Source organism: Acomys minous, assembly GCF_964271855.1.
Source record: "Acomys minous genome assembly, chromosome: 19".
NCBI classification, from domain to species: Eukaryota; Metazoa; Chordata; class Mammalia; order Rodentia; family Muridae; genus Acomys; species Acomys minous.
The window spans coordinates 8734050-8878228 of record NC_140499.1 but is presented as its reverse complement, the minus strand read 5'-3'; the positions used below and the strand labels follow the sequence as shown (position 1 = coordinate 8878228).

At 42.2% G+C, this 144179-nt stretch overlaps 3 protein-coding genes and 1 long non-coding RNA gene across 6 annotated transcripts; 1 reads left to right on the top strand and 3 right to left on the bottom strand.

The window, feature by feature from the left end:
- Nucleotides 1-11570: 11570 nt before the first annotated feature.
- On the bottom strand, nucleotides 11571-13521 carry RPL22L1 (ribosomal protein L22 like 1). 2 transcript variants are annotated; one of them, XM_084769837.1, is made up of 4 exons: nucleotides 13444-13521; nucleotides 12332-12424; nucleotides 12062-12183; nucleotides 11571-11795 (listed from the first exon to the last, which is right to left on the bottom strand). In XM_084769837.1, the coding sequence occupies exons 1-4, from the start codon at nucleotides 13450-13452 to the stop codon at nucleotides 11651-11653; spliced, it is 369 nt and encodes a 122-aa protein (XP_084625963.1). In that variant the 5' UTR covers nucleotides 13453-13521; the 3' UTR covers nucleotides 11571-11650. The 2 variants fall into 2 exon arrangements, with proteins under 2 accessions (XP_084625963.1, XP_084625964.1); XM_084769838.1 differs by having other exon boundaries at nucleotides 12332-12421; nucleotides 13444-13514.
- A 14537-nt stretch (nucleotides 13522-28058) lies between these two features.
- EIF5A2 (eukaryotic translation initiation factor 5A2) lies at nucleotides 28059-45195 on the bottom strand. Of its 2 annotated transcripts, XM_084769836.1 has the most exons (5): nucleotides 45041-45193; nucleotides 44273-44473; nucleotides 43643-43747; nucleotides 33139-33270; nucleotides 28059-32482 (listed from the first exon to the last, which is right to left on the bottom strand). In XM_084769836.1, the coding sequence occupies exons 2-5, from the start codon at nucleotides 44435-44437 to the stop codon at nucleotides 32423-32425; spliced, it is 462 nt and encodes a 153-aa protein (XP_084625962.1). In that variant the 5' UTR covers nucleotides 44438-44473; nucleotides 45041-45193; the 3' UTR covers nucleotides 28059-32422. The 2 variants fall into 2 exon arrangements, with proteins under 2 accessions (XP_084625962.1, XP_084625961.1); XM_084769835.1 differs by lacking the exons at nucleotides 28059-32482; nucleotides 33139-33270 and adding an exon at nucleotides 35023-35455 and having other exon boundaries at nucleotides 45041-45195.
- Nucleotides 45196-45342: 147 nt separating this feature from the next.
- On the top strand, nucleotides 45343-85317 carry LOC311590594. Its single transcript, XR_014776924.1, has 3 exons — nucleotides 45343-45390; nucleotides 53507-53793; nucleotides 85131-85317. It is a non-coding gene; the product is annotated as an uncharacterized lncRNA (long non-coding RNA).
- Nucleotides 85318-103747: 18430 nt separating this feature from the next.
- SLC2A2 (solute carrier family 2 member 2) lies at nucleotides 103748-133805 on the bottom strand. Its single transcript, XM_084769736.1, has 11 exons — nucleotides 133652-133805; nucleotides 127451-127543; nucleotides 125585-125844; nucleotides 120545-120669; nucleotides 116638-116753; nucleotides 115339-115501; nucleotides 114484-114671; nucleotides 112378-112482; nucleotides 108456-108557; nucleotides 107896-108099; nucleotides 103748-107814 (listed from the first exon to the last, which is right to left on the bottom strand). The coding sequence occupies exons 1-11, from the start codon at nucleotides 133664-133666 to the stop codon at nucleotides 107614-107616; spliced, it is 1572 nt and encodes a 523-aa protein (XP_084625862.1). The 5' UTR covers nucleotides 133667-133805; the 3' UTR covers nucleotides 103748-107613.
- Nucleotides 133806-144179: the final 10374 nt, after the last annotated feature.

The window sequence follows — 144179 nt, the reverse complement described above, 5'->3', positions numbered from 1 at the left end:
CGGATCTTTGGGCTTGGCAGCAAGCACCATGGCCCACACTTTTCTTTCATACCTTGTAATAAAAGCAAGTTGCGGTCCTTTGCCTCCCGAGTGCTGAGAGACCCTGACACATCAACAATTGGGACTTCTGGTGTGTCAGTAATAAATTTTACCTATACCTCTCAAAAAAAAAAAAAAAGCAAGTTGCTCACAGACAGTGTCACATGACTCACTTGTATAACTTCTTTGATTCTGGGCCAGGGAGAAAAAGAGGTTGTTCACCTCATTGCACACAAGGAGGGGAGAGAGAGAGAGAGAGAGAGAGAGAGAGAGAGAGAGAGAGAGAGAGAGAGAGAGAGAGAGAGAGAGAGAGATAGATATCAGGTATGACCACCAATGTCATGTTCTCAGTCACTTGCCTCCTCTGGCCTGACAGACCTCCTGAAGCTTTCAGAACATTGAAAAGTAGCACTACTGGTGGCCACCAAGTGTTCAACACAAGCTCGTTGGCAGCTTTTCAAATTCAAGCCACCACAGCCACATGCTACAATGTGACTTTTGTCTTAAGCCCCAGCCCTTTCTAACATGGCTACATATACCCATTGTTAGCATTCTGCTTCAGTCCGCCTACTTGTGATGTCATTGCTTACCTGCTACGGGGGCGTGGCCCTACCCAGGGCCATATAAAGGGCACACCTCCACATGGCTCTTTCTACTTCCTCCCTCTCTTTTACCCCCATACTCTTACCTCTCTACCCCCTCTTACTTTCTCTTTCTTCTCTCTCTCTTCTTCTTCCTCTCTCTGGGGTACCCCTCCTCCCTTTTCCTTCTCCCCCTATGCTCACTTAATAAACCTCATATAATATAATATCTGTTGCCTGGCATCTTATCATCTTATTTTCTTTTTACTAATCGTAACACCCTTGAAGAACCGGGCTGCTTGTCTCATAGCCTTTCTTGAGCCCTGGTTCTAGGTTCGTGGAGCTGCCCTCGTGGCCGTTACCATGGGCTTTAACCTGAGTGTACGTTTGTTTCTTTTCATTTGGGATGTTGGTTTTGTTTTGTCAAGCCAGTATTTAGGTCTAGAGACTCAATGTGCTTTCTTCAGTTGGAAGCTAAAAGTGCACTTGGGAACTATTTCTCTTACACCGCTGAGCCCTCTCTTCAGCACCCACATCTTCCTCTTAAGACATAGGACTGAGGTGGAAACTCTGCCGTGTCTAGGTATAAATTCACAAAAGAGTTCATTGAAAGTCTAAGGCAGTGAAAACTCAGCTGTGTCTCCTGCAGAGTTATGGAGTACAGTGGCCTGGAAGGGACAACTCCGGAGCTCAGTAAAAGGATTTACAAGAGATCAGAGCCAAAACAATGCTAAATATATATTAGTAAAATACCGGGAGCCAGCTGATCTGGGCTCTAACCCTACAGAAGACACAAAGCCTGGAGATCGGCAGGGCCAGGCTAGGTGCTGTGGTCACCCAGGTCAGTACACCGTCTACGAGGCTTCACTGCAGAGGCCTTGAAGGTGAAATGTTTTGTTGTGCTTCCTCTTCCCTCTGGAAGCTTCTCTGGTCGTGTGTGGTAGTGTTCTCTTTAGCCTCTAAAGCACTGAGATATCTTCAAGTAGTATCTAGCTGTGAGCTTTTCTCTTCCTTCCTGGCTTACAATCAGCCGGGGGGAAACGTCCTTCTAGTCAGTTGTTTTTTTGTTTTTGTTTTTTTTTAATAATAGTTTTTTTTATTAATTTATTCTTGTTATATGTCAATGGTTATCCTATCCCTTGTATCCTCCCATTCTTCCCTCCCTCCCATTTTCCCCTTACTCCCCTCCCCTATGACTGTTCCTGAGGGGGAATACCTCCCCCTGTATATGTTCATAGGGTATCAAGTCTCTTCTTGGTAACCTGCTATCCTTTCCTCTGAGTGCAACCACGTCTCCCCCTCCAGGGGACATGGTCAAATCAGTTGTTTTAACTTATACGTCCTAATCATTTTCTTTGATGCTGTTGGCTTTGCTCATCTCCATGGATTGTGGTCACCTTTCTGCATTAGGAGGGATGGGTACTGTTTTAAATTATTTGACTGGAAGTTATTTGGGTTTGTTTATTTAGAAGCACTCACAGAGATCAATGGGGCTTGTGAAATATAAGGTATTTATACACAGTTCAAGGAGAAGACAACCGTTAGGCATGCCAATGTCAGAACTTTTGCCACGCGGCTTGCATTAAGATGCAGAGGTGCACGCAGGCATGTCTCCACTGGCTGTAGGAGGCTCCTGTGGCTCCTGTTGATAGAGCTGGAAATGCAGAGAAGGGAAGAACAGACCTTGGTTGATAGGAACAATGGGGTGATAGGGTTTCTGGGCTCGAAGAAAGGCTGAGGCTTATTCTTTTCTTAAATAATTCATATATACACTTCCAAAAAAGTGTCATCTTGAGTCTGTCATTGCAACATTTGTACTACGAACAATGTCCTTTAAAAGGCCCTTACAGGGGTGATAGCACACACCTTTAATCCCAGCACTCCAGAGGCAGAGGTAGGAAGATCGCTGTGAGTTCGAGACCAGCCTGGTCTACAAAGTGAGTCCCAGACAGCAAAGGTTACACAGTGAAACCTTGTCTGGAAAAAACAAAAATAAGGCCCTTACTTCCTAACCATGGCCTCTGAACATGCAGTGGACTGTGATGGCTGAAGAAAATCTCTTTTATATCAGGCATCCATCTTGGTCCCTTAAAGACATTTATCTCAGCTTCAAGTCCATGGGAAAAAAAATTCCCAGTAACCCCAACTCAATGACCTCACACCGAGAAATACATAGCCGTGAGCATCTGCTTTGTTATGAGATGGCTAACTGCTTTTTTCTTCTGTAACCTACTCGTGCGAAGCCTATCCTGAGGTCACCTTGCCTACCTAATCTTGGCAAAGCAGAACAGCTTTTGCCTTGCCTGTACAGATATTCAAAGTTTCCTTGTGGTTTTCGCCTTTAAAAATCCTTGCCTCGCTTTCCCTTCATGTTGCAGCTTCAGATTTGGTTCAGAGATTGCTGTCCTGCTAGCAGTGTGGCTACATTTAACTTATTATAACTCAGATTGCGTCTGTGGCCATTTGCCAGGGGTCTTGGACTCCAGAACAGGGCCACTCTCTACAGACTCTGCTTAGAAGTCCATCTCTGTCCCAAACAGTCCTTTAACCCTGACCTTCTCCTTGCCTGTGGACTCACTACACTCTCCTGCACTTTACGTGTCCTTGCACTGTCGTGGGCAAACTGCTCCAGCCACTGTCTTGCCTTGTGAATGATGACTCAGCCACCCAGAGCCGTTAAGGAAGGAAGGAAGGAAGGAAGGGAGGGAGGAAGGAAGGAAGGAAGGAAGGCTGGGACTCCTGGAAACGGAAGAGGAACTAGGATTACAAGTCTGGGACCTAAGCCTGCTCATGTCAAGTGCTGACTAGATTTGTAAAAGGAGGATATTTAGTGTCTTTAGTTTGTCCTCAGCTTCTAGAACCTCAGGTAAAATGGGAGAGAAGAGATGTATAAGGAATGGTCAAGTCATAAGGAAGCTTCTGCATTGTTTCTTGAAGAACTGATTTGTTAAGGAAAAATTGTGCTGGGCAAACATTTGCCACTCTGAGCTCTGAGTAGGAAGTAAAGAAATAAGTTCGACAAGCGGATCATGGCTGTGGTTCTCCGAAGATGTCAGTCAAATGTGTGTTACTAAGTGACAGGATGCTTTGCATAATTTAGATATATTTTCAAAGAAGGGCATTCATACAGCACCAGATTCAAAGTCAGACTTGGGTTGGATTGATGGATTAATTGGTTGGTTGGTTCGTTGGTTGGGTCTATGTATTCTGGGAATTTGCTAATGTAGCTGAAGATGACTTTGAACTGTCTAATCCTCCTGCCTCCGACTTTGAGTACTGGGATTCCAGGCTTGGGCCACCAAGTTTTATTCTGTACTGGGCTTTGAGCATGGTAGCCAAGCGCTCTGCCAAGTGAGTGTCATCGCCAGCCCCTTGTGTGTATTATAGACTAGCCACACACAAGAGTTTCCAGACAAGAGACAGGAAAATGACTGACAACCAAAACTCCATGAGCACTTTTCATACGGGTAGTGGTACAAGTGGATAGTTCCAGGAACAAAAGGTAAAATTGGGCCCTTTACTCCAGATGTTAGGATAAATTCTACACAGAACAGAGATTGGTATTTATTTATTTATTTGTTTATTTATAATAAAGAGTAGGGCAGCAGAGATTACTCAGCAGGTAAAAGCCTTTGCCATTATGTTTGATGGCCCAAGTTCAATACCCAGACCTCACACAGTTGAAGGAGAGCGCTAATGCGTACAAACTGTTCTCTGACCTCCATTCGTGGTATCTCTCCAAATAAATAAATACATACATGTAAAAATTAAACAAACAAACAAAAATTGGGGAAATAAAGACAGACTCTACAAGAAAACATCACTGAATTCTTCTACAACCTGGAAATGGTGAAAACTTTTCGAATGATGGTTCAAATTACTGAAACAATATGTACAATATTTAACAATTAATGTATAGTCAAATAAAAGTCCAGGATATAGAATAAGAAACAGATCAATCTGCTAATTGATGAGTACGTTTAATTACATAAAATTCTTTTGTAGTAAAAGGAAAAATAAAGTGCTACAATTAAATAAGAACAACACACAGAACTCTGAAAAATAGTGACCAGGGATCACTTCCTTAGTACAGCAGGAGCTTCAGAAACTTTCCAAAGACTCGGCTTCTATATCTACATAGAGGAGATGTAAGACAGGATGCTTACAGAACGAGGAATGCCAAGGCCTCTTAACTTATGCTAACCTCAAACTATCCTGTGAAATGTGTCTCATCAGATAGGCTGGATGAGATGCTAAGTCTATAGGAAAATAGTCTTTCAAGTATTGCTGGTGAGGAGACTAGTAGGAAAGGAAAACTATACAATGCCCATTGTGAGAAATCCATCAATGTCTAGTAAAATTGTTCATTCATGTGGAGAAGAAAGGTGTTATACAGTGCTGTGGGAATGTAAACTGAGGAAGCCACTGGAGAGTCAAGATGGAGGTGCCTTACAAAATTAAAAATATATAATTCGGCTATCTCATCACATGTGTCAAAAGGATTCAGTGCAAACATTCACACACCCATGTTTACTTCTGTATTTTTCACAATAACCAGGAAACGAAACCAGCCTAGATAATGGATCAAGAAAAGTGGTACACATACACAGAAAGAATTTGTTCAGCCACAAAATAAGTGAAATGATGACATTTACTCGGAAAAATAAATGAAACTGCAGATTCTCATGTTTTGTGCAGTAAACTGGACTCAAAAAGACAATGCCACGCTCTAGACTTAAATTTGGGATTGGGGAGGGCAGTGCAAGCAGAAAAAGCCCCTTGAGAGGGGAGGAAGAGATTTTAAGGGAGAGGAGTTTGGTGGGAAATATACACATGGTATAAGAGCAGAAGGGACTGTTTTTGGAGAAAAGGGGGCCAGCAAGAATGGACAGTGAAGGACAATAGGGAAGGGGAGTGAGTGAGAATAAAACATAACAGCAATATGTATTGCTACAAACTTGAAATTTTTTCTTTAAAAAAGGAAAACAGCACCATATGTCAACACATGAGTAAATAATGGTATTAGGTCATCAATGGCTGCTCACATGAGAACATGTAATTGTATTTTGCTTATGTGTTTCGTTTTGTCGAGACAGGGTCTCTTTGTGTAACTCTGGCTCTTCTGGAACTTGCTTTGTAGATCAGGCTGGCCTCGAACTCATAGGGATCCACCTGCCTCTGCCTCCCAAATGCTGGGATTAAAGGCATGCGCCACCACACCTGGCTGAGAACATAAACTCTTAATAGATACCTACCTATTAAGACACCTATATGTACTCAAACCTAAGAAATCAAATTTGAAAGCACAGCCACCAAAATGAAGTTCAATTCCTATGACTTCTGAGCAAAGCAAGAACGGCCAATGGTATCTCAACACACCTCACATTCGGAGCAAGATCACATCTTTCCCCGTTTCCAACGAGCTGAGACAGAAGCATAATGTTCAATCTATGCCTAAGATTCATAAAAATCCAATCCAATCAAAGCCAGGCAGCACAGCATGGGAGGAGGGAGACAGAGACCTGCAGACCACTACGCCACCCACAAACCTGCCCTCCCATGAACAGCACAGGCACTGCTGTAGACACCCACTTGCCTCCACACCAAGCAGCTTGGATGGAGGATGTCACCACTCAGCAGCCCACCAGCCATGTGTTGTTTTTTAAATTACCATTATTATTAGTATGCCCGGATAGTAATCAATTAAGACACAGACACTTGTTATATTTTAAAATAGCCTTAGTTAACCTGGGGCAGGGCAGACATTAATCCTCTAAACTACTTCCCATGGTGAGGCAGCTATAGGCTACCTGCCCCAATCCCATACCATCTGCTTCTAATAACTTCTATCAAGCTACCTCCCATCCATAATCCCAAATACTTGCTCATGTTCTTCATCTGGGCTGGATTCTCCATCCACACCGGCCATGTGCTTCTCCTCCAGCTAAACCCATGGCAGCCTTCCTCTCTCTCCTCAGCGGCTCCCTCTTGTCCTTTCCCAGAATTCCTCTCTCTCTAAGCTCGGGAACCTTAGCCACACCTATCTCCTCTGTCCTGCCCAGGTGGGATGGCCTTTTATTAATCAAAACGTGGGTCACAGAGACAGCAAGCGGTAATTAGCATCAAAATACATCAGACCATCCCCCAACAGCCATGTGTCCAGCCTGCAGTGGAGCCTCTACAATGTGCAAGTATGTGGTGGGCAGATGGGAGAGAAAGGGAAGTGGCGCAGCTTGAGCATTATGAAGAGAGGCTAGACGGTGAGTGGCCAGCCCTGCCACCTGGGGCCATGGTGAGGTCCCAGTCTGAGCTGCCACTGAGGGCCATGTCTGAGCCCACGGCTACACAGCAGCAGGGGTGGGTGTCTATGTCTGTGGCTCACATTACCATTATAGAACATAGGGACACCCCTGCTGGGGACCACCTGGATGTCCAGAGGCCGTTCATAGCTGGCCCCACCTCTCACCAGTGGCAGCCCTCCGGAGAGCAGGCTCTGACCCTCTCATGGGCTACATAATGGAGCTGCCCCTGATGGTGAAGGCACAGGTGAGTCAGCCTCAAGGGTGTGAGAGTCAGAGAGCTAGCCCAGCCCCTCACAGACTGCAGCACTTGAGAGAGTAGGCCCTGTTCCTTGACAGTGCCTTGACAGGGAAGCACAGTGGAGCTGTCTCTGAAAGCATGGATGCAGGAGGCAGGAGACCTGGCCCCACAAAGAGTGTTTGGTTGGTATCTCCGGCTGCCCTCCCCCTCCCCTACATGGTCTGTTAAATCCCACAGCTTTCTCCAACCCTGCGCCCTGAGAGGAAAGCCTCTGCACACTCTTAGCATTCTTGGGAACACCCTAACCTCCTCCCCTGGAGCCACCCAGCAGGTGGCATACATGTCATCACCCTTCAGCTGCAGTCCTTAAAAGCCTTGCCTGCCATAGCCTCCTGTGAGTTGTCTGGCCTCATCCCCTGAGGAGCTTCAGTTCCTAAGTAAACCTGCCTTTTTATACTTTTAATCTGGCTTCAATTGGCTTATTTAGTCAGTGGAGATAAGACACCACTGAGGGCATAAGAACAGAAGAATTGGTCCTGCTTCCTGCTGGCATTGCTTCCTGCTGGCATTGGGTGGCCTAGCCAGGGCAGTGCTGGAGAGCTTGCCCTGGTGGGGCAGATAATGGGGAGCAAGAGCACTGACCAGCTCAGCTGCCACCCAGGCCCAGATCCAGGGACTGAGTTGGCCCACCCCAAAATCTATCAGCTGCGAACAGTAGGGACGAGTGAAAGGGCCCGTCCTGCTGATCCAAGGCTGTGGGATCTCCATGACGACACAGGGCAACCACAGGATAACCCGGAGGAGGCCCGGTGAGGATCCAATATTGATGGTGTCACAGAAGACAGGGATCTTGAACTAGACCAGTGACCCATTGCAATGAACATCTGCAAGTGAAGATGTGTGGACAGAGGGGTAGAGTGTGGGACACACTGTGACACATCATCACACATGATGAGATGTTTTCTATGCTTTGCTGTTGTGGTTTGTGTGTGTGTGTGAATTTTGGGGGGGGGCAGGGAGGAGGTTGCAACAGTGAAGGGTAGATATGAGGGGTGGGGAAGATGAGCAGGATTGCGGTACACAATGTGAATTTTACAAAGAATCAATAAGAAGCTGAGAGGGAGGGCATGTAACTGCAACCATGACCAATATTACAACTGTCCCAAAGTTAACATATTACTAGACATCAGAGGAAATTTAAATACTGACTGGGTATTGAACAAAATAAAAATTATTGTTAATTTGTTACCAGTGTGATATGGAATAGCCATTTGAAGAACTCTTTATTTGTTAGGCACTAAAATTTAGAGTTATAAACTGGGTGTGGTGGCGCACGCCTTTAATCCCAGCACTTGGGAGGCAGAAGCAGGCAGATCACTGTGAGTTCAAGGCCAGCCTGGTCTACAAAGCACATCTAGGACAGCCAAGGTTACACAGAGAAACCTTGTCTCGGAAAAAAAAAATTTAGAGATACAATCAGAAGTTTTTTGGATGAAGTGATAGGATGTTGTAAACTAAGTTAGACCATGGCCTAAACAATTTTTTTGTATTTTTATATATAATTGAAATGTTCTATAGTAATAAAAAGTCGGGGCTGGGGGACAGCTCAGTGACGGGACTGCTGTATAAGCATGGGGACTGCTCCTTCACAGGACCTGGGTTCCATTCCCAGCACCACATGGTGGTTCACAAACATCTATAACTCCAGTTGCAGAACATCCAACACCCCCTTCTAGCTTCCTTGGGTGCTGCACACATGTGGTGTACTTATATACATGTAAGCAAGACACCAATATACATAGAACAAAAATTAATAAAAGTCTTAATAAAAAAAAACTAGGTAGAAAGCCATAGAGGAAGATGCTTCTAACATCAGCCTCCAGCCTCCATACCTGCACACAGGTGAGCGTAACTCCTCCAGCAAACAAAGCTAAATTCCCTGGCTGACGTAGCTAGAGACTCCACAAGGGGAAACATATATATATATAAATCTTCAGAATATCATGTCTAGAATGCTCAGCCTCAGTGAGGGCTTTCTCTGAATCAATGTGGGTTCTTGTCTTGTATATTCCTTGAGTCACAACATGCAACTCTATAACCATTCATTTAGTGTAAGCTAGCTCAGGACACTCTCACAATTACCAGTAGCTTCCGTAGGTCCCAGCAGTGTATCTGTACTGGATTCCACTTGGTGGTGGCCATCCTCCACAAGACCCATGACACCCCCTTCTTCCAGAACTCCTGTCCTTTGAGAATCCTTCCCCACTCTGTTCTAAGAATGGTTTGTGATCAGTAAAATAAGGCAAAAGTATGGCAAGTTGCATCTGAGATTAGTCTACAGACACAATAGCATCCATCTGGATCTTCTCCCTCAAGGTGTATCTCAAACAGCCCCGTGAAGGCCACAGGGATGATAGGAGTTCTGCTAGCAGCCTGCAGGTGTGCTTGTCAAATCCAAGGACTAGATAGTAGTCAACTGTGCTGCTACATTCAGTATACAAAATAACGGCACGGCTATGTTCTAAGGACATTTTATGCAGACTAGGAGAGGGAGCAGTATGTAAAGCGCTTGCTCTTCATACATGAGGACCTGAGTTCAACCCCAGCATCTATGTCAAATTTGGATATGGTGGTATGTGCCTGTTACTCTACAGCATCAAGGGTGAGACGCTGGTCTGAAGAGAGCAAATGGCAAGCTTCAGGTTGAACGAGAGACTATTTTAAAAAAATAAGGCGTGGCAGGCAGCAATGGAGGAAGAAATAAACCCATGCCTTCCACATGTGCAAGCATGAGTGAGCAGTCACACACACATACATGCACGCATGCACGCACGAACATCCTGTTCCCATTTACAGATGCAACCCTTTCTTCCTGGCCCCATTCCCATCGCCATTTTTTTTTTCTTAATAGCATACTGCCATGAAGCATACACTCCATTTTTTTTCCTTTTCTTCCTACACTGGACTTAATGTAGAAATTTCTGAGTAAGGCAGTATCCCAAAAATACCAAGTATGCAGCAGCCAAATAATGTAACTGGATACTTGTGTCTCTTTAGAGTACTGAGTATACTATATAGCCTTAGTACAGAGCATTACATCTAAAATTAATTTAGCAGCTTAAAAAATCCTTTCACACTTTTAATGAAAGGCAGGTGAAGAATCCATGAAGAGAACTTTGGGAAAATATGCACAAACAGAAGTCAGTATGGGAACTATGAGCTCACAGAATTATCGGCCTCTTTGACATACATACTTACTCACACAGGACAGCTGCCAGCCCTGAAAGGGTTGTTTTTGCTAAGCATGCACTTTCCTAGCACACTTAGAAGCACTGTTCCCTGGAATGGTGACCTCGTAGAAGTCAAGCTTCTGTAATAGGACATGAATTTTTATATGTGGCTCTTCCTACATGGTAGTTTGCAGTCCCAGAGGATCTGATGCTATCTTCTGGCTTTCAGAGCCATTGCTTGCAAATGGTGTAGAGACACATGTAGGCAAAACACCCATATACTAATAGCCCTTTAATACACGACTATCACGTTTCAAGTATTAAGGACTGAAGGAAGTGATTTGTAAGAGCACTTGATCCTGCCTGTATTCTCCAATTTAGGCCCCTGAAACCAAAGATGACCCTTAACATTTGATCTTCCTGCCTCCTAAGGGCACTAGTCATACTGACCCACCATGTGACATCAGAACCCTTCAAGTGATAGGGGGTGGGGCATTTGAGAAGTGATTTATTATGAGGGTAGACAATTTTGACTCTACAGGTGGTTCCATGAACCAGACAGGGGACCCAGCCTCCAGCATCACTGACCCCAGATATCATTGCTTCCACAATATTGCAGGCATGTTTAATCAGACGCAAACACCCTGGAATCACCATCCCTCCTTTCCTCCTTATATTGCCTTCCCTGTTTAGGACAGATCCCCTTCATGTTGCCTTATGTGATGAAATAGATCAAAGGTTCCTTTGTAGCACTGAGCTGCTTGCCAGTATGTTGTACTTGTGAGTAAAAGCAAACAGAAAGCTGGAGTAGGACACAAAGCTAAATGAACTCACAAGTGTAACCACACTAGGGTAGCTCGGGCAAGCACAAAAGCCAACACTCACATCTGCTCCATCAGTTTGGAAGACATTTGCACGAATGCAGGGACCTGAATACTGGAGACATACGACTCTCTTCAGTGCTGGCCTATCAAGTACATTTCCTAGAAAGGCAACTTGAAGATCTGGACGGTCAAGAACTCAGATGCCCATGTCCAGTGGTACCCAGCTGTTAGGGCCTTCAAACACACAATAAACAGAGAACTGACTCACAAGGAGCCTTTCTGTTAGAAAGAGCATCCTCCAGGGACAGCATGAACTCTTTTTCTAGGCATCCAGTATAGTTATAAACCACTCTTAATTTTAGAGAGTAAAATGATTTTTATTTGCTGACAAAGTCCGATTTCAGCATACTTTCATTTTATTAAAGGCAAAGGCCAACTAGTCCTCAGACTCTGATCCATCTTCATCTTGACTAATCTGGAAATATCGCAGTTCGTAGGTCTCCTTGTCAGATGCAACCACACGGAGCCAGTCACGGAGATTGTTCTTCTTCAGGTACTTCTTGGTAAGGTATTTCAAATACCTTTGAGACAAAAGCCATGATTTCATTAAGACATAATCCTACTATGGAGGCATGTCTTGTGACCCCCAATTCATTAGTCTTTTAGAAGAGCAGCCTCCCAGTACTATGTACAATTTTCATCTCACAAGCCTAAAACATTCCATGTTTGACACTAAGGAGAGCAATGACAGCTCATCCTATTCCACAAACACATCACAACAGACTAACACACCACGCTGTTCACACATGTTCTGAGACATCCCATTACAACTTAAAGCACAACTAACCTTTTAGAGAACTGTTTCTCAGAAACAACTGTGATCTTATTCTTCAAGCGTTCAATGTGAACAACATTCCCGAGATTTCCAGTTTTTCCATTGACTTTAACCTTCTCCCGTAGAAACTGTTCCTATTTTGAGACAGAAAAAATGCAAAACTAGGGAAGAAAACCCTAGATCATCACTAGGGAAGGTACCCTAGGAGCAGAACTTGGGTTAATATCAAGCACTAAACGCAAATGACAAGAACTATGCAATTACATTAAGACAGACACTTACAAAATTTCCAGAATCAAAAATCCCATCTTCTACCGGATGAGTAAGGTCCAAATGGAACCTCCAGGTTGACTTCTTAGGCTTCTTGTCTTTCTGCTAAAAACATAGTTATGCTGTTAAGGCAATTCATACTGCTTGCCTAACACCCCCAGCCTACCAATGCAGCATGCATGTTGTATAGTGACGCTATACACAGAACGACTCACTATCTAAGGAGCCTGAGTGTGTAAGGGCACACTCATCAACTTGGTTTAAACCAAGTCTTTGCCAATTCTCATTTAAACTTTCCACTCTGCCACTAAATACCTCAAGAATGTCGAGTTAAAATAGAGTATACGGTGAGGTTATCTGCTTGATTCCAAAGTGTTTCCTACTGTAACTGAACAGAGAACCAATGTGTTTCCAATTTCAAAGCAAAACACCCACCTGAGTGTTTTCTGGTTTAAGTTGTTTGAACTTCCAACAGCACGTTCAAAGCAATACGTTTATTATGCTTTGTTGTACTTCGTCCAAACAGATCCACCCAAATTGCTGCCAATTAGTAATAGTCTACGCCCCCCCCCAAGCCTTGTCAATTGCTCCCACCCTCCAATTATCACAAACCCGGAACTTTTGCCAGAACGAAGTGACTCGATTTACTTACTACTCATTGCTGTGCAAAGAACAGGTAATCCCGATGGGTTTACTGCCTCATTAACCAATAGTCAGCTTTGAGTCCTAACTCAGCAATCTTACTCTTAATACTATTTGGTTAAAATGACGTTCCGAAGTGTTTAAAACACCTTTCTCATGCTGCTAGGTGACTCCAAGAGCGCGCCTGGGCCTCTAACCTGTCCTCTTCCGGCCGTACAGCGGCGGCAGGTCGTCAGGAGCCAGGGAGAGAGCAAGCTCGGGCGCCCCATCACCTGTCTAAGCTGGCCCCGGGCTCGGTCCAGCTCCGCCAGGCCGCATGGCAAACATGGACGGGGCGGAAGCCCGGCATCCTATGCCATCAGTAGGGATCCCCGGGCCGAGTGCATTGCCTACTGCCTTCTCTAATAAGGCGCTCACACTTGCCAGACGCGAAAGCCACCTGCATCGCCTACGGAGGACGCCAGGCAAGCGCGTGTACTCACCGGAGCCATGTTGAGCAGCGACCGTGGGAAGAGAGCGCGCGACCGCGGCGCGCACGCTTTTATATGGAAGCGCTGCGTCATACGCAAGCGCGCAAGCGTGTAGCGCCTCGGAGCCGGATATGGACTGGCGTACGCACGTCACGTCACCAAGGAAACGTGGCGTGGCGTTGGGGCGCGGATGCTTCAGGAGTTCGCCATCTAGTGGGTGGCGGTAGTAGAACTGATTCTCTGTGCCTGGCTGCTGCTTCCCAAATTTACAAAACCAGAGTGGAGAATGTTCAAGGAATGCAGGAATTCTTTTTCTCAACTCAGGGCAAGGCAGAGTCTTAATGTTTTGTTGTTGCTCTTGTTGTTTTGTTTTGTTTTTTAGTATTTAAAGATGTTTTCATTATTTCGAAGATACATTTACAATAAGACAGGTTAACTCCTGGCAACTCCCACCCTACCTCAAAGAAGACAATGAGCATCAAAAAACCTACTTAAGGAGATGGCTTCAAACGTGGCAAACCAGCCACTGGGCAAAATGTCGGCTCTACAACAGACAGAATTCTGCACCAAAATGGGCAAGCTTGAATGCAGGTAGAGTCGCCAGACAAACTCTGCCAAGACAGGGCAAGCAAGTCCTCAACAGTTCCTCACAAATATGCCTGTCAGATACACTGGGCTGGAGGGCTAAAGATGATGCTCCACCGTTATAGAGAATTCTGGGTGGCCATTCAGGCAGCAAACCATCTCTGTCATCTTTTCATTTGGGAAGGTGCTAACCTGCACTTCCAGTTTCCTCAGGAATTAATGTCATTCCTTCTCAAGGCTCTGATGGGGTTGAAGATGAGATAGTTTAGTTTTACAATTAAGCTTAGTTGTTTAGGGGTTAAGATGTTTCTAGGTCTAGATAGATGTTCTAAGCTGACAGTTATGAGATATGATAGATATTAATTTATGTTCAGATTCCAGATGTCCAGATTCCAAAAGATGTTTGCTTCAAGGCTACCAAAGACAAATAGCCAAAACATTATGGATATAACACACACACATACACACACACACACACACATGCACACACGCACACCCCAATACTGATTGTTTCATGTTCTTCTTGCCACAGGTAGTCCACTGTATACATGTGCAACAAAACAAATGCATATGTAAACATATTTAATAAAAATGTTAAGAATAAAAAATAAAATGAGTGAAGTGTGCAAAGGCTTTACCATATTGATAACATTCATAGTTTTTCTATCCTGTATGAATTCTTTCATGATTTTGAAGACTACTGTCATGTGCAAAAGCTTTACCATATTCAGTAAATTCATAGGATTTCTCTCCAGTATGAATTCTTTCATGATGTTGAAGATGACTGAGATGTGAAAAGGCCTTATCACACTGACTACATTCACATGCTTTCTCTCCATTATGAATTCTTTCATAATTTTGAAGATTGCTATGATGTACAAAGGCTTTATCACATTGTGTATATATACAAAAGGTTCATTTCCATTATGACATTTCATGCCTTCTGTGTATTCTAGAATTTAGACTATGTTCTTCAATATTATGGTCTTCCAATTTATAACCTATAGCAGCGAGGTATCTGTAGGTGTCAAGCATGACATCTTTGTAAAGACTCTTCTGGAAAGGATCCAGCAATGTCCATTCTTCTAGAGTTTATGAGCACATTGTAATAGGTCACCACATCCATATCGAGGCTTCCAGGCTGGCCTGTGGATGCCTCACAGAGCCCTGCAGAGCTCTGACTGACCAGCAATTACTCAGCTTCACAACTGAGCCAGGAGCCAGAGTCTTAATGTTGCATTTTGATCATCTCTATTAAATTTCGATTATAATCCTCAGATAAAAAGTTCTGTGTTTTGTCTATTGCTTTTTAATGGTAGAGGATGTCTTTCTGAGCACACACTGAGTATACTCTGGGTTTACAGGATGGGCATAATGTACGTATTTCCTACTGACTTCACCATTCGCTGGGTCTTAACTACCAGTGTTTACAAAGTACACTAGATGGAGGTATCTTGATAGATGAGAGAAAGAAAACAAGCCTTTGTGTTTTGAGTGGTTGTAAATTAATGCTAGGCCAGAAAAGTGGCATACCTGCTGGTATTCAGCAATGGGATGGAGTGGATGATTTGGAAAAGGCCCTTGAATATAATAATTGTGTATGTGCTCTGTACGAGCAATTAATTATAGGTGTTAATACAGTGTAGGGCATGGAGCTAGTGGTTCCGGACTCTTAGAAGAAATCAAGTTCATTAAATTTAAAAATTTGTTAGCCTCAAGAACAGCAAGAATTTTCTGTTCCAAATATTAAGGCAGGACAGGGATTGGCCTCTTTTTTTTTCCCCTAAAGGGCTTCTCCTTCTGCAGAGAAAAATGATACTTGTGTTATTAGATATTTTGATAACAAGCCATGAATTGATATTTTAAGTTTTTGATTATCTTTGGCAACGTTCTCTGTCATAATAATAAACACTTGTGATTCTAAATAGCTAGTAATCCCCAAATACTAAATTAGAAACCACAAAGGATGAAAATGATTAGACTTTTTTTTTCTCTTGATTAGAAAAATATTAACCAGATAGCAAGAATCAATGTTGTCAATAATTCTTTCTAAGCTGTGGATTTCCTACAAAGTGTAAATTGACATGTACACCTTTCTTAGTTACAGACTCCAAGGGCAAAGCAATTTATAGAAGCAAGTTTGTTGGTCACTTACAGTTTCAGAGGGACCATCAGAGCAGGGACCATGGCGGCAGGCAGGCGCTGTACTGCAGCAGTAGCAGAGAGCGTCTATCTTGATCCACAGGCATGAAACAGAGAGGACTGACTGCGAATGGTGTGGGCTGTTGAGTCCTCAAAGCCCACCCTCTGTGACACAACTCTATCCGTCCCAACTGGGACCAAGTACTCAACTATATGAGCTTATAGGGGCCATTATTGAAACCATCACAGTTTTGTTTTATTTTTTTAAGCTAAAAGTCAAGAAAAATTAGAACTGGGGTGAATGTGCAGACCTAGCTACTTAAAATAAGTTATTATTTTACAAATACTTTTCTTCCCCCATTTTTGGACAGGATCATGATGTGCACCACCATGCCTGCTAGACCGATATCTTTCTAACAAATTATTAACTTAACTCATTGGATTTGCTTGATAATGGATTATGAATTGCAGGATCAGTTTGTTTTGAAAACACATTATATGGCCACCTAAAACCGCTAAGACACAATGTTGTAAATGACTTATAATGCATGGTTAAGCTGGAGGCCAAAGGCAAGCTATGCTCATACATATCTGGAGTTTGAATTAGCTCTGCCAATTTTAATAATAAAAAAGGAATCTCCTAAGGCTGCAGTTAATATGCGCTTGGATTGATGCCAGGAAGTACCAGTACTCTCTGGAGAAATGCACCTTTGACCTAGTCGGGAAGAATTCCCTGAGCTATGCTTCCAGAAATAGGAGCTGCCAATTTTTAAAATCACTAAATGCATAGGAAAACCAACTACTGTGAACAAAGATCAACCACCCATACCTACAAAATAAGATCTACAGAGCCTGCGTATGTTGAAAGTATCCAGGACATAAGTATTTTCAGTATGATTAAGAGCTAAAAAGTATCTCAAAATATGAGGGAACCAGAGATAGTTAAGTTTTGCCAGTATTTAAAACATGAACCACAATAGGAATTTCTTCCACTTAAAAATACAAAAGCTGAATTATAGAGTTTTTAGTGCTAAGCAGGAAGCTAGGCAGCTGAAGAGAAAGTTAAGAGATCAGCTACTAATGAGCAGTAGAAAATGAAGGCACCTGAGCCTAATGAGTGATCACAGTAATCTCAGCTCCTCCTGGGGTTGCAGCAGGATGCCTTGGCTCCATGATCTTGAGATCAGCTGACAACATATTGAAACTTTGAAGAAAACAACAACAAAAACAACAGAAGAAATAGGAAGGGGAAAGAAGGAAAAGGGGGGCTGAGGATAGACTGACTACAAGGTCCAGTGGGTAAAAGTGCTTGTTCTGCCCACTGAGCTCAATTCCTGAACTCATGGGGAAAGGAGGGCAGAAGATATATACTGTCTTCCAGCCACAAAACCAAAATTATTTACAAAGAGTCCAGAGAGGGGAAATCCAAAATATCACACCACCAACAATAAAGCCAGCGCTGTGACAGCTATACAGAATAAAACTTGAAGATGCATTCAAGACATTTTTAGACTACAAGACTCCATGTTTTTACACATAGATCTCCAGGAAGAAATACTGAAAGATAAACTTCAGAACAAAGAAAAATAATGTGTTGGAGGTTGGTCTGGTACCATGTATTTTAATGTACATATGTAAATATGAGCCAGGTTCTAAAATTGCCTTTGTCATCTCCTTCCAGTCTTTTAGGCAAGAGAGATAGCATGCAAAAACAGAGCCAGAGGAGTGGATGTTTCTAAGGACCACCTGCTTGGTGAAGGTCAATATGCTGACACAGACATATAAGCTCTATATAATGAGCAAACCTTAGCATTACATCATACAGCAGCCTTGGGACAAGGTTGAGAAAACAGGAAGAACACTTGAACCATTCTCTCAGGTTATGCAAGGTCCAAAAGAAACGGTCACTAACTCTTTGCAAAACTTGACCTCAGCTGTGGATAGAAGTATATCAGATCCACTAACTAGAAAGGCACTAATAGAATCTTTAGCTTTAGAAAATGCTAGCACTGAATGCAGAGGTAATAAGGCCACTAAGAGCAGGATCAGCATCGACAGATGAATAGATTAGAAATATGGTGGACATCAGACCTCATTCTCCTAATATGACCTTAATACGAGAAACTACTGCTAAGGACCTTGAGAAATGTCTTAATTGTGATGGGCAAGGTTACTGCTAAGAGAATTACAAGGAAAACTAAAATAATTCCAAAAAGGAGCCCATGCCTTCTAAAATATGCAGAAGATGTGGCAAAGGTCAACACTGGGATAATGAATGTAGATCAGTAACAGATAAATGTGGTAATCCCTTATCAGAAAATGCTCAGGGGGCCTCTCACAGGCGCCAATCCAAAACAGGGCTACTCCTCCACAGGCAATTAAACACCACTGCTCTGTAAATAGACATTTAAAAAATCAAGTAGCAAGATCAGAGCAAGTTCTATAGAGACATAAAAAAAAAATCCCCAAAAGGGGACAAAAAACAAGTTTGTTGGTAAACTTCTATAGATGATCAAAGGCCAAAATTAAAATTAATTTTTAAATAATATTGAAATTGAGAGCATGGTGGATACTTCTATATCCTGGTCTCTAGATTGGCCATTTCAAGATGTAGATATCCCAATTTCAAGGAGTTGGAACTTTATCTCAGATAAAACAGAGTGTCAGATGGCTTAAATGTACAGGGCAGAGGGTCAAACAGGAAAATTAAGGCCATACATGGCTGATATAGCCATGGATTTATAGGGAAGAGATCTGTTACAACAATGGAAAACCCAGGTTAACATCCCCTCCAACTTCAGAAACGAGCCAAAGACAGGTGATATTCCTGATAAAAGGGTTAGAATTATTTAAAAATGCCATCAGAATAGTTATGACCTGTCCAAGCTTTCCATAAACATGATACAACAGGGAAGACTCTTCAACTTCATGTTGGGGAGCCACTGCTAATAAAACACCTACAGCCTTATCACTAAAGTGGTTGACTGGCTAATCTATTTGGATTGAACAATGGTCAATGGTCCATGACTAAGGAAAAATTGCAGGCACTAGAACAGTTAGCTCAAGACCATCTGGAGGCTCAAACAAATAGAGGAGCCCAGCAGCCCTCGGAATTCTCCTGTGTTTGCTATAAAAAAGAAATCTGGCAAATGGAGGATGTTAACAGATCTCAGCGCAATTAATACAATTATTCAGCCCATGGGATCATTACAATCCCGAATCCTATTGCCTTCTTGTCACCTAAGGAATGGCCTATTATAGTGATTGACCTAAAGGCTTGCTTTTTCACAATTTGTGAACACGATAGAGAGAGGTTTGCTTCTCAGTACTACCTATAATACAAGCTGCCCAATAAAGAGATATCAGTGGAAAAATTTTACCACAAGGAATGTTAAACAGTCCTACTTTGTGCCAGTATTTTGCGCAATAGTCATCAGAGATAATTCGTAAGCAATTTCCTTAATCCATAATTTATCATTATATGGGTGCTATCTTATTGGCTGATTCAGATACATTAGAAAATTTTTTTGATGAAGTTAGTAGAACTTAGCCTTTTGGCAATTAAAGATTGCTCCTAAGAAAAAACAGAGAGGAGATTCTATTAATTATCTGGGATACATAATAGGTCTACAGAAAATTAAACTACAAAAGATATAATTCAGGAGAAACCAATTAAGGGTTCTTAATGATTTTCAAAAATTTCTAGGAGATATTAAGTGGCTGCGGCCTACAATTGGTTTAGCTACCCAGGAGCTAAGTGATTTATTTCAAACCTTACAGGGACTTTAATAGTCCAAGAAAGTTATCAGCAGAACTTGAGAAGGAATTGGCTCTGGTAGAGAGGAAATTACAAGATGCATGTATAGAGACTGTCTTGATCCAAAGACAGCCTGTATTTTAGTTATCTTGCCTTCTACTCATTCTACCATAGGAATTCTTATGCAGAGGGAAGATTACATCTTAGAATGGATATTTTGGCACACGACCAAAGTAAAAAATTAAAAACCTTTATAGTAAATGTTTTTGAGCTGATCCTAGAAGGAAAAATGAATAGATCCATCTGAAATTGTGGTACCTTTTACTCATGCTGAGATTGCTTCATTATGAGCATTATGAGTGACAATGAACATTGGAAAAGAGCTTGCAGTGAATTTTTGGGAGAAATCAACAATAGATACCCCCAAAGCAAGCAACTTCAGATTATAAAAAGGACTAATTGGATTCTACCTCATATAACAAAAAGAGCTCCAATTGCTGGAGCCCTACATTTTATGTTGATGCCAATAAATCAAAAAGGGTAGATTATAAGTCAAAGATATGATTTAGTTCAAAAAATGATTCAGTTCAAAAATCAGAATTATGTGCAATACTGATGGTGTTATCAGATTTTCAAGAATCTTTTAATATGAAGAAAGAGTTGTTCTACATAAAGAAACTGTTGATCTAATTCAGGTGATTCTGACTTAACTTCACTAGTTATTCAATTACAAGTGATCAGAAATATATCTGTATATAACACATGCCAGCTCTCACATGGGTCTACCAGGCCCTCTAGCACAAAGCAATGATGAAATTTATCAACTATTGATAGGAAGTGTGCTAGAGGCTTTGGAGTTTCATAAAAACACCATATTAACAGCAAAAAAAAAAAAAAAAAAAAAAAAAAAGGAATTTTCTGTCACTTGGCAACAAGCCAAGGAGGCTGTGAGAAAATGTCCTACTTGTTCTTTATATAAGCAAACTCCATTACCTGCAGGAAGTAACCTTAAAGGTGGCCAAAGAAATGAAATTTGGCAAATTGATGTCTTTCATTTTACAGAGTTTGGTAAACTGAAATATGTGTACCATACTATAGACATGTATTCAGAGTTTCAATGGGCAACAACCTTAAATTCTGAAAAGGCTGATTTTGTTATTATTCATTTATTAGAAGTTTTGGAAATTATGGGTATACCTATACAAATTAAGACTGACAATGCTATGGCACATGTATCTAATAAAATGAAATAATTTTTTACATCTTTTAATATAAAATGTATCACAGGCATACCACATAATCCTACAGGACAAGCAGTTATTCAAAGATCTGATTGTGCTTTAAGAGAGATGCTTAACAGAGAAGAGTATCAAAGACCCCCAGAAATAAATTACATAATGCTCTACTGGCTTTACACTTATTAAATGCTAATAAAAAGCAAACAACAGCTGCAGAGAGACATTAGACTATAGTCAAAACTGTTGAATTATTTCATATTTCAGTCTATTTCAAACATACCCTAACATCACAATGGAGAGCAGGGAATGTGCTAGCTGAGGAAGGGGTTTCTGTATGTTCATACAAGTGAAGGGCAATTATGAATCCCATCAAGACTGATAAAAATCAAATATGACAGGGGAAGACTCCCTGAAGAGAGAGAGAGAGAGAGATCAAGAAGACCAAATGGAACAGGTCACATAAATTTCTAATCTCTCCACATGGAAACAACTCTGAGACTGACTGAGACATAAAAATGTCCCCATCCAGAACTTCAACTATACATGGCCAATAAATCCTTGGTTATGGTATCATCAAAACTTATCATGTGATTCTTTTAAATGGCATAGATAAATTAAATTACAGTTTGGTTTAATCCAGACTGGCTTATGTTTTCTTCTGCTCATACAAAGAGCAGAAAATCACCCTTAACTAATCTGTGTATCCTGAACATTTCATACATTTATAATTTTAGGACTATATAATGCTTGGGAGAAATTATGTTTTTAAAACAAAAGAACTGGATACCAATGACTCTGGATCAGACTTAACAGGATTCATCTTCCAGGATGCTGAGACACTGACACATCTGTTCCGGCATCCTGTATGTCCCAGCCTCAACAACTGTTTCTCATCAGAGCCTGCTCCCAGGAGAACTTCAAAGAAAGCAGCTGATCTCAATTGATCCAGCATTTCAGATTATCCCAAACAGGACTTCTATTAAGCCTGGAATTTCTCAACCTCTCGAGACTGGACCACAATGCTATTCCTGGCTTTTTAAACCATTTTTTCCCAATTTTATTTGGGCCCCATAAAGACATTTCTCCATCCAAAGTCAGACCGAATTAGCCTTGGAAAAAAAAGACACCCCATTTCCCTAGAGGGGACTGGGTGGGTTTTTGGTTGTTTCCTTGGGCAATGGATGTTTACTGTCATTGGGAGTTGGTTATACATTATTAATGGTTTTATTCAGAGAGAAAATCAAGTTAGACTTAGGAATTTCTCTTTTCTTTTCTCTTTCTCATGTATGAAGTAGGGGTTGAGAAAAAAAAAGGGGGAATAAAGAAAATATATAGAGATGATAGGACAAAAAGTAGATTATTGAATCTACTCCTCAATTAAGACCTTAAATGTTGCTTACAAATAAGATTATTTTTAATTCATTGGTATAGAATTTTATATACTGATTCAAAAATAAGTAGTTTAATTTTGATACAATGGTATAGAACTCACATTTAGTATTATTCTTCACACACATTATATATGTGTGTATATATATTTCTACTTTAATATGAGGTATTGTACGCATACAACTCAATTTTAATGCAAGGTTTACTTACAATACTTTTGAAAGTGCTCTTGCACGCTGTTTAGGATAATTAAGTAATACTAATTAATAGATGGTAAACCAGGTTCATGGTTATGTCACATACTAGTCTAATTTAGCACAGGAATATGCAACCTAGAAAGAAGGCTGACATGTTAAAAAAAAAAAGTTGAGCAAAGACAACTAGTAATTTGCATATAAACCTAAAGATAACCAGTTGGAAATAGCAGTGATAATTGTGTCTAACTTGTGGGTTAGAGTTCTGTTAATGTATAGTTAATTAATGTTCTATTTATACATCTGGAGGATATATGTACATTACCAGGTAAGTTTAGTTGTGAAAACTCATTAAGCTCTAAAATTATGTAATTATGATGCTTATTTTAATACAAACATTACATCTGGAACTGGACTTTCCTCCAGCACTTGGGAGGCGGATCTCTGAGTTCTAAGCCAGCCTGGGCTACAGAGTGAGTTCCAGGATAGCCAGGGCTACACAGAGAAACACTGTGCAGAAAAACCAAAACAGAACAAACCCTTGCACGCGTTTCATATGAATCAAAATAGTTAAAAGTTAATATAAGTGATTGTGTGGGATAATGTGGCAAAGTTGATGAAAAATTTCCAGAAAGATGCAATTTAATTGAACTTACATTAGAACAAACAGAGTATCCAAATAGTGCTGTGCCTTTTAAGGGGACTCGTACATAAGACCTCCCAACAGGAAAAAGTCAGATAGCTTCACTAGTTACTTCTAATAAACATTTGAGGAAGAAATAACTCCAGTTATATCAGCTTTCTGTCCAAATTCCCATTTTGTCAATTTTTTTTGTCCTAGAAGAGGGGCTTCTTCACCCTGTTTTCTGCCCTCGAGGCTAGATGCTGCACAAGGAGGTAAACCTCTGTACTTTCAGGATGTCAGGGGGAGTTCCGGTAGGAAGTGTGAGCTCCCAAGAGTGTGCCATGTTTCATGTCCCAGAGACCCTTCAGCAGAAGTGTGTAGTGTGCAGGGCGGTCCGTGAAGCTACTAGATCTTTGCAGTTCAGAAGTGTTTTCTGTATGATCGTGTGGGCCATACCTATCCCAGTATACTGCTAGTTGCTTCTGCGGCCTCTTAGTTCCTTCCTTCTGTCACCTGGGATGATTTCTAAGTAAACCAGCTACATGTAGCTAATAGGTGAACTTTACACAAACCTCCAGATCACAGGAGCTGGCAAGAGGGATCAGCAGTTAAAAGCTGTATAAACCTAAAGACTGGAGGTCAATCTTTAGGTCTTAAGGCAGAAAGAGAGTATCAACTCCTCTGGTCAATGCACTCGCGCGCGTACACACACACACACACACACACACACACACACACACACACACACACAACCCCCATACACACACACCACACCATACTCACAGATTATTAGTAAACCATACTTAGTAATGTGTCATGCACCAAACTGGGCATTATATCATGATGTGTGGTTTAAAGACTTGCTGTTGTACAAACTTTAACAAAATCTACACAAAAATGTTCAGAGTTGGTATGTGAGCTTGTCAAGACTTCTGGCTACAAAATTTATGTGCAAAGCCAAATGTACCAGCACCAAGTTGGAAAACAGATTTTGAAGAAGGCATTATCTTTAATAGCATAAATTGTGGCAAACACTGAGGGAAAGGTGCCAAAAGATGTGCAGGATCTGTGTGCAGAAACCATAACAATTGAGAGGGATTGGATAAAGGAGGTTGGCTAAACACTCAGTGTTCACGGACTGAAGAATACATTAAGGAAGTTGGCTCCCCAGTTGTAGAGATGAACGCATCTCAAGTGACAGCTTCGTCCGCTCACCACCCTCTCTCTGGACAAACCAGTTAAAGTTTGCGTGGAAGCACAAAGATACCAGAGTAGAAAAGATATATTTGAAGAAAAATATACAAGAACTATTCTATGAAATGAAGAGATTTTCACACTTTAATTGCAACAGTAGAATAGTGTTTCATGTTTAGACATATAAAATGGAGAGTTCCCCCACACTCGTGTATGTTTGCCACTTATGGTAAAACAGCAGTTCTCAACAGTGGGGAAAAGAATCCTTAAACCCCCATTACTATTTGTGCTAAAAAGATGTAAACAAGTGTGTATCTGCAAATACGTCTTATTGGTCAATAGAAAACATTAAGTCCGCACTACATTTTTTTTTGTACTAGAAGGATTAAATGCTTATAAATATGTATAATCAACCTAATAAACACTCAAATGTGTGTTGATATGTATTTTGCACTATGAAAAACTGCAACGAGTGTAGGCAGGAGAGCTCCCAATGGGCTTTCATTATGACCCATGTGTGTTCCTACATCTGCAGCTCTACCTGTTCTGGGCTTGCGTATCAAGCAGAAGGTTCATGGTCTTCTGCAGGGCTTTTCTTTTGAAAGGTCTCTGCCCCATTAACAATATCACGCACCACACAGCATGTGAAGCAGATGCTCTCTGTGTCTCTGTAATTTATTTATTCCTAATGCCTCATTGATTTACTGGAAGCTGATTCGTAAACCGCCACATTTACTTGCTTCATGTTTCTGTCCTGTGATCTATGAATTTGCAAATACATGCCAAGGCACAGAGGGGACAACTTGTGGGTTGACTCCTTCGTGTGGCTCTTGGGGTCCAACTCAGGTTGGTGGCTAATAGCTTTTACACCAGCTGAGTTGTCACATCGTCTCCTCTTTGTTTTCTTTAACTTACTGATTTTTTTTTTTTTTTAGCTTTTGATGTGTGTGTGTGTGTGTGTGTGTGTGTGTGTGTGTCAGTTTCATCATGTAGGCATGGCTAGCCTGGAACTTGTTATATAAACCACGCTGGCCTTGAACTCACAAAGGTCCTGAACCCCACCCCACAGCCTTTAATTAGAAGTTAACTCGTCCGCTCTGCTTTGCTGGCTGGCTGTCGGGTTCAGGAATGAACTCACTTGTGTTCATGCTTCCATTTTCACTGACAGCGATGCTCTGAATTTTCCTGGGGCTACTTTACAGAGAATCTGAAATATAATCCTTTATTATCTTTAGGAACTTGCTACAGACTTTCCTCTTATTGTATGTTTCAAAATTTCTAAGCAGAAACTCCTTTTATTTTTCCAGCTTTGTTTTTAATTCCACTTGGAATTGGTATTACACTGTGTGTGAGAGACAAGACTTTTGCTATGTAGCCTAGGCTGGCCTTGTGTCCACCATCCTCTTGTCTCAGACTCAGGAGCATTTGGATTACAGTGATAGCCCTCTACTCCACATAATTTTAAAATCTCCACAGAACCTTGTATTTTCTTTGTGTTCTCAGCACTGTTTGTGTGTGTGTGTGTGGGAAGTTCCTATGCTTTTGAAGGAAAGCTATTTCTCTAATTCAGGATGCGAGCAATATGTATGCCTACACATAAATGAAAATGGTGGCACCACCAGTTAGATGAAAGCACACACAACTGAAAACGGGAAGACAGATATACTATGACCATACTTATACATAGGCCCATCACCCCACTGAAATTGTGTTGGGATCTGATGGTACCCAAGGCTGCCAGGCCTGTTGAGCTCTCCTGAACTCAGGACAAATCACTTGAGTGTGGGGAATCATCTCAGGGTGTGGTCAGAATGTTATTTTGATTATACTTATGCAGGTCTCCCAAGAGATGACTAAGACCTTGCTAGTTGGCCTTCTGAGACAATACATACCCAGTGGTTGCCGTTACAAACATCTGTTGAATGTGTTGTGGGAATAGATGGTTGAATCTCCCAGGGAGGCCGCATAACCTTAGCATGTGGTGATTCTACAAAAGGTCACCATTTGGAATCCTAATAACAAGGGAGCAGAGAGACACCAAGACTGATGGACAATCTATAGTCAACCCTTGTCACCTGCTTCCTCTCTGACATATACTTCTGGGAAATGGGATCCTGCTATCTGCAAGTGACAACAAAATGTGGGGACAAAGGACAGAGTCTAACTGGATATTTCTGTCACTGCCAAACTCTGGCTTGTAGATCTGGAAGGGTAAGGTTATTAGTATCTAATGATCACGGATATAAAGTGATAACAGACATGGTAGTCTGGCTTGGCTCATGTGCCAGAGAAAGTACATGAAGAACAGAAAGCATCGAGCTATGACAGTGAACTTGGTCACATGGTTCCCGGAGTGAGAACTGAAGGATGAAGGGTTCCTTTCAAGGACTCATGGCTCCACGCAGGCCACTGTGGAGAGAAGAGCAACCCCTGCTGGCAGGGTAGCGACACCCGAGGCCCTGGGATGGCAGGGGGGAAGGGACCACGGCCCTCTTTGGCACTTAGTGCCGTGGAATGAAGTAGAGGATGGTTAGGAAGGCGGCCATATAGTTCTGTTTTACACTGGATCCTGAGCCAAGTAACTGTCTTACATACTTAAAAAATTAATGGCCACATGTGGCGCTAGTATAAAACCAGCATTCAGAAACTGGAGGTGGGAAGACCCAAAATTCAGGGTCACTCTGGGCTACACAACGAGACCCTATATCAAAAACAAACAAATGAACAAAAAAAATTCCTGGATCAAAACCAAACCAAACCAAACCAAACCAAACCAAACCAAACCCAAACCAAACCAAACAGTTTTGTTTCATATGTATATTCATAATTAAAATTACCTGACATATATGCATACCACACACCCACCACTCTCACTCCCGTCCCATGATCCTGCTCTTCAGCTTTCCCTCCACTGTTTCTTGATGTTCCGTTTCCTCACTGAGTCTGACCAGGGCCATCACTGTGACTATGGGTTTAGAGATAAGTTGGAGACTAGTGGGCTCAGCAGTGGGTACAAAAGTAGAAACAATGGTTTTTCTCTCTTCCAGAAAACATAAATAGCTAATATAGTTCACAGCAAAGAGGTGGTCTTGTGAGCACTTCTTCCATGGTTGACAGCTCACTGGGTCAGTTCTGTGGGGGTTCAGTGCAGCTGATCACAGATGTGGGTTCATGATTGCAATAGATGCCTCTGTTTTTTGAGTCAGGATCTTGCTACATAGCCCGGGCTGGCCCTGAACTCAGAATTGTGCTCTTGCCATAACTTCCTGTATACCACCAATGCCTGGGTAGCAAAGAAATTCAGAATTTAAAAGGAAGACAATTTCATACCTAACCTGGAGCTCAAGGTTAGAAATTACTATTCTTAGCCATAAAGGTAGAATACTGAAATTAAGGACCTAGTATATGAAACAAGAAAAGAGGAAGACTTTCTTTTAGAAATTCTATACACGGTGAATACAATTTTGTGGTACAAAAGCACCTTAAGAAGATACACATATAAGAACTGTGCACTGCTGAGTTTATTTTCATTTAATATAACATGAAGTTAACAGACATATCTTAAGGTAACAAACATTATCATTGATAAGGATATTTTAAAGGATACTTAGGTATAGCCAGAGATTGAACATTCAAAGTTTACTCATTTTTAAAATGTAAAACACCAATTAACCAAAACATTTGAAAGAAAATTCAAGAAGTATCCTATATTTAAGAAAAAAAATACTAACAAAATGCCAATGGATTAGACAATGTCGTTTGATCTGTTTTCTTCTGGGAGAGGAGGGTAAAAGTACATGATAATATAGAACTAGTCATGTTTTTATTGTGGCTTAGAACTAGTAATTTTTAAGTATATGTGGCAATAACAGTGAATGCTTACTTGTACTAGATTAGCCACAATACAGAATCAGCTTAAGATGGAGCACAGATATAATCTTTAATAGGTTCTTCAGCCATTGATGATCAGTTTAATGTCTGATATTTTTAAAGTACATTTCAAACTAAAATGAACCAAATCCCACCAACATCAAGAATGGTTCTCAAGCACTTCCGATTAATGAAAGCATCTCGATTGCTACTGTAAAATGGGTTCAGACCTGTTTTATGATGTGAACAGTGGTGACGGGAAAGTCTGGCAATACGTATGTGTTGAGCAGGTGACAGCCTGTGTGTGCTGCCCTAAGACGTGCCCTCCACAGGAAGGCGCTATGCTTATCAGATGTCTACAGCTCTCTTCAGGTACTGACCTCACTTGGTAGTTATATTGGTGTTTGGGTGTTTAGTTAATGGGAACATTAAATTACATAGTGACTACAAACCCTGTTTCCACCCAACATCTGTGCTCCGTGGGCTAAGTCCCAGTGTTCCCTCGACAATCAAATAATAACGCCGTCTGTCCAATCCAGAGAACACATTTCATAGATTTAAGTTAATAGACTCAATTGTAGGATTTGTCTACCATAGACTAAAGCAAAACAAAACAAAACAAAAAACCCAAAACCTTTGTTGCCTATTACTTGTTGGAATGTTAACAGAAGAAAGGCTTGAGAACTATGAAATATACTTAAATATTATAAGCTGTGCAGGTTCCTATCAGCACAGTATACTGCTTATGGAAATATGCCTTGATAGGTTTGCTCTTATATTAGAGATCCATGGTTTCTCATAGCAAGTGTGAATTCAGTATGTAAACATTTTAAGATACCCAAAAGAGTTAAGAATTTCCTGTCTCTTCTTGAATGTGTCTGAGAGCCAATGTATCAATGTGTCTGGCTCCAAAACTCTCTTTGGGGTCCATGCCAAAAGCATGTTGTCGGATACATCAACAAGGGTAGGGTTTCAAGGTAAGACCCCTTGGATTTTTACTCTAAAGTAAAAAAATACGGCAAGATTTCCAGTCTAGCTGCTACTAATGCTCCCATTTAAAAAATACTTACCACATAGCTTAAATATGTTATACTAAGAATTTTATTTGTATGTATTATAGTATTATGACTTGGGAAACACTTGAAATATATTTGTAGGCAGCTAGCTTTAAAATATTGACACTTCAGCTCCTAGCACAAACAGCCCTGAGAACAATGCATTTGAATTCCAGCTCAACTAGAAACAATATAATTGAGAAGCCTTAAACGTACCAAAGCAAGTTTAAACGTACCAAAGCAAGTTCTGCAAAACTTATCAATTAAAACAAAGCAAAACAAAAACAAAAACCCAAACATACCAACATCTGAGGCACTACCAGCCTACTGTACTTTACAGTACTGTAGGACTTGGAAGGACTTGGAGGAAAGAGCATTATCCACACAGTCCCACTGTGCGGTAGGGAAAGCCATCTGCCCATAGTGCTGCAGCATGGTCTCCTACAGACGCAGACTGACTGTGAGAGCTCTGCTCACGACAGAAAGCACTGGGACAGGGATCGACACTGGGAAGAGAAGGAGTCAAGAGCTTGGTTGGTAACCATGTCAAGTGACTGGCAGCCCCCGAGGGGCATCGAGGATGCGAAGGCCAAGTCAGAGCCGCAGGGGTCTGACCTAGGTCAGAGGGCACACAACTGTACCAGTGTAGCAAAGTCTTCACAACAGAAATTAAACCTCTTATGCTAGAACAAAAAATTCAACCTGTTAATACTGTCCAAATGGCAACGGAATGTGAACAGACACGATACGTGGTTACATCCAGATCTGCTACACAAAGTACAACAAATACTAGGAATCAACTGTTAGCATTTCTCTGATGTGACAAAGAAGTAAGTTGTTCCATGTTTAAAAATCTATGCTCTCTGCTTCCTTTTAGTATAATAAAGCTTTGCTAAATGAAATATTTTGCTTTAAGAGAAACATCTATTGAAAATAAACAGTCCTGGATCTTTAAACTCTATAGTTACATGTTGGAGTATGTACACTTATGTAGTATTAAAATGAAATATTTAGGTGTAAGTAGCTTTTTCCATTCAAAGTATGGAGCAGAGCTGCACTGCTCTAGTTTACACACTTACAGTGCAATGAAAAACAGAGATTCATGTGGTTTGGAAGTTAGGAAGAGTAAGAACATGCCACTCCTGAGGAATGGGAAACCAAAACACCGCTGCGGCTACTAGTAGGCCAGGTAGTGTGACCAGAAAACAGCAGCGAGAAATAACTTCCTGGATTGCTATAACAGGCCAATCAGTGCCATCAAGGTTCACACCACACAGCAGAAGTCTAAAGCACCACGCAGCAGACACCCGGGGAGAATTCAGCCTAATTTCTAATTGTGCTTTGCACGGACAAAAGCTAGAAGGTCAGGTTAAAGTCAACTGGCTACAGCTTCACTGATGCCCGTGCTTCGCAAGTCTCTTCCCGGCTCGTCTCCTACAGGGTCTGGCCTCTTCTCTGAGTTGGTTTGTGGAGGACAAGACAAGACTTAAAACTGCGTACAAATTAAGCAATTAAAATCTTGGGACCTTTTTAATCTGTTTCAAGTTGCTGACCTGTTGAATTGCATTGTCCACATTTCTTCTGGATGCGAACAAAGGACTCTGAGGGTCCAGGCATGACAGAAAGCACCCGAGCTGGGGTCAGAGAGTCAAGATGTTACCAGAGGGCTTTGCTCTAAGCTGCATTCCAATGGGTGATTGTGACTGTCAGTTCCTCACAAATCCACAACTATGTCTACAATTCTGGACATGATCTATAGACAGTCCAAAAGTCTCAAGAGAAGCGGAGGCCATCACCTACAGCACAATAAAGCAATGCAGTTCACAGAACCCTTTCCTACTGATACCTCACGGCAGTACCAGAATTAAGTCACAAGAGAATAAAAAAGCATTACACACTAAAATAATTTTCAAATAAGGTAATATTTCTTTCATGGTTTTCTTCTATTCCACTTTAGAAAAGTGTACATACATTTAACAAATCAATTTAAAATCAAGAATTGCAAAGCAACTTAAGAATTCCTAATTTTCGTCTAATGTCAAAAACCAATTACTTGAACCGTTGCTGAAGGGCTGGATTGCCACCATGCCCACCTAGGCACCACTGCAGAGTCCCGCAAAGGCCACTCATCCCTCCTGTGCTGGAGCAGAGGCTGGGGACACAGCTAAAAGCAAATACAAACAGAGCTCCATCTGCTTTGTATGCGCATACAGGGTCTTAGAGAAACCCTGCAGTTTCAATGCCCGCTTCGCAGCTGCCCTGTGTCTTCTTTGCTACTTGCTGGCCTTGCTCAGACTTATTCAGCAGTCTGTGCCCTCTGTGAAGGCGCGCGCACACACACACACACACACACACACACACACACACACACACACACACACACACACACACTGGAGCTCTGTCACCAATCTGGCAAAGAAAACCATGATAGAGGTAATACATGGGACACCTGGCCACCAAGATAATGACACTTATTGATAACAAGAGTTTAGTTTCAGGATGCAAGTTTGCCACACAGAGCCTGGAGCTTTGACAATTCCACTTAATAATCTATGAATTCTAGATATTAAGTCTGAAATTAGCACAGAGCAGTTCAACTAAAATGCATGATATTTCCATTCCACTAAATGCTACATTGTTGATTTAAAACCCTGGTTTGTTAACCACATAAGTTCAGGAGTGATTTGCTCAGACAGTGACATCGACTGAAGCTGTTGTATCTGTTTGTTATGGTCACACAATGAAAACCACAGGAAAGTAACAGGAAAGATACTTACAAAATTATACATCTTGATATGTTCTCTTAAAGTTACTAATTGCCTGCAAAATGAAGCTAGCACAATTTTAAAATAATAAAAACATAAAACATGAGGTTGCTTGTGAAGGCCATAGCTTTGGAACGGCTAGATGCAGACCTAGTGGACTTGCTTGTGTGGACGGTCCTACTTGCAGGGCTTTATGGCCACAGCATACTCCTCGCTCATGGCACACATGACAGACACCTGCAAGGAGAAGGGCAGGCAAAGAGTCACTTAGGAGGCAACACCCAGAAAAGACGCACTGTGTTCACCAAATACTGTGTACTCGTGGATCTTCTAATGTTGAACTGGGAAAGGGGTAATCGGCAGTAGTTAGCCTATCTTCTGGACAGTTTCCTGGAGTGGAATTCCTTAGGTGGTTCAGGACAACTCCCAAGTACCTTCCAGTAAACTGGAAACACTGTTACCAATATTTCCTCCATGTTATGCTTTTGAGAGTTATAACACAGAATTATCTTCCCCCCTCCCTCCTTCCCACCCTGCCTTCCAATTTCCTAAACTCATAGGTAGCTCTCTAAAACAAGTATGGAGTTTCACGTCAATCCAGAAGAAAACAAATACACCAACCCCCAAACTTGATGCTTTCTTTGTCAGAGGTTTTTAAGTTATATTTCAGTTTTTGAAATTTATTTTATATGTTATATATGATTGTTGCATGTATGCGTGTGAACAGATGACAAACACTATTGAAGGTGAAGAAGCAGACTTGACAGCAGGGCGCAGAGACACAGACCGGGGTGCTTGGGAAGCAGACGTCTGCACACACAGTCTTTTGCGCTAACTTCTTCAGGGCCAAATTCTTATACAGTGTTTTGAGACCGATGTGCCATTGGTCTTACCTGCACGTCTTCACCTGCATTGTATTTCCCTTCTATTTCTTTTCCCAGCTCTCCTTCTGGCAGCTTAAGATCCTCGCGGACTTCACCAGTTTCTGTCAGCAGGGAGAGGTAGCCGTCCTGAATGCATATGAGCTAGTAGAAGAAATCGCAGGTGCGCACTGATTAGGCCATATCCACTCTGTTGTGCTATTTACACAGTTCAACTGCAACACACAGTATCTTGGATAGGAACACAGCAATGCATTAACAGATCCGTGGCATTTAAAAATGCCAAAATGGCTCATGCCTTTGGGAGGCAGAGGCTAGCCTGGTCTTCATTGTAAGCTCCAGGACAGCCAGAAATAAATAGTTTGAGACCCTGTTCCTCCAAACTCCCACAAAAAAGTAAAATGCAGGCATATAGAACAAAAGACACATATAATTCACTCCCCTGTACTAGCCTTGTCAGTCTCTGCATTGCCAAGGTATTTACATTCAAAGACACATTAAAGGCAGAGGTATTTTTTAAGGAAAATAAGGTATTTCATAAGTTTTTGAATGAATAATATGTTTTAGTAATTTTTCAAATGAGAAAATAGAGACCTATTTTCCTCTTACCACTACATGTATACTGTATGCAAATTTTTATGTTAGTGGGCATAAAAGTTATTTTTAGTTTTTTACTATTAAAATGATGCATTTTATAATTTGGTTATAAGCAAAGTTAATTGGAAATTTTTGGTCTTCAGGGCACTGCTAATAGATTTTAAAAAACATTTTCATATATATACAGTACCTATATATTATTTATAATACAATATATAATGCATTTTTGTCTTATTTACCCCGTTACCATCCATTGACCCCTCCACTGCAGCTGGTCCCAATTAGTCCTTCTTCTATTTTCATGTCTTCTTTATTTCTTGGTGACTTGGTAAGTTTCGTTAAGAGTTGCTTACAGAAGTGTTGGTGAGGGATTATTTACAGGAGCATGGGCACCTTCTCAGTGGCTACACTACATGAGAAAATATCTCTCCCTCCACTTATGGCCACTGACTGTCTATAGACCCCCAGGGAGGGGTGGTGGTGACAGACTTTTAACATTGTTACATCTTATGGTATTAATGAAACAAACCCAATCATGATCCAACTTGTAAAATAGCATACTTTTTGATACAATGCTTTTTAAAATTGACTTTTCTTTTCTTAATTTATTAATAAATTAATAAATCTTAATTTATTCAAATTACATCTTGATTATTATCCCCTTGCTTGTATCTTCCCAGTTCCTACTTTCCCTCCCTCTTTTACCCTATTCCCCTCCCTAGACCTCCGACAGAAGGGGACCTCCTCCCCACCATATGACCACAGATTATCAGGTCTCATGCAGATAACCTGCTTCCCCTTCCTCTGAGTGCCGCCAGGCCTCCTCACCAAGGGGAAGTGATCAAATGACGGGGGGGGGGGGGGGCACACCAAGAGTTCATGTCAGAGGCAGTCCCCTGCTCCCCCACACATGGAGAATGAGCTGTCCATCGGCTACATCTGAACAGGGGGTTTGGCTCTCTGCATGCAATGGCCTTGATTTGTGAACAGTTTGTGCAGGCCCCCCTGGGTCCAGATCCTTCAGCCTGGATGGTCTCCTTGTAGGGTAATTTTTTAATTGTGTGTAGCTGTATGAGCATCTGAGTCTGTATCTGTGCCGGTCACCAAGCTCGGCGGTGTTACGATCCTTTGAAGATGGATTTATAGGAAGCTGTGAGACTCCCAATATGGGTGTTGGGAACTGAACTCGTGTCCTGTAGAACTCCCCTGCTCTTAACTGCTGAGTTGTGTCACCAACCCCTTGATACAACTCTTCTATTACAGGAATGAGGAACCATCAAGTCCCCACCACCAGTGTGCTGACGATTCCAAGACTCTGCAGAAGTCTACTCTATTGGCCATTCATCCAGACTATTGGCTGCTAACACACATAAAAGGAATGAGGCGTGGGCCCTGACACTGCTAACCAGAGCACAGAAGCCAACACACAAGAGCAGGTTCCAAGTGCTCTGGTGCCTCTGAACAGGTCTGCTCTGCAAGTGAACAGATTCCACTCCATAGGGGAGTCTTTGCACACGTCGAAACCTAAGATTCTACACAGTGAACTTTTAATCACTGAAGTGTTTGAGAGGGAGCTGGGGAAATGATGAAGAACGAGGAGTCTGAGGCACACAGGCAGTGTTTCAGTACCTGAGGACAGATGCTCACATGTGGCCGAGTTGGCTGCCCTTGTAGTAGCTCCCAGGGAGGAATGTGATACTTCAGAGGGAAAGAGTCCTATTGCCACCAGGGACTGAAACACAGGAGCCAGGTAAGAATACTGGGATCCTGATAATCATTTAAAATGCCATTTTTTTTAAAGAGCCAGAATTAATTTTCAATGAATGTGAAATACATTAAGACAAAAACATGTAACTGTAATATAAGCATCTAGTGAAGCCATATATATGTATATGAACTTAAGGAAATTACTTAAAAAGTATGCATCTTTTACCTAGATTCATCCCTTGTTAACATTTAACTGTCTATGTATATCCGTGTGTGTGTGTGTGTGTGTGTGTGTGTGTGTGTGTGTGTGTGTGTACATAAAATACACTGCTATACATTCCTGGTTTTGCTGAATCATTTGAGGCTAAGTTTCATAGATCACGATTTTTCAGATATAAATTCTTCAGTGTGTTTACCCCAAGAACAAGGACACACTCTTACATAAATCTTCAAACTAGTCTATTATCCATTTTCCAGGGTGCCAGTTGTTCTGATGCGGCTCCTGGGTACCACCCTGCAGCCTGTGCTGTTGTGTGGGTTTTGTTTCCTTTAATGTGGAGGAGTTCTATCACCCATCTCTCAGGGCATTGGCACTTACTTGTTTTACAGACTGTCCGTCTGGGTCTGCCTTGTAGTTCATGGAATGTGTGCTTGGAAGAAATAGTATCTAGATGATGTCTTCTCAGAGTGTCAGTAACACCAGGAGGCAAATGTATCTGCTAATGGTGATGCTAACTTCCACCACCTGGATGCTGGGGTGGTATCTGCAACATCATTACAGTCTAAATATAGCTCTTTCTCTTTAAAAAGGAGGAAGGAAGGAAGGAGCCAATGGTGTTACTGTTAAATCTCAAGTGTATTTTGTGCAAAATTCCATCTTTTCTCAAAGCTGTTAGGATTAGAACATATGTAATACATGCAATGGGTGTGCCAGACGCCTGACCAACGCGGTACTAAACTAAAGAAATCAAGGGTGATTTCACATCCAAGTGGGAATCCGGAGTGAGCTGTTTACTAGAGAATGAGGAACTGTCCAGACCATGCATTAGGCACATTCCAAAGGGACTCATTTAGGAACTAGTGTAAGTACGCTGCCTTTGGCTGTAAGAAAATACCAGAAAATCAATGAGTATGACAAAGATAATGTGCTAAAACTCAAGTGTGCTGTTGTCTGAGTTCATAGTAACATGTCAGTTTAGTGGTCAACTGCAGTGGGTACTAGGAACAGGTCATTTCAAATCTGATAACGGAGAGGGTGAGACGGCTCAGTGGGTAAAGGAGCTGGCTGCCAAGCCTGACAATTTGATGCAATGTCTAGGATTTGCATAGTAGAAAAACCAACTCTCCCAAGTGTTCCTGACCTCAACAGTTACATCATAGTATATGTAAGTGACCCCCTGTGCATACATATATGCACACACACACACACATACACAGAAATAAATGTTTTTTAAAATATTAAAATCACTGATAATGAAAGGCAGAGGGAAGTATTTGTCCTGGCTTGCTAGTATATGTACACACACATGTAGGAGAACACACTCAGGAGGTATATGCCCTAATCCTCAAGGTAAAAACAAAACAACTGATGATGAGTTTCCATAGAAGCAATCTGTCTTTCAAAGAAACAGAGGAACACCTGATTATTACCTTGTTTCCTTTAAATTAATGGAGTGGGGCAATGATGATATATGTCTAATAATCTTAAAGAAGAAAAATAAGATTCTGTGGGCAGTGGTGAGCGCCCTTGACCCCCTCATCCCAGCACTTGGGAGGCCGAGGCAGGTGGATCTGTGAGTTCAAGGCCTACAGAGTGAGTTCCAGGACAGCCAGGGCTACACAGAGAAACTCTGTCTTCAAAACAAAACAAAGCAACCACAAAAACAAAACCAAGAAAAGTAAGATTCGTTTACCCCTGAGAGGTGCACAGAACTTCACCTGTGGACAGCCTTACTTAACAACAACAACAACAACAACAACACCACAAAAGAAAACAAAAGCTAACCGCCCGGAACTCTTGTCTCACCTTAGAAATACACAGAAGGAACCTGGAAATGGTAAAGAAATGCAGTTAGTAAAATCTAGACGCCTGAGATTCAGTCTCTCACAGTGGGAACAAGAGGGAGGGAAAGGGAGAGAGAAGAGAGAGAGAATTCAGTGTATGTGATAGAGGAGAAATGGCGGAGTAACACAGATTCAGGAGCCCTATGAAGCAATGTCATTGTGTAGGCCTTATTCAGGCCTGCGTCAGCTTACTAAACCATGAAACAAACCCAGCTACTATCACACCCACAAAGGCAACACAAAGCAATTAGGGAGGTGCAGGAATGAGGAACTAACATCTGTTTTAGGTATGGTATTGTGTCTGGCTTTGTTTACAGTTCTTAGCCTTTAGATAACAAAATACGGGCAAAAGGGTAAAGTATCTGAGATTAGCTTCAAAATAATCAAGAAGAAGAGAATATATGAAGGAACAGCAAATGCTGGACACAGGCCAGCATGGTGGCACATGCTTTTAATCCTGGCACCTGGGAGGTGGTAAAGAGGTTTGTGAGTTCCAGGCTAATGTTAGTCACCTGTTGAGATCTTGTCCCCCAAACAAACATATAACAGAAGAGTTGGGGTACAGCCCAGGCAGTATTACAGAAAAGGAAGAGGAGACTTTGAGGACCAGGTATCCAGGATGCTTGTGTGCAGCAGTGTCATCTGGACATCGAGCCTTGCATGCATGAACTCACAGCAGGTCTGCCTGTCAGCACAAGACCTGCACGAGGTCAGCCGTCAAGTCAGCACCAAGAGGGAGAGAACGCATGAGGCGCCAGCTCTAACCACTGGGGAAAGGAAAGCCAGTCTTCTTCAGCAGACAGAGTGGCCCCTGGTTGACTTCTCACACTCCTGTGGATGATGCATTTATGCCATGTGCATATGGCAGCACTTACTGGGCCTAGTGGGTTATATAAATGAGAAAGGGGGGGCTGTGAAGTTGGGAGGAATTTGGGAGGGGAGTGGGCATCATCTAACTGCACTGCATTCATGTGTGAAATTACCAAATAAATAAAATGTTTTTCAAAGGAGTGGGGTACAGATAAAGCAAGATCTGTCATATGTTGATAAGTGTAACACCCAGGTGATATGAATGTGGGATTTTGACACTTAGATAATTCTCACAATAAAAAGCGAAGTATGGGTGGTGAAAAGGCTCAGCAGGTAAAAGTGCTCGAGGCAGAAGCCTGGTGGCTTGAGTTTGACTTCTGAATCCCACACGGTGCGGGGAGCGCTGACTCCTTCCATGGCATGCATGTGCATGGGTGCACATACACACAGAAGTAAGATAAAACAGCAACATGGGGAAAAGATGCAAGATTCTAGAAAGAGAGAGCACAGAAACTATTAAACTCTGGGAGGCACAGGGGCTGAGAAAGGAAGAGGAGATAGGAAGGGTGCAGGGGGCAAGAGTGACTACAGATCCTGCCAATGATGTGTCCATAGTAAGAAGGAACATAGAAAGGGGGATTGTGGGAAGGATAGTTTTTTGTTTTCTTTTCTTTTTGCCTGTATTTTATATACAATAGGTGGAAGGGGAAGATTGTTACTAAGTGCTTCCTTAGCCCCAGTTTCCAGTCCATTTCAAAACAAGCAGCCATCACTATGCAAGTTCTTTCAACTTCTGCCTTCCCTCTCTGGCCCTCTTCAGCTACTTTTCAAAAGTTGCTGGTCCCTGGTAGAGTGCATTCTTCAACATTATGATTATATCATCTAAATAAATAAGATGAGCGTCACCTGGGCGTTAGCTGACCCAGCAAGTCATTATGTTGGGTGTGTACAGTGACACAGCATCACCAAGTGGAAGGACCACATACGAGATAACATGAGTGGGCCGGAAAAGCACCAATAATACGACAGTGGCTCAGATGCAGAAAGCACTTTCTTCTACACGGGCCACTTGTCCCCCATGAACTTATACCAATGGCTTGATGGAGAATTCTCCCTGACTAGTTGACTGTAAAAACAAGAATTTCAAAATGGCTTCTAGTGGCCATAAACAATACGAAGGAAACCTGTACTGTGTTGATTTCTACTGAATATAGACAGAGTCAAGAGTTGGGTTGGAAGTCAAGGATGCTGGAAAACCAAACTAGAGAAATTGTTAATTTGAGATCTAGAGTTATGGTATATGCACAGATCTCTGGAGATGCTAGCAGATGTTCACTGGTGGGTGCAAGCTATAAACGAGGCTCTTGATTAAATAAAAAGGTAGTTCTTGTAGTGAATGACATTCAGTCTCTTGTTACTGCTGCCTCAGTACTTGCTCAACAGGCTTAATGACATGGGCTTTCTCTCACTAAGGCTGACAAAGCCACATCTGAGAGCCTCACAGAAAGGAATAATAAAGGTCCCCTGACTTGGCAGTTTTCCCCAGTGCGAACAGCAAGTCCCTGGGAACACTGCAGAAAGAGTGAGGAGGGCTTCTTGCAGTAGACCCAGTCTACACATGGACCTGCTTTTCCTGCCCATGGTGCTTCTGATAAAACTCCACCTGGCTTTAGAGGATGCCTCATCTTTCTTACAGCACCTCATGTCCTCACTGAGAGGCAGAATAATGAGACAATGAAATGCTGCCCCGAGAATTCCATGGCTCCCTACTGGACTGACCTTGAGGACCTTGTACTGTTACAAGTTATAGTATATTAGATGCTGCTACTTTTCCTGTAAGTAGAACACACTAACTTAGCAACCTAACATGGCTCTTTTCACTGCGACCCTGAACGATCCTGTAGCATATTTGTTGCTTCTCCCTAAAATAGTGGGCTCTTCTGGTTTAGTGGTTCTCCATTTCCAGAGAAAGAATTGTTTCATGAAGAATATGAGGTATTCACAGAAAACATTAAAATGATAAGGGACTTTAAAGCACAGGGAAATCACAGCATCATTATTTTCTTTATTATATACTACTATCTTAACTTGCAACATGGAGGCTGTGCGGTGGCTCAGGGGGTAAAGGTGCTTGCCTTCAAGACCAATGTCCTGAACTACAGCCCTACAGCCCATATCCCTAGGAGTGAGAACCAACTCCTGAAAGTTGTCTTCTGATCTCCGTGTGTGTGTGTGTGTGTGTGTGTGTGTGTGTGTGTGTGTGTGTGTATGTGTGTAGTGTGTATGTGTATGTGTGTAGTGTGTATGTGTGTGTTAATTTGGATTTAAATTACATAGTTCTGGCAATCTACCAAGTATTTTATATGTCTTGTACTGCGTAGTTTTCCCTACAAGGCATGTTTTTTCAAATGACAGATACAACTGCAGGAAATCCAGAAAACATTTATTTTGTGGTAGAATGTACAGTAGTAAAGAAATTTCTATACACTATGATTCCAAAGGAGAACCTAAGCAAACTATTTCTACGTTTAATAAATTGGGAATTCCCCCCAGAGGCCCTGAAAGCATTTTCTCTTTTACACCACCACAGGACCCCAGGCAACTGTAACTTCTTCTGAGAAAACTAATGAATATTAGCAATATCAATCGGAGCCAATCCTGGAATGGGAGCCAGGAGACACTTTCTTGCATCCTGAACTCATTTTAAGAATATACAAGTTCTATCTGTAAATATTAACATATTTTTCTCCAAATCTTTAAAAAAAATTATTACAATGAATAGATGTACACAATCTACTTTGGCTAGCTGCCGTACTGGCACTGAAAATACTGAATTCAGCAGATACAAAGGAACTGCTTGCAGCCAGATGCTACCAGAGGCAGGGACTTAACCAAGGTGCAGTGGGAGAGGAGTGAAGACCACTAGAGCATGACAAACACACTAGAAAGTTCCCAGAACCAAATTTCTAAACGAGTGACCGGAAATAAATATCTGATGCCAATTTGATAAGAGGGAAGCCACAGACCCTGAGTACTTCCTGTGCCATGCATGGCCCTCAGTGTTCAGTAAGCCTCGAAACAGCCTTGTGAGAACTTTGCTATTCACATCCCATTTTACGAAGTAAAAGAGGCAAGAGATGTCAAATAACTGGCCAGCTAAGGTCACACCACAGTAAGTGGCAAAGCGGAGACCTAGATCCAATCGACAGAGTGATGCCATGCTTGGCTATCGGCGCCATGTGGACTACTAGGGGTGGGGCTAGGGGGATGCATGCTTGAGAAGGCACCATACCATCTCAACCATGGAACACTTTAAAGAAAAGTTAAGAATGAGAACGTAAAAATCACACAACAAACAGACTCTAAAAAGGACACACAATGACCTGTTCTCCCTTTGCCCTAGGCTACTAGACGGCCTGCATTGTTATTAGACCTGCCTGTGCTTAACTTCTGCACACGAGGCAAGGGGCATGCGCTTGGGCCTCACTAAACACCACATAAAACCCAAACCACATTAGTCCTTTTATGTTAAATTTTAAGGTTCAATCAGTGACTCATTAATTCGATAATAAGCATCCAACAGGTAGAAGCTTTGAATAAAAAACAACTATATAAGTACTGAGTATTCAAAGCATTCACAAGTCAAGATGAGAAAAGAAAGCCATTTTGGCTAAAGTAAATTCTATACTTAGCCTTAAGCTGACATGTCAATCTTATATGCCTCCATACTGAAAAAAGATGCACACGTTTAGGTAGGTTTACTGACTAGCACTGTGTACCACATCTAAAGCCTGTCACCTAAGAATAATGAAATGATCAAATAGGATTTTTATATAGAAAATGTGAAGCAAAGCAGAAGTACTTGTTGGTGTACACAGCTACTAATGGGCACACGTTTTCTCATCCATCGTGCATGCCACCCTGGTGTGTAGACTGAAAGGCAGGAGTTCAGAGAAAACACAAACTTTGTAAAAGACCATCTAGCTAGAAAAGTGCCACTACCAGATCTACTTGACTCAAAACATCACTTGCTTTGGTGTTTGATATAACTATCAAAATATTCTAAATCTGTACAGACTCAATCTAGAAAACACAGTGAAAATATCAAACTGCTCAGCAAATTAAAACTAGAAAAATAGGTTTACACATGGATCGCGCCGAAGGAAAATATTGAGCAAATACAGTTGGTACCAGCCTCTTCAATACTAGGTAAGTGATATAGAAAGGGACCCACTTAAGGATTAGGGTCAAGCTGATACTTAGAGAAGATGACAAGTTGTTTTACTTTGTATTTGGTATTAAAACCCAGAAGACTTTCAGGTCCTGCTTTAGCTATGATCAATCAGAACTTCCATATTCCAGAAAGTTGGTTAACATCAACACTCCAAACCACAAAATGCTGTCATTGAACACGACCTACCTCCAGGTGTCATTGCAAAAAAGCTCGAAGGTTATATATATACAATTTAATAAAAGGTCACAGTTAGTGGATATAAATAAACCAGTTACACAGCTTTTCATTTCTTCTTTGCACTCAGCGACCAGGCAACTTAGTTATAGATTTCAAGTTATGTCCCTACTTGAGAATACAAGATTGTGACTTAAACTTACTAACGTAAAAACCTTGTCAGTAGGAGTATGAATTCCAGTCTTGAAAGTCTTAGGTCTGTTCAGTGAAAAGAAATAACACCTGGGAAGGAGTTATCTAAATCTGAAATATTTACAAGAGAGAATAGCAGTTTTACTAAATATTGGATTTATTCACAGTAAGTACATCTTTGCACACTTGAAATTTTTACTTACATTTGTTTATTTACCTACTGGACGTATGTATGTGGGCACTTGTTTCCCAGCTCATGTGTGGAGGTCAGAGGTCACAGGAGTCAGACCTCTCGGGAACTGAGCTCCAGGGTCAGGCCTGACAGCAAGCTCCCAATACAGCATTTGTAAAATGCAGGGATAGAGGCTGCAGATACAGGGCAATTGGAAAGGTACTTGCCTAGAGTACGGGAGGCCTGGGGTTTGATCGCCAGCACAAAATAACCAGGCATGAAGGTACACACCTGTTAGTGCAACGTGAGGCAGGAGGATCAGAAATTGAAGGTCATCCTTGAATGAATGGTGAGTTCAAGGCCAGCCTGAGACATACGATCCCGATTTCAAAATTTAAAAATACTAACAGAAAAACAAAACACATTTTCTCCGATCTGGAAGATGAGCGGATTCTAGTAGTTGGTGAGGAAAATACCCTATAAAACCACTCTCAAGTTTTGTCTGCACACGACTGACGAGGGTGCCTGCACACTTCTGAAACACCGTTAAGGAAGTCAGTACTTACTTGATAATCATTTCTCTTAATGTTCGGGACATCCATGTTGTGAGTAGAAGGGCAAATATCCTCATATTTTTTGCCAGTGAAAATATCAATTCCAACAAGGTGTACCTAACCAGAGGAGGGACAACAGGAAGCACGTTTACTCTGTCAAGCACGGCACGCATCACACAGGCGCACAATCCCAATCCTGAAGGGAACGGATCCTTTCACCTCTTCCAAGGTCATCTTACTTCCTTTTAAAAAGTTGCAGCGCCATAGAACTGAGATTCGGTAAAACACCTGAAACCTGAACAGTTTCATGGCATCAGAACTCAATGCTCTACAGACCTCAGCACGTCAGTTACAAGAGTCCATAGATAACGAAGACCAGATCTCTTAGAACTGTAAGAACAGGTTTGTTTTCAACTATAAACTATAAAGATGTTTTGGACCACCCGGATCAAGAAAGCTTTCGTTTCCCGTTAATGCAACATTCTAAGGGCCCAATTAAAAGAGAGGACTCAGATTAATAGCTGGTCACCCAGAGACTGATGGAAGAAAAAGAAGTTATTTTAAATCTAGAAGCCTCCTGGTGTAGAATGGGGCACAACTGATCTTATTGCTGAAGCCAAATAAAGACTTGAAAGGGCTTACCTTGGCGTGACCATGCTTTCCAGTCTTGGAAGTTGACATCTCCACGATTTTGCATGGTCGTCCTTTGAGCACCACGAAGCCGTTTTTGCGCAGGGCTGAGCACTGCATAGGGTAAGTGCTAGAAGCCCCTGCGTCTCCAGTAGTGAAATCAATTTCGTCTGCCATGGTGGGCTGCGGAGATGTGTGGTTTTCCTGAGGGAACTATGCAAAAAGTTTGTTTGCTTTTTAATAACGGGCAGGCAGGCAGGGGAATGTCTCATTTTGGGGGCAGGAACAAGGCGAGCATCACTGGCTCGTTAATTTTGCATTTATAGGACACTCGCTATGAGTGGTGTGTAGTTTGCCATTCAGGCCTCTAGAAACTTTTCCAGCCCTTGGTGGTAGGTACGGAGGGAAGCCGCAGAGAAGCTGGCTGGGGAGTGAAGGCGACACTAGCGCTGAGCCAGCAGGTCCGATCGCCTCCGCCCCACCACAAGAAGTGCCCACGACCTTCCTGCGCCGGGCTGCGGGGCCGGGCGCCTCCACCCCATCCCCGCTGCCAAGGCGTCAGCCAGGCCGCAGGTCCGCTGCACCTGGCCCTCAGCGCGCCTAGCACCCGCAGCGGCGCCGCCCTGGCATCCCGGTTCGGCCCAGAGGCGAAGGGCCGAGCCCGGGCGGTCCCGCGCTCGCCCTCCCGCTAGGTGCCGAGCATCTCGGCTCCGCCCCTCGCCCGGACCCCAGCATCTGGGCCGCAGCTCCCGCCCTGCCACCCCGGCCCTAGGTCTTCACCTTCCGGCCCGCACCGCAAGCCTTTGCTGTGTCCGCCGGTCCCTGCGGCTGCGGCGGCGCTGGCGGCCGCGGCTGGTCCAGGAGACGGGGCGGGGCCGCCACGCTTCCCACACCCGGCTCCCCGCCCCGGCCCGCCCCGCCATGGCCCGCCCCGCCGCGGCCACACTTCCGGGATAGGCCCCGGCCCGCCACAGGCCCCGCCCCCAGACCACCCATTGGCTCGAGGCTTCCAGATTCCCCGCCCCGTCACGTGAAGCGCGCCCTGGCAACCCCACGTGCTGCGGATTAGTGCACTTCCGGCGTGCAGAGCTGGTCGCAGTCGACTGCTTGAAGCTTCGCTGTGCTACCGGGTGGGTTGCGCCCTCATCTTGAGCTCAGGGTCGGTTGGCCTTGGGGACAGCCTTTAGGGCCAGGTCCTGGCACTCAGGTGCAGGGATGCAGTCAGTCACTTAATAGTGTTCAGAACTGGGGAGTCAACACATTTTCCAACCGTCCCGAGTGGTGATGGAGTGGAACTTTGATTTAAGCCCCCGGTACAGCTTGCAGCCCTCCTTGGGGTTGGGATCCGTGCTTGGAACTCGAAGAAGAGTGCGAGGTGCGCTGTGTTATTTCATGACTCTGCATTGTAGGTCCTCAGAGGACTCCAGACACCTTATGGTGAGGTGCTGGTATAGCCTGGCCAGAGCAGCAGTGTTCCCAGGGTTAGGAAATCCTTCAGGATGTGAAGTGCCTAGAGACGCTACTCTGCCTTTCAATCTTTCTTTCTTTCTTTCTTTCCTTCCTTCCTCCTTCCTTTATTATAATTATTCACATTACATCCCAATTGTTATCCTCTCCCACTCATCTTCCCATTCCCACCCTCCCTCCCTCTGCCCTTCAATCTTCCTGGCATTGGTGTGCTCTAGAGTTTGGGTTTTTGAGCTGTTTGTGTTGTTAAGGATTAAAGACAAAGATTCTTAAGAGGTGTGCTTTCTTTTCATAGTTTCATCATAGTTGCTGCATTTCTTTTACCTTGAAGAGAATCTAGGTAATTAACTTACATTCCACAATCAAGTTCATGTCCTTCAGTGATTTGGTAGTGCTGCCTTGTAATTAAATCTAGACTCATATTCGTGTATACATATAAACATGTACACAGAATGTATTTTGCTTGTGTTGTTTAGAAGCGATACGCACATAGCTTCATAAAGTAAACATCACTTATTGTTAGTATGTGAAAGCCAAATTAGAGCCCCAGGCTATTGAGTTCTCTCTGCCTTTCCTTATACCACCCAACATCCATTATTATTATTATTATTATTATTATTATTATTATTATTATTATTATTATTATTATTGCTAATGTTTAAATAAGAATTACATAGTATACTACGTAATTTAATCTTGACTACTAATGTTGTTTAAACTAAGGTTAAAATTAGAATTTATATAAAATAAGATTTACTTATAGTTCTGAGTTTTGAAAAAAAAACCAACCCCATAATCAAAATAGAAAAATATTTTCCGCATTCCAAAACTTCCTGTGCCTTTTTGTCACCAGCCGCTTTCCGTCCCCACCTCACACCCAGGCAGACCGTGGCAACCATCAGCAGTTACTCTTTTAGCTGGATTTTGAATTATGGGAAAAGGCAGGGGAAAAATGAAGCAATTTGCCCTGAATCATGTAACTTGTATTATCAGTCAGAGAATTAAAGTTGAAATTACTGCTTTGTCTATCACCATATTCACACATTCACATAAAATTTGTGTATGGAATTAAATTACTATTTAATTCAACAAGTACAGGGTCTTCTCTTGAGGACTTCAGAACACAGAAGTAGCAAATTCTGAGCCCTTGATTCTAGGAGAATAGCAGGATTAGGTTCCTTTTTATTCTTAATGGGAAATTGTTCACATTTATTTTTATTAAAAAACGCCTTATCCTATGTATTGTTAACAATGGGCGTGTGGCTTACAGCACTGTAGTTCAAACATGAAGCTATTTTATGTATACTCTTGTCTTCTCTATTTGGAGCAACACAGGCGTGCGTGTGGAAACTCCAGAGAACTTTTCAGCATGATACTTGGGGGCATTTTAAGCAGGGAAAGAAACAACCATAGCCATGGTACTGGATGGACTGTCTTGAGATCACCAGTGTGTATGTGATGGTGTGATGGTTATAGCCATGGTACTGGATGGACTGTCTTGGGATCATTGGCATGTATATGATGGTGTGATGGTTATAGCCATGGTACTGGATGGACTGTCTTGGGATCATTGGCATGTATGTGATGGTGTGATGGTTATAGCCATGGTACTGGATGGACTGTCTTGGGATCATTGGCATGTATGCAAACCCACAAATGTGGAATCCAAAAATACTGAGGACTGAGTATTTTATTTATTTATTATTGCTTGTATTTATTTAATCTTTATTTTTGGCATTATAACTTCTGGAATTTCCAGGTAGATAAGAGTCAGACCCTTGTCTACTTGCTGCCTGTCAGCCCAGTAATTTTCAAAGGTAAATAGTACAAACATAGCTATAGAATGCTGACAAAAGGAGAGCCTCCTTGTGTAGCCTGGGTTTGGTCAGGAGGAATCTAAGGCAATCTGCATGCAGTTTTGAGCTTCCTACAAACAGGTTGAAAGGATTTTTTTTAAAGGCTGGAATTAACATCTCATTAATGTGTCAGTTTAACCTAATAAATATGTCCAGATATTCTTTCACATGTAACAATATGAATTTATTCCTAAGCTATGGTACATTTCCTTTTTCATAACAATATAAACAATTTCCATCATCATCCTGAATATTACTTTTTATAAAGATATATATTTAAAGGCTTTCAAACAGTTTTATCATAACAATATAAACAATTTCCATCATCATCCTGATCCTTTTTCATTAGTACTAGATCTTTACAACCTGGTGTGTATTTTCCCTTAACATCTAAATTCAGAGTAGCCACATTTCAAGTGCACCGTGAGCTGTATGGGGCTGGTGGCTTGTCTGTGGACATCACAGATGGGAAAGCACAGCTATGGCTTCTCTGGAGGTGACAGTCTAATTTGAGGGTTGGAGTTTGGGTAGAAGCTAACAGTAAGAAGCTGTTTACAGTTTGGATCTGTAGTCCTCCTCAAAAGGCTGATAGACTGAGGGCTTGGATCCCCAGCTGGCGGCATGACCTTGGGAGCCTGCTGGAAACGTCAGTAGGTGGTGCCTGGCTGCTGGAAGCAGATCACTAAGGTGTAGATGTTATCGTACCTGCCATCTTTCTGTCTTCTCTGTGTTTCCTGACACATACGCCCAGGCCCTAATGTTCTCCAGCACATGGGGCCAAACCATGAGCCAAAATAAATACTTCTGGCCTGAAGGCGTTAGGTCAGGCATTTCGGCCACAACAATAAAAAGCTAGTTCAGAAGGAGCTTGGAGAATGTGTTTAAACTAAATGCAATGGGAGTAGGAGAGCCCAGATGACACAATCTTGATTTTATCTTCACTGTAAAGGCTTAGTATGCACTGTGAAGAGGTGGGTGACCTTTTCTTTGTTTTAAGGACAGTAAACACTAAAACAATACACGTGATTAAATGACAACTGTTTTTTTTTAAATTTAGAAAGACCACTCAGTAAGACACCTTTGTAGGGGAGAAAACTATTAGGAGTAGGAAATTAATTATAGATAAAATAAAGGTTATTTTAGTGAACAAAGTTGTGATTGTAAAGAAACAAAATCAAGGGAGTTAAAAGGGAACACTGGGAAGAATGTCATAATTGAATGTTAGAGGCCAAGGTGAAGAAGCACACATGTAAAGAATGAAACTACGACACATTGTTTTATCTTATTACTATTCCATCTACTGGGATGGAAAATTTAGAAGAATTTAGGAGAACTGAGTTCACTTTGAGGGAAAGTGAATTGAAAATTCTTATAGATATACTTCGGTGAATCATCAGCATGTATGTGATGGTGTGATGGTTATAGCCATGGTACTGGATGGACTGTCTTGAGATCATCGGCATGTATGTGATGGTGTGATGGTTATAGCCATGGTACTGGATGGACCGTCTTGGGATCATTGGCATGTATGTGATGGTGTGATGGTTATAGCCATGGTACTGGATGGACTGTCTTGAGATCATCGGCATGTATGTGATGGTGTGATGGTTATAGCCATGGTACTGGATGGACCGTCTTGGGATCATTGGCATGTATGTGATGGTGTGATGGTTATAGCCATGGTACTGGATGGACTGTCTTGGTATGAGTAGGCTCAGTTGTTTTATTACTTTTGTTGCTTGGTGAAATACCATATCAATAGCAACTTGAAGAGGAATGGGTTTATTTCAGCTTCCAGCAGGTGCTCCATCATCCAGGGAAGTCAGGGCAGGAACCTGGAAGCAGGGACTGATGCTGAGGCAGTGGAGCAGTGCTGTTAATTGGCTTCCTCTTCATTGCTTGCTCAACCTGTTTTCTCTTTGGTACTCAGGACCACCAGCCAGGCGTGGCAGCACCTACACTTATCTGAGCCCTTCCAATTAATCACTAACCAAGAAAATGCATGACTGGCTTGCCAATCTAGTAGGACATTTTCTCAATTGAGTGTCTCTCTTTCAAAATGACTTTAGCTTTTGTCAAATTAATATAAAATTAGCAAGCACAATTAGTACCTTGTTAATATGACACATCAACTAGAACCTTTCTTTTCTCATTTGTCCCCAATATGGCATGTTAATATTAATATCACAACATAAAGGATAAATAACTTTAAAGGTCCCACGGTCCTTAAAATTCCAAATATTTTGAAACCTCAGTCTTTTAAAAAATAACCAAAGTTCCTTTCAAAGTTCCAAGTTTCTCTAAAATTTCTATAGTCTCTCTAAAACTCTTAAGTCTCTTTAAAGTTCAAAGTTTCTCAACCATGATCTCCTGGAAAATCAAAATAAATATGTTCTTACTACAAGGGGGAAGATCCAGGGCACAGTCACAATCACAGCAAAAGCAAGGTCAACATTATAAGAAGTTCAGTGCTAAATCTGGGACCCACTCATGACCCCTGGGCTCCAGAGGGCCTGGGCCACTTCTCTGGCTCTGCCGTCTGCAGCACAGACAGCTTATCTACTAGGTTCATCCGGGCACCACAGCTGCTGCTGTCTTTGGTGGTGGTCCCACAGTACTTGACATCTCTAAAATGTTGGGATCGCCACACCTTGTCCTGGGCTCTGCCCTGCCCTGTGGTGCTGACTTTAACTTCTCTCCCTGAGTGCTTTAATCCTGGGATTTTTACTGCTACCGAGTGTGCAACTTCACCAATGCCCCGCTTTCCCATGGTGCCAAGCCTCAGCAGCTCGCCATGACCCCTTCATGCCTTCAAAACCTATTAGCACATAGAGATGCTTACCCTTCCTTCTTCTTTAAAAATTATTTAAAAAATTAATTCATTCATATTACATCTCAATTGTTATTCCATCCCTTGTATCTTCCCATTCCTCCCTCTCTCCCTCCCGCTTTCCCCTTACTTCCCTCCCCTATGACTGTGACTGAGGGGGACCTCCTCCCCCTGTATATGCTCATAGGGTATCAAGTCTCATCTTGGTAGCCTGCTATCCTTCCTCTGAGTGCCACCAGGCTTCCCCATCCAGGGGATGTGGTCAAATATGGGTCACCAGAGTTCGTGTGTAAGTCAGACCCCACTCTCCACTCAACTGTGGAGAATGTCTTGTCTCTTGTCTAGATCTGGGTCTGGGTTTGATGTTTACTGCATGTATAGTCCTTGGCTGGTGCCATAATTTGAGCAGGACCCCTGGGCCCAGATCCACTCATCATAATGTTCTTCTTGTAGGTTTCTAGGACCCTCTGGATCCTTCTTTTTCCCCATTTTCCCATGCTCTCTCGCCTAAGGGTCCCTCAGTAGAAGATTGGATAAAGAAACTGTGGTACATCTACACCATAGAATGCTACTCAGCTATTAAAAACAAGGAATTCCCGAAATCTGTGGACAAATAGGTACTGAAGAAGAGAAGTTAAAATCCACCTCTTACTAGGATAAGCATCAAATAATTTGTGGACATGGTTAAGGAGCCCCCAGATTAGTAGTAAATATGTTGAAGTACATATTCAGTCCTTACAGATGTCCTGTTTCTTCTTAGTAATAAATAGAGTGTTCACTTGTTGGTCTTATGCACATAAATTGTTATTGTGGTTTTTGCATAGTGATTTTCTATTTCCATTTTCTTTTCTTCATTTATTACTTGAAATTCTTTAAAATCATTATAAATATTGATTTTGTGTGTAAGGGGTGTACTATAGGTGCACATATGGAGGTCAGGAGACAACTTGGGGGAATCCTCTCTCTCCCTATACCACATGGGTTGCTAGGATCAAACTCAGCCCATCAGGCTTGGTGGCAAAGGCCTTTACTCACTGAGCCATCTTGCTGGCACTTGACATTCCTTTATCAATATTTGACACCAAATTACCTTTCTTTAGATGACTAATGTGCTCAAGGGTATTAATTTTATTCTTTGTATATTTAAACACCATGATCCTTTTTTATCTTTGTCCAAACTGCAAAATATTGTTCACTTTGGTTTTAGGATGGGTTCTCAGTCACTCAGTCACTCAGTCACTCTGTCTGTCTGTCTCCTTTTTCCTCCCTCCCTTCCTCCTTCCTTTCTTTGTATCTTTCCATTCCTCTCTTCATTTCTGAGCTTATACACTGCACTCAATCCCATGATCCAATAATCAAACAGTTTGTACTTTCAAATACAATATTTACTTATAAATATCTTATTGCTACCAGACATGCTTCCAGACCCTTTCAATGGGCAGAACAAGATAAACAAAGGTATAAATATTAAAACAATTGTATACATTTCACATGTGTTGGGAATTCCCAAGAGTACCTAGATTCAGTATTTTGAAAAAGTACTTATAAAATGTCAAACTCAACATACTCATGAATAGAAATCAAAATAAGCAAAGGGGAAGGCATCTTGAAATGAAGTCTGAGGGAATTTCATTGGAAAATTCTCCAGGGAGTGCAGAGCTGATTGCTCCAGCAATACCCCATGGCTACCTGGCAGTATTCACAGTGCTGTCTACTAGGGAAGTTTGCTTGAGCCTAGAAATCAAGAGTTCTGATTGGATATATACAGTTGTGTACACTAAGTGGTTTCTAAAGTTCCACGTCTGTGGAAGGAAAGCACTTAGCATAAATCACACTGATTGCACAAATTACCTTGATTGCACACATCATCTCAACAAAATAGTGTAGAACTTCAGAGCCTCCAGTAGGCAACATGCTCTTCGGAATATTGCAGGCCCTCAAACTTCAGGAGCAAACCAAGGCCAGTCATGGAAATGGGTCTTCTAGAACAGGAAGGATTTAAGCAATAGTCCAGCTGAGCTAATTCTCCATTGCACATACATTAGATATTTTATTTTATTTAACCATTAATGTATTAAACATGAGCTCAGACTCCTATTTCTGGTGAAAACAAGATTTATTCTGTGCTCCCATTGCTTCCCTCTCTGACAGTGAGACACAGTGTCCCTGTCAACTGCAATGTATTCACTTGTCTAACTCTAATATATATGTAAAGTAGTTTTGAAATCGCCAGCATGCACTCTTGTGAGAATCAGCAGCTAGGATACTGTTTTTACTGCAATTGCTCTTGTCCTCTTAGCCTTACAGAGTCCCACCAAAGCACTGTTGTCTGTAATCAATCAATTCAGCTCCTTCCTTCTGAGGTTGCTATAGTGAAGTTACGTATTTATAATCCTTTTGGATTATTTCATTATAGTCTGTGTTACATCTTAGAATTCTCCAAAACACTGATTGAATTATAAATTAGTGGCCTATGGCAAGGCTTCCTCCATGGTAATGCAGTTTTGTGCCTTTTTTCCAAATGTATAAATCACCCAGTTTAGTCACAGCACCCTCAAGCTTCCTTTCTTGTCATTTTGTAATCAGATGCTTTCCACCTTCAGCCCTCTAGCAGTTATCAATGGGTTTCCCTTGCTTGTAGTTTTATATTTTCCTGAATGTCATATAAATGGAGTCATAAACCATAATAGTTTTCCTAGCTTGTCTGGATCTTTTGTCTAGCAAAAATGCATTTAAAACTAACCTGTCTAGCCACACAAATCAATTCTGAATTCTCTTTTACTGCATAGTATTTTCTGTTCTGACTGTGCTGTGTTTATCCATTAACTGGAGGGTTGTTGTTCAATTTCAAGAGAGTATTCATAAAGTTATAGATATTTGTGTCTGGAAATTGATGCAAACTTTAGTTTTCATGGCTCTTGAAAAAAATAGCTGGGATTGCTGTGGTTGGGTCCTGTGTTCAGAAGGAACTGTCAGGATGTTTTCGGCAGTGGCTGTGCAGTCTTGTGTGCCAGCCATGTGTGAGCATGGATTCTAAATTATTATTGTCATTTATAACAACTGAATGTCTTTATTTTGGCTATTCTGATTTAGATTTGTCAACTCAACATGAGCTAGAGTCACCTGAGAGGAGGGAATCTCAATTTAGAAAATGCTCCCCTCAGATGAGCATGTTGGATGTGGAAGGACCCAACACACTGTGGGCAATGCCATCCCTGGGCAGGTGGTCCTGGGCGTGTAAGAAAGGAGGCTGAACAAGCAGTGTTTGTCTGTGGCCTTCACTTCAGTTCCTGCCACCAGGTTCCTGCCTTGAATTCCTAGCCTGATGGGCTTTCCCACCTTCAGCCCTCCAGCCTGATGGACTACAACAGTAAGCTGAGGTAAACCCTTTCTTCCCAACCTGCTTTTAGTTATAGCATTTTATCACAGAGACACAACAAATGTACTGCATTTCTGATATATTATTTGTATTCCTTTTTTTTTATTATTTGTATTCCTAATAATGAAGGTGCTCTTTCTTCCATATAGCTATCGCATTTGAAGAATCTGCTCACCTCTGCACTTACGTTCCTATTCAGCTGTTTTCTTATTTTTCATTTTAATGGTGCCACAGATTGATATGGGGCCATGTACAAACTAGGCAAAAACTGTACCATTCAGCTATATCTCTAGCTCAAGTTGCTTTTGATAGCATTTCATTTATTTGTTCAGTGTGCGTATATTGGTGTTTGTGTGCAATGGATCTGTGGGTGTGCATGTGGACATGTGAGTAGTGTCATAAGTTAACTTTGAGTGTCAGGCCTAAGAATCCGTTCACTTTGTTTTGAGGTACTGCTTCTCCCTGGCCTTAAGCTAGGCTATCTGGCCAGAGACATGCTTATTACTATCTCCCTGGCCCTGGGATTTCAAGGGCACACCACTATGCCTGTTCTTATGTGAGTGCTGGGGATAAAACTCAGGTCTTTGCACTGCATGACAAGTGCTTTGCTGACTGAGCCATTGTCTCAGCCCCTATTAATTTATTCTTACATCTGTTGTGTTCTTGGCATCAGAGCTGCAAATCTTTGCCTGAGTCAAGACCACATCACAAAGATTTCTTCATATACATATGCATACATATACTTTTTGTTATTGGAGAATGAATATAGGATCTTGTGTATTCTGGATAAATTCCGTACCACTAAATTAGTTGCAGGTCTTGAACTTACTGCATATCCCAAGAAGCCCTTGAAGTTATTTTTGAGTCCTTCCCCACCCCCACCCCATCCCCATCCTGAGACAGGGTTTCTCTGTGTAGTCCTTACTATCCTACAGCTCGCTCTGTAGACCAGGCTGGCCTCCAACTCAGAGTTCCACCTTCCTCTGCCTCCTGAGTGCTGGTATTAAAGGCATGCACCATCACCGCCCAGCTTTATTTTTGTTGTTTATGTGCACATGTGTTTGTATGCATGTATGTGCACATGAGTGAAGGTACTCTTGGAGGCCAAAAGAGGGCATCAGAGCCCCTGGAACTGGGGTTTACAGGCATGTGAGCCTACAAATATAGGTATTGGGGAACTGAACTGTAGTGTTCTGGGACAGCAATGTGGACCACTGAGACATCCCTGCAGTGTGGACCACTGAGCCATCCCTGCAGTCTGAACCACTGAGCCATCTCTGCAGTGTGGACCACTGAGCCATCACTCCAGTGTGGACCACTGAACCATCTCTGCAGTGTGGACCACTGAGCCATCCCTGCATACCCTACGCCTCCAATGTAGTTGGATTCCTGTGCCTGGATTACTACATTTTCTTGTATGCTTTTTCTAAAAGATTTTCAGCACCATGTTTTCCATTTTGTTCTGTAATGCATCTTCATCTCCCCTCCCTCTCTCTCCCTACTCTCTCCCTCCCTCCCTCCCTCCCTCCCTCCCTCCTTATCTCACTCCTTTCCTCTCTCTTCTTCCTTTTGGTTATTGTGCAAGATATGAATATTAATTCTTTGTAGGCAGATGGGTATTCAGTTATTCTTCATCTTCTGAAGAAGCTCTACCTTCTCCACTGTGTTGCTTTTAAGCTTTGTGCATCAGTTATCACTATATATGTAGATTTGCTTCTGGTCTTTCTGTTATGTACCTAAATCTATACTACTATCATTTTTGCCAATATTGTTTCGATTTAATTGCTTTAGTTCTAAAATAATTCACAAAACAGCTAGTGTTTACTTTTCAACTTTGCTTTTCTTTATCAAACTTGTTTGGTTATGGTAGCATAGTTTTAAGAATCAGTTTAAGAAACATAATAAAGGCAATATACAACAAGCCAATAACCAAAATCAGACAAAATGGAGAGAAACTTAAATCAGTTCCACTGAAATCAGGGGCAAGACAAGGCTGTCTACTCTCTCCATATCTCTTCAATATAGCACTTGAAGTCCTAGCTAGAGCAATAAGGCAACTAAAGGAGATCAAGGGGATATAAAGTGGAAAGGAAGAAGTCAAAGTATCACTATTCGTGGATGATGTGATAGTATACATAAGTGACCATAAAATTCTACCAAAGAACTCCAGCAAAGTGGCTGGATACAAAATCAACTAAAAAAAAAATCAGTAGATCTGCTGTATACAAATGACAAATGGGCTAAGAAAGAAATTAGTGAAACTATACTCTTCACAATAGCCACAAATAATATAAAATATCTTGATTTAACTCCAAGCAAGCAAGTGAAAGAATTGTATGAAAAACTTCAAGTCTCTGAAGAAAGAAATTGAAGAAGATATCAGAAGATGGAAAGATCTCCCAAGCTCATGGATTGGAGAGAATCAGCATGCTAAAAATGGCCATCTTATAAAAAGCAATCTACAGATTCAATGCAATTCCCATCAGAATTCCTACACAATTATTCACAGACATTGAAAGATCAATTCTCAACTTTATATGGAAAAACAAAAAACCCAAAATATGTAAAAACAACCTTATACAATAAAAGATCTTCTGGAAAAATCTCCATCCCAGATCTCAAGCAGTACTGTAGAGCAACAGTAATAAAAACAGCATGGCACTGTCATAGAAATAGTCTGGTTAGGCCAGCCTGGTCTACAAAGCGAGTCTAGGACAGCCAAGGCTACACAGAGAAACCTTGTCTCAAAAAAAAAAAAAAAAAAAAAAAAAAAAAAAAAAAAAAGAAATAGTCTGGTTGATCAATGGGATCGAATTGAAGACCTGGAAATAAACCCACACACCTATGGACACTTGATTTTTGACAAAGAAACCAAATCCATACAATGGAAAAAAAGAAAGCATCTTCAACTCATGGTGCTGGTCTAATTGTAGAAAAATAGACCCATATTTATCACCCTGCACAAAGCTAAATTCCAAGTGGATTAAAGGCCTCAACATAACACTAGACACTCCAAATCTGTTAGAAGAAAAAGTGGAGAAGAGCCCTGAACTCATTGGCACAGGAGACAACTTCCTGAACAGAACACCAACAACTCAGGTTCTAAGGTCAACAATTAACAAATGGGATCTCAGGAAACTGAAAATCTTCTGTAAGGCAAAGGTCACAGCAGAACAAAACGAGAGCCTACCATGGGCTTTGAACTTTTTCAAACCTACTTTATTTGAAATTCTTTAATGCTTACACCTCCCTTCCAACCCACCTACCCTAGATAGGAGAGAGAAGAAATGAATAGGAAGAGAAGAGATAGAGCTTTTCTACTCAGTTCCTTGGAGCGATTCAACTGGCATAGTCGGCAAGATTCCAATAGACCAGTTAAACAGTAAACCAGCAATTCAGTGAAGGTGACTGTAACCGCAGGCGCTGGAACCCACAGCAGCTGTCGGAGCCCAGAGCCTCGAAACCTTCATTGTAGTGGTTCTCTCTAGGAATGTCTTGAAGTGGAGTGATGAACAGTCAAGACCAAAAAAAGCGCGCACACGCACACACACACACACACACACACACACACACACACACACACACACACACACACCCTCTCAGATTATATACTAGGATGTTTATTATTTGGCAAATACCATGCCCCGAAAAGAGGTAGTTCCTCTTCCAGTGGACAAACATCACCTGTTCTCTCACAAGTCTGTTTTCAGTGGAAAAATACCTTACACCCTCACACAAGTCTGTTTCATATTCCGCACTTGGGATCAAAGCTAAAACATGTTTACATCCACTATAGCCTACAGACTGGGAAAAGTTCTTCACCAATGCTACATCCAACCAAGGGCTAATATTCAAAACATATAAAGAACTCAATAAATCAAACAGCACCAAACCAAATAATCCAATTAAAAATGGGGTGCAGAGCTAAACAGAGAATTCTCAACAGAGGAATATCGAATGACTGAGAAACACTTTAAAAATGCTGAAGTCCTTTGTCATCAGGGAAATGCAAATCAAAACAACCTGAGATTCCATCTTATACCTACCAGAATGGCAAAGATAAAAAATTCAAGTGACAGCACATGATGGCAAGGATGCGGAGAAAGGGAAACACTCCTCCATTGCTGGTGGGAGTGCAAACTTGTACAACCATTTTGGTAATCAATCTGGCACTTTCTCAGAAAATTGAAAATAGTGCTACCTGAAGACCCAGCCATACCACTCCTGGACATAGACACAAAACATGCTCCACTATGCAGCAAGGACATTTGTTCAACTATGTTCATAGCCGCTCTATTTGTAATAACAAGAATCTGGAAACCACCTAGATGTTCCTCAACTGAAGAATGGATAAAGAAACTCTGGTATATTTACACAACGGAATACTATTCAGCTATCAAAAACAAGGAAATCTTAGAATTTTCAGGCAAATGGATGAAACTAGAAATGATCATCCTGAGTGAGGTAACCTAGACCCAGAAAGACACACATGGCATATACTCATTTAGCCCAACATAGATGTTCTCTGAGAGACTCCACCCAGTGGGGAATCAGGGCAGATACTGAGACTTCTTGCTCCACTCTGGGCAAAGGGCTGTGAGTTGTATGGAAGAGTTGGGGGATAGAAAGATGGGGCAGGGAGGGGGTATTGTCAGGAGACAATAATGAGACTATCAAGAGCTGGCAGATCTGGAGCCAGGGAGGCCTGCACAAACTGATGCATGAACTGAGAGCATTGCAAGCAGAGAGCCTAAAACCCCTATTTAGATGTAGCCAACATTCAGCTCATTCTCCACATGGGGAGCGGGAGAGCAGGGGACTGATTCTCACACAAACTCTGGTGCCTGTGGTTTGATCACTGCCCCTTGGTGGATAGGCCCTGTGGGAACTCAGAGGAATGGGATGCAGGCTGTCCAGATGAGACCTGATAGGCTGTGGTCAGAAAGTAGAGGAGGAGGACCACACCTGTCAGAGGTCTAGGGGAGGGGAATAAGGGAAGAAGAGGGAGGGAAGGAGGGTGGGAATAGGAAGATAAGGGATAACAATTGGGATATAATGTGAATAAATTGTAATAATAATAAAAAAGAACCAGTTTAAGGAGAATTGATATTTTAATAATATTGAATCTGCTCATCCATGAACAAAAGATATTTCTCAGTTTATTTAAGTCTTAATTTTATGGCAGAAATATTCTGAGAGATCAGTATATATTTTTGAAATCTCTTTAGATTTATCTCTAAATATTTAGTGATTTCAAAACTTTCTCTTTACTGTTGCTCCTAGTTTATAGAATTTCTTAAATTTTTATATATTTTATGTATATGGGTATTTTGTCTGAATGTACGTTTATGTACTATATGAATGCCTAGTGCCTGCAGAGATGAGACGAGGCCATTGAATCTGGAACTTGAGTTCTAGATGTTTGTGTGCCACCATATGAGTGCTGGGAATTGAACTTATATCCTTTGGAAGAACAACCAGTGCTCTTAATGGCTGAACCATCTCTCCAGCCCCATATAGAAATTTTCATTAAAATTTTATTATAAAGAACTTTCAAATAAAAAAGCCATATACTAAAATAAACTAGACTTGAATGCTGTACATCTCAATTAGTTTTAATACAGCAAGTATTGTCAAGGCTGGCTCAGCATCCAGTGGAAAACTGAGGTGAGGTGTACATTAGGTGACTGATTACCCAGCCGACTTTTCTCTAAGAGAATAAAGCTTGATTCACTGGGGTCGGTACTCCCTATGCCTGGTGAAATATTCTTTTGACTTACTGGGTCTGGTACTTCTTGTGGCTGGCAAAATAGAAAAAGAAAAGTGGGAAACACACACACACACACACACACACACACACACACACACACACACACACACACTGGATGGATGGAGCAAACTCCAATGAACAAACTCCAACTAACTTTATTATTTCTCCCACAGCTTATATATCCCAGTAAGATCTTTCAAGCAGTATAAAAATTACAATGTCTTTACATTCTATTTTTCTTTTAGTGAATGGTCATGAAGAAACAGAGTGTTCCCCAGTACCTTTACATGAAAAACAGTTTACATATTACAGGGAGGAAAACAAATTATTCCCAAGAACCCACATACATTCCTAACTAAGAAATCTGTTATGGATTAACAAACTGTAAGCAAGCAAGGTAATTTTCTCAGTCGGTTTCTCTTTACTGGCAGGCTGCAATTTGTAGTTACAAAGAATCAATTATTTTGTTATTTATCTTAAAAAGTAAGCTTATAAAAATCTTAAAAGAATCACAAATCTAAACTTTTGTATAAAAACAATCAGTCATTTCTACCTTAAATCTTCAAGCTGAACATTTACTCATAACATTTTTATTCAACGATATCAGGAAGTTGAGGGCAAAAATGAGTACAGGAAATTAATCATCACCTCGATCACCAGCCCAGCTGTAACCAGAGTCCTGTCAGCCAGTGCCAACTGGGCTTCAATTGTTCTTTTTCTCTATCCTCAAAAAATCCCTAGTTCAACTTTTAACAGTGTGCCTTTCTGAACTTCAAATTGCTCCCCAAGATTTTCTATGTCAAGGCCATTAATGAAAACATCTTAACCTAACCTTACTAACAGTCTACTTCTCCAAATTCTTTCTAAGGGTGATGGGCATTGCTACCAATGTACAGCTCTCTGTGCTTTCTGACAGTGGTGAGTGAATCATTAATCTGCTCCAGCAGCAATGCTTGGAAAAGATAAAGCACCATTGTTCTAAGTGTCAGTGACACTGCCCAACGAAGAGCCGGAAGCCCCCTTAGAGTTTTCATACAATTCGTAAAGTAAGAAGGATGTGAAGATCGCAAGGGCAGCAAGCAGAGTTGTACTCCACAACAGCGTAAAGTCGTCAGGACAGTGGTCCTGGGACTCTGCCTCTCCGAGACACACCCATCGAGGCTGTGCTAACTGAGGGCCCACATTCCATGAGTTCTCAAGCTGTGTTGCGGTTCCTCCTGCACAGTCCTTGACAAAGAACAGCCATTTTGAATAGAAATCTAATTAACTTTGTGTATCAGTCTTGCATCACCCCACCTTGCTAAACACATTTATTAGAGGTTTGTAAAATCACCGGAAGAAAGGAAGATCGCAGTTATAGAATTTATGTGAAGGCACCCCCGTCAGGTTGGGCCACCTCCTGATATATTAAGGACCATGCCATTGCTCTTAGCTGTGTGCCAAGACTAAACGGCGAATCCCCAGTGTTTAACACACCACACACTATAGGACGTGGAGAAATCTTGGGATGGGATCAGTTCCCTCTTCTGCTGGCTCCTTTTCGCAATGCCAGGAAGTGCCTGGCAGTGTGTCAGGGGAGAAGTGTCACACGCTGGAGAGGATGTGCCTGTTGCTTTAATAGTCCCATAGGCATCCACATATAGGCATACAGTTTAAAAAAAAAGTCTCTTAATGTTTAATATTTGTAGATAATGTGTCATGGCAAAATCTTTGGTTGAGTCTGGTTGGATGCTTTTGAGCTTCAAGCACTTACATATTCCTGTCTTTCTCCAGGTTTGGAAATTACTCGCTCATTCATTTAAATAAACTGTGTGTCCCTATATTTCTTTTGTTTCTATATATTTTAGCATATGAATGTTTCATATTTTCCCCATTTCTCTTTTTTTGTGTGTGTTTTTTTCTGCTGTTTGCTTTTAGAGATTATCTTTTTAAAAATTTTTTAAATTAATTTATTCTTGTTACATCTCAATGGTTATCCCATCCCTTGTAGCCTCCCATTCCTCCCTCCCTCCCATTTTCCCCTTACTCCCCTCCCCTATGACTGTGACTGAGGGGGACTTCCTCCCCCTGTGTATGCTCATAAGGTATCAAGTCTCTTCTTGGTAGCCTGCTATCCTTCCTCTGAGTGCCACCAGGCCTCCCCCTCAGGGGACATGGTCAAATATGAGGCACCAGAGTATGTGTGAAAGTCATACCCCGCTCTCCACTCAATCACCCTTCTCAGCAGCCATTGATTGCCTCTTTGTCTAGGTAGGGAAGGGGCATTGTGTAATGACCCCATCCAAGTTAGCAGTCAGTTGACGGTGTCATTATGCAACTGCACCAGTGAGATGCCGTGAATGCAGTGCCCCTGTCACACCTAGGAAACACTGCCTAACGGTGGTTGTCCTGGTCCTCTGTCCATGAAATTCCCTGAGCTCTTGTGTAGGGTTATACTGTAGGTGTACCAGTTGGGGCCGGGCACCCCATGGCACTTGTTTTGTGCATTTTGGCTAGCTGTGGGTTTTTGTAGTAGCCTCTACTTGCTGCAAAAAGATGCTTCTTTGGTAAGGAACAGGAGCTACACGCATCCGTGGGTATAAGGATAAGCGCTTAGAATGCAGTTAGAAATGATACTGGTGTGTGAAAATTGAGACAGTAGGTGCTCTCTAGGGTCTGTGACCTTTTTAGCCATAGAAGTTGGCTAGGATTACAGTATCAGGCATTAATTTTCTCAACTTTGCTCTTCTTTGTCAAACTTATTTTTGTTTATTATATTACATTAGTTTTAAGAATCAGTTTAAGGCCAGCCTGGTCTACAAAGCAAGTCCAAGACAACAACCCTGCCTCAAAAAAAAATCAGTTTAAGGAGAATTGGTATCTTAATAATGTTGCGTCTGCTTATTTCATGAACAGAAGATATTTCTCATTTTACATAGGTCTTGATTTTATGTCAGAATTTTCTCCCACTGAGTGGGCTGTTTGTCACCCACCACATAATATGCCACTGTTGTGTCACTGGGGCTGCCTTGTACATCTCCTCATTCTTGCAGTGTTTGGTGTATAGCTGTGTAGGACTAGCTACTGCTTGTTTCCCTCAGCAGCTTCCATAACACTTTCTGTCTTTTTTAATTTGTAAATTTTTTACATATAAATTTATATTTTTACACATATGTACAATAAGCTACCTACAGCAAGAAGAACCATGAAGCAATCAGGAATTATATAAATGTTACATTCTTAGTGCTTTGGCTATTTTTATTTGGCAGCCTTGAAGAGAACATCTTTCCTATCTTGGTGCATCTAAAATTCTGAATGTAAACCAGTATCTATCATATCTTGTCATTATCAACTTAAAACATCTATGTAGACCTAAAAGCATCTTATCCCCAAAACAACAAAGCTTAATTATAAAACTAAACTATCTGGTCTTCAATCCCATCCGAGACTTGAGAAGGAATAAAATTAATTACCTGACTATACAGAGGCCTTAGCACTTCCAGACACTACAGAGTTAGTCACCACGGAGGAGCTTCCAGGACAGTTCCAGCTCAATTGCTCCACATGTAGGTGAAAGTTTTTCCCATTGCTATCAGTCAGACAACTGCTCCATTAAATGTACAGACATCAGATTGCTATTTATCCCTTCAGCAATAAGAACTATGAAAAAACTGAACTGAAGAATGTAATAAATAGCGAGAAAAAACACACAATAGAAAATGCCAACAGGAGACTTGATGAAAGCAATGTGTGAAGAAAAGTCAAGCAAGCCATCACAGGGAGAGGGAGGAAAGGACAAATAACAAGAAGGAGATTTGAAAACACCACGGGGGAACATATTCTATAAGCTTCCAGAAACACCGGTGGGCATGAGGGTATTGACTAAGTGCGGCATGGCATGGTGGCTTTGGTGTGAGTGAGGGGACAGTAGCTTGCTCTCTGTGCAGCTTTGTCCCTTGACCCTTGTGAAGGCTGTGGGTGTCCATAAGGAAGTGCATGGCAACAGGGACTCTGGAGGCCTCTGATAGTGAAGGCCACAGGAATGGCTCTGATTTTTCTTCTCCCACAGGAGAATTCATGATTGGAGTCATCTTTTTCGGAGCGGGGTCCTGCTTATTGGCAGTGACTGTGCCAGCATCTGATGAGTGATTCTTACTTGGTGGCCCCAGAGCCTGGGTATGGAGCATAGACAGGCATGTCTGAGCATAGAGGGACGTGGTAGTACAAGTGCCTGGAAAGCAGGGCTGCTAATGTTTGCAAGGCACACAGGTGCACACACGCTGCAGCTCTGGAGGCTGGAGTGGGTTCATGTCGCATCAACTGGAACAATCAATGCAGCCATTGATCCAGAATCTGGAGCACACACACACACAGAGGCGTGGCCCGAGCTCCAGGGCCAGGCTGCCTTGCTGTGGCGATGTCTGTGAGGAACATGGCCTGTGGTTTGAGCATATTCAGTGATAACAGCTGTATGGTGCAGGGTAGGGCTTGCCTGCAGCACGGGTGTATGTACAAAAGCCACTGGTCCAGAGCCCAGGATACTCTCGGAGCTGGGTAAAGTGCCCGTCTCAGTGGTCAGTGGCTCTCGTGTCTGCAGCATGGGTGTATGTACAAAAGCCACAGGTCCAGAGCCCAGGATGCTCTCGGAGCTGGGTAAAGTGCCCGTCTCAGTGGTGTAAGAGTTGCTTCTTTGGATGGTGTGTAGTAGTGTCAACTTCTTTTGGAGCTCATGGCAACCATGGATTTTGGTTATCTCATGTGAGGAAACTGCCGTTTTTTCTTTTTTTCTGTAGAAGAGGCCACTGGGGCGTGTGGTGACACGGGTTGATGCCGGTAGCCTCCTTTCATCTGTTCTTCACCAGGTATCATATCTGTGATGATAGGCCATCAGTCTGCTCAACGCTCTTTTCCTGTCCTTTGCTCCACTCTGTTGCTGCAGTCCTTAACTGAGCCCTTGATCCCTCTGTGATTCTTTTCTTTTATGGATGCCTATCTAATGCTTTGTTTTTGAAAGGCTGGTGTCTCCCACTGTGCCATAGGCATGTCCTAAGGTCATAGTCTGGATGCTTAGTGGAAAATGGGTTGGTTCCCGCCATAGGTGGGTAAGCAGAGGCAAATGAGATATGTGTTTTTGTTGCTGTATGGCCACTAAATGGTTAATTCAATGATGTTTAAATAAAATTAAGATTAAAAATTTAAAATTAAACAATTTAAAAAATGTATTAAAAAGAGGCAAGGAGAGACCCTGGCTGTGATCATAGCTGGAGTCTGGGAGGGTTGGGCACAAAAAAAAAAAAAAAAAAAAAAAAAAAAAACAACCTGGCTGATACCAGAATCAGCAGCAGGGAACAGATTAGAAAAGCATAGAGTTCTATCCTGATGTCCTTGTTTCAGCTTCCCTGCCTCTGCCATATCATCAGGTGGGGGAGCGGAGAAGAAATTGAACATAGCCCTAAATTAGAACCCTCTTGGCTTTTGTGTGCTCTCTGCTGAGCCATGATAATTTGTTATTTTTCTCCCCCATTTTCTTACACCCTGCTAGTCAGAGCCTGGGTCTATATACACCCTTGGGCAAAGCCTTTTGGCCACTTCAGTCCCTCTCTTATCCAGAGCCCAGCTTGAAGGTAGAGGGAGCTCCCACATATGTCTGCTCCCTGAAGGAGGACCCCTGCGGCAGCCTGTCCTGCAATCTTCACCAACTCCAAAGGACAGACCTGCTCCCTGAGTTCTGGGGGAGTGACGTTTTCTGGTTGTCAGTGCCACTAAGAGCCTTAGGTTGACACTCCCACCTCTGTGCCCTCTAGTATTGGTATCCTGCATCCACTCAGAGCTGAGATCTATTACTAGTGGCCAACATAGCAGCTAGCAGCCTGTAGCCAGAGACAACTCTGTTTTCACTTCTACACACACACACACACACACACACACACACACACACACACACACACACACACACCGATTCTATCAGTTCTTCTACTGGCTAGTTTTATGTCAGAGGTCCAGCTCTAAGGCATTTTCTTAGTAAGTCATCAATGAGAGAGGGCCATGTGCCACATGTGGGCTCGTGGTCCTGGATTCTATAAGAAAGCAGGCTGAACAGTCATAGGGGAGGGGAGTAGGGGGAAAGCAGGAGGGAGGGAGGGAGGAGTGGCAGGATACAAGGGATGGGATAACAATTGAGATGTAATATGAATAAATTTATGGATTTTTCAGCCACATAAGGTCTCAACTTCCCTGTTGGCCCTTCTAGTCCCACACATGTGATCTATTGTACACTTTGTCTTATTTGAGATGATTTACCAACTCTAATAAACGGTGTATAAACCTTATGAAGTGGCCAATCTGGATTCCAAGACTTTTGGGAAAGTATATTCATATTTGCTCTGGTTTCTACCAAATCTTCTATTTCAACACCATTCATTTGTACCATTAATTTTGCTGTCTGATCGCTAACCATTATTTGCCAGAGTACGTGTCTTCCAGTATTTCCAAATGCACCTCTTCTTACTGCTGGAGCTGCTCTGCCCTTGATGTAAGGAAATAGTTACAGCTGAGCATTCTAGCCCCTGCATTAATTTGCATCTCCTTTTAAAACATATGCCACGATAGTAATTTCTTCCTTATAATCCTCATCTATAATACCTGGGTGTACAATAAAGCCTTGAGAAATTAATATACTTCTTCCTAAGATTATTCCTACTGTTTCTGTTGGTAAAGGACCATAAACACCAGTGGTTATTTTGTAACCTTCATCCTTTGGAGAGCACATAAGAGATTTATCTGAGGCCAGATCCAAAGCCACACTGCCTTCAGTAGCATGCATTAAATCATCAACACCTAATTCTCATCTTTCTGTCTACTTGTTACGTCCTAGCTGACCAAAGAAAGATGGCTCATATTGTTTGCTGTGGTGTCTCAAGCTAACAGGCCCTTCGTTTCATTTCATGATGGCAAGAGATTACCTTTTATGTCTCTCTTGGATTGACAATCCCTAGAACCAATGTTTTCCCTTCCCACAGTGGCTACAATACCCTGGAAGTCTTGGCATACCGTTACCATTAGGGCCAGAATCTCCTTGTTCTCTCCTACAAATACCATTTTCTCCAAAGCTAATGCACCTGTTATTTTGAAGTTTGCCTCCTTTAACCTTAAAATTTCTTTTTACATGGCCAAATTCACCACAATTAAAGCACCAGGTATTTTGATATGTGAGACCTCTAGCTATGGCTTGTCCTATGATATTGGCATGATGCTCCTGAGAGCCAAGGTGAGTCGTGTCTCTTATCCATTCATCTATTGCGGCTGCTCATGCTTTTAATGGTCTAATTGCTTTCTGACATTTACTATTTGCATTTTCAAATGCCGAGGTATGTGTCAACTCCTGTCTGACATGAGTGTGTGATACAGTTCTATTTATATCTGAAGTCAATCTCTGTAAGAGGTTAATCTCTGTAAGAGGTCAATATTGCTGTAAGAGGTCAATCTCTGTAAGAAGTCTGTGAAAGTTTCCCCAGGTCCTTGTATAACTTTAGTAATGAAGTAAACCTCTTACCTGGCTCTTCACCCATATCCCAAGCTCTTAGATCTGCACTGTGACATTGTTCTATCACAATGTCATCAGATCAGATTTGTTCTCATAGGTCAGCACAAGGCCATTTACCAAACAATTGATCTTTAACAAAATTTATCCCCCTTGCTATATTGCGCTGTTCCATTTTTGTAGCTTCAGCTCTTCACCATGACAACCATTGTAATTGCTGACCAACTTCTAGTAAAGCTCACACCAATCCCTTCCTATCTTGGGAATAATTCTATTCTGCAGAGCCCAGTTACGTAATATTTGTTTAATGAAAGAGAAATGCATTCCGTAGGACACAATAGACTATTTAAAACATTTGAAGTCTAACATTTCTATTGGGCATCATGTCACCTCATCATAAGTGTTACCATTATCATTAGGAGGTGTATGTTGTACAAACACTGGAAAAGCTGAAGGTGCCTGGGTAGTTCCAGGCAACTCCTTGGCAGAGCACTTGCCTCAATATAAGTCGTTTTGCCCTGTACAGCCTGCTGTTCTTCCCAGGCCCTTGCCTCAGTCAGAGGCTCCTGGCACCTGGCAGTGAAAGTGTGTGGAGCATGGCAGGGTGGCAGGCTGCCTTAGACACCAGTTGGCTTCCATCTTTCAACCTTCAATTATTTCCCACCTTCAGACAGCAGGCCTTAATTCCCCCCTCTCTCTAGCACTTTTTGTTTTTAAAGTATTTCAAACTTCACCTGCAAACTCTCTTGTTGCACAGCTAACTCTGCACTCCTTTCCAACAGCAGAGAAGAGATTGAGCCTTCTCTGCTCAATTTCCTGTGTCATCCACTTTTTGTTGTTCAGACTCCTCCTTATCAACTTGTAACTTTTCTAATTGTTCAGTAACTTTTCCAACCTTTTAAAAAAATGGAATATAGGAAGACTATGAAACAAAACCAAAATCTCCTCAAGGTGCAAGGCAGGAGAGAGTCCTGTGTCAGAAGCTGTCAGTTTACTGACACTCTGAAACAGTGTCTATACCTTCAAAACCTTCAGTTTCCTTTACAGCATTAGAAATTAAATTACCCATTGTGCCCCAGCCACACTGGGTGCCACCTGTATGCTTTGAGCTTTTACAAACCCATTTTATTTGGGTTCTTTAATGCCCATACCCCCTTCCAACACACCTACCTTAGATAGGAGAGAAAAGATGTTAATGGGGACAGGAGAAGTAGAACTTTTTAGACTCAGTTCCTTGTCAGGATTCCAGCAGACCTGTTAAACGGCAAACCAGAAATTCAGAAAGTGACCACAACCACAGCAGCTGGAACCCAGTGCAGCAGCTGGAACCCAGTGCAGCAGCTGGAACCCAGCGCAGCAGCTGGAACCCAGCGCAGCAGCTGGAACCCAGAGCAGCAGCTGGAACCTGGAACCTTGAGGAGTTCTTTGGAGCGTTTCTCTGTAGGAGCGTCTTAAAGTGGAGCAACGAACAGTCGAATGATAGGAAGCAATGCCAAAAGCCAAAAGCTGAGCCTCTCCTTTTGGGCTCATATATATCTCATGTTAGAGTCTGTACTAGGATGTTTATCAGCTGGTAAAGAGCATGCCCTGCAAGAGGCAGTTCCTCTTCTAGTGGACAACACCATGTGTTCTCTTGAGTTTCTTTCCAGTGGACAAACACTGCACGCTTACACACAAGCATGTTTCACTTGGGATCAACACAAAAACATGTTTACACCCACTGCAACTATGACCACAAATCTTTGTTGGAAACTGGTCAGATTTCAAGCCCACATCTAAGAACTCTCTGGTTTTTAGCAAATTGATATTGTGCCCAACATATATTGTGCTCTTTGAAACATAATTCTCAATATTTGATGTAGATTCAGATTAAATATAATGATTTTCCAAAAATGTTCATTTATTTTCAATTTTGTTTATTACGAATCTCAGTTACTACTGTTTTTTTTAACATTATTGCTTGATGTGTGTGATGGCAACACTTGGCTGTTGTCCCTAGCTGACTCATTTATTCACAGGGATCTTAAGTGCTTTCTAGGTAAAAGCTATGAGATATATATATATATATATATATATATATATATATATATATATATATATATATATATATATATATACACATATATACCCTGAAACATGTAATATGTGTTTTGGGCAGAGTAATATTCATTTAAGTAAATATATATTTAAATATTCAAATTCTATGAGCGTGGCAAAGTAAAGAAACCACCAAAACAGTAGCTACTACATTATTGTAGGAATTATGTTATTATGATCTGAGAGGAAAAATGTTAAGAGACATCTGGATGAGTTCGGAGCAGAGAGAAAAAGAAGCAGACTTGATGTGACCAAGGCTGTCAAGATGAGGGAGAACATAGCAGAGATACCTGGGACAAAGACAGAAACTTTGCCTTCATAAATGCACAGGCTGGACTAGACCTCTTACACATATGTAGCAGATGTGCAGCTTGGTCATTATGTGGGTCCCATACAATTGGAGGGCTGTCTCTGACTCTGTTGCCTGCCTTTGGGCCCTCCGTTTTAACTGGACTGCCTTGCCTGGCCTCAGTGGGAGAGGGTGCCCTTAGTCCTAGTGCGACTTGATGAGTTAGGATGGGTTGGTTGTCATGGGGATCCTCCCCCTTCTGAGGATAAAGGGAGAATGGAATGGAGGGTGTTAAGGTGGGACTGGAAGGAAAGGATGGAGAGGGGCTCTGATGAGGGTGTACAATGAATATATAAATAAATGAATGTGTTTAAAAAAAGACAGAGGTGGAGTTTCTAGAACATTTTGGGAGTTAGCGTAGTGCAGAAGGAGATGAGGATGTTTGAAAAGGGACAGAAATCTAGGTGGGGGTTTTGAGAGGTATAATAGTACATGTACTTGAGGGATCCTGGACACCAGCATGGATGTTGCAATCCTGATAAGAACCATATATCCCTTTTGTCCTAGGCAAAGGAAGTGACTTCTTTGGCTTGACATAAACTATCTCACAAAATCTTGATGAATGCTGTTGCTTTTCCTGCTATTCATTTGTTTCTGATCAACAGAATCCTTCTATACTCCATCTTGAGTAGGTCCAAGGCTGGCGTTTCTGAATATATGCACTCTGTGACATCTAACAGGTTTAAATTATTAGGGAAACCTGATAACTTTTTTTTTTTTACATCTACTTGCTTTCTAACAACCTAATGCATTTAGTTCTGGCATTTTCAATACATACATTTCTTCCTGATTTGTTTTCATTTACTGTACTCCAATGTATCATTCATTTGCTATTGGAATTATTCAGCAGAAGAACTTTATGAAGAACTTCCCAGTTTGGTAGAGTTTTGTTATTTTAATTAGCAGTGTATAATCACATATATCAGTGAAACTACAAAGATTGGAGAAGGTGCAATTTATTACTATCAGCCAAATTCAATCATTTTAAAGATACAGGCATTCTTACGTATAATCATCTGTCCACGTTACTGTGTGTATAATGTGTACTACATCTTAAATTATGAGATTTACAGAGTCCTTTCTAGGTAGTTTCAGTCTGAATTCATTGTGTTAATAGTCTTCAAAGCTGCCTGACTTCTCTGTACAGGAAGCTTTCTGACTCTATCCCAGTAAAACACATTCATTTTAAAAATATGCTCTGATTTTTGTATCTGTTAGACTCTAAGGTTCACAATGGCAATGACTTCTGCATGCTGCCTTTTTGCACATGGACTTTTAATAGTTTAAAAAATTAGGAAGTGAGAATCTTTGGGAATGATTATAAATTTCACAATATTGTAAACATTAATTCTGCTTATTTCTTTACACATGTTATCTATCCTTCTAACATGTCTATCTATCATCTATCTGTATATTCATCTACATTTCTATCTATTTATTATCTATCATATATATTGATAGCATATGGGTGTGAAAATCTGTTATTCCTTACAAACACATGTGTTTCAATAATGGTTCAATAATACTTTTGAAATACAAAAGTGTGAAAGGAAATGAAATGCGTCACCTTGTCAGTTATGTCATGACTTTGGGATCTTGACATCACAGTGGTCTCTCACCCTGACTACTACAGAACCCTCGGACTTCAGTGTTTGGACTACAAACTGCTGTAGCCGTTTTTGGTGTTTAGTTCCAGTTAAGAAAAAGATAGTTACATGCCCATTGAAAGGATCTCCATTCTTGTAAAGGTATTTTAAAATAACTATTATGATTCTCATGATAGTCTAATGGTTTCCAGAAGAGTTCTATCTTGAATTCTGTAGATCATGTGAACTAATTCTTGACTCAGCAGTGGATTCATGAAAAGCTGCTCAATAATATTCAGTACCATTCCCCCAAAGAAACAAGGTTATCATGTCAGGAGAGGTATGCTCTGAGCTACACAGGAGAATGGTGTCTATATATCCTCAAAGAACACCTGCTCAAGTATAAGAGAGTATTATTTTCTGCTTCATCTAATTGCTTTATCTACTATGACCTAAAATCTTTGTTAGAAACTGGTCAGATTTTAACCCCACATAAGAACTCTCTGGTTTACAGCACATTGTTGTTTTAAACGTATATTGTCTTCTTTGGTGCTTATTTCTCTATATTTTAACATTGATTCTATAAGAAATGACCTCTAGACTTTCAATTATGTTATCATGAAGAAACGATTTGGTACTATTTTTCTTTTTTAACATATATGTTTATATTATTACACATAAATAAAATAAACTACATACAGCAAGAAGAACCACAAAACAATCAGGAATTATATAAATGTTACATTCATAGAGATTTGGCTATTTATATTTGGCAAACTTGAAGAAAAAAATCTTTCCTATCTTGTTGAGCCTAAAATTCAGAATGAAAAACAATATCTATCATATCTCCCATCTATCAACTTAAAACATCTATCTAGACCTAAAAACATCTTAACCCCTAAACAACTAAGCATAACTATAAAACTAAACTATCTGGTCTTCAACACCATCAGAGACTTGAGAAGGAATAAAACTTTTTTAAAAAATTAATTTATTCAGATTGCAACTCATTTGTTATCCCATCACTTGTATCCTCCAGTTCCCCCCTCCCTCCCGCTTTCACCCTATTCCCCTCCCCTAGGTCTATGATCAAGGGGCACCCCTCCCCCACTATATGGTCATAGGCTATCAAGTCTCATCTTGGTAGCCTGTTTATTCTTTCTTTGAGTGCCACCAGGCTTCCCCACCAAGGGGAAGTGGTCAAATATGGGGCACCAGAGATCATGTCAGGTCAGTCCCCACTCTTCACCTAACTATGGAGAATGTCCCGTCCATTGGGTAGATCAGAGTAGGGGTTCGATGTTTACTACTTGCGTTGTTCTTGGTTAGTGCAATAGTTTGAGCAGACCCTCCTGGGCCTTGATCCACCCGTCACGATGTTCCTCTTGTAGGTTTCTAGGACCCTCTGGATCGAGAAGCAATAAAACTTAATTACATGTGTAAATCAGAAGTGCATGTTAGCAGCTTCCAAAATGAAAAAATGACAGAGACAGTTTGCTTTTGAAAAACATACATAAGTATTTTACCTTTTATATCTATAGAATCTTATCTATTTGCTAAACCTAGGATATATATTGTTTTGTTTTGTTTTTGTCTGTTTTTTGTTTTTTGAGACAGAGATGTGCTTGCCTCTGCCTCCCAAGTCCTGGGATTAAAGGTGTGTGCCACCATGACCCAGCTAGGATATATATTCTTGTGATAAAAATAGACTAGTAATTGACATGACCACGATTTGATCAACTAACAATTAGCTTGTATTACCACTTTCAAGGCATTGGAAACAAACCTTGTATTATAATCGAGTTGAATGGGTACAATACCTCATGTTAGAGTGGAAATATATATAATGTGTGTGAAGAATAATCTTAAATTTGCATTATATACCAATGTATAAAAATTAAACTTATTTTGCATCAATATACAAAATTCTATATCAATGAATTAAAAATAACCTTATTTGTGAGTAGCAATTAAGGTCTTATGTTGAGAAGTAGATTCAATAATCTACTTTTTGTTTGATCATGCCTATATATTTCTATATCCCCCTTCTTTCTTTTCAACTTCTATCTCCATAGCTACAAAAGAAAGATAAAGGAAAAGAGAGACATCCCTGAGTCCCACCTCTCTCTATAAGATCAATAATAACTTATAATCAACTCCCAATAAAAATAAGCATCTGTAGCCCAAGAGAACAAACGCAAGCCCTCTTAGGGGAAATGGGGCATCATTTTCTTAAGGTTTCTTCTGGCTGATTTGGGACAAAAACCACCTTTGTAGGGGCCAAAATAAAATTGGGGAAGATGGTTAAACAAACCAGGAATTGCATTTGTCATCCAGTTTCTAAATGTTGAGAAATTCCAAGCTTAATAGGAGTCCTGTGTAGGACAGTCTGAAATGCTTGACCAATTAAGATTGGAAACTTTCTTTGAAGCTGTCCTGGGAGCTGTCCTGCTCTGATGAGCAGCAGCAACTGAAGCACCTAATGCTGGAACATGAAGGATGCAGGATGTCAGCATCCAGCATGTGGAGAGGAATGGACGCTGTCAAGTCTGATCCAGCATCAGTGTTCAATTCTTTTGTTCTGAAAACATAAGTTCTCACAAGCATTATACAGTCCTAAAATTATAAACGTATGAGGTGTGCAGGATGCACAGAACAATTAAGGCTGGTTCTCTGTTCTTTGTATGAACAGAAGTAAGACATCTGCAAATCTTCATTCATGCCATAGGAAGAATGGCATCTAATAATAAGTCACAGGGATTCTGTAACCAACAAGAAGCCTTGTCTATGCATAGACATTTATGTACCAATCAGTCTGAGAGCTATTCCCATGTAGTGGGATTAGCAATACGTTACCTGCTTGTTCTGCAGTTTGAATTCTTTACATTACAATTGTAGTCCCCTCCCTCATCACCTCCTGACCTCAGCCTTCCTCCCTCAACTCTTCTTCCTCCCTCCCCTAGTAAAAAGGTGAGCCCTCCTCCCCTAGTATCTGACCTCAGCCTATCAAGTGTCATCTTTACTACCTGTGTCCTCTTCCTCCCTGGCCTGCAAAGCCACCTTGCCAGGGAGAAAGTGATCAACGTTGGGAGGCCTGACTCCATGTCAGAAGCAGTTCCTACTCCATGTACTGTGGGACCCACAAGGAGACTGTGCTGCCTATCTACTACATCTGAGCAGAGCGCCTAGGTCCACATCATACATGGACCTTGGTTGGTGCATCAGTCTCTGTATTGTAATGTGATTAACCTGAATTAAGTGGTTAACATCTGCTGATGAGTGAGTATATACCATGTGTGTCTTTCTGGGTCTGGGTTACCTCACTCAGGATGATTGTCTCTAGTTCCATCCATTTGCCTGCAAATTTCAAGATTTCCTTGTTTCGATAGCTGAATAGTATTCCATTGTGTAAATGAACCATAGTTTCTTTGTCCAGTCTTTGGTTGAGGGACATCGAGGTTGTTTCCAGATTCTATCTATTATGAACAAAGCTGATATGAACATAGTTGAACAAATGTCCTTGTTGTATGTTGTATGTTGTATGTATGTATCTTTAGGGTATACACCCAGGAGTGGTATGGCTGGGTCTTGAGATAATTTTATTCCCATTTCCTGAGAAAGTGCCAGATTGATTTCCAAAGTGGTTGTACAAGTTTGCCCCCCACCAGCAACAGAGGAGTGTTTCCCTTTTCCCATATCCTTTCCAGCACATGCTATCACTTTAATGTTTGATCTTATCCATTCAGATAAGTGTAAGATGGAATCTCAGAGTTGTTTTGAGTTGCATTTCTCTTATGGCTAAAGATGTTGAGCATTTCTTTAAGCATTTCTGGCCATTCAATATTCATCTGTTGAGAATTCTCTGTTTAGCTCTGAATCCCATTTTTAAAATTGGGATATTTGGTTTCATGGTGTTTATTTTCTTGAGTTCTTTATATATATTAGATATTAGCCCCTTGTCGGATGTAGGGTTGGTGAAGATCTTTTTCCCAGTCTGTAGACTGTCATTTTGTTCTGTTGACTATTTTGATTGCCTTACAGAAGCTTTTCAGTTTCATGGGGTCCCATTTATTAATTGTTGATCTTAGAGGCTGAGCTGTTTGTGTTCTGTTCAGGAAGTTGTCTCCTGTACCAATGAGATCAAGGTTCTTCTCCACTTTTTCTTCTAACAGATTTGGGGTGTCCAGTTTTAAGTTGAGGTCTTTAATCCACTTGGAATTTAGTTTTGGGCAGAGTGATAAATATGGATTTTTTTGCATTTTTCTACAATTAGACCAGCACCATTTGTTGAAGATGCTATCTTTTTTCCATTGTATGGATTTGTCTTCTTTGTTGAAAATCAAATGGCCATAAGTGTGTGGGTTTATTTCTAGGTTTTCAATTTAATTCTGTTGACCAACCAGCCTGTTTCCATGCCAGTACCATGCTGGTTTTTTTTTTATTACTTTTGCTCTATAGTACAGCTTAAATCTGGGATGGAGATTCCTCCGGAAGGTCTTTTATTGTACAGCATTGTTTTAGCTATTCTTGTTTTTTTTTTGTTTTCTCATATGAAGTTGAGATTTTATCTTTCAAGGTCTGTAAAGCTTTATCTTGGAATTTTGATAGGAATTGCATTGAATCTGTAAATTGCCTTTCATAAGATGGACATTTTTACTATGTTAATCCTTCCAATCCATGAACACGGAAGATCTTTTCATCTTCTGATACCTTCTTCATTTCTTTCTTTACATACAATTCTTTCACTTGCTTGATTAGAGTTACATCAAGATACTTTATATTATTTGTAGCTATTGTTTCACTAATTTCTTTTTTAGCCCATTTGTCATTTGTATACAGCAGGGATACTGATTTTTTAAAAGTTGATTTTGTATCTAGCCACTTTGCTGAAGGTGTTTGTCAGCTTCAGGAGTTCCTTGGTGGAATTTTTAGGGTCCCTTATGTATACTATCATGTCATCTGCAAATAGTGATAGTTTGAATTCTTCCTTTCCTATTTGAATCCCATTGATCTCCTTTAGTTGTTTTATTGCTCTAGCTAGGACTTCAAGTACTATATTTAAGAGCTACGGAGAGAGTGGATAGCTTTGTCTTGTCCCTGATTTCAGTGGAATTGATTGAAGTTTCTCTCCATTAGTTTGATGTTGGCTATAGGCTGCTATATATTGCCTTCATTATGTTGAGGTATGTGCCTTGTATCCCTGCTCTCTCTCAGACTTTAAACATGAATGGCTATTGGATTTTGTCAAATGCCTTTGCAGCATCTAAGGAGATGATCATGTATTTTTTCTTTCATTTAACTTATATGATGGATTACATTGATGGATTTCTGAATATTAAACCACCCTTGCATGCCTGAATGAAGCCTTCTTAGTCATGGTGAATGATTTTTTAAATATATTTTTGGATTTTGTTTGCATGTATTTTATTGAGTATTTTTGCGTTAATGTTCATAAAAGAAATTGGTCTGATATTCTCTTTCTTTGTAGAGTCTTTCTGTGGTTTAGGTATCAAGGTGACTGAGTTTTGTAATGTTCCTTCTGTTTCTATTTTGTGGAATAGTTTAAAGAGAATTGGTATTAGCTTTTCTTTGAAGGTTTGGTAGAATTATGTGCTGAATCCATCAGGCCCTGAGCTTTGTTGTTGTTGTTGTTGTTGTTAGACTTTTGTTGACTGCCTCAATTTCCTTAGAAGATATAGGACTATTTAATTTGTTTACCTGGTCTTGATTCAATTTTGGTAGCTGGTATTTATCAAGAAAACTGCCCATTTTGTTTAAGTTTTCAAATTTTGCGGCACATAGGTTTTTGAAATATGACCTAATATTCTTTGGATTTCCTCAATGTCTGTTATGTTTCCCTTTTCATATCTGACTTTTTTGATTTGATTACTTTGCCTTTTAATTAGTTTGGCTAAGGGTTTGCCTCTCTTGTTGTTTTTCTCAAAGAACCAGCTCTTGGTTTCATTGATTCTTTGTTCTCTTTGTTTCTAATTTGTTGATTTCCGCCCTGAATTTGATGATTTCCAGCCATATATTCTTCTTTGATGAGTGTGCTTCTTTTTGTTCTAGAACTTTCCGGTGTATTGTTAAGTTGCTAGTATGGGATCTCTCCAACTTCTTTATAAAGGCACTTAGTCCTATGACCTTTCCTCTTAGTGCTGCTTTCACTGTGTCCCATAAGTTTGGGTATGTTGTGCTTTTGGATTCATTGAATTCTAGGAAGTTTTTAATTTCTTATCTCATTCCTTACCCAGATATCATTGAGTAGGGATTTATTCAGTTTCCATGAGTTTGTAGGCTTTCTGTTGTTTCTGTTGTTATTGAGTTCCAGCTTTAATCCATTGTGGTCTGACAAGAAGGAAGGAATTATTTTGATCTTTTTGTATCTGTTGAGGTTTGCTTTATGCCCAAGAATAGGTTCTGTGAGATGCTGAGAAGAAGGTGAATTCTTTCATGTCTAGGTGAAAAGTTCTGTATATATCAGTTAGGTCCATTTGATTCATGTTGTCCATTAGTTTTGTTGTTTCTCCACTTAGTTTCTGCCATGATTCTCTTATCTATTGGTGAGAGTGGGGTGTTGAAGTCTCCCACTATTAAAGTGTGGGGTTCGATGTGTGATTTACCTTAGTAATATTTATTTTATGAATGTGGGTGCTTCTGTATTTGGGGGCATAGATGTTTAGAACTGAGACATTATCTTGATGTATTTTTCCTTTGATGAGTAAGAAGTGTCCTTCTCCATGTCTTTTGATTAGTTTTGGTTAACAGTCTATTTTATTTGATTCTAGAATGGCTACTCTAGCGTATTTCTTAGGTCTTTTTCCTTGGAATACGTTTTCTCAGCCCTTTACTCTAAGGTAATGTTTATCTTTATTGCTGAGGTGTGTTTCTTATATGCAGCAGAATGATAGGTACTCTTTTTCACATCCATTCTGTTAGCCTGTGTCTCTTCATTGGGGAGTTGAGTCCATTGATGTTAATTGGTTCCTATTATTTTGATGTTGGTAGTGGTAGAGTGAAAGCTTCCTTTCTTTTGTTTTTGTGTAAGTGGCATTATTTCCTTTGCTTTCCTGTGTAAAGTTACTCTCCTTGGGTTGGAGTTTTCTTTCTAGTATCTTCTGTAAAGCAGGATATGTGGTTAGGTACTGTTTGAACTCGGTTTTATCATGGAATATCTTGTTTTCTCCATGTATGGTGATTGAAATTTTGTTGGATATAGTAGTCTATGTTGGTATCTGTGGTCTTTTAGTGTCTGCAGGACACTCATCCAGGCCCTTCTGGATTTCATAGTCCCTGTTGAGAATTCAGGTGTAATTCTGATAGGTTTGCCTTTATATGTGACCTGACCTTTTTCTCTTGCTTATTTTTAATATTTTTCTTTGTTCTTTACATTTAGTGTTTTGATTATTATGTGGCAGGAGGATTTTCTTTTCTGGTTCAATCTATTTGGAGTTCTGTAGGCTTCTTATATATTTATGGGCATTTCTTTCTTTATGGTAGGGAAGTTTTCTTCCATAATTTTGTTGAAAATATTTCCTGGACCATGCAGTTGGGAGTCTTCTTTTTCTTCTATCCCTATGATTCTTAGGTTTGGTCTTTTCATAGTGTCCCAGATCTCTTGTATATTCTGTGTCAGGAGTTTTTTAGATTTAACATTTTCTTTGACTGCTGTATCCATTTCTTCAGTCATATCTTCTATCCCTGATATTCTTTCGTCCAGCTCTTGAATTCTGTTGATAATGTCTGTGTCTGTAGATCCTCTCCTCTTCTCAAGGGGCTTTCATTTCCAGGATTACCTTGGATTGTGCATTCTATCTCCATTTTTAGGTCTTGAAACCTTTTATTCATTTCCTTCTCCTATTTAATTGTAGTTTCTTTAAGTGATTTGCTCAATTCTTTCATTGCTTTTTTTTTGTGTATTCATGTTCTAGTTTGAGGGATTTATCTTACTCCTTTAAAACCTCTATCCTTTTTATAACCTCAGTTTTGAAGTCTTCCTTTTGTGCATCAGCTGTGATAGTATCTCCAGGGCTGCTTGTGGTGGTGAGACTGCTGGTTTCTGGTGGTATCAAATGGTCCTGGGGAGTGTTGCTTGTGTTCTTATGCTGACTTCTTCCCATTGTGATGTCTGTGGTTGGAACATGGGTCCAGTGTCTGCTTGGACCTCAGAGCTTTCTGTGGATTTGCTGGGTAACCTGAGGTTATATTCACTGTGGTATCTGCTAGGTGCTAGAACCCACCAACGATGGTGTTTTTGCAGGCCCAGGCTTTCTCTGTGCCCCAGGGAGATCAAGAGCTGTCCACCAGCCATGCTTGTGGCATTTGCATAGGTTCGCAGTGAGTGCTTAGACACCCGGGAGCTTTCTGTGGCTTTTCTGGGTGACTTAGGGTCGGATCTACTAGTGTTCCCAACTGTGGTGTCTGCTTGGTGGTAGACACTGGTGATTTTTCAGTCCCTGGCTTACTCTGCACCCTGGGAAGTTCAAGAGATGCCCATCAGCCAGGTGCGTGGTGTTAGCCTTCAGAGGCTGAGTGCCTGTTTCTGTGGGACCGGGGACTTTGTGATTTTGCTGGGTGGCTGGAGGCTGGACCCAACTGTGCTCCACATAATTTGGACCCCTCTCATGTATGGGTCACTAGTACTGGTGTTTTGTGGTTCTCAGATTGATCCTTAGGTTTCTGAATAGTCGCTGCCGTCATTTTGGTGCATGCATGGAGAGACTTGAGGTTTCTCTGTTTCTCTGGGTTCCTGGTCTAATCCCAAAGTGTTGGGCCAGAATCTTTACCCCCCAGGAGAGGGGATCAGTAACACACCCCTTCCAGTCCCTGGCTATTTCAGGGCTTCTTTGTTGGTACAATTTTTTTGACATACTTTTACATTATTGCTTGACGTGAGTCATGATAACCATTGGCTGTTGTCTCTCTTTGACACTTTGATGCACAGGGATCTTTCTTAAATGCTTTCTAGGTAAAAGTTACGGTATCTCTGTACATATTCCTTGAAAGATGTAACATGTTTTGGTCAGATTAATATTCACTTAAGAAAATATAGATTTTAAATATCAATTCTATGAGCTGGGCACGTTAAATATACAACAAACTCATAGCCATTCTATTATTAGAGCAAAGAATTTATTGTGGATAGTGAGGAAAAATGTTCAGAGGCACCTGAAAGAGTTCAGCAGAGAGAAAAAGAAACAGACTTGATGGGACCAAGGCTGTCCAGGGGAGAAGGAGGAACATCAGGACAGAAAAGTATAGGTAACTGGGACAGGGAGAAAAAATTGACATTATTGAGTGAGTGAGAGTGGTTCAAGGACGTTTTAATAGTTAGCATGGTGCAGAAGGCGATGAGGATGCTTGGGAAGGGACAGGAATCTATGAGGGGGTTGGAGATGTACAAGAAGTACTTTTACTTCCCCTTTAAGGAACACAGCATGGGTGTTGGTACCAGGATAGGGTCCACAGGACAATGGAATCCCATATGTCCCTTTTGGCCAGAGGCAAGGGAAGTGACTTTTTCCTGGAGAAGAACCATTTCACAAATTACTAATGCAGTTTTTGGTCCATTATGTTTTGTTTGATTTGTTTGTTTCTAATCACCAGAAATCTTTCTATATTCTGTCCTGAGCTAAACCTGAGTTATATCTGAATATATTCACTCCCTAAGCCCTAACTAGTTTAAATCATTAGAAAATCTGATTGTTTTCTCTACATTTATTTATGTTCACTTACAAAGTACTAGATGAGTTTTAATATGTCACATCAATGCACATATTTTTAAAAGAAAATTTTCACTTTAATGTATCTGTAATTTGAAACCAGAATTATAGAGCAGAAAACCTTTATGAATAACTTAAGAGTTAGCTAAGGTTTTGCTATCTTAATATTGTATAATTACACATATTAATGAAACTACACAGTTTGCAGAAGGCACAGTTTATTACTACCAAATTCAATCACTTTAAAGACATAGGCTTTCTAATTTTAGATGGTCTGTCCATGATTATTATGTGTCCAAGGAATACTACATATTTAATTAGGAGATCTACAGAGTCTCACACACATTTTTCAGTCACTACTTTTTGTGTCTCTAGGATTTAGAATATAAACTTTACTATATACACTAATAAGGATGTATCCTCCTCTGTACTCTTTGAAGCTGTCTGACTCCTCTGTGCAGGAAGCTTTCTGACTCTATCTCAGTAAAGCGCATTCATCTTTACAATACGCTGCGATGTTTGCATCTGACAGGCCCTAAGGTTCACAGTGGTAATGACTTCTGCCTGCTGCCCTCTTTTATTTGCACCTTTAATAGGTTAAAATAATTAGGAATTGAGACTCTTTGGAGATGAGTATATATATCGCAATGTTTTACACAAGTATTCCTCCTATTGTTGCACACATTATTGCAGTTATATATCTAACATTTTCCCATATATCTACCTATCTTTTATCTATCTATCATATATCAAACCATATGTTTATTATACATATTTGTACATACGGTTGTAAAAATCTGTTAGTCCTTACAAACACATGTGCTTAAAAACTGTTCAAAATTAACTACTGATAGTAAAAAGTATAAAAGAAAATTAAGTGTATGTGTCACCTTGTCAGTTATGTCATGACTTTGGAATCTTGACATCACAGTGGTCTCTCACCCTGACTACTACAGAATCTTCAGACTTCAGTGGTTGGTCTACAAACTGCTGAAGCCATTTTTGGTGTTTAGTGTAAGGAAAGAAAAAGATTATTATGTGCCCATTGAAAGGATCTCAGTTCCAGGCTCCACTGTAAAGGTATTTTTAATAACTAATATGATTTTCATGATAAACCAGTGGTTTCAGGAAGGGTTCTGTCTTGAATCCTCTAGATCATGTGACCTGATTTTGAGTCAGCAGTGGCTTCATGGATAGCTACTCATGTTAATAATATTCAGTACCATTCCCCCAAAGAAAAAAAGCTATCATGTCATCAAGGTGTGCTCTGAGCTACACAGGAGAATTGTGTCTGTATATCTTCAGAAAATATCTTCTCTGGTTATGAGAGAGGATTATGTTCTGCTCCATCTAATTGTTTTATCTACTATGACCAGAAAGCTTACTTGGAAACTGGTCAGATTTCAAGCCAAAACAAGAATGCATTGGTTTTCAGCAAATTGTTATTGTTTCCAAAATATTTTTTGTTCTTTTGAGTCCAATTCTTGATATTTTTACAGTTTCAGATTATGCAGGAATGACTTCCGAACATGTTCATTTACTTTCAATTTTGTTATCAATAAACTCGTTGGTACTGCTTATTAACATACCTTTACATCATTGCTTGATGTGTGTGATGACAACCATTGGCTGTTGTGTCTTTTCCACACTTTGATTCACAGGGATCTTTCTTTAGTGCTTTCTAAGTAAAAACTATGGTATACATGTACATATTCCTTGAAAGATGTAACATGTTTGGTCACTTAAAATATATGGATTTGAGAGGAAAAATGTTCAGAGACATCCAGAAGAGTTCAGACCAGAGGGAAAACACCAGGCTTGATAGGACCACGGTTGTCTAGGAGAAAAGAGAGACTATCAGGAGAGAAAAGTGGAGATGGGCGGGGGAGGGAAAAGACCTGTCCCTTCATAAGGAGATAGGGGTTTAAAGCATGTTGGGAGTAAGCAGAGCACAGATTGAGATAGAAATGTTTGGGAAGGGACAGAAATAGAGGTGGGGTTTTGCGGTGTATAACAAGCACTTTTACTTCCCTTTAGTTAACCTGGAGGCCAGCATGGGTGCTGATACCTTTACAGGAGGCACAGGTCAGTGGAGAGCAACATGTCTCTTTTGCCAGAGACATGGGAAATGACTTCTCGTGGTAAACACATCCTATCTCGCAAATCTTGATGAATGTGGCTGGTTTTTTTTTTTTTTTTTTGGCTTGGTTTATTGTTTGTTTGTTTCTAACCTCCATAAACCCTCTGTATGCCACCTTGAGGAGAACAGAGATTGTTATTTCTAGATATGCATGCTCCCTACGAACTAAGTAGTTTAAATAATAAGGAAAGCTTAATTATTTTCTTCACACCTATTTATGTACACTCCCAAAGGAATGGGCGGGTTTAGTTATGGCATTTGGATACATAGGTGTATTTCTCTAAAAATTTTTTTTACTATATCAGTCATTTAAAAGAAGAATTATTCAGCAGAAAATGTTTGCTATTATAATTATTTCTGTATAACTGCACACATTAATGAAACTGCACAGTTTTGAGAAGGCACAACATCACCAAAATTCCATCATTTTAAAGACCTAGGCATTCTAATTTTGCATGATATGTCCATGACTGTTATGTGTCCAAGGTATACTACATATTGAATTATGAGTTCTACGTAGCATTTCCCAGGTTGTTCCTGTCATAATTCTTTGTGTCTCTAGGCTTTATTATATGAACCTTGCTATATATGAGTAAGCGTGTATTCTTCTCTATGCTATTGAGTATGCATCCTCCTCTATAGCCTTTGAAGCTGTCTGACTTTGCTGTGCATGCAGCTTTCTGACTCCATCTCAGGAAAGCACTTTGCTCTTTAAAATCTCCTGTGTTGTATTTTTCAAGTGGACCTTTGATGGTATAAGAGTATTAGGAATTAATATATGGGAATAAATGTACATTTCACAATGTTTTACACAAGTATCCGTCCTGTTGTTGCACACATACTGTTGCAGCTAGATTTAAACAACAACATCCATGTTGCTACTCTAATAGCTAATTTTTAGTAGTCACCTACTTTTGCCTTCATTTCCTGTTTGCCACGAATCTGTCTTTTTTTTGTGAATCCCTCTGGTATGTGATTATTTATTCTTCTCTCCATTGTTATGCCTTGCAATGTGTTTGCTGCTTTTATTTTTAAGTCAAGAATAAACCCTATTCTTAAAATAAATGGGTATTCTTTATTATCCAACTTTTAAAAATGATTTCAATTGAAATAGAATTATGTTGCTCGGCCCTTTCCTCACTTTGGACCAGTGGTTCTCAACTTGTTGGTCTTGACTCCTTTGGAGTTGGCGTAGCAGATGGCTGCCTATCAGATAGTTACAGTGGGATTCATAACAGTAACAGCATTGCAGTTATGAAGTAGCAATGGAATACTTTTATGTTTGCATGTCACCACATGAGGAAGGTTGACAGCCACTGATCTGGTCCATACCAGCCGCGATCTTCCAGCTCTCAAGTCAATAACTTCTGAAAAAAGTCTGCTTCTTCAATCTCTGCCTAGCACTTCTCTCCTAAGTGACCTTCTCTATTCTATTTTAAATCTGCCTGTAACACAGCAGAATCCTGCTGTGAGAGTTGAGCCTGCGTTTTAACACCATGTACCCTTTGAAATTTGGTATCAGTGTCGGTCTTCTAACTTATCCACTGAATACTCGTTCTCTTAGGTGGACACCTGGGTAAGGAGAATTGTGGTTAATTCACCAGTATGGCCTAAAATATTCATTATTAAGCCTATAATTACTATTACGACAGTATTTTCTAACCAGCTAGCAATCAATCAAGACACAAACACCTGTTATATTTTAAAATAGCCTTAGTTGACCTGGGGCAGGGCAGATATTAATCCCCTAAACTACTTCCCATAGTGGGACAGGTATGGGATACCTGCCCCAATCCCATGCCATCTGCTTCTAATAATTTCTGTCAATTTACTTCCCATCCATATTCCCAAATATTTGCTAATTATCATCATCTGGGCCAAGTCTCCATCCATGGCAGCCATATGCTTCTCCTCCAGCTAACCCATGATGGCACAGCCTTCTTTCCCCTCTTCCTCCCAAGACTCTCCCTGTCTCCCCAGGCCCCCAGAACCTTACCCACACCTATTCCATTTGCCCTGCCCAGGTGTGGTAGCCTTTTATTGGTCAAATAGGTTAGGCTCTAGGCAAGGTACAAGTGGGACAAGACAGCAAGCAGTAATTAGCATCAAAATACATCAGACAAACCTCCAACAGAGAATCTTTATTTTCCTACAGGGAAACCCTTGAGGAGTTTGCCACCGAAGGAAGGAATATGTCAAAACTTGCTATGCCAGGGCTTCATGGAACTCAGAAGAGGCTGGACAAGGAGCAAATGGCATCTCCTTGTTCAATGATGTTTTGGTGTCTAATAACTTGTAAGTATGTGCATCATGCCTGCCTTACTATGATAGGCTACACTTTGATTAGGTCTTAACATATAGAAATAAAATTGGGTTTTTATTTCTTTTATTTTTTGATATCATAATTGCTTCATTATTTCTCCTGCTTTTTCCTATTCTAGACCCTCCTATATCCCCTTTCCTTGTTCTCTTTTAAAATCATGGCTTTTCAAAATTATTAATGGCTGTTGCACACATATGTGCATATTAAGATACATGTATGTCTGTGTGGAAATATATATATTTCTAACCACATAAATATAATCTACTCAATATAATGTTACTTTTATGTATGTTTTCAGACTGTCCATTTGGTATTAGATAACCAATTGGTCTGGTTTTCTTTTTGCAAATTAGATGATTTATACACACACACACACACACACACACACACACACACACACACACAACATATGCAGAGGAGGATTTCTCTTACTCTCAGAATTTCTCAGCAGTACATACTTCTTTGAGTAGAGTCGGGCCTAGTGGATAGTGGACTTTCCTCTGTACACATTTTTCACAGATCTTTTAGTCAAAGTTTTAAAACATAAATGATTTAAGATGCTGTTCTGCTATTTGAATCTGGGAAAAGTACAGCAACAAGCTTGAGAAAGGACCATGTGTGGTAGCACATGCCAGCAATTCTAGCAACTCTGAAGCTGATTTTTGAGTATTGCAAGTTTGTGGAAAAAATTTCAAAGTAGCATATTAAAAACATTTACAGATAGAATATAGAAGCAAGAAGGGAAAATCCCTGATTATAATGGTTGCTCAGAAGGGGGCCACATATGTAAGCCTCTCTGAGCTCATAACTTCCAAATTAGTGTGAAGAGATGAAAAACAGACACTATGCCTACACTGATTGGGGAACCTGTTGGTACCAAGTAGGTCTTGCTTGATGATCCTGCAGATGCTAGAGAAAATGGCTGTGATTGAAGCCATATACACAGTTGTATTGTCATGTATGACCATGGACATGTTTCATGTGACCACATCACATATAATCTCCAGCGGCCATGATCATAGCCTTCATATTATTCTGAGAGATATGAAATTGGCAGTGACCTCATCAAGTAAATATTATAGCATAAGTGTGTAAATGAATGACCTGTAGGACACACATCAATGAAACAGTCTATCCAGTGTTGGGGGTACACTTTCTGGTCATTGGTGAATAATATCCCTGAAGATCTACTCCACAAATTGTGAGAAAAGTGAAAAGTGCAAGACAGAGTGTGTCTACACATTATAGATACAACCAACTGGGCACAATTCCTCTGATCAGTCACTCTAAGCTCCAGCCTTGAAACTGGTGACTCAGTGTCTGACTGATGCAGGCCTGAAGTAAGTGAAAGGCCTAGCTGTCTGTCGGTCTGTCCACCCTTTTTGGTTATTTCTCCTCATCTCCTCTTCAGTCTATGGTTCAAGACCTCACATTTTATTTTAAAAGATAGTAATCAACTCATTTGAAACTTAAAAAAAGATACTGGTCATTTGGCATATAGTGTAGTTGCGAAAGTAAGTGAATTTCATTTTTATATTTGAGAATAAAGGAAATTAAAATGGTTGGTTTCTCAAAAGATAATGCATTTGTTCCCCTTCTCTTGTGTTGCAATAGTAGTTAAAACTATTTTGAGATTGTTGTTTATATTATGGGAAGAGGATTACCAAGCATATAAGAGATGATTGTCATTATTTCCATTTTCGAGGCAGATTATCTCCTATCAGAAACATTGGAATTAGTAGTTACAGGTTAGTTTCTTTAGGTCTGTGGTTGTAATATTGTTCTGTATTACATGGCTAATATCCCCCTGTGAGTGAGTATATGCCGTGGGCTCTGTTGCCTGCAGGTGGATCACCTCCCCCTGGCAGGTGCCTTATCGTATCACAGATAAAGATAATGCAGGAAGTTCTCATGAGAATTGATAGGCTAAGGTCAGTTGGTAGGGGAGAGGGGCGCCCCCTCTCTGAGGACGAGGGGAGGGGAATAGGAGAGAGAAGTGAAGAGGGAGGGAGGGTGGGACTGGCGGGAGATGAGGGAGGGGTCTATGATTGGAATGCAAAGTGAATACATTAAAAATAAATTTAAAAATTTAAAAATTTACAGGTTTAAGTTTGATTAATATATATACATATGCATATGTAATGTATACACACACACATACACACACACATATATACACAATTAGATGTCTTGAGGGTGGAAAGCAAATATAGATAGAAATGTTTTGTATATTTGAGATGTGTGTGTGTGTGTGTGTGTGTGTGTGTGTGTGTGTACATGATATGCTTGTATTTTGACTATAGCATGTTACATTAGACAGGGTGGGAAATCTTTCTCCATAGTATCATGTTAGTCATCGCATGTTTTGAATTTTAGAAATATTTGCATGTAGGGTTTTTGAATCAGGGTTTGTACTTGTGACATACTGTCTCCTGCATCTGAGAGAGGTGAATCACGACCTTTAAGTTGTGTATGCACATATAAGCTCATCAGCATCCAATCGAGAGTTACATATCCAGGTTCACATAACAAACAAATGACTCAGACAATACTCATTCCAACATAAATTTTTTTAAAAACGCACGAATCTGGGAAGGAGAACTGTCAGAAGATAGAAAGAAAAGGAGAGTGACAACAATAATCAGAACACATTGAATACGTATGTGAGATTCTCAAAGCACAAACATATAAAAAGAGTGAAGAAATAATAAAACACATGCTTCCAAGGTAATTGTTTTGCAAGAACACTTTCGATAACACCCGAGTACTTGATAGGAAGTCGTATTTGTAATCTTTTGAACAGGTTATTGGAAAACAGTATCCTCTTGGTGCTTGCTTGTATGAGATGCACATTGTGTCTCTAAGACAGCAATTACATCGGGAGAATAAAAGTTACTTTAACAATGCTGAATAGAGAAGATTGCCCTCTGCAGTGCAGCTTGCATCACTCAACCCAGCGGAGACACAGATTGGTATTCAGACCCAACCTTGTGTCCATGGATTCCTCCTGCCTCTGAATCAGTATGCAAAGAGGGCTCTTAGCATCTTGTAGCTGCAATGCTTATTTGTGAAGACCAAGGGGAAACTGGAGTGCTAGGATGGCTGTGAAAGTTTTGTCTTACCTTGATTGGGCCATGACTTACTCATAACGATTCCACCTATAAATATTTGGAAAGCATTTAAAAATGTTTTGGGTAGGCAAAAGCTTTGGTGGTAAAATTTCAAAAATCATTAGGCATTAAAAACAGATAAATGAGCCAGGGATGGTGGCGCATGCTTGTAATCCCAGCACTCAGGAAGACAGAGGCAGGTGGATCTCTGTGGGTTCGAGGCCACCCTGGTCTACAAAGTGAGTCCAGGACAGCCAAGGCTACACAGAGAAACCCTTTATCAGGAAACCAAAAAATCCAAAAAACAAAAAACAAAAATCCAAAAAAACCACAAACAAACAAAAAACGAGATAAATTCCTTTCAAATTTGATGAAACATCATCTAAGTTTATCTGTGAAGTTGTCTCTGGGTGAGATTATCCTTGAACTATCAGAATGAGCACAGCAAACTGTTCTCTCTGATATGGGTGAGTTTCGCCTACTTGGAGGCCTGACTAGAGCAAGAAGATTTCTGACCATCTGTGAGCTGGGCCATTGGTCTCTTCTGCCTTTAGACTTATAAAATCAGCTTTCCAACTTTTTAGGCCTATGAATTCTAATTATCAATATCTCTTTGGTTCTGTTTTTCTGAGTAACCTATGTGAATATACTTCCCAAATTATTTTATAATGCCAGCATAAATCTAACATGCTACATATAAAGAGTTTACTCAAAAAATGTGAATCAGCATCTCTCATAAACTTAGTCACAAACATCTATAATGAAATATTAACACATCAAATACAGCATTATATAAAAGCATATTGTATATGCTAACAGAAAAAGAACACTATGAAATAGAAAAAAAACACATGTTGGCAAACTCCATTTTTTAAAGAGAAAAACTATTAGAAGCTACAAATGAAAGAGAACTTCCACGCTACTATTGACATGAAAATCTTGAAGCCAGCAACCTCCTTAATAGTACAACATGGAGTGCTTTCCCTAAGACAGACAAATAGGCAGGTATACCCACTGTCATTTCTGTTTTTTTTAAAGGTCCTCACCATAGCAATAAGGCAAGACAATGTTACTGATAAAAGGTCAAGAGAAAATGTGTTGTATTTTTTCTTTCCTTCCTCTTTCTTTCTCTGTCCACTGCTCTTTCTGTAGGACACATGACAGTATAGAAAATAATGGGGAATTTATAGCACAACTATCATCAGTGTCTCAACACACAAATCATGTGCAAAGACTCATTTGTGAGCTGGGAGGACGGTTCAGCAGGTAAAGGTACTTTCCGCCAAGCCTGATCGTCTGAATTTGTTTCCCCACTCTGACCCAAATGGGGGAAGAGCCCATGAAAATGTTCTCTGACTGCCACACGCACACGCTAAACAAATGTTAACTGTAAATGTATTTTTATATAAGTAATATTGATGGAAATTTAATTTTATTTATAATACCATCAGAACCTAAGTACTTAAGAAGGACCCTTGAGACCCATGGGTTTTCCTGCAGCTGGAGTCACAGGCATCTGTGCACTGCCTGCCACAGCTGCAGGGAACACCTTGCTTGCATCCTCTGCAAGGGCAGTGTGCACTCTTAACCACCGAGCCATTTCTCCAGCTCCCTCAGGACAGTGCTTTCAACTAATAATTTTGTAATTACTGAATATCCACAAAAGAATCTTAGTGTCTGGTCTAGGATCAAATACAGGAATTGAGACCAGTCATAATCTTATAATAAACCTATAAAGACTCAAGAAATATTTAAATTATCTTTTGGGGATAGAGAAATGCTTTTTGGGCAGAATATAGACAAATAATTGCCATTAAACAAGTGATTTTGACCACATCACAATTAAATGTTCATTATTAAGAGCATAGAAAAATTAGTAGTATGGCTCACACATTCACACACATATATATGATAATTAATTGCACCTTACAAAGTCTTAATAAAATAATTCTCTGCCCCCAGGTGCCACTGTGATCTACACTGTTTTCAAGTACAACATCTCACAATATTTGTGTCTACCTCATTTTAAGTGCACTTTTGAAGAATGTGTTTATTTGCTTTGTTTTACAGTGCACATAAAATGACCCCAGCATTATAATACTGGTGTGATCACACACAATATGCCAAGTTGTACATGTTTTTCTGTTGTCAGGGCAATAGATTTGACCAAGGGTATTTAGAATACTGCCAGTACCACAGTGGTGCTCTCCTTTTTTTTTTTTTTTAATCATCTTGGTTTACCGTTAGGGCAAATCTGCTGTCTGTTTAGCCATACATCCTAAAGGAATGCCAGCCATAGAGATCTAGTCTAGTGTTGCAACTGACTCAAGCAAGAATCACCAGCATAAGTTAAAACTTTGCATAAAGCTGTATTGGCAGGTGTTCACACTCTCTAAGTGGCACACCGCACATGACACTAGTATCTTGAGGTCCCACGTTAGCCAAACGACCAACTAGCAGACCCTTAGTAGAACAGTCTAGCATTGCATTTCCTGAGACGATGCAGCAAGAAAAGCAAAAACTCACGTAGGCAGGATTCTTGCCAGAGTAGTTCATGTTAATTTATTCACAGAGTGATGACTTAGATGCAGAAAGGGGGCCATTTCACAGCGTGGCTGACCATATAAATGTTAGTACCGTGGGAGCCCCTCACAGTGGGAAGGATCATTCTAGGTCGAGAGAGACCTCTGAACCACAGCCAAGACAAAGGGGGACGTTTTATTAGATCCCAGTTTACAACTTACAAACATGGAGATGTCCCAGCATTCCACAGACACTCATTCTCTGTTTTTACTAATTGTGAGTTTCTTTGTTAAACACTATCCACTACACACAGGAAAGCCTCTCTGATAAGGACTGCATGCTCCACTGATCCTGAGTAAAGAGATTCATATTTAGAGGGTGCTTTGATACTTTGTTCATTAGCAAACAATAGTAGTATTTTCACTCATTGTCAGATTTAAAATTACCAGGCACCTGTTTCCTCCTTCAGAGCCTGCCTTAAATCTAATTAGAAAGTGATTGGTTGGTTACCCCATAATTAATATGCATGCCATTTTTAGCATCTGTAATCTACTTGCAAATGTCTAGCATATATATGCAAATATATCGGTAGAAATATGGAAAAATAGCTGATAGCCATGGCTGAAGTTATAAAAGTGTTAATTGTAGCATTCTTTCACATTTTATGGATGTTCAAAACTTACAAAAGAATGAAAAATCCCTCAGGACTCTCGGAGTGGTTCTGGGATTTTGACACCAGGGGGTGCTAGCGCTTTTCAAATAGAGCTGACCAGGCGAGCGGCTGATGAGGTCACTTGGGAAACACTGGGGTGGAGCCGATTTCAGTTCAGCCTTTGATTTTGCAGCCCTCCGTTCTGGTTTGCATTGTGATTTTCTACGTAACTTGAAGAACTGCAGGATACAGCTTTATTACCATTTTATTTCTGCGGGCCCCTTCCGACCCTTTTTATTCCCGGACCTCTATTAGCATCTCACAAAGCCTAACAAAATAATTTCCTGTCCAGAGCTGCTGAGGTTCAAACTGTTATAGAATAACTGACCCTCTCTGTCAGCTCCCTACTTGGACAGGGGTAGTTCCTACTCTTCAGCAGTCTTAGGGTCACAGTAACCACCCCATGATGTTCTCACTATTATTACTATCAATTAACTCTGCTTCTCCTGACACACCAGGCTGTCATGTGTGGAGAACAGAGGACAGCTGTTGAAAGTTGGGATCTGGGGATTGATTTAGGTTGTCAGGCCTGACGACAAGCGCCTTTACCCACTGAATGTGACAGAAGAGATCCACACCTAAATCTGTCCTGTGACCTTGACATGCAGGCATGAGCACGTGTATACACAGGTGCGTGTTTGACACACATTTGTGTGTTTGTGTGCTTGTGTACAGACACAGACACACACACACACACACACAGAGAGAGAGAGAGAGAGAGAGAGAGAGAGAGAGAGAGAGAGAGAGAGAGAGAGAAGAGACGAGAGAGATTAAAAAAGAAAAATACTTCTTTGCTGTAGTCACTAGCCATGACAGCATTGCTGCCTAGCACCCAGACGTTTTCTCACATGTGATGGTTTGTCAATTGCAATTCTTCTTTTGTGAAATGTCTGTTGTCTGCTCTGCTTTTTGGCATCTTTCTGAGTTATTTCTGCCTATGCAGAGGTGGAGAAGGAAGGAAATAGAGCATTGCTTGGGGTTCTGACTGGTGGAACTACCTTTGGGTAGTGGAACTCAAAAACAACTTTTCAAATTATAGCATGTTAAGCTTTCCCACCCAGTTATAGAGTATGGATTGGTTGTATTAATCCAAATTTATTTTTGAAAAATATATCATTTTATTAACAATTCATCTATAACTTTTTACAGTGGGAATATACTCTGCATCATTTGTGCTCAGGACCAGGGGCTGGCTCCCTCTTTGGAAGGAAACCACAGTCAATGAGTGAGTGTTTATTAACGTGTCTCTGTATCTGGGGCTTTCTTTTCATCAGTTCAGTTACAGATGAGAAACCAAAGGCTTGGGGAGCAGGTGTAAGTTCCCAGAGCTGTGAGGATGTCATTCATAGTTTGTTCTCTGCCTCCAGAACTGTGGTCTCTGTACTTGCTAGTCCACCGAGGACACTGGGTGAGCATTTGCTGGGATGCTTGGAGGGAGAGGAAAGGAAAAGGAATGATCCATGAGAATCCTTGGCTGTCATAATGGGACAATAATTGTGTTCACCTGAAGATGACATAATAGATGTACTGTAGGTAAATTATTTACAGAGATATCTGGTACAGGGGCCTGTGCAATACCTCAGTAGTAAGAGCACATACCACCAAGCCTGATGACCTGAGTTCTATCCCCACTACACATATGACATGGCAGGCTGCCCCTCAAATAAATGCAGTTAAACCATTTTGCGGGCTATGTGGTGCATAGAATATACTTAATTTATGCAGTGGTTGTCTTAAAAGGGAACTCAAAGGCTACAAGGTGTTTGGGTTGTTACAGGTCACTCTGGGACTGAAGGGATGGCTTGGTGGTTAGTGCTCATACAGAGCACTCACGTCAGGCAGCTCACAGCCTTCGAGGCCAGAGGGATCCAACACCTCTGGCCTCTGGAGGCATCTGTATCCACGTGCACATATCCTACACCCATACGCACGTGTGCTACCATAAGCCAAATCTTCAAGAAGTCCCTCACGGATGGGCTGAAATTGGGCTCCTGTAGATTTTTATCTGGAATGTATTTCCACCTGAAAATGGATTTCAGTAAGGTGGATTCCAGTTACATTTAATGAAGTAGCCTGCGCCATTTAGCTCTGTCTACCTGGAAGAAGCAGACTCCCTTTGTGAAGGATGGATGAGTGGTTTTTAAAGGAGCCTTTTTCATTTACTTAAGATTTATTTGCTGGAATTGCAGATGACTGTTAGCTACCGTATTTGTGTTAGCCACTGAACTTGAGTCCTCTGCAAAAGCAATAATTATTTTTAGCTACCAAGCCGCCCCTACTTTATTCTTCAATTATTTATTTATTCATTTACTTTTAGAGCAAAATCGAGAGGACCCCCTAAGAGTGCCTGCGCAGCCTTTGCCTTTGTGCAAGCACGGCCTCCCTCATTACCAACGGTCCCTGCCACAGGGAGCTGCTTGCTGGCTCACCTACAGACAGGTCCTCAGCACCTAAAGTCCATGGGGCACGTCGAAGTTCACTCTGGTGTGAAGTCCATAGCTGCAGACAGATGTACTGACATGTTCCCATCAGTGGAACATGGTGCTGAGCAATTAGCTTCCATGTCCTAAAAATTCCTTGTGGGATCCAGTGGTTTCGCAAGAGAAAACAACCAGGCGTGTATTGCAGAATCAGTCGGGTAAAATCCACAGTGAGAGGTTTCAGGCCTTATCTGGGCTGCAAGTGGACTCTGAGATGCACTAGGAAAGCACACGGACTACAGCACATTCAACTTTGCCTTTGGGTAGAGTGACGCTTTTAATCAACAAGCCAAACTTCACACTACAGATCGGCATCAGCCCACGTGCACACTGGCTAGTGCTGAATCCTACAGAGAAAGGAACGTGACTCTCAGATTAAACTCTGCTCCCTGGTAAGGGAACCGGAGACCACCCTCCATAGCCACTCTCACGCCCACTAAAGACATGTGGTTTAGACTGTGATGTACAGTCAAAACTAGCCGACTGGGGTGGGAGGACAGCACAGCAGTGAAGTTCTTGCTGCAGAGGCCTGAGGAGCTGAATTAGGGTCCCCTGTCCCTGTGGTACAGCAGGTGCACACCTGTACCGACAGCAGAGTAGACACAGGTGAGTGTCAGGATTTGGTGGCCAGTCAGCCTAGGTGAAACAATAGGCTCTAGTGTTTACGGGAGACCATGTGTCAGAAAATAATAGAGTAATAGAGGGAGATTGAGATAATAAATAATAAATAATAGAGGGTAATACAGGGAGATAGGTACCTTTGGTCTTCACACACATGTGCTCATGTGTACATGTGCTGGTCCCCATGCCCTCCAATACACATGGCCTCCTATTAAACACCCTTTAAAATATTTCCCTGTAATGAGGATACACTGGAAATGAGACAGAAAAAGCCATGCGACCTTGCGTTAAGCTCATTTCCAAGGCTAAAGTGAAATAAATGTGCTTGCTCCTGAGTGAGATTGCCACTGTGGGTTTCCTCATGACATTTTGGATTAATGGACCACCACTCTGCTCTGGGATAGACTTTCAAGTGGAAGTTGATATGTTTTCATCAGTTTTGAATTGATTTACAATTCATGAAGCCCTCAGATGGCAGAAAATAATGATCGCTGGTAACAGTCACAGGCACCATTAATGGAGGTCAGTAGTGTATCGAGGCAGGGCCTGGGTCTGGTAGAAGCCTAGCACAACTGCTGAACAGGCCATTTGGTGACAGGGTGGGGCTGACCCTGAGACAGGTCTCCTTCCTGCATGATATTTTAGCAGCCAAGATGTAACACTTATGAAACTGTAGTTTATGTTTAGGAGATATTGTTTAAATCACATTATTTATAGAGTCAAACTAATATAATACCTAGGATCTCTGTGGAAATTAACACTGGAGAATCGGAAGCCGTGAGGTGTAGGGTACCATGTAGTATAGGAATGTAGTGTAGTAAGGGACACCGTGGGCTACTGCATAGCATAGATGCCATCACAACAATTTGTGGTCTTTATTTCCAATAAATAGCCTGGGCTACAGTTGACTTTCACTAGGAAATGGCTTTATGATCTTGGTTGCTTTTGAGTGAAAGGTCTGCATCATTTTGGTTTAAGCCAGTCCACACTCAAACCTGGTGCCCCTCAGAACCCTGGTACCCCTGAAGTAGGATGGGCCTCAGCTACCATCTGTCACGTGATGCTCCCATCTTTTACAGTTGTACAACTCATGATCCCCAAAATCTGAGAGCCTCATCTGTCTTAGTCACTGTGCTCATTCTACTAGTCATGCCTGTAAAACACTGAGAGCCTTCTGGAAAGAGAGAAGCTTTGCTTGTAGTGAGGTACGGCCTTGCACCAGCGTAGGCTGAGGGCATTGTCATGTGACGCAGTGAGTGCTTTGTGTGGGTAATGGTGAGGACAACTGGGAGAGATGGGACGCATTGTCAGGGCAACTCCAGAAAGCAGAAGCTGGGGCCTGTTTTCCAGAAAGGGGACCTAGACCAGTCCTAAAGGTTGAGTAGGTGACTGAAAAATTTGTGTGCTCCAGGAAAGGAAACTGAAAAGACTCAGAGGGTGAAAGCATAAAAGAGGAGACTGAAGGGAGAAAATAAACGACTAAAAATCATTGTATATGGATGAAACCGTCAAAGAATAAAAACAAAACTTCAGTAAAAAATTTAAAAACTCAGAGTCTATATATAGATCTCTCAGCCTGGTTTTTTTTTCATTTTTTCTTTTGTGTAATAGTATTTATAGACAAGTTGTGAGAGGAATTTGAGGCTATTTGTGTTTACAATGGATGTTGTCACTGATTATGTAATTATTACCGCTGCTACAATAGACCAGTGGAGAAAGAACCCTGCAGTGACCACATGTCTACAGATATCACCAGACAAACGCCCAGGCACACCTGTAGGAGAACTGTCCAGTCTGAAATGATCACGGAGCCTGCTGCAGCCAGGTGATTAAATCACAGCACTGGTGTTCCGTGCTCTCCAGAGCCATGCTGAGTGGATTCTCCTGGCTCAGGGCAACTTGAGCCTCCAGTTGCACAACAACTTTTATTTCCCCATTGCAAAATCATTCGCTGTTTAGCTAGTTAGTCTCCCCTGTTCTCTCACGTAGACCTTAGCATCCCTAAAGTATTAACTCGTAGCAATCCCAGAAAGCAGCTCCTGCTAGCGCCACCATCGACCAAATTCAGAGATGGAGATAGATGAAGAGTGCTTATGTAGCTTGTAGCTGGCACAGAGCTCAGAACCAGCCTGAGGTCGCGACTGTTGACCCCTGTTCCCACCTCTTTATACACTGGATCCCCGATGTGGGACGTATCGGGGAGTCCCGAGCCCACCGGCCGAGGATGGATGATATGGTAAAGAAGAGCAAGACAGTAACCGGCGCCTTGGCCGCACTTCCTCCGCGGGTCTTGGCAGCTCCTCTTCCATGGTACCAGGACACCAGCCTTGCGCTTGGAGACGAAAGGGAGCAGGAGTCATCTCTTGCTTTCAAGCTGTTTCGCGCCTTTGTGGTAATTTTAGCTGGCCTGCGTGGAACCCAGCATTTGCCCTAATCTAAGCCGAAGGCCTGGATTTCTGATGAAGGGATCTCGGGTCAGTAACAGAACAGTTGTACTCTATTCTGAAGGGAGGTTTTCATTTCTCAAGGTTGGAAGCGGTTATCCCCTTCATACGGGGGATCTTATGATTTGAACTTATCTTTGATGAAAACATAGGTGGTGAGCCTCCCACCTCTGACGGAACTGTCAGGAGCCATCTTACATGACACAGTGCATTGCTCCTTATAACTCCTATGACACATTCTGTCCTTGCTATGCCTGGCTAAGCTATGTGTCGGTTTTATGCCTACCTCGAGGCCTTTCCAGAGATGGGATAGCAAAGGCTGGGCTCAGCACTCCGTGAAAACACCAGCATCCCCTAAGGACAAAGAGAAGGAAGCTAAGAAGTGAGAGAGACTGGAGAGAGCCTCTCCAGCCAGACTGAGAACTTCTTAATAATTTTATGTGTTTGGTGGTTTGCCTGCGTGTACATACATCTATGCACCGTGTGCATGCAGTGCCCATGGAGGCCAGAAGAGGGCATCAGATCCCCTGGAACTGGAGTGACAGATGGTTGGATGAGCCATCATGTGGGGGCTGGGACTCAAACCCTGGTCCTGTAGAAGAGCAGCCAGTGCACACAACTGCTGAGCCATCTCTTCAGGACCACACTGAGAGTTCTGTTTCTCTAAACCTGCTTCTGACCTACTGAAAGCAGCAGCGGCAAAAACGCACATTGAGTGTCATCAACACTGTTTCTTGAGGGCACGTGTGGTTTTGAGTGAATATGGATGTGGGCAATAAGAGAGCAGTGATGCTCAAGCACCCTTGGAGTCGGCTTATGCTACCATATAAAGAATAAATGACGGGTTCTTCTTATTTGCTCTTAAAATTTATAAGACCAGTGCAGTATATTGCAGGAGAAGGAGCAGGGACCTAAGAGCCAACGGACTTGAGTTCAAATCCTGCCTGATTCTGTACCAGGTGAACATGCGCGTACAATTTGTTTAAACTTCCAGTGACTTGGAGTCCTCGTGTTAAAATGGCAATAATTGGGGCTGGAAGGAGAGTTCAGTGGTAAAGAACACATACTGCTTTCCCAGCAGGCCAGAGACTAGCACTCGTATCAGGCTGCTCACTCCAGCACCGCAGCACCAGGGGTCTGACCTCTTATGGCCTGGGTGGACACTACACACACACACACACACACACACACACACACACGCATGCACGCACTTAAAATTAAAAATAAAATCTTTTGTAAAAAAGATGATAATAGCAGAGTCCAGAATGGTGAAAGTGTTGGAGAAGACTGCGTGTGACAGGGACACGGGCTATATAAGTCAAACCCGTCTTTGTAGCTAGAGAATTCAACACTTCTATCAGGAATCCACAGGACAAGTAAGACCTCACTCCTTTCAAAACAATCAGTAAGGATACCAGAGCCCCGAACAACATTGCCAACCCACAGGACACTCAGCCCATGGTTCCGAGCTCTCAACAGTCTCTCCACCAGGGCCCTGGTTGGAAGGAGTTTCCTTTGCATCTAATTTTGGCTCAGTTAGAACGGGCAGTTTATACCGTTGCAGAACAGTAGGATGGCAGCTCTTGGTTCTCATTATGTGCGGCATGTTTTCCTTCCCACTTGGGTCATTCCGTATTTGTACCACTGAGATTATTCCTCCTTCAGAAAGTTGAGAGGGAAGCTATGTCTGCTGGGCCTGTTTTTCTGAAGTACGAGGTGAGAGGGCTTGGGGTAGGGGGAGTGCCAGAGACGGGACGGAAGCTTGAAGACGGGCACTGGCTGCCAGAAGTGTTTCTGTGACATCCAGCACATGAGAGAAGGGTCCAGTCACAGGCCACCAGTCATGGGCAGGGATAGCTGCTGCTTCACCAAACTGCCCTGAGAAATCCTCACCGCCAGTTTCATAGTCCAGCAAGAGTGTGTAGATGATGCAATAGTTGACGGGTTAGGAAATCCCAGTTGGTCTCCCTATGTGTGAAACCAGCGTTTTACCAACTAAGAGTAATAATGAGACAATACAAGAAAAGTTTATACATCATATGTCAAATATACACAGTATATTATGTGCTGTGTGCTACGTATGGTCTGAACAGATGCATATGAGTAAGTGGAGAAAGTAAGCCATTGGCCTGGCTCCCCTGGGCTTCTGTGTGCTGGGGCCCTCGTGGTAACCCAGATGCTCTTTGCAGGGCAGAGTGGGAGGTGGGTGAATAAGATTGGGGCTATATGCTTGAAACAGCCTAGCACACGTCAGTTCCAGAAACTGCTCACGGGAAAGAGTGTTTGAGGGTTTTGAATTAGGAACTAAATTACATTTAGAATGAAAGAATGAGAGTGAGGGATAAGTCCAGCTACTTATTTGATGAAGCAGAAGAGGCCGGATGGGCCGCCCTAATGTATTAGGCAAACAACCTCCGGCTCCCGCTGACAGGACACTTTTCTCCAAGTGCTCTTAATTAGAATGCGTCATTAGCTAACAGCAGGGAGCAGACATCCTTTGCATGTTAACTAAAGTGCAGTCGCCATTGAGCTAGTGGGGCTTGCTCAGCCTTTACAACTGTCTTAATCATTAGTGAATTAGTTAAACTATAACATCATGAGATAAAAATAATCACTGGTGTCACTTGGGAACAAGTTTGAACTGGACTGGCTGTCAGATGTCCTCTGTGGAGTCAGTGCTGACAACGCTGATTGCAGGGTGACAGTAGACCCAGGGGTAGCCACTTTCAGCCTGCTCTCCAAAGGTCACACAGTAGCTTGAGGTCACTGTGGCGGGTTCATTTCTGCTGTGCTGAAGTCGGGGGGTGAGGGGCTGGTACTGGAGCCTTCATCTTCAGTTCTCAGTAACCCAGAAATTTACAATATGTAGTTGCAATATATGTATTTCTGATGTTTTGTTTTCCTATTAATTATTAATGACTCTCCCTTGGGAGTTTTTGAAATGATGATAAAGTGCAGTCAAGCCTTCTTGACAGATCTGGAAAGATAGTTCTAATATCGGTCCAGAGACTGTGAACAGAAGCTGGCATTTTCATTTAGGGATGTCTCTTTTTCATTTAAAAAATATTGTGTGTGTGTGTGTGTGCATGCTTGTGTGTGTAAGATATATACAGAGACAGAACAGTGAGTGTATATATGCCTATAAGACAGAGAGATGGGTAGACAGAATAATGTGTGTATGTTTTCTTCATATCAGAGGAAATTTGTCATGTTTGCCTTTATGTAGCTGCCTTCCTTAGTTTGCTAAATATCTCTTTTCCTGCAGTGGCAAATGTTATTGTCCTTCATGGTGGAAGCAGTACTCCCCTGCATATGCTTGTGTGTGTCACGTTTTTAACCCATTCATTTTTTTCTGAGGGCCATCTAGTGTATTTCCTTATCTTGGCCATTGTGAACACTCTTGCATACGCAGGAATATCTTTGTATCTCTGTGATATTCTTAGATTCCATCTTGTCTGTTCCCAGGAGTGGGGAAGCTGGATCATATGGAAGTTTTACTGTATATTTTTTCACAAATACTGATTGTCACAGTGCTTGCATTAATGTACGTCCTCACGAGGAGTGTGTAAGAGATTCTTTCCTCCACATCGTTACTAGCATTGGTGGTCATTTCTGGCTTAGGTAAGATGGAAGCTCTCATAGTTTTGATTAAACATTTTTTCACATATGTATTTGTTGGGCTTTTGCATTTTTTTCTTTTTAAAGATTAGTTTATAGGGGCCAGCAATGAAGAGCACTTGCTGCTCCTGCCGAGTTTTGTTCCCAGCGTACACATGCCGCGATGAAGGCTCAGCCATGCAATGTGGCTGGCCCTCCACGTCAGTTATCACGTCTCCTGCTCAGAGCAGGAGCCCTTCTTATCGCAGGCTTGTCTGCTGAAGGCTGTGTATCCAATAGGAGTAACCCCAACTCTTCCATGCTGTCTCAAATGTCTCTACGTTATTACCTTTCTCCTATCTTTCTGTCCTCCTCCTAATAGCAAGCTTTGTCTTTTCTCTCTCTCTCTCTCTCCCTCCCTCTCTGTCTGTCTCTCTCTCTCTCTCTCTCTCTCTCTCTCTCTCTCTCTCTCTCTCTCTCGTGTGTGTGTGTGTGTGTGTGTGTGTGTGTGTCTGTCTGTCTGTCTATGGAGCAAGTACATTTATTCATGCTGCATCTTGTCAGCCCTGAGAACAGTAACTTTAATGGCAATATATACCACATTCTGAAGAGTTACGTCTTTGCCACTTATTTAAATGTAAGAGGAGAAATATTAAATGTCACATTAGTAGTTTGGCAGCCTTGAGCCGCAGTTCTGGTTGTACTTGTGTGTAACACTGAAGCCGTTGCCACTGAGTCTCGGTCCTTTGATGAGAGCGCAGCCGACTGAGGAGCAGAGCCATGTTTCTCAGTCTTTGCACTGTTCACGGGGCTCAAAACTACCCTGCTCACGCCAGGTGTCGGAACAAGAAGCTATCGAATTAAGTGTATTTCACCAAAAGGAGTTCCTCATTCCTCCTCCACCGTGCCTAGCCTTTAAGGTAGTTATCACTGATGAAACCATAGCCAGGTGGAAATAAAATTTGAGCTTAAAGAACAGTTGATTTTTCGAACTGAAGACCCAGAGATGAATCCACACACATTTGCTCACTTAATTTTCGACAAAGAAGCCAAATCCATTCAATGGAAAAACGACAGCATCTTCAACAAATGGTGCGGGTCTAACTGGATGTCTACATGTAGAAAAATGTAATTAGACCCCTAATTTTCACCATGCACAAAACTCAAGTCCAAGTGGATTAAAGACCTCAACCTAAAACCACAGACATTAACCCAGTTAGAGGAAAAAGTGGGGAAGAGTCTGGAACTCATAGGCACAGGAGACAACTTCCTGACCAGAACACCAACAGCCCAGGCCTTAACATCAACAATTAATAAATGGGACCTCATGAGGCTGAGAAGCTTCTGTAAGGCAGGTGACACTGTCAAGAGAACAAAGCGACAGCCTACAGACTGGGAAAAGATCTTCACCAACTCTTCATCTGACAAAGGTCTAATATCCAAAATATATAAAGAACTCAAGAAATTAAACACCACCAAACCAAATAACCCAATAGAGAAATGGGGCGCAGAACTAAACAGAGAATTCTCAACAGAGGAATATCAAATGGCTGAGAAACACTTAAAGAAATGCTCGACCTCCTTAGTCATCAGAGAAATGCAAATCAAAACGACACTGAGATTCCATCTTATACCCATCAGAATGACTAAGATCAATAACTCAACTGACACCTCATGCTGGCAAGGGTGTGGAGAAAGAGGAACACTCCTGCATTGCTGGTGGGAATGCAAACTAGTACAACCACTTTGGAAAGCTATCTGGTGCTTTCTCAGAAAAATGGGAATAGAGCTTCCTCAAGACCCAGCTATTCCACTCCTTGGAATATACCCAAAAGATGTACTACCACACAATAGGGACATATGCTCAACCATGTTCATAGCTGCCTTATTCATAATAGCCAGAACTTGGAAACAACCTACGTGTCCCTCAATAGAAGAATAGATAAAGAAACTGTGGTACATTTACACTATGGAATACTACTCAGCTATTAAAAACAAGGAATTTCCAAAATTTGTGGACAAATGGATTGAACTAGAAATTGTCATAATGAGTGAGTTCACACAGAAGCAAAAAGAGCTAAATAGTATATACTCACTTATATCGAGACACTAGTCCAAGGTGTATGTCCCCATGAAAAACTGTACCTACCAGGATAGTGGGTAAGAGGGGAGGACATCCTATTGAGACTTTAGGTGTGAGAAGCCTGGGAGAAAGAGGAAATAGATGGATCCAGCGGGTCCTGGAAAACTACAGGCGAGTCTGGGCCCTGGGGTCCTCCGCAAACTATGGCAACAGCCAAGGAAAAAATAGGCAGTAAACCTCGAACCCCTACCCGGACTAGCTAATGGACAGGACATTCTCCACTGTTGAGTGGAGAAGGAGATCTAACTTTCACACAAAACTCTGGTGCCCCATATTTGAACATGTCCCTTGGATGGAGATGCCTGGTGGCACTTAAAGGAAAGATAATAGGTCACCAAGGAGAGACTTGATACCCTATGAGCATATACAGGGGGAGAAGGTCCCCCTCAGACAGAGACTTAGGGGAGGGAAGGGGAGTAGGGGGGAAGAGGGAGGAAGGGAGGAATGGGAGGATACATGGGATGGGCTAACAACTGAGATGTAATATGAATAAATTAATTTAAAAAATAAAAATTTTAAAAAAAGAAAAAAAGAAAAGAAAGAAAAACTATAATCTAGAATATTTAGGACTCTATCAGTCTATTTTATATGTGATAACCTCTAAGGAGGAATAAAAGGAAAGGGACAGGAAAGGGAGAAGCTGATAAAAGAAAATGTGTATGGTATAAATTTAACTATGATGAGTGTATGTTGTTTTGTAATTAAAACATTAAAAATCAAAAATATATATATACAAAAGAAAAAAAAGAACAGTTGATTTTTAATCTCTAAAATAAGAATAAGGGAACATACTTTGAGAAAAAGAACATGCACAGTAAATCAATGTAATAATTTTTTTATTAATGTGGGCATTTCCATATGAAAGTAAACAGCACCCACCATTCAGGAACATATTTAAGGGAAAAAAATAGTAGTCATACGTAAGTATCTACCTTAAGAGCAGTTTCGCTTTATGACAGCTTTTTCATGTTCAGCAAGTTAGATGTGGTCAGAGTGGCTGGTGACCCCCTCCTTGTTTTCTTAGTATAGAATATTAGTGACAAATCACATGTCCATGTGCCTCGCACTTTATTAGCTGTATCCATTTAGCACACAGATATCACCTTACACGTTTTCATTTACTACATGTGCAACAAGCGGGCAAATAAATGTGTTTGGTGCATATACCTTGATAAATAACATTTTTATAGTTTTTAAAAATTTTAAACAAGTTTTGATTTTTGTCTTGCTGTTATAATCCTTTTATATATATTGCACACAAATACAATGCACAGTATTTTGTTTTGTTTTTAATATTATCCAAAGAAATAATATTATACATAGGCCCCTTAGTATAACATAACTTAGACAAAAGCACATTTAAAAAAAAACTATTATATATTGGCTAACTTGGAAAATATTATACGTAGATTTTAGGGGTTAGATTAGGATCTTCTGTGGTATGTTGTCATTGGCTTGTTTTGTGATATTTTTCCTTAAAGTAAGAAACTATTATCCTGAACTTATAAACTCCTTTTATTAGAAAGAAGAGCTGGAGCTGTCTGATATGCCACTATCTTTATCTTGACAGCATTTCTGTGAACACCAGTTCTAGGCACTCTTGTGGAGCGTCCGCTAGCTAGGCCCTGCCATAGTTAACACGTTACAGTTGCCCCTCAGGGCAGCTTGCTGAGGTAGGAAAGGATGTCATACCCACCTCCAGCATACACAGCTGAAGGAAAGCAAAAGGGAGCAAATTCCCTTGTCTTCCTTAATTTGCCATTAGACTGTGAGCTCCCCAACACTGTCTCCCTACAGCTCAGAATGTACCACACAGCAGACCACGTCCAGGAAGGCTGGGGTGGGAATTTAGACAAGACCTTTTCCTGCGAGCCTGGACAGCAGGCAGTAACATGGTGCAGCAGCTACGTGGCCAGACCAGGAAGGGAGAAAAATTGCCTTCATATGAAAATACTGCTACAAAAATGATACCTGGGAATTGAATGTCCAAACTCACATCTAAATTTCCTGGAAATTAGTATAAGTAGAGCCAGAATAATAATAATAATAATATGATGATGTTAACTAGTACATTGGTCATCGCTGTATGAAGCTTTACTTACTTTTTGTTTCCCTTTAATGTTTCTTCAGCATATCCATACAGTTGACTATTGATACTGGTCGTTCTGTGCTTTTAGATGCAGTTTTTAACTGCATCTGCAATGAGCATGCATGCATGTTTTTCCTGGCATTACTCTCTAAGCCAGAGAGTATAATGACTATTTTCATAGTGCTGACGTCGTCTTTTAAGTGACCTAGAGATGGGTTAGGATTTGGGAGGATGCGCCACTTTGTCTGAGGTCTTCAGCATCTGCTGGTCTCAGTAGGTACCGCAGTGGGTGGGGAATGCCCGTCTCAGCCAGGAGCACACTGGAGGGCACTTACATTTCTCTGAGATGGAAAACTTCAGGATTGCAATAGCTTGAGTTTATGGTCAGTTACAATAAGTAGTTATAACTTCAAAATGATCTTTTGCTACTTTTTTCCTCAGAGGGTGGAGCCAGGGCCCGTGATTTGGTAGAAAGGACACTGTTCATGTAAAAGCATTAAGTTCCTGCATCACTTACTGGAACTTTGAGCTTCCCAGGGCTGTCCACATCCGGAAGCGGAGGCTAAGAGGCCCTGCCCTCCCTCCGCAGAGAGCTTCCGTTCTGTTCTGCATCCACAGCCTAGCGTAAGCATCTGCTGAATTACTTCAGTTTACTATTGACTAACTCCTGAATATTCAAGTAAGAAGAGAGAAAGAAAGAATGAAAGAACAAAAGAAAGAAAGAAAGAAAACCCCGAACTGCCCCCAAAGGAGAAAAAAATTCAAGGTTAAAAAAATAGAAATAATTTTATGTTGGTTTGGACTGAACAAATTTGAATGGGAAAAAACAAAGAAATACCAGAAAGGGTCAAGCATGGGGCACAGGCCTGTGATTCCACACCTTGGAGAGAGAGGCAGGAGGGTTACCACAAATTTGAAGCCAGACTTGACTTTATAGCAGTTCCAGATCACAGAAGTCTACACAAACTTTCTTAAATGGGGAGATGGGGGCAGAGAAAGAAGGAGGAAGGGGGGGGGGAAAGAAGGAAGGGAGAGACAGAGCAGAGGAAAAAAAGAAAAAGAAACAGGTGTCCAGTGAGATTTTTCACGTATCAGGAATAGTTTTTGAAAAGGCGCTTTTCACAGGGTGAGAGGGTGGCACACTTCTGGAACCCTGCACGTTGGAATCAGGGCAGGGGTTCAGGAGCCCAGACAAGGCTGCCGAGACCTTGACTCAACCTCTTCCCAAAGTGAAAAAATTAAGTGTTTTTCTATCTGTTTGTCCATCTGTCTGTCTATCCATCATCCATCCAGCCATAAATGATTGATCTCCTGCTCGACTTTGTGGGCAAAACAGCTTGGAGACATTTTAGCCGCGTGCTGCCCATCAGACCTGTGCACCCTTCGCTGTAGTGAGGGCAGGACTGCGCGCTCCCTGCACGAGTGAGGGCACTTGCCCTGGGCACACTGATAGCAAACAGCAGATGTTAGTGCCAGCAATAAGATCGTTTATATAGGACCTGTGCATGGTAAAGACGAAGAGAAACTGGTGACAGGTGACTGTTACAGGTCAGGGAACCTGCTCGGTGTTTCCAGAGAAATTGAGGAGGAGAGGGGCTTTGATGAGGTCTGAGAGTAAACTTCTTTTGAGATGCCATAATTTAAAAAATTTTGACAGATTTTTTTCAAACAAAGCAACATTTTACTGCAGATTTTCCTGTGAGATTGATCCAGTTTATTAGAGTTTGGAGGCCATATGCAAGATGCCTGACTTAGTATATCTTATCACGCCTCAGACAAAAACACTACGGGCAATTTAAAAATAAGTCAAAGCATAACACGAGGGACTGAGGAGGGGAGGGAGCAGTGTGGGTTAGACGCCAATGTTAACAGATAGTCTAGGCTCTGAGGACAGGAAAACCTTGCAAAATGCACCAAAGAAACCAACGTGTTTTCTCTCGCTGTAGGGAGATTTTGGTAGCTATAAAAAGGTTTGTTATCACAAATATAGTTTAACATACTCAGCTATTCTATATAAAAATGCAGAAAAATAGTTTAAAGCAAAACACAAGCTCTTAATACATACGACAGAAGCTGAATTACAACAGAAAAGTCAGTTTGAGTGTGAGCCTGGTGGGCCCTAGCCATGTCATTTAGCATCCGTTCTGGGGCTAAGAAAATTCACACACACACACACACACACACACACACACACACACACACACAAACACATACACACACACACACACACACACACACACACACACACACACCAGTTATAGCTTCAGATTTCTTAGTCACATGCTTTAAAAGCAGCGATATGTCGAAAACACTTCAATTTCAGTTTGAAAAAAGCGAACAGGACTAAGAAGATGACAGCACACTTTCCCTGTAGAGTAGCAAATAACAGCCTTTACCATCAAAAATAGATGCTGTAAGTTAAAAAAAATACTTCCGTTGGTAATATTTGTTAACATTTCTAATCAGAGTCTGTAGGAATTCTTCAAAAGGAATGGAACAATACTCTTGGGTGTAGATGTACACGTGTGAAGAATCCGTTAAGAGGGAAACACGTGATTCCCCTCGTGTCTGTTCCTGGGCCTTAGGCAGGTCATCCTCACGCTGTCTCTGAAGCCCGCAGGAATTCCATTTGTACAGCAGCTTTGCGGGGTGGGGCTGACCCACTCTTCTTCCGGAATTCTGCAGCGATTTCCTCAAAAGACTTTCCTTTGGTTTCTGGAACTTTAAAGAATGTAAACAGAGTGAAGGCCAGGACCACCCCGGCAAAGAGGAAGAATACATAAGGCCCACAGAAGTCCTGCAACGAGAGCAAAGAGTCGAGTCAGCCTCTGCGTGGCCTGCCCTGAGCGCCGTGGGCTTGCACAGTGTGGGCGCTTACCGCGATGTACTGGAAGCAGAGCGCGATGATGAAATTGCAGACCCAGTTGCAGAAGGCAGCCAGTGCCAGAGCAGTGGGACGCGGTCCCTGGCTGAAAAACTCAGCGACCATGAACCAAGGGATTGGACCTGGCCCGATCTCAAAGAAACTGACGAAAAGGAAGATGGCTGTCATGCTCACGTAACTCATCCAGGCGAATTTATCCTGGAGACAGAGAGAAAATCCTGAGTGGGTTTGGCGGTGGTTGGCCGCCGCTGCCCCGACCCAGAACCCTAAAGTCCTCCTTCCAAGATGGCCAGACAAGGTCCTATGACTCCCTATGGCGTGCTGGATGAAGACCCTGGGCTGAGAGGGAGGTAGCCACAGAGCCTAGCTCTGACGTGGAATATTGCGACTGCCCTGGATAACAGGTGACATGCTGGTACTTAAGTCTCTAAATCCAGGAGCATGTTTGCTCATCGCTTTACCTTTCAAGTGCTTGTGATGGACAGAGCTCTTTAACCTGGAAGCCAGAGATGTTTGCCTGTAATTGAAAACACCAGTCCGGGTACCAAACTCACCAGCAGCACGAGTCCCACTGACATAAAGATGGTGCAGAAAAACATGCCAATCATCCCAGCGAGGAACAGGGACCTCCGCCCGGCTCTCTCCACAAGCAGCACCTAGCAAAGTGTACAAGCATGACCTCAGCATTCTGAGCCAAGCAATAATGTCCTTATACTTACACACCTTCCCACGAAGGAGCTTGTTTTACAGTATGTAGTAGGGCAAGACACTGCTGTGACCCTGTTTTACAGATGTGCAGCTGAGATAAGTGTCACTCGTGTGATGGTGGCGGGGGTCGCAGGAGATGGTGGATATTAAACATTGGCTTAGTGTGACTACTCTTGAGATAGAGTAGTGTTCCCAGAGCTCTGGGGTCACCCCCTTTAAATACAGTACTAAGAGGCTCATCGCATTATCTCTACAGAGAAATTGTGAAAGATTTGCATTTATCAGGGCTCAGGTGGTGGTCAGGTGTCAGCCATTCTTGTCCAATTATGACCACTTACCTGGTGACATACAGAATTTGATTACTGTGCCAAAAATAGTGAGCTCTGTGCTTTCCTGGTGTGCTTAGGTGTGCCTGATGTGGGAGTGAACTGTGCAGAAAAAAAAAAAAAAGACAGCAGCCTGTTTCTTATCCTGAGGGAGCCTGTCATCGGCTCTGTGACTCCTGTGCCTTTGTATCTATGGGTAAGATCTGCTATTAACTAAGATCAACATTTGTTGACTGGAGTCTGACCCATGGGATCTTGTCAACACTGGCCACACACACACACACACACACACACACACACACACACACACACACACTCCATAATTTCCCATCTCTGAGTAAACTGGCTATGTTTATCAATCTAAGTACATCAACAGCACGCCTGCCCCCATAGAGACCGAAGACACCTGTGGATCACTTGTCTTCACCTTCAGGGAAAGCCCTTTTTGTCTCAGAGGCACACACTCACATCAGGGGGTTCAGATCACTCTAGAAAGGATAAGCCAAGAGCCTATATTAATTGCTGAGAAATAAGCAAGAAAAAAATTCTATATATTTCTTCAAAATTATTACTTAATTTTGTGTGTGGTACTTTATGTGCATGTATGTCTGTGCTGCACACCCCTGCAGTACTTGCAGAGGTAAGAAGAAGGTGTCAGATGCCCTGGAGCTGGAGCTAAATAAGGCTGTGAGCTGCTATGTGGGTGCTGGGAATTGAACTCAGGACTTCTGGAGGAGCATCTGGTGCTTTTAGATGCCGAGCAATCTCTCTAGCCCTCTTATACATTAAACAACAACAAAACATCTTCTCTCATATATTACATCCCAATGGCAGTTTTCCCTCCCTCCCCTTCCCTCAGTCTTTCCCCACAACTTCCCTCTCCTCCGGATCTCCCCCACTCCCCAGGCTTCTCTCAGAAAAGAGCAGCCTCCCAGGGACATCAACCAAGCACAGCATACCAAGCTACAGTATGATCAGGCTCACACTACCACAGCAAGGCTGGACAAGGCAGCCCAGTAGAAAGAAAAGGGTTGTCAACTAGGCAAAAGAGTCAGGGAAAGCCCTCCTCCTGTCTGCCGTGCCCACGGTTAGCAGTTCTGCAAGAACACCAAGCTACTCAGCCATAACATATGCAGAGGACCTGGGTCAGACCCCTACAGGCTCCTGCATCCCTGTAAGTCCCCATGAGTCTCAGTTGGTTGATTTTGTGGGCCCTGGTCTCATGCTGTCCTTGACCCTCTGGTTCCACCGACCTTTCCCTCACTTCCTCCTCAGACTCCCCAGGCTCCCCCTAAGGTCTGGTCTCTTAAACATTGTTGAGTCTTTCAAAGCTGGTATTGACTTAGTATCAAGGTATGAGACAACAGGGATCTTTCTGCAGGAACTAAGGCTCTTTACATGCTTCATATGTCTGTGACAGATATTAGCCAGATCATAAATGATAGAAATTCGTGTTTTGAAAATTGAGTTACGTCCTGTCCTGTAAGCTAGGTGGCACACAATGACTAGTGGAGCAGCGTGTCCGAGCACTGGGCATCTGCAGCAGGACAGCCCTTGTCTCTGCCCCAGGCTGTATGTCCCTCAGGTTCTGGTGCCTTGCTGGAGCTGGACACCCACTGATTTGCTCCAGGAACCATCCTGCCTCTCGGGTACCCCATCTTTCTTCCTGATTGGTTTTTGTCTCGATATCATAAGCACCCTTCCATCAGTCACTATGGATGCAAACCTGGGGCCTGGGCGTCATTCGGAGTGTAACTGGGAACACCACAGTTCCTCAAGCTCGCAAAAAGATGAGACCAGTGGTTTATGCTGTTCCTGGGTTAGTGAAACAAAAATCACAAGTGCGGATTCTGCACAAGTCAACGTGAACGTGGTTTTCAAGTTCAGAGACACAAAAAACCCCTCCTTTGTTGTGTTTTGATATGGTTTGGTTTGTTACAGTGTCCTGCTGTGGAGGTTTGGCTGTACTTGAGATCCGCCTGCCTCTGCTTCCAGGATGCTAGGATCACGGATGTAGACTGCCACTGTTTGAAAAACCTACATTTAAAAAACCTTCAATACGTTCTGCAATTGTGGAGGGTTAATTAAGTGATTAGAACTGATTTTTTTTTGGTGTGTGTGTCAGTCATATACTTTAACACTTTCATAAAAGAAGAGAAAGAGCTCAAAAAGTTTCCATATTCAAAACAATTGAGATGCTGACCATAATTACAATTTATAATAATTATCAATTAAACCATTCCTGCATTCAAATGACGCTGGGTACAGAGGGAAGAAATAAAATTCTACACAATTTTTTTCTTTGTTTTGTTTTTCCTCAGAATTTGGGTCACTCAGTCTTAACAACTTGATGCTTTACATAGCAAATGCTATTATAATCAATTTGTATTTTAATAATAACGTCCATTTTGTAAAAATAAGTGCTGCTTTTCAGGACAGAGAAAAGACAAAGCAACCCTGGATTGTGCCCCAGCAGTGCCCTGTATTGATTCTAGCCGGGTGGCTTGGACAGGGGCCGTATCTGAGGTGGAGTCACAGGTCCAAGACATGTTGCTTTGTTTGTGTATCTCTGCTCTCTGCGACCTTGCACTGTGTAATGAGAGCTGGGGAGCCAGGTTGTAATTTATTGACCACCCAGAGGTAACAGTTAAAGTCCAAGCACAGAGGGGAAAAAAGGTGACACAAACTAGCTGAGTATAGTATTATGACCAACCTAAAAACTCAAAAGTATTTGGAACATGTTCTATTCAAAGTTAAAAATGAGCCAAGTTGGTCTCATTTTGAGTGAATTCCATTAGTTGAGAAGACTTATTCTATGTCAAAATATCAAACTAGTTGTTGGCTTTAAGAAATAAGTAACCTTTTCTTTCACTGGAATTTGGAAACAATGAAATGTCATATTTTATATCATTTCAACGCAGATTTCAAAGACTCCACATGTGTGTGGGTATTGCCAGGAGCTCGTGAACTGCCTAGAGGTTCTGCCTAGTGATCCAACATCACAGGAATTTGCCAAGTCCGTCTAATTCCGTTTACAGTGTTAGTTATCTATTAGCTTTGTAAATGTTTCCCCGAGATGCCAGGGTGTGATATCTCCAGCAGGCAGGGGGAGGCTGGGGAACAGCAATGTTGTTATAATGGCAGACTGTCAGCATGCTCTGAGGGGCTTAAAACAGAAGTGGGACCAGAACCCAGAGTCTCATACAGAGGGAAAGGCTTCCCGTGAGTTATCCACTCACCAAATGAGGAAGTGGCTGGCACCCTCCATGATGGGCGAGCCACTGACACACCCCGTCAGCCAGGAGGACTCCCCCACTATTCACTTATCTGCACAGGCACAGTGCACGTGGACAGAGGTGCTGATCGCTGCTTGTCACAGCCGCCAGCCACCTCCACCCCTGAGAGAAGGAACTGGCAGAGTGCTCCTCGGCTAGTGACTTACGGAGACGGCAGTGAAGATCATGTTGATGGCACCAACACCAATGGTCGCGTACACAGGTTGGCTGACACCAGCCGTCTGAAAAATGCTGGTTGAATAGTAGAATATCTGCAAAATAAGACCAGGCCAGCCTTAGGCAGGGAGCCTCCCCCCGCAGTGCTGGAAGCAGAGCATGGCTGCTTAGTTTTAGTGTTTGGGGAACCCCAATCTCAGGAACCTCCTAAGTTTTACCTCACCCTCTCTGCCGACAAGGTTTCCATCAGTGTTTAAAGCCCCTGGTTGCTTAAAAGTTCTTGACTGAAGCTGAAAACTCCATTACTTCATTCTCCTTATTTGTTCAATTTCTAAACTTTTTATTAATGTGTAACATGCCTATAAGAGGTACACATAAGTGATCAGCTCAATTATGTTAAAAGACTGATTATAACCATGTAAAAATAACTCAGGTTAAGAAAAGAAATAACTCATTCTCAAGCCTGGTGAACCCATATATCTCTTTGTCCATTTCCCAAGAGAGTTACTCTCCTGACATCTGACACAATGGGAGAATTTTGCAGAGTCCTGTACCTGATGAAAGTGGGAAGGTATCATACAAAGTGCCTTCTTCTGGTTTCTTTCACTACACATCATCTCTGTTAGCATCCTTGCTGTCCTGTGCACTGGACACTGTTCAGTGCCACTGCTGTGAAGTGGTCTGATATACCTACATATTACATTTGTGGTTACCTGTTCTACTGATGGCCATCTAGGCATCTGCTCCTTTAGGGTGTTTAAAAATAGTGCTGGTGGATATATACTTTTTCATTTCTTTTTTTGAGACAAGATCTTTCTATGTAGTTCTGGCTGTCCTGGAACTCACTATGTAGACCTGGCTAGCCTTGTACTCATGGAGATCTGCCTGCCTCTGCCTTAAAATGCTGAGATTAAAGGTGTGTGCCACCATTCCTGGCAGGCATACATGCTTAACAGTTATTGTTTTGGTGGAGTATGTGACTATACCCAGAATTAGAATAACTGGGTCATAGTTCTGTTATAAATTCAGCTTCTATATGGATGCTGACGGATAGTTATAGAAAAGAAATAAACATTTTTTATTCTCACTAATGTATATAAAAGGTCCAGTTGCTATTGTGTCTATCTATATCTATCTATCTATCTATCTATCTATCTATCTATCTATCTATCATGTATGTATGTATCTATGTATGTATGTATCTATCATGTATGTATGTATGTATCTATGTATGTATGTATCTATCATGTATGCATGTATGTATGTTTCTATTTATCTATCCATTCATCCATCTATCATCTATGTATGTATGTATGTATCCATCCACCATCCATCCATCCATCATCTATGTAACTATCTACCTGAAGTGTATCATCCAAATGGAACCATGTACTTCTTTTTCTGTAAAGTACAAGAAATCTGAGATTTCATATCCTAAGAAATATCCTAAGAATCATCTAATTTAGGTTGGAGGTTGGGAGTGACTTACTAGTGTTATTTCTTCTCCTTGCATTCATTACAGCTTTGCCTTTCACTTCTACCGTTCCCCTTGTGTATGGTATATGCATGTGTACATGTCTGTGTTCGTGCTTGTGTGCATTTGAGTGTGCATGCATGTGTGTATGAAAGTAAGAAGTCCATGTTGGTGTCTTCTCCAGTGGTTCTCCGCCTTAGTTTTTGAGACAGAGTCTTGCAAACTCTGAAGCTCACCTATTGGCTAGGCTGTCATGCTTACCATCTCGGGGATCAGCACGACTCCTACCCCCTAAGCTCCAGGGTTTTATATAGAGTTGCAGCTGTACCCTGCTTTGTATATGGGTGCTGGGCTCTGGAGTCACATCCCCATGTTTGCAGTGGGAGCAGTCTGCCAACTCAGCCCCTCCCAGCCCCATCGCCACCTCCTTAATAGATCTAAAGACCATTGTTAACATTAGAGAGCCACTGAAACAAAGCAAGGGAAGTCAGTTATTATCAAGCATGTATTAGTAATATTTGATGACGGTGTTTACAGCTGTCTTTTATTGGCTGAAACCTGAGCCCTTTCTCTCTGTCTTAGCTCCCTTCGCTTACTTGACGTTGCGAGTTCTTAAACTTACGCCATTGATTCCGGAAAACTGCTGTGCCATGTGCAGCATCAGCGCCACGACGATGGGCTGCCGGTAATTGGAATCCGTGAAGAGCTGGATCACGGAGACTTTCTGCTCAGTTGATGCCTCCTCTTTCTCCTTTTTCATCTCATTAATATCTTTAGTGACATCCTCAGTTCCTCTTAGTCTCTTCAAGCCTGTCCCACAAAACAGTCAGGTTAAAAGAGCCCAGATCAAACAAAAGTAAGCATTTTTATTCTGGTCACAAAGGTGCTGCATGCCCCACTCTTTGACCTAACAGCATAGGGACTGGCTGTGTGTGTGTGTGTGTGTGTGTGTGTGTGTGTGTGTGTGTGTGTGTGTGTGTGTGGTTAAATTAAATTCTGTTTTTGATTAAAGAAAGAAAAGCAAAGCACCATGTCTGACTTCATCTGGAGAGAGAGAGAGAGAGAGAGAGAGAGAGAGAGAGAGAGAGAGAGGAGAGAAAAGAAGAAGAAGAAGAAGAAGAAGAAGAAGAAGAAGAAGAAGAAGAAGAAGAAGAAGAAGAAGAAGAAGAAAAGAAAGAAGAGGAGAGCTAGGCTCTTTATCATGAAAGCACAAGTCTGGAGATGGTCATTTGATGGCTCTGGTTAAGTCTAGTAGGCTACATGTGAGCTGGTGTAGGTAAATACACGACACACCTGTTACTTCTAAGTAAAACACAACACAGCAGCCATATCTAATTTCCGTATGTTCTTCTGAGCAACTGTAAGGTTACTGTTACTGTAACTGTTACTGTTATGAGAACCCATTCACACAGATTATTTCATACTGGCTGATAATTCCTAAATAATACAAGCAGGCCGTTCCCTACCACAGACTTACTTTTCTTTGCTTTGACTTCCTCTTCCAACTTGATATAAAGGTATCTGGGGCTTTCTGGACAGAAGAGTAGCAGCAGACACTGCAGGAGAGCTGGTACGGCAGAGAGGCCGAGTAGGATGTGCCAGTGATCCTGGTTGCCCAGAATAAAGCTGAGGCCCGCAATCTGAAAAGACAAGGAGGGCGCTTGTGGGCGACACAGTACTTTGGGCCTGCCTTCTACAGCGGTTCATGAGAAAACGCATTAGCTTTTTAATAGTGATCCTTGACTGTTAGTTAATGGCGGCACAAAGGGGAGGCCATCGTTGAGTGAGTCCCATTTTAGTCAAGTCAAGAAAAGAATTGTGAGTAAAGAATTCATCTACACTTGTCTTCATACACACCAATTGGATGTTGATTCTGAACTCAACTCTTAAGAACACATTTGATATCAAAAGCAAAACATCCGGTGTTCTTGCAAGCAATCAGATGGAATTATACTCTTGGGATTGCTGCCAGGTGTGCTGATGTGTGTTTGTAACAGCAGCCCTGGGAGAATACAGAGACAGGCAGATCCTGGGAGCTAGGTGGCCAGTCAGTCTACCTGAAACAGCCAGCTCAGGCTCAGAGACTCAAAAACAAGGTGGAGAATGACAGAGCAGACACCTGACACCAGCTTCTAGCCTCTAAGCTGCGCCTGCACGTGGACATGAACGCGTGCACACATACAGGGACAGGGTGCATGATTTCAGGCTCTGCCTTAGAATCCCTCATGCAGAAATGAAGCATTTCACAGATAGGACAATTACATAATGACAATCAGCTTTATGACAACGATTACGTCATGATTTATTATATTTATGATACTCCTTAAGGGATTTGCAGACTTCCTTTTAGATATCGTAATTGGGGAATTCCAAAGATCCTTCTGGGGTCAAAGGGGAGCAGGGAGAGAGAGCCAGGTGGAGAAGGGTTTTGTAATAATTGTTTGAGTTTAAATTTCCAGATAACTCACTGAGAGCAAAGAAAACTCAGGCAGTCAAAAATCTGGAGTTGGCTAGTTGTTGAAATTCAAACATTAACTCCAGGACAGGATCAGGACTTTCACATGCATGGCCAAATCCCACCAACAACTCCAAGACGGTGCAAAGAGTGGTGATAATTCATGGTAGAGCCGTACAGCCTGCTGCTTATACAGCCTTTTTCTGCTGTTGGAAACAGCATCCCAGTCCCCATGGCCATGTCGTCTGCAATGAGAAGTTCTAGCAGGCCGAGGGGAGTTGAGGTAGAACGTGGTTACAGTAAGGGATGAGGAGATTTTACCTGACTAATAAGAATGCCTGTGACAATGGCCAGTTGGTGAAGCGTGCCCAGAGCACCCCTGAGCGTGGTTGGGGCAATCTCACCAATGTACATAGGGACCAGTCCTGAAATTAGCCCTGTGTGAGACACAAATACATAAATGTTAAAATGCAACCTGGGACATTTCAGTAACAATGACGTAGTTCAAAGACGACCAGTGTCCTTGCCGAATGTCACTCCCCAGATGTGTTGGAGGAAGCCCTTGTTCCCAAACACAGTTTATGCAGAAAAATTTGGATGATATTAGTTTATGCAGAAATCCTTGGTTGATATTATACTAAATGAAGGTGTAGCTGGAAGTATTAATGGAAAGAAATGTTTAGTTATATTTTTGGCAGTTTCCACCGCAGGGAAAAAAAAGAGAAGATTTTGCTTTAAAACTTTTCATGTTAGTGTTTAGTTCGTATCACAGTGGCTTAGGTTGCCTTGCGAAGGGAGCTCAGAGGATGTTTTAGTAATTATCTAGACGTACAGGATTAAAGGGAAGTGACATCAAGGAAAGCCAACTTCTTGCTAGAGGCAAGCAGTGACTCACAGTGGAGCAGAGCTCTGCCTAGCTGAGTCCACACCACAGGGGGATACTTGAAGATCTCTGTTGGGTGGTATCGAAGTGCAGAAGGGAGAAGAGGGCAAGGAACTCAAGGGCTTTCCCCCAGCTGCTCAGTAAGCACAAGCTAGCTTTATTGCATCAAAAATCTTAGGCTTCAGATGCTCACAAACTGAATCCAAGAACACATCGAAAAGATCATCCACCATGATCAAGTAGGCTTCGTCCCAGAGATGCAGGGATGGCTCAATATATGAGAATCTGTCAATGTAATCTACCGTATAAACAAACTGAAAGAAAAAAGTCACATGATCATCTCATTAGATGATGAGAAAGCCTTTGACAAAATCCAATACCCCTTCATGAGAAAAGTCTTGGAGAGATTAAGGATACAAGGGACATACCTAGACATAATAAAGTCAATTTATAGCAGGCCAGCATCAAACTAAAGGGGGAAAAATTCAAAGCAATTCTACTAAAATCAATATCTATTCAATACAATACTTGAAGTTTCAGCTATTGAGACAACTGAAGGAGACAACTAAAGAGGATACAGATTGCAAAGGAGGAAGTCAAAATATCACTATTTGTACACAATATGACAGTATACATAAGCGACCCCAAAAATTCTACCAGGGAACTCCTGCAGCTGATAAACACCTTCAGCAAAGTGGGTGGATACTCAAAAAACAATAACTCAAAAAAAAAAAATCAGTAGCCCTTCTATTTACAAATGACAAATGGACTGAGAAAGAAATCAGGGAAACAACACATCACACAATAGCCACAAATAATATAAAATATCTTGGGGATAACTTTAACCAAGCAAGTAAAAAACTTATATGGGGCTGGAGAGATGGCTCAGAGGTTAAGAGCACTGACTACTCTTCCAGAGGTCCTGAGTTCAATTCCCAGCAACCACGTGGTGGCTCACAACCATCTATAATGTGAACTGATGCCCTCTTCTGGTGTGCAAGCATATATGCAAGCAGAATATAATTAATAAATACATCTTTAAAAAAAAAAAAAAAAAACAAAAAAAAACTTATATGACAAAAACTTCAAGTAAAAAAGAAAGAAATTGAAGATATCAGAAGATGGAAAGATCTCCCGTACTCATGGACCAGGAATACTAACAGTAAAAATGGCCATCTTACCAAAAACAAGCTACAGACTTTATTTAAAAATAAACTTAAACACGAAGGTTTTGAAAAGTACTGAGCCATTATGCTTTCTACTATTTTTCTTTTTTTATTACATTGATTGGTTGGTTTAGTGTGTGTGTGTGTGTGTGTGTGTGTGTGTGTGTGTGTGTGTGTGTGTGTGTGTGTGTCCGTCCCTCTGTCCATGTGAAAGAGAAGAACTTGTGGGAGCCTGTTGTCTCTTTTCAAGCAGAACCCAGCAACTAAATTCAGCTTGTCAGCCTTTGTGGCAAATGCTTTTACTTGCTGTGCGTTCTCTCTGGCTCCTTCTTTTTAAAAATTGAACTCAGGGTGTGAGCTGTCGCGTAAATACTGGAGATTGAATCCAGGGTGTCTGGAAGAGCAGCCAATGCTCTTAGCCATAGAGCCATCTCTCCAGCACTCCTGTAGCTTTCCTAAACGCACAGAAAATTGGTTGTAAACGGTGGCATATGCAGGCATTTGTTAATTGCAGAGTTTGCTGTTTTCTCAAAAATTTAAAAATAAGATTTACTCCGGGCTTCTTATTTGAGGAATGCCCACCTTCTAAAGGAGAACAGATGGCCTTTGTAAAGGTACTTTTGTCAACTATTTTAAATATATAATTTAACACTCCAAATTCTTTTTAATGCCTCAAATGTATACTCACATAGTAGAATTTTAAATGTGACTCTATCTTGTGGCCTGTGGAGCTTGACTAAGAGAAAACCACATAGTTGGCCCTTTCTCTAACAGCAAATGCCTGTATTTGAAGGACAGTATGAGCCAGATAAGTTTGCAGGTCTGAGGTCACAGGAACTTCAGCTTAAATTCTGTTTCTTGTAATGTTTATCGAACTCTGGTACTCAGAATGCGGTGAGCCAAGCTTTAGATCATCGTGGAGAGTGCAAGGCACTTGGCGGTGCTCACTCCACCTCCTACAGAGCGTGTTTATAGCACTGGTTTTTAGTTTTGGAAAAAAAAAAGTGATGTTTTCCACATTGTGCTAAAAAGTGGGAGGGAGGAAGGGAGGGGGAGAGGGAGGGAGGGAGAGGGGGCATGATTTGAACCAGTTTCATAGTGCTATTATTCATCTTTTATAGGAGAGACCGAGGCTGAGTTTTAACTAATCTGTCCAAGGTAGAGATGACACCAGAGTTGACCCCTGTGACTCCACGGTGTGTCCACGCTGATCTGCCTCTCCTCTTTTAGTTGTTTGTGTTCTCATTGAAAATAATGAGAAGAGATATTTGACTACATTACGCTTTTGCTTCCTTTGATGATTGAAGACACGTGGAATTATCATCTTCTCCGTAGGTGAAAGGATGAGACGTAATCACAGAGATCATGCGTCCCCCTCGCCGTCTCTGTTCTCCCCGTCATGGATAATGTGTGCCCTTGAGGTCAGTCCCACTTTATGACAAACAGGGTGAAATGCCAGCACAGAGCCGCCAGCAGGAAGGGTCACTGACACCGGGGAGTCCAGCATCCATCCGTTTGTTTGCAGTTGAATTTTCCTATCTCTGTTCAGACTCCTGCCCCTGAAGGTTTGGAATCCTGTCTCCAAAAACTAGTGCCGCTTCTCAGATCAAAGTTCAGGGGAGGAGGGATTCCCTAGCTGTTTCTGTCCTATCCCTCTGCCTGTGGACACCACAGTTTCACTGCTGCCGCAGCCATGTCTGGAATCAAACAGCGCTAGGTATTAGGTAGTGTGGTCTAAGAGATGAGTCTGGGAGGCCAGGCCTTACCAATGAAAGACAGAGACACCCTAGCACAGGCCGTGCGTGCAGCGTTAGAGTCAGCAGGGAACAGTTTCCAGCTGTTGGTTACAGCACAGGAATGGTAGAACTAGCTAGTGTTTCTCTACAGCTCATCTCTCCCATGCTATGCCCGACACTTCACATATATTCTCCCAGTTCCACCAGAGGCAGATGTTACTGTCATCTTCATTTCACAGATGAGGAAGGATAGCATTAGTTAAATAACGCGCCTGAGAGCAAAGAGCTGGAAGTGCTGCTATTGGAGTGGGCTGGCACAGACAGCATCCCAGTTCACTCTGACTGTGCCCCACCGCTTTCCTTCTGTCGTGACGTGTTACACCCACAAGTCCCTGCCTAGCCTCACTTTCAGACAACGGATCATGTGCACGTGTGTCACTCACCACAGTACAGCCCTGATACGCTTCTTCCAGCAATGATGAGGATGTGTGACGGTCCAAATTTGGAACACCCCATCAAGAGGGCTCCAGTCAATGAGAGACTGTTTGCTGCCAACATAGCTTTGATCCTAAAATTAAAAAAAAAAAATTAAACTCAACACCAAAATGTGAAGAAATGAGTTGTCTTCAGACCATGTTGAGTCTTTCACCTGTGAATAATTATTTTTAGTTTTGCTTAGAAGCTAGTTCAGGATTCTTGAAGTGTGCCTGCTGCTCCTTATCTGAGCTGAGGCAGGAGCACCCCAGTACTGTTGATGATGGGAGACTTTTCCTCCACCTTCTTCGTATTTTCATAGACACAGTCCCTTTGTTTTGCTTTGTTTTTGTGTCTTGGAGATGAGGGACTCACTCTCTAGCTTTGGCTAACTGGACCTTAGCCCAGGTTATCCTTGAGCTCTAAGAGATCACGCTGCCTCAGCCTCCAGAGTGCTGAGATGACGGGTGTCAGTTCAAGATGGTGGACACTCTGGGTCCTTTTTGGTGGTCGACTTTTCTATGACTTGTTTGTTTTAAAGAGCAGTGTTTGGGTGACAGAAAAGCTGACTTCTGCGTTTGTTGCCCATCATTTGTCTCTTGTTGATGGTATAGAGGTTGTTAGTTGCTGCTTCAAACTCAGTTCCTTTTGTGTATTGTTTGGAAGTAAATTAAAATGTTCTTCTAAAGATTGTCACAATAATAGTTATCCTCATTTTCCCACAAGGCCGACATATTTCTTTTTAAAATCTATGAATTAATATTAGCCAAATGTAAAGAATTACATTTTTTTGAGACAGACTCTCATTCCAGAGTCTAGGCTAGAGGCAAATTCACTCCATGGTCTAGCCTGGCCTTGAAGTCTCTCTCAGCCTCTGGAGTGTTGCGCATATAGGCATGAGACACCACAGCCACCTGCTATAAAATAGATGTAAAGCTGACAATAGCAGCTCAAACATCACTAACAAAACTGGTCCCATGAAAACCACACACAAGCATTGTTGAAAGTTAAGTCAGCAGTAATGACCCTGGCACAAGAATATAAGCAGGCAGGTTTGGCAGTGTTCATGCCACAAGGATGTGCACTTTCCTTGCTGTGTCCATGCTGTCATTTTGTCTATCAGTGTCTCAGACTAATGACAAGCAGACTTTGCTGAGCAAATATCTCTAAGTCCAAATATACTTCTTCCTTAGAAAATAAAACTAGGTGTTTACACCATGGGAATTGCCTTGTAGCCAGGCCGAATGGTGTCTCTCAAGATCCCAAGTCCTGGTCCTCAGGCTGCATAAACGTCACTGTATGCAGCAGAAGGAGTTTGCAGTTTTGCTTACAGTAGCAGTCCTGGACAGGGATAGTCTTGAGATACGCAGATAAACTCAAGGAAATGGAAGGTGCTCTCATAAGAACAAGGCAGAAGAGAAGGAGAAGACGTCAGAGAAGTGGAGAGTGGTGGGAACCCCTTCTAAGATGCTGTGCTTGATGGTTTTAACATCAACTTGACACAAGCTAGAGTCATCTGAGACGAGGGAGCCTCAATTAAGAAAATGCCCCCATAAGATCAGGCTGTAGGCAAGCCCATAGGGCATTTTCTTAATTAGCGATTAATGGGGGATGGCAGAGCCCATTTGGATGGTGCCATCTCTGAGTGGGTGTTTCTGGCTCACCAAGCCAGGAGGAACAAGCCCGTAAGCAACTCCCCTCCATGGCCTCTGCATCAGCTCCAGGTTCTTACCCTGTCTGAGTTCCTGTCCTGACCTCCTTGGGTGATGAGCAGTGCTATGGAAATGTAAGCTGAATAAACCCTTTTATCCCTCAAGTTTCTTTGGTCATGGTGTTTTATCACAGTAATAGTAATTCTAACTAAGATAGAAGTTGGTACCAGGAGTGGGGTATTGCTCTGACAGACCTGACCATGTCTTTGGGAGGACCGTGGAAGGACTTTGGAATTTGGGGCTAGAAAAGTGATTGGATGTTGAGAGTTCAATGGGCTCTTCTGCAGGAGCATCGAAGATAAAAACATTGGTGGCAATGCAGAAGATGGCGGCCTTGCTTGAGAAGTTTCAGAGGGAAGTTTAAAGATTCTGTTGGGGCCATTTGTTATTTTAAATTAAGGTTCTGTGGTTCTGGTTAGCTGGAGCTGAAGAAGCGGCTGTCATCCACAAGATACTGGAACTACCTTAGCTCAGCTAGGTTGGCTGGAGCTGAGAACTTAGCAGTGACTAAGGAGGCTAGCATCGTGGAGATGAAATCTTCCAGGAAGTGCTTCCTGAGAGTAAACAGAAGCTGCGTTCCAGGCGTTCAAGGCTGTACCTCATGCTAACAGCTGAACTCGGTAGTGTAAGAGTCACGCAGGTGGTCCTGGATTTGAAGGCATGAAGGGGTCATAAAAAGCACCTGAGAGCTGGCTCTATTAGAGGCAAGGAAAGGCCATTGGTGAAGGTACAGCCATAGTGGCAGTTGAAGGCTCAGCGTAGAAGACGTAATGCAGAGAAACTGAGGTTGGCATCCCAGAGAGAGCCTATGAGAGGCTATCCGTGAAAGTGCAGCCCAGTTGCAGCAGAAGTTCCTAGCATTATGTAGGTGCCAGTACCATGGATGACCATCAAAACCAGCAGTGGAAGTACAGTGGAGCCTGCCCGAGCTTAAGAAGACAAGCTATGTGTGCCGCAGAGGGTGACGTGGGAGGAATGACCTGAGCCATTTGGAGGAAAAGACAGTGAAACCCAGATATTGGACATGGAATTATTTCTATAGCTGGAGTCTGGTTTTGTTGTGTCCAGATTGTGTCTCTGCCCTAGTTCTTCCCTCTTAAAATTTGATTTTATTACAGGAGCCCACAGTTAAGACATTTCCAACTTTTAAAAGAGATTTTGGATTTTAAGAGCGAATGGACATGTTAAAGGGACTGACTGTTTAATGTGTTTGACTTTGTTAAGACCATGGGACTTTTAAAGGTGGGGAGGAGCTGAGAGCCAGGGATGAGGCAGGGTGCTATTCAGTGGAGAGGACAAGGCAGGGTTTGCCCCTTGGAGGTTCCAGAAGGAACCAGGCCTCCTGACACCTTGGCTTCAGCCAAGTATAATGGGTGTTGGAGTTCTTAAAGAAAATCAATTTGTGTTGTTTGGGCCGCTAAGCTGGTGATCATTCATTACGGTGGCATAAGGGTGTAAGGACATCACCAGCTACCTTAGAGTAGGCAGTGTTCTAGCTCTGGATAGCAACCCCCAAGCTGCAGTGCCGAGACCCAGGTGAAGGGCGACTCTCTGCTCAGACTACTAGGCAAGAACAGAGGATGTGCAAATTCAATAGTTTACCCTACGATGTTGTTACAGCTGGATAGAGTCTATCCTGTCAGGCAGGGCAAAGACAGAAAGCAGAAGATTGGGCCAGAGTCATAGTGGAGCAAGGGCCCCATGAGGCCACATCCCTGCCTGGGATCCATAGGCAGCAAGTGCTTGCTGGAAGAAAGGGAGGGTTTTGTTCAGCGGTATAACAACTGTTAGGTTGCTCATGCTCCTGAAAAAAAAAAAAAGCATTCCTCTGTGCTCTTCTAAGTTACCTTAATTAAACTCATTGATTCACTAAGAAAGAAAAAGAAAGGAATAAACAAACAAACAAACAAACAAAAACCAAAGGAAAGGAATTCATTGTTAAGAAGAAGGGGTCTAAAAAAAGGAAGAAGAAGAAGAAGAAGGAGTCTGAGAGAGAAAAACAGATCTAGTGGGACAAGGGGGAATGCTGGCAGTAAACATGGTAAATACATTATGTACATGATGAAGCTGTCATAATTAAACCCAGTACTCTGTAAATTTTATAGTCAGGTAAGGCAGCGCACTAATTTAATTCCAGTACTTGGGAGGCAGAGGCAGGCAGATCACATATAAAACCAGCTTCTTTTGTGAATAGTCAGTTTTTTACATTTTTATTGTTTCTTGAGTTTTACATAATTTTAGTAGAAGAAAGTATTGGAATTTTAATAACTAGTGAGTCCAAGGCTACAATTTATAGTAGGAAATGAAAAGGTGAAATGAATTAGAAGATAGCATTATTATGCTAATTATCAAATTCCTTTTTTCTCTTTCAATTTTTTTTTTGCATTTCCTAAATTTCCCATGTGTTAATTCTATTGTGAAAATAAAAGGTAATTAACGCACACACACAAAACTGGATTCAGGTAACAGGAAATCAGTGTAAAACATAACAACTTGCTATTCTGACTTTATCAGAAGCCCTAAAACTTTTGCACATCTGTTGGTAAATGTATGAAGGCTACCGACTCCACCGATTGTTGCTGTTTAGAAATTTGAGTGTGTGTGTCTGCGTGTGGGTATGTGCAAGTGTGAGTGGAGGTGCTTTTGGTGGCTTTGAGTGTGAACCTGATTACTGGTAGCTAGAGTTGCAGGCAGTGGGTCCTGGGAACCAAGTTCAGGACCACTGCAAGCAGAGCATTCACACCTCTTGGCCACTAAGTCATGCCTCCCCTCAGGACACTGATGTTTTTAATCTAAAACATGGCGCAGGAACTCGAGTTCCGCAGTGCCTCATTAGCTCCCTCTCGAGGTGGGGCTTGGGATAGCATCAGGTTGACAACAGGAGGTGGAAGCCATGTGCCTTGTGTGCAGCGATCTGTCGGGATATTAATGTGGCCACAGGACTTGCCTAACTCGAGTGTCGAATTTTAATTAAAAAAAAAACCCATGCTTGAGAAGTAGTGTAATGTGGTGGGACTTTCCTTGTGAGATTTAAACCTTACAAAGTCAGAGGATCAAGCTCTCTGGAACTATCCACAGAGTTCACCTTTTGGCCCACACTTCCACAGCAACTGAGACTTGGTAGATGGTTATAACAACATTTTCTATTGATTAGGCCCAATAGTGACCTAGCTCAGAGGATTATGTTGAAAAGCCACATCAAAACTATCCCACACATGGGAAGATGGTATCTCTCCATAAAAGTCTCAGCAGTAACAAACTATCAAAGCTGTACTTATATTTATTTATATAGCTTACCTTCCAAGCTTGTCGCCTAGCCACCCACCGAAGAACGAGGCGACCATTCCACCCACTGCGAAGCTGGACACAGACAGAGACCAGAGCATAGTGACGATGTGGGCGGATGCTGCAGGCCCGTCTTCCTCCCAGGACGCTGGTGTGCCATATGCTGGCGTGACTATGAATGGGGTGTCTGTGCTGTTGACAGCATAGTTACCAATAGCTCTTCGATCATCTAGTTCAACACCCAAAACATGTCGGTAATGGGACAGTATTACCTGAGGAAGTGAGAAGGAAATCCATGACCTCAACATCCCACAGAGGGCATTTGATATGCCTTTGAATGTTTGTTATCCTAGTTACATGAGCTGCATCATACAGCTATGGGTAGCCTGATTTACAGTTGGTCGTGTCCTATGATAGAGGTGACAAACACAGCCAACGGGAGTGAGATGGGAGCAGATGCCTGAAAGAAGTGTATTTTATCTTCTATTTTCTCAATGGACAAGTGCAAATTTTAGGCTCATGAAAAAGTGTGATTTAAAAAAGACCCTCAAGTGTTACTCAACCAGGAGAAAGTGCCAGTGGGGGGGGGGGATCCCTGTTCTTAGCTCTGACTCGGAGGCTTGGGCTGAGGGAGGGGCGATCTCAGCGTAGCCTTTCTTCTGGTAAGATTAGAGAGGGAGGTTTGAGTGGGGTGTGAAAAGGGCCTTCCAGAAAGGAAGGGTTTCTAGGTTGCTCTGGAGTTTGGGAGGCTTGCCGAATTGGCACCGCCTTTCACCATCCATTGGAAGACAGCTGCTCTGGTGTCCCGGCCGCCAGTGTTACTCCCCAGGAGCCAGAACAAGAGGCGTGGCACACTTAGCATGATGTGCACTTAATAAGAAGACATCTCCTCAGGCCAAGGAGCCCAAGGAACAACAGTCCTTATCAGCGAATGGACTGTGGCCAGCACGCATTCCAGTTCATACCCTGTGGCACCTTACATTTCTCTTAGAACCATAGGAAAAGCAGATAAGATGATAAAGTGTGATGGATGTACTTAGGGCACTCATCACCCCTGCAGTTCCCTTTTTCTTATTGCACCCCTTCCCGGGGTGTGTTTGCTCCCAGTCTGAGTTGGGGCACAAGGACCTGGGTCCTGGTCCTCTAACTAAAGGACTGTTGCGTGTGGGAAGAGTGAGCGCTCTCCCTGAGCATCCACTGCAGAACAGAGAGCAGATACATAGAATACGGACAGAAATGGCAGGAATCATCCTACGTGCTTCCTTACAAAGTGCGCCGCCCCCCCCCCCCCCGTAGTACTTTCTCCATCACAATAGAGAAGATCCAAACCCCTTGACTGTCCATCTAGCTTTTGTTTTGCAGAAGGGCCGGCCATGGGCACAGGTAGAGGGAAGGACAGCCATTGTTCTATGTTAGGTTTCTGAAGTTCCTAATCTACCATAAAAACGTGTCTAAGGTTGGGATGATGCAAATCAGTAGGTGCTTATGGCTGTGCATTGAATGGAACACGCCCTTCCGTTGTTTGTTCTTGTTCCCTGACATTTTTTCATTCATGCGTGGGAGACAACTGTTACTGAATTCTTTCCTTTAGACTTCCTGAGCAGGGGGTATTGAGTTAGCATTTTTTCTGAGCTCAGACAGCAGCAGTGTCAGAGATAAAACATTATGCACTGTGTTTCTTTCTTTCTTTTTTTTTTTTTTTTGACTTACAAGGTTGTTAACCCATGAGTCAAGGCCAATCAATGCACATTGTACCTGGTGGCCTGGGATCACTGCATGTCTCCCATGTGGACAGATTATCTCAGTGTGTGAGGAACAGACGATACTCTGGGCAGGAGGAAATGACAGAACCCAAAGAACTGTATGCATTTCACTTGCCTCTTGAGGTGCATTGATCACGCCAATGTCATATCCAAACTGGAAGGAGCCCAGCACAGCTGTGAAGACGGTGAAAGCCAAGGTCCCAGTGATCTGAGGGATGAAAAACAAAGCTGGGAAGCCCCATTCCTGGCGCCCCACCTCCCGTCTGCACAGCATGGACGTCTTTCCCTCCCACAGCCATTCACAGTAGCCCTGTGCTCCACAGCAAAGGGGTTGTGTGTAAGGGGACTGTGAAAGCTGGTCACCCTTTTCCTTATATTGCTAAAACCTAAAGAAAAAAATAACTCACAAAACAAACAAACAAACAAAACTCAGTAGGATGGCTTTTCTAGGGTACAAACTTAACATTCTCTTTGTTTCTTATACACTTGGCATGTACACACACACACACACAGACACACACAGACACACACACATACCACACACACACACACACACACACACACATACACACATGCACACACACACACACACACACATACACACACACACACACACACACACACACACACACACACAGAGAGAGAGAGAGAGAGAGAAGAGGAGCACAGAGAGGTAGACAAGACAGGAAGACATCGTAGACCAGGCAGGTTCTGAATTCCCGGGTCTGCAGCTGAGGATGACCTTGAACTTCTGATCTCCGTCTTCACCTCCAGACTGCTAGAACTACAGGCATGCACCACCGTGCCCAGTTTATGGCCTGCTAGGGGACAGACGCATGCCTTCATTCATCTCAGCTGAACACTTCAGCCCCATGTTAGAGGGAGAAAGAACTGCCAGCCCAGAAACAGTCGTGCAGCCGTGTTAGTAAGAGATGGGAGCTTTCTAGACAGCTCCACACTACAAAAGCAGCCGAGAGTCATCACCTTTATCGTTATCTGTACCGCATCAAGGCAGGAACACCATCCGGGATGCCCCAGGACCGAGCATAGCGTTGTGAGCTAAGCTACATTGCTTTCCCTCCAACTTGAGGAAGCTACACTAACGGCCGAGCATTTGGCTCACAGCCACTCATTCAGCCAGCTGGCGGGAAGCACATGGATGCACAGGTCAGGCAGCTTAGAACAGCCACTCGCAGAAAGAACCCAAGTGCCATTCAGCAGGGATGGTCAAATAGACTCACTCATATCATGATACACGTCAGATACGTACAACACGCTATGCAACAACTCAAAAGGATAACGTGAACAAATGTGTTGACCTTTGCTGTTGTTTGCTTTAGTGGTTGCTGAGACAAGGCCTTACTGTACAGCCCTGGATACCTTGGAACAAATAACGTAGACCAGGCTGGCCTCAGACTTACAGAGATCCTCCTGCCTCTGCCTCCAGAGTGCTGGAGTTAAAGGAACGGAGTACTATGCCTAGCCTGAAGTGTTTTTAAATGGTAAGTGAAACTGTAAACCTTACTAAGTGATTAATTATATGATTGATTCATTGATTTTTTTTTCTTACAGTGCTAGGCATCAGTCCCGGTGCCTTATGCATGCTAGGGAAAAGCTCTGCCTGTAAGCTGCAGTTCTAGCTCATTCATGTTTTTAAAAGGACTCACACACAAATGCTATTTGACTTGTACATAAATGAGTCTTTGAAAAATAAATAAAAATGTGAATCTTTTGACAAAAAACATAGGGCTAGAAAAGTGGAGGTAAAAGGAATATTCTTAAAATGATACTGTTAAGATATTTTATAGGGAAATGTTGTATGTGTCATCATATAGTTTAAAATTTCAACCGAAAAGCAGAGGATACGACAGGTATTTTGATGGGTGAATAAATAAGTCACATCAGCATGGATTTTGTTTCCTTGTTTGCTTGGTTGGTTGGTTTTGCCCTAAGTGACTCTGCCTATTTCCCAATATAGGCTCTCTGTTTGTTTTCTGGAATTATGAGATTCTAAATCTCTGCATAAAGAATAAATAATTATCCCAGACCCCAATTCTCTAATGAACCTCCAGATCAGTGTTACTATCAACAAAGTATCACAGCCTTCCTAGGGACCCTGGACGTTCTTGGCCACTGATGCTGGAGCAAAGCCCCACTGGGGACTTAGTACATATGCAGCTCTTAGAGCCCTCCAGCCCCGCCCCCAAGTCCTTCTATTGGCTCAGGATCTCACTTAGGTATCTGGACTCCACAGCTCTCTTCTTTTTACTAGGGTTAGGTGGCCTTTATGTATGCTGGTTCTGTCAGCAACTTTATTCCCTGAAAGGACTGCAGAACACGTGCAGAGTTGTTCATTCTCCGCCCCTTCTCTCCCTCTCTTTCTCACTCCCAAATATACATATGTGCACTCATGTTACATATATTATGCATTATTTCAAGTGAAGAATGTACACATATTTACACATAAGAATTTCTACAGACATACTGAATAATTGTCATATAATGTATGGGCTTATACAAGGGTTTGAAAGACTTTCTAAAATGTAGTGACATCTATAACTCAGAAAATAAAATAAAAGCTAAAATGGGGTTTCCTTTCCTGGGTGAGTGGTTTATCCCCAAGTCATCGCCCCCTCAAGCATTTCCAAGGATCAGGATTTCCTTGTTTACAGGAAGTAGTTAGCCTCAGCAGCGAGGACCAAGTGGGGTAGGGGGTGCTGGGCTCTAACACCCTTTCCATCATAGTAGTGTGGACACTGATGTGAGGGGCAGCACAAACACAGCTCTAGAGCCCAACGCTAAGGGTGCTTCCCGAGTGCCTAGCTTCTCCTTTATATGGCTTATCGTGTTTATTCCTGGCACTAATTTTCTACTGATGCTATAAAAAGTCCCTACCAACTCAGTGGCTTAAACAATGCAACCCAATCTGTCTTACAGGGCTGGAGGCTTCCTCTGAGTCTGTGACGACTAAAATCAATGTTAGCAGGCTGCACACTTCCTGGAAACTGTAGAAGAAAACTTCGGGTCGATTGTTGAATTCACTTCCTCCTGCTGGACTCTAAAGTTTGCTACTTGCTGAGAACTGAGGGCCTCTCAGTTGCAGAGGCTGGCATGCTCATTGGCTACAGATGTTATTCCTCCGTCTTCACAGCCAACAATGGCAGCTCATGTCCTTGTCACATTGCTTCCTCAGACACCAGCAAGTTCTTCACTTTCAGGAATGCACCATGGTAGATTTAATGCCTCTGGGTGAGGCAAAAACGTCTCTCTCCATGTCAAGGTCCTGAGCAGACACAAGACCCGAGCAAAGTCATCTAGATAGCATGGCTGTGTATTCAGTCTGAGAAAGTTTTGTTTGTGATAGGAAGATCTTACAAAAACTATTAAGCACAGAAGTGTCCCAACTACCTCTATCCACCCATCTTAATGATAAAGAGATCGTCACAGGCAGCAGGTAGATAGTGCTAATCAAAGTAGCAAGAACTCAGAGGGCTCTCATGTAGCCCAGGCTTTGGGCCCCTAAAGGGTTTGCCTGTTCTCCAAAAACCCTGCAGTTATCCATCAATTCACACACAGGGAAATGTGTAAATGGAAGAAGCTTGTACAGAAGGCAAGTGGAAGAAAATCTTCAAGTCTTTTTTTTTTCCTAAACTTCTTCATGGGCCATTAAACACTAAGCTGGAAATTAAAAACTAATTTTTACTTGGAGTTTAAGAAATTTTGCTTAGGGAAACTGGTTTCCATGTCCATGTCTAGTTTAAAATATACTGCAGACACACGTGGAGGGACAGACTGGAAGGGAGCAGGCCCAATGAAGCAGCTCAGCAGCTAAACGCAGGTGCCACCAAGCTTGATAACTCACATGCAATTCCTGGGTCCTACATGGTGGAAAGTGAGAACCTGACTCCTGAAAATTATCTTCTGTGCACACACGCACTGTGTCAGAAGTACGTGCACAGACACACACACACAAACACACACACACTAAAAATTGTAAACCGAATAAGGAGGTAACTGACTTTAATGGGAAACAAAACGCAATGTTTATTTTGTGGCTTAGCGGTCATATGTCATCTATTGGCAGAGACAAGTAGTTACAAACGTCAGAAAACCAAGGAAGGGGTCCTCGATGGCCTCTAGTGTCCCTGTGCCTTCATTCCTTTACCTATGAAATGGCCGTGCTAGCCGGTGATAGGTGGGAATATGAGCCTGGCATGCTGTGACTGATCTGCAGGCGCCTTAAATAAGATGTAAAAGCAAAGAGATAAATAATGTGGTCTCCTTTAAGTAGAGGGCACACAGCGAATGCATTTCATCCATATCACCATCATCTCATGAGCTAGTCTTATCCAGCAGCCACTGATCAGTTTTTTATACCTTGTTACAAATATCCAAAATGGCATGGAGAGCAGGTGAGGTGATCTCCACTCTGTGGCCCGAGAATGCATGCTCAGGGAAAGTTAGCCATCGCTACTGAGGCACATATCCCAGCAGGGAGCATTTAAATGACCATTGCTAAATAAAAGAATAGATTTTTCCAGAGATGGCTGGTTGACTAAGAAACACGATTTGCCTCTATATGCTTCCAAAAGCCAGGCCAAAAGTGATTTCACATCCAACTTTGAAAATGGCCAGATACTTCTCATACTAAAGAGTTCTCAGACTGAAAGGAATTTAAAACGTGACAGATGTTTGTCTGGCACCTCCATTATTTTAGTGGAAGAAAAGGAGAACTCAAAGACTTTGGTTTTTGTTTGGGTTTTCTGTGCATTGTGAGCCATGTCCAGACTGGCACTAACTTTCCGGGGCGCCACCTACTGGTCACCCTTCCAGCTCCAATGATTCACATCCTCACACAGTCTCTGTTCATGAGGCAGCTTCGTGGTCCTTGCAGGAGGGAATTCAGCAAAGCCTGAGCCTGTGCCCTGAGATGGTGCTGTTAAGCAGGGGGTGTTTCTTCTGACAACATCATCTAGGTACATATACAGCTGCTGCCTTACCACAGTTACTGAATCTGCACACCGTTCCTGTAGTTACTAATGTAATATCCACCGTTAATGAATCATCACCACAATTGTCCTTACTACAGCTTTGTCCTGAGCTATATACTCACAGAATCATGATTCTGCGGTCATTATTGAAATGTGCATTATACAAATACATAACTAACATTTAGACATTTGCCCTCTACGCCTCTTGCATGTTGACTTTTACTTACTCTCAAGCTCTGAAGAGATGACTTCATTCACAGGTCACTAAAATAAAGCCTCGATAGCCCCTACCATATCCCAAGAGTCCTTATTTTAGCACAGTACAGACAACACAAAGCTCAGTTGATTTAATCACAGCTCAGCAGCACACACAGCATTAGAACCCACACCCAAGCCTGGCTGATTCCCCAGCGCATGGTGCCACTCATGAAGGAACAGCGGCAGAGTCCTTACCAGGTCAATACATAAGAGGCCCACTCTCAACAGGGGTATGGGTTTTTCAAATTCTGTTATCATATGCAGGGATTGGGGAGAGCTCAAAAGCACACAAGAATGACATCCATTTGAAGGTTTTATTTGGAAAAGGATCCTATCTGCGGAGACGGAGACGTTGAAATACCAGAACAGTGAAAACCGCAGGGCCCTCACTTCACTCACCAATGATTACTTAACAGTCAACACATTTGTTTCTTAATGTGCATTGTTTTGGCTGAACCATTTAAAAACTAAGCTTCAGATTGCTTGTGTCACCCCATTCCTAATGACTTCAGCAGGAGCTCTCCTTCAGAACTGAGGCATCTCCCTGTCTGGCTGCAATACTGTCATATGGTAGCAACCCAGAGTGTGCTAGCATCAGCTAAGAGTGAGCCGAAAGGCACAATCCCCCAGATTGTGTTTCATCGGGCCTTTCCTCTTCCCGTGGTCTAAGGTAACCTGCAGCAGTGCTGTCAAGTCTCGTCTGTTAGTCTAAAACTGTCTCTCTCTTTTTGTCTTTCGGACGGAGTTTTGAACACTCCAGATCCACTTTCATGATTAGATTCCCGTTAACGTGCCCTAGGTCTTGGGGGGCAGTAGCGCATTCCTTCAGTAACAGGCTGTTCAGAGGCACATGGGAAAGTTACGCAGACGAACTGAAAAGCAGCAAATGTCCTTAAAACTTCTATTGCTGAAGAAGTCGGGTCTGTTTAGCAGCCAAATGGACCAGTCATTTGCCCAGGTAAAGAGGCAGCTTGAGTCTGTGGTAACTGCATCCAGGTCACCAGCAGCATTATATGCTCATGAACATGAACAGATTCCCACCCTCCTCAAAACCAAGGCTGCGTTACCTTGTCTCCTGCCATTGTGTGTGTGTGGAGGTGTCCTCTTCACCCAGGTCCTGGTCTGAATGTGCACTTGTAGCTGACCAGGCAGAGTCCTCAGCTGGTTATACATTGTAGGAGGAGGAGGAGCAGCAACTCGGCTAAGAAGGTTAGAATTCATGAGCAGTCCAATCAATATTCCCCTTACTTCAGGAACCTGCAGTTTGAAAGCCTGTGTCCAACCAGGAAAGGAAATGTGGGCACAAGTTACAAAAACCAGAGGCCAGCACATTTTAAGGGCTGATAAGTGAGGTGGGAATGGGACTGATGAGGCCATAGGGCCTTTTGTAGAAGCCGAGGTATGCTGTGATGTGGGGAAGACCAAGACTGGAGGGCAGAGGGTGCAGTGTGATTTGCTCTGCAGAGATGTAGCCCTGTGGGGCTTGTCCTTACAGACGGGCTCTGTGGCCATACGTGATGTTACCGAAATGAGGCTGGGAAGGGGTCTGCACTGGGGTTTGAATCACAGCGTTTTCCTGAGGGTGACCTTAAGCAAGTGAATCACTCTGACTTTTCTGTGTCCTAGGTTTTTCTTCTTGTTTGTTTGTTTGTTTGTTTTTGACCTGATAAAATAGAAATAATAGCACTCATACTATTTTGTTGAGATTATAGGAGATAACATGATGTGTTTGGCACAAAAAAGTTCTCAGTAGATGGCAGTGGCACATTTTCTATTGTTATCAGTACAGTATATTTCAAGACGTCATTGCAGAGCCAGATGTGATGGCGCACATCTATAATGCTAACTCTGGGGAGACTGCCACAAGACGGCTGTTAACCGGAGGCCCCTGGATCACACAAGAGTTGCAGGCTAGCCTTGGTTACATAGAGAGACCCTGATTAGGGAGAGAGTGCATTTGGAGTAGCCTTGAGTTCCCAGTCAACTCTGCCTATGCCTTAAGCTGTTTCTAGGATCCACCTGTGACATCTGCTCCGAAAGTAATGGAGGCAAGAGGCCATAGCAAAGTTTGTGTAGCTCCATCGTGACCGGCAGCTGTGGTTACTGGGTTCCACAGAGTCCAGCGGAGGGAATGGAAGAAGCAAGAGCATATGGACAGGAACAAGAAGGTGGAGAGGAAACTGGGTTTAATTTGCCTCACATTTCCCCCGCTTCTCCTTATTTCTTCTCTCTCTCTCTCTCTCTCTCTCTCTCTCTCTCTCTCTCTCTCTCTCTCTCTCTCTCTCTCTCTCTCTCTCTCTCTCTCTCTTCCGCACACCCAGGGTATGTATGCGCATGCGTGTGTCCTCTTCTGTGTGGATGCCAGATGTTGATGTTAAGTGTCTTCCTCTACCACCCTCCATCATTATTTGAGATAGCCTCAGAGAATCTGAAAGCTGCACGTTCCAGCAGATTCCCTCCAGTGCAGGGACTATAGGTACTGCCAGACTATGCCTAGATTTTATTTTATTTTATTGATGTGTGTCGGGGACTTGAACCCAGGTCCTCTTGCTTTCACAGCAAGTACTCTTACCCACTGAGCTCTCTCTTCAGCCCCTCACTTCTGTAAGATGACAACATGTGAAACACCCGGTTTTAGGAAGCAAATAACTCAAAGCCCAAACTTCAGCGGAGCTCAGCACGGTATGCTCTAACATGTCACCTTCGCTTGCCAGGACTTTATACTGAAGAGAGAACACAACGTACAGTGTCTTAGAAGGCCCGCACTCAGTGCTAATAACAGTGGCATTAATCTTTATAGCGTTTCTTTCAGTGCCAAGAGCTGCTCAGCACTTTTCAGGCCTTGACTGGCTTAATCATCACAGAGTGCCCGGTGTGGTGGCTTTAGTAGGTAGGTGGTGTCAAAAAGGTCGCGAGATCTGCTTTAGCACCGGGCTTTCCAGCGCCCCACGCAATGCGGTGCGCGCAGGCGTACACTTACAGTCCTCCGCAGCACCACGGATGATCCTGAGAGGAGATCCCTGGCAACTGTTTTCCACGGACTTGGCTCTGCACAAAACACACTTGTGCCACGGTCGGTCAGGGATGACAGCTCCCCTGGGTTGCTTTTCTACCTTTGTTTTTTTGAAGTCTGCTTTGAAGAAGCGGCGTTTGTCTTCATCGAAACTGTGCCCGGGAGTCCCGCGACTACTGTGCTTCTCTCCAGAGGTGGCCAGAAGCCAGGGATGCGACTCCTATCCCATTGGAGGCGTGACTCATTTAGACTATGCACCAGCTGGGGGTGGGCTAAAACTCCCTGCAGGCTGAGGATGGAGGGAGCGAAAGGCGCAGGTTGATTTTGATTTGGGCACCTAAACGCAGACCACAGCCGGGATCTGACGAGGAGCTGCAAATGTAGCTTCAGGGCTCGCAAAGGAGCTTCTGTGGGATAAAGTCTGGCAGTGAAACCTGGCTTTTTGCACTTTGCCCCAGGATCACGTGCCCAGAACCTTTCAGAGAGCTCTGCTGCACAGCGAAACCAGCTCTGCTCCGGATCTGCCAGTATCAGTGCCCTGTGCTGAGGTTGCAGGCAGGCACAACCAGTCCCGGGAGCTAGGGATTGAGTCCAGACCTTGATGTTTGCAGAGCAAATGTTCTTATCCACTAGGCGGTCTCCCCAGACCTAGCTTTATACTTTTAAACCTTTCCGGTCACATCCTTACATCGTTAGTACACCAGGTTACATCGTTAGCACGCCGGGTTACATCGTTAGTTCAGAGAGGAAACGCCAAGAATTGTAAATGGCAACCTTGCCCCCCCCTTCTTCCCTTTATTAATCTTTCCTTTTAGCAAAGTGAGAGCAATTTTTTTTTCTCTGTAAGAGAAGCCTGTTGAATTCCTCTCTGACTGAGTCAGGTGCAGGGAAGGGCAAAAGGTGTGGGTGCAAACTTAGGTAAACCAAGAGGGAACACTCTTCATGGGAAGAGCTTTGTCCTGACGGTCAGGTCCCCCTGCCTGGCCTCCCTGGTCCTCTTGCCCAATTGCTCTTTCTTGATGTGGCAGTCGAGACTGATTTTACAAGTTAGGTCACATCATGAAACCTATTTGCAAGTCTCCACAGGTCTAGCTGGCACCCCTGGCCCAAGCAGGGGACTCTCACACAGTACCTTGACTTAAGAGGCCTGCTTGAGGTAGGTCTGACCACGAGGCTGTCTTTCCTACTCAAGGTTCAGCCATCTGCCTCGAATTTGTCTATTACAGTACTGGGGAGACAGACGGCAGCCATGGATATGCAGGACCTCATGGACCACGGGGAGTGGGCTGAATTCACATGAAGGGCTGTGGGAAATCGCCAGAGAGCACAGGCCTTTAGTGGCTGGCATGCAGCCTGGCTGATAGAGTGCATGCTTGGCGTGCCCAAAGCCCTGGCTGAGTCTGATGGCAGCACCTCAGAATATCCAGTGTTGTAGCACAGATTTGCATCCCTGCATCTGGGAAGCAGAAGGGGGGGAGGTTCAAAGTCATCCTCATCTACTTAGGGCCTTCCAGAACACTTAGGGTACATGAAGCCCTGTCTCAAAACAAACAAACAAACAAACACAAAACAAACAAACAAACAAACAAACCAGAATAACAACTCCAAAATAGAACAAAAAGATAATACCGTCTATTGTGTGAAGGGTGGACTGGGTAGGAGCATCAGCAGAAGAGGAAAAGCAAATTCCAAGAGCATGGTGACCCTTCACGCTTGCTTCTGGCAGCCGGCAAGGAGAAGGAGAAGTAACGAACTCAAGGTGTATTTTGGTGCACAAAGAAAAGGGTGATGCTTTTAGGAGACTGGGATGGGGGTGGCGTGGGGGCGGGTGGGAGATGACAGGTCACTTTCTTACTTGCTGACCTGGGGTAACGGGACACTCTTTACAGCCAGAGGTGCTAGAGGTTTAATCTGGAGCAGCAACCCAGAACTCCTTCCTGGGCCCCATGAAAAAGAGTCCGTCTGCACTCAGTTCTAAGAGACAACATGGAGAGCCTATGGGCACGTTGCCTTGGTTCCTGTAGTGATAGTGTCTTGGAAGACCATTGCCATAGCACGAGTGGGTACAGTTCGCCCCTCTGAGCACAAGGACCTCCAGACTGTCTTCAGTAGCCATACCCACTTTCCTCTTATACTTAGGGACTCCTAAATCACAGCTATCATCACCTTCTCCAACTGTATGGTTTTACCATCATGAGCAGGATTTGAAATGTAAGTGAACATTGTGATTCCCTCAAGATCTACCAGTGAAAAGGCAAATCTCATCTAAAGGCACCTTCACAGATGCATTTGTACGGTGCTTTGAATATAAATGCCCTCCTTCCCCGGTGGGCCCATAGGGAGGCACACAATTAGGAGGTGTGGCCTTGTTGGAGTAGCTGCGGCTTGTTTGGAGGAAGTGCGTCACTGGCGGTTGGGCTTTGAGGTCTCAGAAGCTCAAGCCAGGTCTAGTGGCTCATTTCCTGCTGCCGGCTGATCCAGATGCAGCACTTGGTTCCTCCTCCAGCACCATGTCTGCCTGCATGCTGCCACGCTTCCCGCCATGATGACACTGGGCTAGATCTGTACGCCAGCCCTAATTAAATGATTTCCTTTATAAGAGTTGCTGCGGTCATGGTGTCTCTTTGCAGCAATAAAATCCTAATTAAGACAATCTAGAACAATCTGTACACCTATGATGAACGGTGTCATACAAATTAATCATTATCATCTGTTGTGTTCCATGTTTCCACTCAGTAGCATTCCCTCAAGATTTATCCAGGCCTTGTGCGTAGTACACCATTGTATAGATATACTGCTACTGATGCATTGTCTTTGGTGTATATCTGAAATGTTCCCAGTAGTGGGCAGTTAAGAATAAACCCGCTGGGCTAGAGAGATGGCCCAGTGGCTAAGACCACTGATCTCTCTTCCAAAGGTCCTGAGTTCAATTCCCAGCATCCACATGGTGACTTGTGACCATCTGTAAAGGAATATCATTCCCTCTTCTGGTGTGCATGAAAACAGAGCACTCACATACATAATATAAAGCAAGAAATCTTTTAAAATATTTTTTAAAAGAATAAAGCTGCTATATACGTCATTAGAAAATACCTGTTAGCCTGGCGAGGTAGCTCACACCTGTAATCCCGGCACTCAGGAGGCAGAGGCAGGAGGATCTCTGTGAGTTCAAGGCCAGCCTGGTCTACAAAGTGAGTCCAAGACAACCAAGGATACACAAAGAAACCTTTCCTCAAAAAAATCCAAGAAAAAAAAAGAAGAAAATACCTTTTATGTACGTAAACATACATCTTTTTTTCTAGAAAAGCAGTTGATGAATTATATGTTGGTTTTATACTTAGTTTTTTGTCTTTGTTTTGTTTTTGTTTGTTTTTTTTTCCAGAAATTGTAGGACTGTTCCCTAGCAAATATGAATGATTTTTTTCATTTACTCAGCATCACTAAAATTTGATTTAAAAAAATTCAGCCTTTCTGAATAACATGTAGTGATACCTCATTTTTGTTTTAATTATAATTTTTAACTTCTATTATATTATTATTTTGTAGGTATGGGTATTCTATCTGCACGTACTTCTGTGCATCCCATGCGTAACTGGTGCCCTTGGATGGAGGCTAGTGATGCTGTGAGATGGGGTAGGACTGGAGTGACAGGCAGTAGTGGGCCACCATGTAGGTTCTAAGAACCGAACCTGTGTCCTCTGAAAGGGAAGCCAGTGCTCTTAACTGCTAGTCACTTCTCCAGTCCCTTGATTAGAACTTTCCAGAAAGCAGCGGTACTGAATACCCCTTCCTTTCCTTGCTATCTGTCTATCTTCTTTGGTCATTTGATTTTTTTTTAACTATTTATTTGTTTGGTGTATGCTGTGTGCCTTTCCCCACTTTGTTCATTGTTTAACTGGACTTTTGTTGTTGTTATCTGGCGTATGTTTGTTTTCTATTGAGTTCTGACAGTTCATTACACATTTTAGACACTAGTCCTTTACTGAATATATATGTAGTTTGACAAATGTTTTCTCCTAATCTTTAGTTTCATCCCCTTAATGGGAGTTCTCAGAGCAAAATGTTTTAGTTTTGATGAAATCTAATTTACTGATTTTTCTTTATGTGAATTTTGCTTTTGACATGGCATCTGAGATCTTTTTACCTGGCTTTATTTTCATCTCATTTTCCCTCTCTAATACATGTTTCTCAAAACTCTTCTGGTTTCCCATTTACTTTTACACCTGCAATTCATTCTGTGTGTCTTTTCTTTTTAACAAACCATAAGCATAAGGCCCTGTAAAGTCATTGCTCAGGCAGCACTCCTTCCTCCTTCGAGTTGCCTCTGCAGTTTTGAAGTGTGCTTTGCCTTTTGTTTTCTTTTACCTTTCTTTCTTGTTTACTTACTTAGTTGTTTGTTTGTTTCCTGTGAGGTGGTGGTACATGATTTGGTAACCTGTGCGGGTCAGAGGACAGCTCCCAAGACTCTGATCTCCCCTCCCACCATCTGAGTCCTACGGATGGAACCCAGGTCTCTCTGGCTGGATGGAAAAGCACTTTACCTCCTGATCCATCTGGTCTTGTCAGTGTATGCATGCGTGCGTGCGTGCGTGCGTGTGTGTGTGTGTGTGTGTGTGTGTGTGTGTGTGTGTGTATGTATGTATGTATGTATATATGGATGTATGTATGTATGTATTTTTGTAATAAGATCAAATCCAAGACCTTGTAGACATGAGTTTGTGGGTTTATTTTTGAGTTCTTTTGTTCTTTAACTTTGGTCTATTGTCTCTTCACCAAGATCACCAGGTCTCAATTGCTTTAGACAAATATAACAAATACTGATTTCCTTTCTGAAAAGTTTTAGTGTTGCTGCTTTTCTGAAAAACCTTTAGAATAAACTTGTTTCTATCTGTCCAAGGATTTTGATGGGAATTGAATTTCGTTTGTGCAGTAGCTTGCCATGAACCGCCATCTTTGCTATGTTGAGTTTTCCAACCAAGAAACACTTTTTTATCCAGCCGGTTCTGGTTTCTTTGATTAGTGCTTTTCACTTTTGGCAGACCAAGCCTCGTATGCATTTTGGTAGGTTTACAAGCAGTTCTGTTTTTATCCAGCAGCTGAAGATGACCTTGTGCTAACAGCAACATGAATGGGAGCCAGCCACAACTGGAGGCAGAAGCCGTAGCAGCCTGAGATCTCTCCAGAGAACTGCGGTCAGGTGGAGCTGGGACTCCTGACTGTGGCAGAAAGGAGCTCCAGGTCTGTCAATGCGAAGCCACGCTGGAGTTTATCAAGAGCTTCTAGCACACAGACACGCACTCGGTATCAGCGAGCTTCTCTCCACGGTCCACTGTGCTCCTGTACAGTCACTCCGTGGATAATTTGGGTGGCTTCTGAAGCTGTGGGATCCGGCTTCTCAGTGACTGAGGTCACAGAGTGCCTCCTGAGGAGCACTGGGTAGGATTACAATCTGATAAGGTTGAGCCATGAGGCACGAGGTTGCACAAGAGGATTAAGACAAGCCCTTTGCTGAAAATGGAGTGCATCATCTTGACAGTGACATTCCCAGTGCAGGTTTACATCTGGAGAGGAAAAGGGCCAGGGTCAAAGGTCACAGGTCATATATACTTAGGCCTGAATTGTGGCTCACTGGTATTTTAACACTCTTATTTTAGAATATTTTTTTTTATATAGAATGGATATTGTCTCCATGTCAACAACCCTCACAGCAAGTGTTAACTGTGCATAAATTCTTGACTTATCAGGGGTGAGTGGCCCCAACCACAGAGGTAGAGAAGCTCTTCCTTTCATTTTGCTTATGTTTTCTGTCTATCTTGCTTTCATATTCTGTTTTACATTTTGATGCCCGTGTGTTTGCTAGAGCTCATGAAGTGATGATGTCATCGAGACTTTGGTTGAGTTGCTCTATCGGTTGAAGTAGGGATGCTCAAGTCTACAGTTATGAACTTGCTCCTTGTTGTCGGGTAGAGACTGAAGTCCAAGTTACCGATGAGTCTGCTCCTCCTGACACCATGAAGGATGAGGTTTCTTGCTGGGTAAGCGTGGGCTCTCCAGCTCTCAGCATGGTGTTTAGGGTACCGCAGTAGCAATGGACATCATTGTCCACCAGTGATGGCCCAATGGTGATTCTTAACTCTCTGCCTAAACGCCCCTGACAGTGCCCCCAGGAGGAAGAGAGGGGATTTTTTTTTTTTACTGGAGCCAAAAGTGGAAGTCCAGCTTCCCAGTGGTTTCTGATAATGACATTGGGTGCAGCTATACTGGCTGAACACACTGTCTCCTTTTTTGTATTGTTGGCTTTGAGAATTTCATATACACATACAATGTGTTCTGATTAAGTCGGTACCTCTCATTCCTTCCCTCCAACTCCTCCCCATCCCCACTGCCACCCTTTTCTTTCCTTTCCCTACTTGATATACCCTTTTAAGATTTAAATTTATTATATTTTTATGTGTGTAAGTGTTTGGATGGCATGCGTGTATGTGTACACAGTGTCTACCTGGTACCTGTGGAGGCAGAAAGAGGACACTGAATGCCTTGGGACTAGGCGTTCAGGGTGTGGGTATTGGGAACTGAACTCAAGTCTTCTGCAAAAGCAGCCCTTGCTCTTAACTTTGAGCCATGTCTATAGTCCCAAGCACTTTGTTTTCCTTTTTAAATGTACTGAGTTACTATATGAGAACAATGGGTAGCCGCCCAGAGTCCACATCCCTGAAGAAGCTTGACGCTCTCTGCCAGCAGCCGTCCATTGCCAATAGCTCCCCCACTGCGGATGGGACTTCCTGAGCTGTGCCTGATCCATGCTGGGGTTTTGACTGGCTTGATCTTGTGTAAGACTTGTGCATCTAGTAACAGCCAGAGCTGTGTACAACAGAGCCAACAACACTAGTAAATACTGTTTCTCTATAGACAGTTGTCCCCTCTGGCTCTTACAGTCTCTCTGCTCTTTGTTTGGACATGATCCCTGAGCTTCAGGGGAGGTCTCATTTAGAGTTGAGCACTAGATAGTCTCATATGCTCTGCATGTGACCAGGTTTAGATGTCTGTATTATTATTATTATTATTATTATTATTATTATTATTATTATTAATCATTATTATTATATTTTGTTGATGCATCCTCATGAGTAGAAGTCTAGGCTTCCCTGGGCCTATGCACAGATTGGGCCCACTGTGATGTGTGTGTGTGTATATATATATATATATATATATATATATATATATATATATATATATATATTGTGTGTGTGTGTGTGTGTGTGTGTGTGTGTGTGTGTGTGTGTGTGTGTGTCAGTTGGCCAGACTAAAGCAGTTACTGTATAAACTCAAAAGCTGGTATCCTGGGTGTTATACTTAGCAAAAGAGTTCGGCCAGGGATATCTATTCTCATTTCCCAAGAATAGAAGTCCAATTCTACTTTCTAAAGACCTTTATGGAAGAAACTTAATTATCTACCAGGCAAACTCATGAACAAATAAAAGACTAAGTGGGGGGGGGGGATAAGCAGAGATGGCTCCGTGGTGAAGAGTACTTGCTACTCTTCCAGAGGCCCCGTGCACTCTGAACAGTGTCGGGGTCTAGCCTCAGCAGGACAGAGAGGGAAGGAGGAAAGAATAGACACATATGGAGGTTTTGCTCCCTCTGATGAGGGGTACCAACTGTAACAGCAACCAGGAGCTCCGTGAAGGGACTCCACCAGGCTCGAGCACAGCAAACATGGCTCTGGCCGGCCTTGCCCTTTTCTGTCCCTTCTCCCTTGCTACAAAACATTAGACTACACTCTTAATTAACACTAGTCACTAAGGTCTGTACCCTTATTTGTCCGCTTTCTCCTCCTGAGGCTAACTACCAAAGTCCAATTATCAAAGTATTGAAGCGAAGCAATCAAAAGCCCCTTTTGGCTCACCCGATTAACCTACCCAATTAAATTTAAACAACTCATTCTAACATGGGGTTTCCCCTTTTACCTTTATAAACTAGTCATTGGCCTATGGGCCCACTCCTGTCTCCTCTCTATCCAGGGACAGTCCTTTGTCCCCCTTTGGGACAAATATCCCTTCTCCATCTCCCCTGTTCCCTTCCCCTTCTCCCCTGACTTCCATCTCTTGTCTTTGTCTCTTCTTTCCTGCTCTTATCCCTTGGGAGCAAGTAAATCTCTTTTGTGCTTAGAAATTGGTCTTGGGATATCTTGTGTCAATACAGGTCCCTTCCGTCCGTGTAGGGGGCAGAGGAGCAGGCTGTAAACATCCTGGAGGAGGATGCTGTGGTGATAGGTTCTTTATACACTGCTCAGTCATTAGTAAACACTCATATTTGAACCAGAGTGAGATTTGCCATCCTCCTGAGCCCCACCCAGGGAGGGCTTTTCCGCTTCCACGTGTCTGAGGCAGTGTGGTCCTTTGTATGGCCATGCTCATGTCAAGCAGGATGCATTACTCAGGACTTCATCCACTCTCCACAGACACCTAGGAGATTATAAAGTACACTGCATGGTGAGTCTGAGGGCCATTTTCTAAGGAGAGTAACTATGGAGAAAGCCTAAGTTAACTGATACCGTCCTATGGACTGGAGACCCACATGGA

Bases quoted from the DNA above. Each gene is read 5' to 3' on its own strand.
- RPL22L1 (XM_084769837.1), bottom strand. The intron at 12,184-12,331 runs GTAAGTGTCTGT...GTCTCAAAATAG, and splicing joins TTTTTGATTCTGGAAATTTT to GAACAGTTTCTACGGGAGAA. The intron at 11,796-12,061 runs GTTAGTTGTGCT...TTTGTCTCAAAG, and splicing joins GAGAAACAGTTCTCTAAAAG to GTATTTGAAATACCTTACCA.
- EIF5A2 (XM_084769835.1), bottom strand. From the start codon at position 44,437: ATGGCAGACGAAATTGATTTCACTACTGGAGACGCAGGGGCTTCTAGC. The intron at 43,748-44,272 runs GTAAGCCCTTTC...TCCTCTGGTTAG, and splicing joins GAAAGCATGGTCACGCCAAG to GTACACCTTGTTGGAATTGA. The intron at 35,456-43,642 runs GTAAGTACTGAC...CCTGTGTTTCAG, and splicing joins TTAAGAGAAATGATTATCAA to TCCCTGGTGGCAATAGGACT.
- SLC2A2 (XM_084769736.1), bottom strand. The intron at 120,670-125,584 runs GTAAGCTATATA...TTTTAATTTTAG, and splicing joins CTAGGCGACAAGCTTGGAAG to GATCAAAGCTATGTTGGCAG. The intron at 108,558-112,377 runs GTAAGTCACTAG...ACACTTTGCTAG, and splicing joins TGATCTTCACTGCCGTCTCC to GTGCTGCTTGTGGAGAGAGC.